The 144,179-nt window shown below is 35.4% G+C and overlaps 5 protein-coding genes, 3 long non-coding RNA genes and 1 pseudogene across 37 annotated transcripts; 3 read left to right on the top strand and 6 right to left on the bottom strand.

Moving 5' to 3' along the window:
* The first annotated feature begins 25,009 nt into the window (after positions 1–25,009).
* On the top strand, positions 25,010–25,627 carry LOC131593235 (uncharacterized). Its single transcript, XR_009280824.1, has 3 exons — positions 25,010–25,139; positions 25,246–25,291; positions 25,407–25,627. It is a non-coding gene; the product is annotated as an uncharacterized LOC131593235 (long non-coding RNA).
* A 4,979-nt stretch (positions 25,628–30,606) lies between these two features.
* Positions 30,607–31,822, bottom strand: LOC131659685 (uncharacterized). Its single transcript, XM_058928842.1, has 5 exons — positions 31,668–31,822; positions 31,458–31,578; positions 31,216–31,386; positions 31,074–31,130; positions 30,607–30,988 (listed from the first exon to the last, which is right to left on the bottom strand). Exons 1-5 carry the CDS (start codon positions 31,820–31,822, stop codon positions 30,815–30,817), a joined length of 678 nt encoding a protein of 225 aa, XP_058784825.1. The 3' UTR covers positions 30,607–30,814.
* On the bottom strand, positions 31,819–33,318 carry LOC131659684 (uncharacterized). The gene is made up of 7 exons (XM_058928841.1): positions 33,147–33,318; positions 32,894–33,037; positions 32,531–32,798; positions 32,357–32,447; positions 32,130–32,257; positions 31,972–32,044; positions 31,819–31,825 (listed from the first exon to the last, which is right to left on the bottom strand). The coding sequence occupies exons 2-7, from the start codon at positions 33,032–33,034 to the stop codon at positions 31,819–31,821; spliced, it is 708 nt and encodes a 235-aa protein (XP_058784824.1). The 5' UTR covers positions 33,035–33,037; positions 33,147–33,318.
* Positions 33,319–49,881: 16,563 nt separating this feature from the next.
* On the bottom strand, positions 49,882–65,005 carry LOC131593232 (putative disease resistance RPP13-like protein 1). 12 transcript variants are annotated; one of them, XM_058865539.1, is made up of 11 exons: positions 64,746–65,005; positions 63,882–64,059; positions 58,071–61,924; positions 57,781–57,968; positions 52,838–52,912; positions 52,609–52,735; positions 52,194–52,398; positions 51,555–51,615; positions 51,404–51,477; positions 51,093–51,179; positions 49,882–50,829 (listed from the first exon to the last, which is right to left on the bottom strand). In XM_058865539.1, exon 3 carries the CDS (start codon positions 61,825–61,827, stop codon positions 58,084–58,086), a length of 3,744 nt encoding a protein of 1,247 aa, XP_058721522.1. In that variant the 5' UTR covers positions 61,828–61,924; positions 63,882–64,059; positions 64,746–65,005; the 3' UTR covers positions 49,882–50,829; positions 51,093–51,179; positions 51,404–51,477; positions 51,555–51,615; positions 52,194–52,398; positions 52,609–52,735; positions 52,838–52,912; positions 57,781–57,968; positions 58,071–58,083. The 12 variants fall into 12 exon arrangements, with proteins under 12 accessions (XP_058721522.1, XP_058721521.1, XP_058721516.1 ...); XM_058865538.1 differs by having other exon boundaries at positions 49,882–50,815; XM_058865533.1 differs by having other exon boundaries at positions 49,882–50,774.
* A 1,370-nt stretch (positions 65,006–66,375) lies between these two features.
* LOC131593231 (putative disease resistance protein At3g14460) lies at positions 66,376–73,471 on the bottom strand. 6 transcript variants are annotated; one of them, XM_058865528.1, is made up of 6 exons: positions 69,485–73,471; positions 69,257–69,380; positions 68,715–68,774; positions 68,353–68,612; positions 68,096–68,206; positions 67,355–67,715 (listed from the first exon to the last, which is right to left on the bottom strand). In XM_058865528.1, the coding sequence occupies exon 1, from the start codon at positions 73,264–73,266 to the stop codon at positions 69,499–69,501; it is 3,768 nt and encodes a 1,255-aa protein (XP_058721511.1). In that variant the 5' UTR covers positions 73,267–73,471; the 3' UTR covers positions 67,355–67,715; positions 68,096–68,206; positions 68,353–68,612; positions 68,715–68,774; positions 69,257–69,380; positions 69,485–69,498. The 6 variants fall into 6 exon arrangements, with proteins under 6 accessions (XP_058721514.1, XP_058721511.1, XP_058721512.1 ...); XM_058865529.1 differs by having other exon boundaries at positions 68,368–68,612; XM_058865530.1 differs by having other exon boundaries at positions 68,381–68,612.
* Positions 73,472–74,465: 994 nt separating this feature from the next.
* On the bottom strand, positions 74,466–78,457 carry LOC131593234 (uncharacterized). Of its 14 annotated transcripts, none has more exons than XR_009280816.1 (9): positions 77,515–78,457; positions 77,339–77,415; positions 76,529–76,699; positions 76,350–76,445; positions 75,935–75,994; positions 75,739–75,817; positions 75,500–75,630; positions 75,170–75,252; positions 74,466–75,007 (listed from the first exon to the last, which is right to left on the bottom strand). It is a non-coding gene; the product is annotated as an uncharacterized LOC131593234 (long non-coding RNA). The 14 variants fall into 14 exon arrangements; XR_009280823.1 differs by having other exon boundaries at positions 76,529–76,603; XR_009280819.1 differs by having other exon boundaries at positions 76,529–77,415; positions 77,515–77,573; positions 77,663–78,457.
* Positions 78,458–79,906: 1,449 nt separating this feature from the next.
* Positions 79,907–89,023, top strand: LOC131593230 (uncharacterized). Its single transcript, XR_009280801.1, has 3 exons — positions 79,907–80,038; positions 80,145–84,063; positions 88,260–89,023. It is a non-coding gene; the product is annotated as an uncharacterized LOC131593230 (long non-coding RNA).
* A 9,337-nt stretch (positions 89,024–98,360) lies between these two features.
* LOC131659683 (uncharacterized) lies at positions 98,361–99,886 on the top strand. Its single transcript, XM_058928840.1, has 4 exons — positions 98,361–98,655; positions 98,767–99,287; positions 99,404–99,664; positions 99,830–99,886. Exons 1-4 carry the CDS (start codon positions 98,361–98,363, stop codon positions 99,884–99,886), a joined length of 1,134 nt encoding a protein of 377 aa, XP_058784823.1.
* Positions 99,887–141,206: 41,320 nt separating this feature from the next.
* Positions 141,207–144,179, bottom strand: part of LOC131593229 (putative disease resistance protein At3g14460) — a 20,999-nt pseudogene continuing 18,026 nt past the window's right edge.

The raw sequence follows: 144,179 nt of genomic DNA, 5'->3' as shown, positions 1-144,179 counted from the left end.
TTCCATGACTATGCAGTTGAAAAGGTAGAAAATTCTCAGTGTAAACCGGATGCTGGTGGTACTCTCTCTCTCTCTCTCTCTTTTGTTTCTCTCTCATCTCTCTTTATTTTCTATCTTATTATAATGATATGTTAATTGTAATTAAGAACAATTTATGAAAATGGATACAAGCAAGTATATATGATATTTGATTAGATATAGTATTGTTATGGGATTCTACAGTGATGAAGTCCTAGCAAAGAAATAAAAATGTCAATGTATCATATGTTAGAACAAGATTTGTTCTGATCAATATTCTTAGTTTTGATGATAACAATGATATGAATTTTGTATGAGATAATGTGGTACTCTAATACTATGCAATTTCCGTTTCAGGAATTATACAAAGAGTATGCACAAAATCAGCGCAAGAAGCACTGACTCAGAAGGTTCAGCATGCAACATCAGAATGTGGTCTGGCAAGACATCAGAAGATGGTCAAGCAGAATCAGAACATGGGTCTATGGAAGCATCAAAGAACTTGAGATCAGAAGCAGAAGCACTGAAGTTCTCATGGTATCACGCTCAGAAGCACTTCAAGGTCAGAAGACAAGAAAATGCTCTGCACCAAGCTGTTTAACTCTGATGATATTCAAACGTTGTTTACACAAACATCAGATTAGAAGCAAGTACTAGACTGGCAGGCTACGCTGGCTAACAAAAGGAACGTTAGAAGCTATTAAAGGCAACGTCAGTAGACACAGCGAAAACAAGGCTCGAGGTAGTTGACAAAAGAGTGAAACATTAAATGCAATGCTGTACGGATTACGCAAAGCATTAAATGCTCCCAACGGTCATCTTCTCAAGTGCCTATAAATATGAAGTTCTGATGAGAAGCAAGGTTACGAAGTTACGAACTCTAAACCAAACTTGCACAAACGTTGTTCAAATCAAAAGCTCTCAAACTTCATCATCAAGCTCACTACATTGTTGTTGTAATATCTTGGTGAGATTTAAGCTTAAACTTAAGAGAAAATCACAGTTGTGATAACAACTTTATAAGAAGCATTGTAACTCTTAAAAGAATTTGTTTACATTAAGTTGTAAGTTCTAGAGTGATCAGGTTGTTGATCAGTATACTTTAGCAAGTCTTAGAAGTTGTTTAAGCAGTTTGTTCCTAGAGTGATCAGGTTGTGATCAGGATACTCTAGAAGACTTAGAGTGTTTCTAAGTGGAAAACCATTGTAATCAAGTGTGATTAGTGGATTAAATCTTCAGGTGAGGTAAATCACTCCAAGGGGGTGGACTGGAGTAGTTTAGTTAACAACGAACCAGGATAAAAATCATTGTGCAAATAGTTTTTATCTTACAAGTTTTAAAGCTACACTTATTCAACCCCCCCCCCCCCTTTCTAAGTGTTTTTCTATCCTTCAATTGGCATCAGAGCGCCGGTTCTAAGGTGCAAACACTTAACCGTGTTTAGAAAAGATTCAGGAAGAGAAAAACGCTTCAGTAAAAGATGGCTGGTGAAATTCCAACAACTACATCTACATCTGGCTCTGCTGAGCAATACAATGGTAACAATGATTACACTAGACCACCAGTATTTAATGGTGAAAACTTTGAATACTGGAAAGATAAACTGGAAAGTTATTTCCTTGGTCTAGATGGTGAACTATGGGATCTTCTGATGGATGGTTACAAACATCCAGTAAAAGCTACAGGCGTAAGGCTTACCAGACAAGAAATGGATGATGATCAAAAGAAGCTTTTCAAGAATCATCATAAATGTAGGACTGTTTTGCTGAATGCTATCTCTCATGCTGAGTATGAGAAGATATCTAACAGGGAAACTGTCCATGATATATATGAGTCGTTGAAAATGACCCATGAGGGAAATGCTCAAGTCAAGGAGTATAAAGCTTTTGCTCTAATCCAGAAATATGAAGCCTTCAAGATGGAGGATGATGAAGATATTGAGAAAATGTTCTCAAGATTTCAAACGCTAACTGCTGGATTGAGAGTTCTGGATAAAGGCTACACCAAGGCTGATCATGTAAAGAAGATCATCAGAAGCTTGCCCAGAAGATGGGGTCCAATGGTGACTGCATTCAAGATTGCAAAGAATCTGAATGAGGTTTCTTTGGAAGAGCTAATCAGTGCCTTGAGAAGCCATGAGATAGAGCTAGATGCAAACGAGCCTCAAAAGAAAGGTAAGTCTATTGCATCAAAATCTAATTTTAAAAAATGCACTAACGCTTTTCAGGCAGAATAAGTAGATTCTGAGGAATCAGAATCAGAAGAAGAAGATGAACTGTCCATGATCTCCAGAAGGGTTAACCAACTCTGGAAGAGCAAGCAAAGGAAGTTCAAGAGATTCAGAAGTTCAAAGAAATTTGAACGAGGAGAATCTTCTGGTGGCAGAAGATCTGACAAGAAGAAAGTTGTCTGCTATGAGTGCAATGAGCCTGGACACTTCAAGAGTGAATGTCCAAAACTTCAGAAGGAGAATCTCAAGAAAAAGTTTCATAAGAAGAAAGGTCTTATGGCAACATGGGATGATTCTGAATTTGAATCAGAATCAGACTCTGAAGGAGAGCAAGCCAACTTTGCACTGATGGCCACAGTGGATGATGGATCAGAATCTACATCAGAATCAGATTCTGAGGAGGTATTTTATGAACTATCTAGAGATGAATTAGTTTCCAGCTTGACTGAACTTTTGGAACTCAAGGCTCACCTTAGTATCAAATATAAAAAGCTGAAAAAGCAATTTGAATTTGAAACTAAGAAGTTGGAATCGGAAAATTCTAAATTGAAGGAAAAAGTTTTAAAATTATCCAAAAATAGTGGATCTCCTTCTGAATCAGAAAAATCCATTCCTAGTCTAAATCATATTCTGAAAGAATATGACTCGAGTTTCAGAAAGTTCCTATCTAGAAGTATTGGCAGAAGTCCTCTTGCTTCTATGATATATGGTGTTTCTGGAAACAGAAGGTTTGGTTTTGGCTATGAGGGTGATACCTCACATAAATTTGAACCTGTTGATGATCTGAAAATCACATACAAGCCATTGTATGATCAGTTTAAATATGGCCATGCACATGATATTAGGCTCACTTCACATGCACGGAGTTTTAACACTGTACCCACCAAGAAGCATGTGACACAACCTAAGAAATATCATGCTGTCAAACCTAAAGAATATCATGTTGTTCCTCCTGTTAACTATTATGCTAAACCCAAGTTCAATCAGAACTTGAGGAAAACTAACAAGAAAGGACCCAAGAAATTGTGGGTACCTAAGGAGAAGATAATTTCTGCTGTAGATATCCTTAGCTGCAAAGAGGACAAAGCACAAAATGTCATGGTACCTAGACTCTGGGTGCTCGCGACACATGACGGGAAGAAGGTCTACGTTCCAAGACCTGGTGCTTAAACCAGGTGGAGAAGTCAAGTTTGGAGGAGATCAGAAGGGCAAGATTATTGGCTTTGGAACCATAAGTTTTGGTAACTCTCCTTCCATAACTAATGTACTTCTTGTAGAAGGATTAACGCATAACTTATTGTCCATAAGTCAATTAAGTGACAATGGTTATGATATAATCTTCAATCAAAAGTCTTGCAAGGCTGTAAGTCAGAAGGATGGCTCAATCCTATTTACAGGCAAGAGAAAGAACAACATCTATAAGATTGATCTTTCAGATCTTGAGAAGCAGAAGGTGACTTGTCTTATGTCTGTTTCTGAAGAGCAATGGGTCTGGCACAAAAGATTAGGACATGCTAGTTTGAGAAAGATTTCTCAGATTAACAAACTAAATCTGGTCAGAGGTCTCCTAAATCTGAAATATAAATCAGATGCTCTTTGTGAAGCATGTCAGAAGGGAAAGTTCTCCAAACCTGCATTCAAATCTAAGAATGTTGTCTCTTCCTCAAGGCCGTTAGAACTTCTGCATATTGATTTGTTTGGACCAGTCAAAACAGCATCTATCAGAGGGAAGAAATATGGATTAGTCATCGTAGATGATTATAGCCGCTGGACATGGGTAAAGTTCTTAAAACACAAGGATGAGTCTCATTCAGTGTTCTTTGAATTCTGCACTCAGATCCAATCTGAGAAGGAGTGCAAAATCATAAAGGTCAGAAGTGATCATGGTGGCGAATTTGAGAACAGATTCTTTGAGGAGTTCTTCAAAGAAAATGGTATTGCCCATGATTTCTCTTGCCCTAGAACTCCACAGCAAAATGGAGTTGTAGAGCGAAAGAATAGGACTCTGCAAGAAATGGCCAGAACCATGATCAATGAGACCAATATGGCTAAGCACTTCTGGGCAGAAGCAATAAACACTGCATGTTATATTCAAAATAGAATCTCTATAAGACCTATTCTAAGTAAGACTCCTTATGAATTGTGGAAGAAAAGAAAGCCCAACATTTCATATTAACATCCTTTTGGACGTGTGTGTTTTATTCTGAATACTAAAGATCATCTTGGTAAGTTTGATTCTAAGGCACAAAAATGTTTTCTTCTTGGATATTCTGAACGCTCAAAAGGCTACGGAGTATACAATACTGAAACATTGGTTATAGAAGAATCAATCAATATCAGGTTTGATGATAAGCTTGGTCTTGAAAAACCAAAGCAGTTTGAAAATTTTGCAGATATAGATATTGTCATATCAGAAGCTGCAGAACCAAGAAGCAAAGCTCCAGAAGCTGAAAGTCTCAGAAGTAATGGATCAGAAGATCAAGTTGCTGCATCTTTAGAGAATCTCGGAATTTCTGAAGAGCCAACAGTCAGAAGATCATCTAGACTTTCTTCAGCTCATTCAGAAGATGTAATCCTTGGAAAGAAAGACGATCCCATCAGAACAAGAGCACTCCTTAAGAACAATGCAGTCTGTCAATTAGGTCTTGTTTCTTTAATCGAGCCAACTTCTGTTGATCAAGCTCTAGAGGATCCAGACTGGATAATTGCCATGCAAGAAGAACTAAATCAGTTTACAAGGAATGATGTATGGGATTTGGTTCCTAGACCAAAAGGATTCAACATCATTGGTACTAAGTGGGTATTCAGAAACAAGCTTAGTGAGAAGGGAGAAGTGGTAAGAAACAAAGCCAAACTGGTGGCTCAGGGATATAGTCAGCATGAAGGGATTGACTATACAGAAACCTTTGCACCAGTGGCAAGGTTAGAATCTATTCGTTTACTAATTTCTTTTGCCACTCAGCACAACATAACTCTATATCAGATGGATGTTAAGAGTGCCATCTTAAATGGTTATATAGATGAGGAAGTCTATGTCCACCAACTTCCTAGTTTTGAAGACTCTAAGTCTCCAGAACATGTTTTCAAACTTAAGAAATCATTGTATGGATTGAAACAAGCTCCCAGAGCTTGGTATGAAAGATTAAGTTCTTTCCTTCTGGACAATGGTTTCACTAGAGGTCAAGTGGACACAACTCTCTTCTGTAAAACATCTAAGAAGGATATTTTAATTTGTCAAATTTATGTCGATGATATTATCTTTGGAACATCTAATGCTTCACTTGGAAAGGAGTTTGCTAAGTCTATGCAAGCTGAATTTGAAATGAGTATTGTTATACCCCAAAATTTGCCCGCATCTTTTTTCAAGAAAACTCCAATCTAAAAAATAAGAGTTTCATATAATCATGGATTTTTATTTCATAAATATCCTGACATATGATATACTTAGTTTTTAGAATTTTTCTTATACAGTATTTTGGCTTGCATTTGAATTTATTCTTACGCAAACGCCAAATACTGTTTATTACTTCACACACGCTATTTATTTGATATTTATTTACAGATAAATAGTACTGACACAATTGGTACAGAATTAAATCTTTTGCAGGCGCAGAATCAGGAAACTCAGACTGTATTGGTAACAAATAGATTATTATTATCTTTTGTTCCCACTAACTTTTGTACTATATTCCATTATTTTCAAAAATCTTTTCAAATCTCTTTTTCAAAAATCAAATCCTAACTTTATTCTATACATCTCTCTTTTTCCCAACACTATCATACACTTTCTTTCAAATCTTACTTCCACTCAAATTTTCCTTTTGTACGGAATCACTTCATTCCCCAACGTCTCTATCCTTCTTTTCATTCTATAAATACCTCTCATTTTTCCATAAAATCTCACATCAAATTCTAACTCATCTCTCAAATTTCTACTTCATATCCATTCTTTCTTCTTCCCCGACAAAATGGCGAAGCAGTGGGAAACGTGTTTTCTTATGGTCATCACCGTTGTGGTGGTAATCATGTCTTTCTTTTGTCTGCATAGCCCAGAACACTGTGGACCTGGGATGCTTGCACTCCCAATCATCTACATGTTATTGTTTGTAGCATGGGTTATTAATCGTCATTCTTAAAGTTTGTCGTATCTCTTATTTTCTTAAATGTACCGTTTACTCGTCGTACTGTTCATTATAGTATGTAATATTTGTATTGTCAGTATTAAATGTTGTACTACTTGTCATAATATTTCTTAATTATTCAGATAATATTTTGTGTGTTTTCTGCCAGTCAAATATTCATTTTTCTGTGCATTAAATGATTTTCAGGGTTATTATCAGTAATTTTGCTCACGTACAGTAAATATTAGTTATTTATTATGTCTGTGTTTTTTAACAAGTCATGTAAATAAACTTTCATTTTTCACATAAACACAAAAACAACAAAAAGAAAATTAACTTTGACTGTTGGTTTTTCTCTCTAACTGCTACATTAATACCTGAACAGTCAGTTGACAGTCAAACTACTGACAGTACAATTCTCAGTGATTTGTACCACCAATCAAATCAAACTTTTGCAATTTCAAAATTCCAAACTTTTGAAATTTCAAAATTCCAAGATTTTTGTCTAGAATTCTTCTGAATATCACATGATTAGCAGAGACTCAGTACTGCACAAAAATCAGGTACGCTTAACTGTCTCCTACACAAACAGTCCCTGACTAGGGTTTCTTGTTTTTACAGGAGAAACAAGTTTTTAAGACCTCAAATGGATTTCATGGACCTCCATATATCTCAAAGTACCATCACACAAATTTTCAGACTTCAATTCACTCAGACGCACCGTCAGCAGCTCAAACAGTCAACAGACGACCCGTTTGACCAAAAAAGTCAACAGACGGTCAAAAATGAATTTTTTTGTCAACATCCATATTTTGTCAAAGGATTCATCATTTGATAATTGGATGATCATAATTCATCAAGGAAAGATCAAAAATCAACAAAACCCTATGATTCAAAATTAGGGTTTTCTCCTAAAAAGTCAACTGAACTTTGACTGACCATAACTCTCTCATCCTTCATCCAAAAAATTCAAACCAAAGCTCATTTTGAAGGAAATTAAATTATCTTTCAAATTCAATTGATCCCACGGTCATTACATTCACCATTTGAAAAATATGAAAAAAGACATTACAGGTTATTTTCAAAGTCAACAAAAAGACACTTTTTTTAAAAGGACACACAAGGAGCATCAAAAATCATTTTGACATGAGACCAAAGACATTGGTTAGAGGACTCTTTTTGGTTTCCAAAAAGTGCAAGATCTCCTTCATATGACAAAAATTGAGGGATTTACACCTTGTTGAAGTTGGCTAAATTTTGGGAAAATGCATAAAACCAACATTGCTCAAAAATGTATTTTTTCCAATTGGGGCCAAGTTTTCATGGTTCAAACATGTTTGCCATGATATTATGGGCCTCCCAAGACCAAGACAAAGCCCACACCATTTTTATCCATTTTTGGCTTAATTTTATCTTATTTTAAGATTAAATGAAAAAAAAGAAAATGGAAGGATAATGGATAGCTTAGTTTCTAAGCATGAGTCATCAAAGAATCTTCAATTTTCTGCAGAAGATTGAGGTACAAGGCAAGAGAATTGAAGAGAAGCAAGACTTGGTCAACAATTCAAAGGTTTTAATATAAAAAAATCAAGAATTCAACAAACGCAACTAAAGGCTTCTTGGCTTCAATTCTAAGCACAACATAGCCTATATAAGAGCTATCACACTTCACAAATAAAAGAGCACGAAATCAGAGCCAAACTCTTGCTTGTAACACACTTGTAACATCTTGAAATATTCAAAGAAATTTGAAATTCGAATTTTAAGTTTAAACTAGTTTCAATACAAATTAAACACTCAAACACCTTCCTTAAGTATCACTGAAACTATTCCAATCATTTCCCAGCTTTGAAACCCACTGAACTAAGCACTACAGGTCACGATTTGTTCAAAATAAAACCAACTCGTATCTGATCATTCAGGCATGTTTAACAAGATGTAGACATATATTTGAACTTAGCTTAATGTCCTAATCATTTATGGACATTTAATTAAAGTTTGGGGGCCTGTACACGAAACTACCATTTTAGGGTTTCTTAGTTCAAATTTAGGGTTCTTCGTTAGAACCAAAAATAAGACAAATTAAGGGCATGGTTGAATTCAGTAGATTGAGACGAATCGAACGGGCATGTCGCGCCAAATTTATATTCATGTTTGACCCTATTCGCTATTTTGCAGGTTTATGAGGTATCTATTACAGCGCTTTTATTACAAAAACGTTATTAAAGGTGATGGCTGGAGGTTGAAGACGATGAGGTGTCTCCACCTCATTGGATAGAACGCGCACGCGTATTTTTTAAATAACCTCTGATTCTGTGCTTTGCAGTCTATGCTTTTGCCATACGCCTCACTTTAATCACCTTCTGATCCACTTGCCAGCTCATCCTACGTCCCTGACACGCCAGTCCATACCATGGACTCTCCAATCAACCACATCTGATTACTGCTTTATTTATTTTTCTATTTTCTTTTAATTTCTTTGCAAAATTAATTAAAAATAGTTTTAAAAATCCAAAAAATACACAAAAAATATTTTTAAGTTGCTAAAATAATATATTATTTTCTGATATAAAAATATTTTATTTTTCTTCATAATTTAAATATTTTGCATAATTAATTAGTATATATTTATATATTTGCTTTTTAATTACTTCAACCAATCAAAAAATCATAAAAAAATTGTTCTTTATATTAAATATTGTTTATATATTATAAGCTAATTTTGTACATATTTTGAATAATTTTCTCTTCAAGTTTAATTATTTGTTTAATTATTTATATAATTATGTATTAATTAACTTAATGAATTTCAAATCAATTTCAAAAATTCCAAAGAAATTAATTTTGTTTTAAAATTAATTAACAAGCATTTTGAACATATTTTAAACTTAATTTTTAGGTTTAAATTTTATTTCCATCTTTTTCTCATTTTAATTAAATTAATCATGCATTAATTATAATTAAAATCAATCATAAAAAATCCAAAAACATTTCTTTTTTTTCTTGCAATTTAAATTCCTAGATAAATGTATAGGTTGTCAAATTCATGTAAATAGGCGTAGTTTACATTTCCCGCACAATCGATGTAATAGCGTAGATTTACTTTCCGCATTTTACATTTCCGCATTTTAAATTCCAGCACATATAAACTGCGTGTATGTCAAAGATAAAATTGAACCGTTAGATCACTAACTTCAAAAGATAAAATATCTGAATTCAAACACAATCACACTTGCACCTCTTAAGGTAATCCCTTCTCATTCTTTTCAAAATCAAAGTCAAATTCTACTGTTTCGAGTACAAAATCGAACCTTTTGTTTATATCCGGTGAAAGGATAGATTTTTAAAGGAAATAGGATAAAGACCTTACAACTCAGGGTAGACCTCCTAATTTGCTTGCTCAAATAAAAAAAAACAAATCTCTCATATATCATTGTTTTTTTTAAAATCAAACTTACAAAAAGACAATACTTTGTATATATCCAAACAAGGATCATTACGAAGTTAACGCTCTTTTTTCCAAAGCATCTTTTGAAAGATAAAAACACTTTGTATACATCCGCACAAGGATCATTACAAATTCAATTTACAAAGGTATTTGAAACCACATACGAGCATTTCAGAGCAATTGAAAACAAGTGAGCTAAGCAAATTAAGAGCCCATGGATAACCATGGATACAAAGGGTGCTAACACCTTCCCTTTGTATAACCTACCCCCTTACCCAGAATTTCTTAAAGGTCTTTTTTCTGTGTCTTTTATAAACCTTTCCTTAATTGGATAAAATAAAAGGTCGGTGGCGACTCTCTAAATTTTCAAATGCGAAAGCAGCAACAATAAAAAGAGTCAGTTCACGTATCTCTCCGCGAGAGGTATGGCCGAAAACGGAGGTCCACAGAACAGGCGACTCTGCTGGGGAATTCAAATACTTTCAAAAAACAAAATGTTTTCAAAAGGGGTTACCTTAAGAGAATAGATCACTTCGATGTTCTCAATTGTTTGGCTTGATTGCTCTATTTTTTCAAAGGTTTGTTTGGGTATTTTGCTTGTGTGAAAGATTCTAACCCGAATCTCGAGATACCTTAAGTATATGACAATAGACGAAGGAAACTGTACGGCATGTACCGATACGGTTGATCTGGTAGTCATCGTTAGTGCGATACTTTGGTTTATACTAATGTCCCTTGAAAACGATCAAGGAGTATATTAGGCTTCCGAAATGTCATTAAACACTAATTTGTCTTAGAACCTTTTAGTTGAACTTGACTTGTGGCCTATTAAGTGGCTAGCTTTGAAATTGATCGAAGTTAGTTATCCTCGAGGAATATTTTGATCGGCCGTCCGAGCACCGTATTGAGATGTTACCTCTAAGGATCATAGAACCCGAATACTATTCTAGGACAGGTTTTAACCAACTCAACTTTAGTGGGGAGGGTATCACCTATCAGCTCCATGCAAGCCTTTAAGCCTAAGGCTATTGTTTGATTTGTTTTTGTTTGCCACATGTTTGACATCATAAGCATCATAAGCATATCATTTTCTCACTAAACACTTCAAGGATCAAAGAGTTTACCTTTGTTGATTTTACAGGTAATGGCTCCCGCCACCAGAGATTACATCCGAATCAACATCTCAACGGTACCATCTGAACTAAAAGACTTAGTATCAGAATTCCCCAGGAATGTTCAATTCACCGAAAGGCATGGTCACCTACTCCATTTGGTTACCTCAAAATTTGAAGAAGACATGATACGGGTCCTGTTCCAGTTCTTTGACCCTGAACATCATTGCTTTACCTTTCCAGATTACCAGTTAGTACCCACTTTGGAAGAGTTCTCTGAACTAATTGGATTACCTGTTCGAGATCAATTACCTTTCACTGGTTTAGAAAGGATTCCAAAACCTGAAGTCATTGCTGCTGCTTTACATTTGCGAAAATCAGAAATCGAGTCCAATTGGGAAACAAAGAGTGGAGTTAAGGGTTTGCTTGCTAAGTTCTTATTGGAAAAGGCTCGATTATTGCTAGAAAACAAAAGTTATCCAGCTTTTGAGGAGGTTATGGCCCTTTTGATCTATGGGTTGGTTTTATTCCCTAATCCCGACCAGTTCATAAGTGTACACATCATCAACCTTTTCCTAACCCGTAACCCGGTACCAACATTGCTGGGAGACATTCTACATTCTCTACACACTCGTACCATGAAGAAACGAGGAAATCTTATTTGCTGTATACCACTACTGGCTAGGTGGTTTACATTTCATCTTCCCCGATCAGTGTTGAGAAATGAACAAAGAATGCAATGGTCTCGCAGGATTATGTCTTTGTCTCATTCAGATATCCGGTGGAACAACTTCTTTCAAAGAGACATTACTATCATTGATCATTGTGGAGAATACCCTAATGTGCCACTACTTGGCATCAAAGGGGGCATCACTTACAATCCCTCTTTAGCTCTACGCCAATTCGGATATGCAAGGAGCAACGGTCCTCACGACATGATTATCCGTGGCTTTGTGTTTGATTACGAGAATGATTCCCATAGACACCGACGAAGGTTTATACATGCATGGGGCAGTGTCTATAGAATAGAAAGCAAAACTTTGGGGCAATGGAATTCTATTCCTATGGAACCTTACCTCAGATGGGTGCGGGCTCATGCTCAGAAACTCATCATGCCATATCCCGCTATTCTACCTGTGACTATTGAGCCAGAAGTCGAAGGAGACGAACCTCAAATTATTCTACACCCGGATATGCCAACTGACCTAGAAGAGTTGCAGAAATCCTGGGTTCAACTAAAAGAGGAAAGAGACACCTTCAAAGCATACTGTCAATACTATGAGAGAAGATTATTGGAGCTCACCGGACAACTTCAAGAAGAACAGCAGATCAACACATTCCTGGGGGCAAAGAGAAAGCGTCCATGGGAGACCTAAGGGATCATTTATTTCCTTTATTTCTGTTTTGTAAGCCCAAATGAGGCAAAGAAATAAGAGAGCAAAAAAAAAGAAATAAATTGTTTAACTAATGTTTGTTTCTTCTTTGTTTTAACAAATCTAAACTCTAAGATCCTTGAAAACATTGCACACACATTTCATTCATATACATTGCATATACATTTCATTCATATACCTTTGCTTATACATTTCACTCATATACATTGCATCCATTCATACACATTGCATAACAGGTTCACATGACGGATTTCTCATCTTCTCACTGTTTATTTCAGTCAGAAGAGATGGAATCTGAGACAAGCATCAAGAATCTTGAAGCACAGAATGCCCAAGTTCAAGTGGCAATTCTGGAACTGGCAAAGGGGCAACAAGAACTAAAAGCCCTGATGATCAAAAAGAAAAAGAAGCCCAAAGGATCTGTAGGCTTGAGTCACCTGAAAAGGAAGATCAAAATCCCAGTCAAAAAGTTCAAAAAGCCACCGATCCCTGAAACAGTCGGTGATGGTGAACAAGGAGACAATCACAGCAACCAGGGTTCTGTTAAACCCTCTCTCTCTTCCAATGAAGAAGATGATCATTCTGGAGACGAACTGGATGGCGACAAGTACCAGCAGCTGGAAGAACGCATGAAAGCTATGGAGATACAAAAAATACCTGGCTTAGATTTCAATGATCTGGGGCTCATCTCGGATGTTGTTATCCCTCCAAAATTCAAAGTTCCTGTCTTTGCAAAATACGATGGAGTTTCTTGCCCAAAACTACATCTGAGGTCCTATGTAAGGAAGATACAACCTCATACAACAGATAACAAATTGTGGATTCACTTCTTCCAAGAAAGTCTGTCGGGTACACAACTCGAGTGGTACTACCAGCTGGAAAGTACAAAGGTTCATACTTGGGAAGAATTAACTGCTGCTTTTTACAAATAGTACCAATACAATGCTGATCTTGCACCAACCCGTACTCAACTAAGGGGCATGTCTATGGCACCAAAAGAGAGTTTCAAAGGATATGCACAAAAATGGAGAGATATGGCTGGAAGGGTTCAACCACCCTTATCTGATCGCGAGCTGGTTGACATGTTCATGGGCACTTTAACTGGCCCTTTCTATAGTCATTTGTTGGGAAGCTCATCATCAGGTTTCACTGACCTGATATTAACTGGAGAACGTGTCGAAAGTGGCATTCAAAATGGAAAAATTCAAATAGGCTCCTCCTCTGGTACTACAAAAAGGCCCATCAGCGGGAGAAATGAGGTCAATACAATGCAAATTCAGAAAGGTCGCAAGAATGAGCATCACCAATCTGTAGGGGCAGTTCTGATCTCCGCCTCAAAAAGATCAACAGCCAAAATATATGCGTCGACCAGATGCGCCAAGAAGAAATTTCACCAGAATCAACATGCCAATCTCTCAGGCATTGCAGCATTTGTTAAAAGCAGATCTGATCACATTAAAAGATCCTCCAAAGAATGTCAACACTTCCTCTCCGAGTTATCGCCCTGGTGCAACATGTGCGTATCACTCCAACTGTCCAGGACATGACGCAGATCACTGTTGGGCCCTGAAAAATAAAATACAAGACATGATAGATGCTGGGGAAATTGAGTTCGATCCTCCAGAAACTCCAAATGTCATCACTGCACCTATGCCAAAGCATGACAACACTGTTAACGCTATCCTGGACACTGTTTACATCTATGATGTGAACGAATTATCAACTCCACTCTGCGAAGTCAAAGTAAAACTAACCCAAGCTGGTTACTTTCCAGGGTGTGACCCCGATTGCTTTTATTGCTCATACCTGCCCAATGGTTGTAAAAATCTGAGAATGGGAATTCAAAAGTGGATGGATCGCCGTATCATTATGTTTGAAAGGCTCCCTTCTATGGACGTGTTATGCGAAGTCTTTGCAAGCGGGATGAGAATAGAGGATGTCTCAGTGATCTCCAGCTTACCATTCAAAATCTCTGCCAAGGCTCCGTTCAAAATTTCTGCTACACTCAAAGTGGCATCAGTAGTCATTGCTAGTCCAACTCCATTTCCATACTCCTCAGACAAAGCTGTCCCATGGGGTTACGACACTAATGTTTATGTCCATGGAGTTAAGCAGGGTACCTCGACTGAAGAGACCGCAAAGTTAACTACACCAACTGTGGATAATATTGTGGGTACCAGCAAGATCACGAGAAGTGGAAGAATCTTTTCACCAGAAATTTCTCCAAATGTTGCTGCTGGTCCAGTCCGAGTCCCAGTTCCTAATCAAGATGACAGCGCTCGAGGTAAAGAGCCACAAGTTGAACAAGTTCAAACCCCGGTGGAGATCACTGCTAAGGATCCATCGAAGCAAGAAATGGAGGAAATATTGAAAACCATCTGCAAAAGTGATTACAATATTGTTGAGCAACTGGGGCACACCGCTTCAAAAATCTCAATGCTATCTCTGCTAAAATATTCAGAAGCTCATGCCAAAGCTCTGATGAAGTTCCTGAAAGCTGCGCATGTGCCTCAAGAGATTTTAGTCGACCAATTTGAGAATTGTGTTGCCAATTTAACCGTGAACAATGGCCTCGGTTTCTCTGATGTTGATCTAACCCCTGCTGGAAAAAATCACAACAAAGCCCTACATATCTCCATTGGATGCAATGGCACCACTCTATCTCATGTGCTGGTAGATAACAGTTCTTCTTTGAACGTGTTACCAAAAACAGTACTAGAAAAGCTTGACTTCGAAGGAATTGTGTTACAACCAAGCGATGTTGTGGTAAGAGCCTTTGACGGGTCAACAAGAACGGTATACGGAAAAGTGAATCTCCCATTCAGAGTGGGCTCTCAGATCTTTGATTCTATCTTTTACGTAATGGAAATTCACCCAGCATATTCCTGTTTACTTGGACGCCCTTGGATACATGGGGCAAACGCTGTAACTTCTACCCTGCATCAGAAGTTGAAGTATCCTGTAAAAGGAAAGATTGTCACAGTTTATGGCGAAGAGGAATATGTGGTTAGTCACCTAAGCAATTCCAAATATGTTGAGTTGGATGACGAATTTATCGAAACTCCCTGCCAATCTTTTGAGATGGTCTCTCCAGATGTCTCTACCACCAAGGATATTCCTGCTATTCCAACTATGAATATGGCTTCTCTCAAAGATGCCAAAGCTGTGATTGAAAAAGGTGATTGCACAGTATGGGGACAGCTTCCCGATATACCCTACAAGTCCGACAAACTAGGCCTGGGCTATGATAGTGGAAATCAAAAGAATGATCAAATTCCTCATTCTAAAGGATTAATGTCACACTTCGTCAGCCAAGAAGTAAACGCCATTGAAGATGAAGGAATGTTCTTGAACCATATCATTCAGCCATATCCAGATGAAATTCCACCCATTTCCATGGGAATGTGGGATGCTGTGGGAGAACCAAGTGGCGGGTATAATTATCAGTATACCGCACCTCAGAGTTCTTATATTGCTATGGAAGACATTACCCCAACTGGATGGGGTGATCAATCTGAAAATGACAAAAGTTTCACAAGTCCCATCGTTGAGCAATATCAAAATCCACCCAAAGAAATATGGGATACGCTAGGAGAACCCAGTGGCAAATATGACTATATGGTGAAATATTCCGCTCCTCCGAGCTCACAAATTGCTATGGAGGACATTGTCCCAACTGGATGGGATGAACATTACGATGACAATTTCACTCTTGAAGAAGCCATGGAAATACCAAATAACGAGGGTTGCTTTCTGTCATAATACACTCCTCACCAGGATACACAAGTCTCTATTCAAAACATCATCCCGACTGCATGGGACGGCCTTATCGAGCATCTTGCTCAGCCAACAGAGATACCTCAGCTCTCGTATCCAGCAGAGTATATCGCTTATCCCGAAAGATCACCGACTCATTTCCCCACTAATGAAATCAATGTTGTGGAAGATGAAGAAGACAACTGCAACTGGAACAGCTGGATACTCCCTGCTCACAACAATGGATTGAACAACTGGAAAGCTGAGGATGTGATCTCCTTTGACCAGGAGTAAATGCCATTTCCTATTTTCTTTGTGTATATTGTGCAAAGATAAAAATGGTTCCTGAACTATCGAACCATGAGCTTGAAAGCCGTGTGCCTTGCCCGAAGCGCACTGGTCCTTTTATAATGGCTTATCATATCATGATCATGTGCATTCAATAAAATCATGGGACGCTTGCATATTTAAATTTTGTGATCCTTTTTCTTTCTTTCTTTGCTTTCAAATAGCTATGTTTTTTCACACACACTCACATAAATAAAATGCAGATTCACATACACTTTGGATCCAGTCAATAACGATTCTGCTATTGCCCGTCATGACTTTGAAAATCCGATCTACCAAACTGAGGACGAAAGTGAGGAAGATTGTGAAGTACCAAGAGAACTTGCAAGGTTGCTAGAACAAGAAGACCAGGCCATACAGCCTCATGAGGAACCAATTGAGGTTATCAACTTGGGCAGCAACGAAGAAAAGAAAGAAGTCAAAATAGGGGCTGATTTAGAACACAGCGTCAAGCAAAGACTGATTCAAATGCTGCAAGACTACGTCGAGATATTCGCCTGGTCCTATGAAGATATGCCAGGCCTTGACACGGACATTGTGGTTCATCGCCTACCAATCAAAGAGGGTAGCACTCCCGTCAAGCAGAAACTGCGGAGGAGTAGGCCTGATATGTCAAAAAAGATCAAAGACGTGGTTGAAAAACAGTTCAATGCCTGATTCCTGAAAGTTGTAAGTTATCCTCCTTGGATAGCTAACATTGTGCCTGTGCCTAAAAAAGACGGGAAAGTCAGAATGTGCATAGACTACAGAGGTCTGAACCGGGCAAGCCCCAAAGATGACTTCCCTTTACCACACATCGATGTACTGGTTGATAATACCGCACAATGCAAGGTATTCTCCTTTATGGACGGATTCTCAGGGTACAATCAAATCAAGATGGCACCCGAAAACATGGAAAAAACAACCTTCACAACACCCTGGGGAACCTTTTGTTACAAAGTAATGCCCTTTGGTTTAAAGAACGCAGGAGCAACCTATCAACGTGCAATGGTAGCTCTGTTTCATGATATGATTCATCAGGAGATAGAGGTGTATGTCGATGACATGATTGCAAAATCCAACACCGAAGAAGAACATCTGGGTCATCTACACAAGCTGTTTGACAGACTCAAGAAATACAGGTTGCGACTGAATCCAAATAAGTGTACCTTTGGAGTAAGATCCGGAAAACTCTTAGGTTTCATCGTCAGCAGCAAAGGTATTGAGGTTGATCCCGCCAAGGTCAAAGCCATTCAAGAAATTCCTATACCTCGTACCGAGAAACAAGTCAGAGGATTCTTGGGACGTCTGAATTACATCGCCCGATTTATTGCCCACATGACTACTACTTGTGTGCCGATCTTCAAACTGTCGAAGAAAGATCAAATGGAAAGGTGGAATGACAAATGCTAGTTAGCCTTTGACAAAATCAAAGAGTATCTCCAAAAACCCCTAATCTTATTGCCACCTGTGGAAGGAAGACCTCCGATAATGTACCTAACTGTGTTAGAAGACTCAATGGGGTGTGTACTAGGGCAACATGACGAATCCGTTCGAAAGGAGCACGCAATCTACTATCTTAGCAAAAAGTTTACCGATTGTGAAACAAGATACTCACTACTCGAAAAAAACTTGTTGTGCCTTAGCTTGGGCGGCTCGCCGACTAAGACAGTACATGCTAAATCACACCACTTTCCTAATATCCAAAATGGATCCTATCAAATACGTGTTCGAAAAACCTGCTCTCTCTGGAAGAATTGCAAGATGGCAAATGATCTTAACAGAATATGACATTCAATACACTTCACAAAAAGCAATCAAAGGAAGTGTGGTAGCTGATCATCTGGCTCATCAAGCAGTGGATGATTATCAAGCATTGAACTTTGACTTCCCAGACGAAGACATTATGCTAGTCAATGACTGCAAACAACCAGGACCAGAAGAAGGACCCGAGCCAGGATCCCGGTGGACTATGGTTTTTGACGGAGCTTCTAATGCACTTGGCAATGGCATCGGAGCTGTGATCATTTCCCCTGCAGGAGGTTATACACCATTCACTGCCAGATTATGCTTCAACTGCACTAACAATAAAGCTGAATACGAAGCAAGTATTCTGGGTCTTAAAGCTGCAATCGATCTAAGAATCAAATTCCTGGAGGTCTACGGAGACTCTGCCTTGGTAATCTACCAAGTCAAAGAGGAATGGGACACGAAGCACCCGAATCTAATTCCTTACAAAGAATATGTGCTGAGTCTGATTCCTTATTTCGAAGAAATCACTTTTGAACACATCCCACACGAGGAAAATCAGCTAGCTGATGCCTTAGCTACCATGTCGTCCATGTTCAAAATCAGGTGGGACAACGAGGCGTCGATGATCACCAATTACAGACAAGATGAACCATCCTATTGCAATGAGATCGATGCCGAAGGAACAGAAGAAAAACCATGGTTCCATGAAGTAAAAAGATATCTCGAAGCTCAGGAGTACCCTGAAGGGGCATCCATTAACGACATAAAGTTTCTAAGGAGATTTGCTGCCAAATTCTTTCTAAGTAATGGAACCCTATACAAATGCAACCATGACTCGACTTTACTTCGTTGTGTAAACAAGAAGGAAGCAGAACAGATTATGGAAGACATACACAATGGTGCCTTTGGTACTCATTCAAGTGGACATACAATGGCTAAAAAGATCCTAAGAGCAGGCTATTACTGGTCTACCATGGAGACAGACTGCCATCATCATTCCAGAACCTGTCACAAATGCCAGATATATGCTGACAAGGTACATGTACCTCCGGTTCCATTAAACGTCCTGACGGCTCCTTGGCCCTTTGCAATGTGGGGTATTGATATGATTGGAGAAATCAAACATACTGCCTCCAACGGACATCGCTTTATCCTGGTCGCTATTGACTACTTCACAAAGTGGGTAGAAGCAGCTTCATTTGCTTCTGTCACCAAGAATGTTGTGGCCCGGTTCATCAAATACAATCTCATTTGTCGGTATGGCATCCCTGAACGGGTTATCACATACAATGGCACAAATTTAAACAACAGAATGATTACTGAACTTTGCACACAGTTCCAGATCAAACATCATAATTCTTCTCCATATCGACCAAAGATGAATGGCGCGGTGGAAGCTGCCAATAAGAACATCAAGAAAATCATACAAAAAATGACAGTAACCTACAAAGACTGGCATGAGATGTTACCTTTTGCTCTTCATGGTTATCGCACATCTGCGCGTACTTCAACAGGGGAAACTTCATTCTCCTTAGTCTATGGTATGGAGGCAGTTCTTCCAATTGAAATTCAGATTCCTTCCCTAAGGATTATGAAAGAAGCCGATCTAGACGAAGACGATTGGATTCAAACACGGTTGGACCAGATAAACTTGATTGATGAGAAGAGGCTCGCAGCTATTTGTCATGGTCAGCTATACCAAAAGCGTATGATCAAAGCCTTCAACAAAAAAGTCAAAAGTCAAGCATACCAAACTGGTGGCTTGGTTGTCAAATGCATCATCTTACCACAAGGTGATCCCAGAGGAAAATGGACTCCCACCTATGAGGGACCATTCGTAATCAAGAAAATATTCTCCGGCGGTGCCATGTTGCTTACCACCATGGATGGCGAGGATTTCCCACACCCTGTGAATGCGGATATAGTCAAAAAGTACTTCGCTTAAAGAAAAGCTCGCTAAGTTGAAAACCCGAAAGGGCAACTTAGGCAAAAAAAAAATGAGCGTCTCGGTGGATTGAAAACCTGAAAGGGCGATCCAGGAAAAAATTAGAGACTAAATAATATTATCCCGGTAGGCTGAAAACCTGAAAAGGCAGCCTAGGCAAAAGTTAGGGAATAAAGCGTACAACTATGTTCCGTTCAGCTGCCTACTCACTGTCAAGATTCAACACATTAAAGATACCGATCAGTCTAATTACTTTCTTCCAACAAGTGATGGATGAGATGCTCGAAGACAGATTGGCAATAGCAGAATTGAAACTTGACTAGATCGTTTTCACATAGCTATTTATCTTTATAAATATTTTCCAAAGCTTTATGACAATTTCCTACTTCTAGGATTGTTGTCTCCCCGTACTAACCAGCCTATCATGGCTCTTTTTCAAAAATCAACGCAGCTTAGGCTCAAAATCAACATTTTCACTTTTTCTGTTTTGACTACGTAAACGTCCCAATGATAATTTTGAATGAACATGTGCATTTGAATATGATTGATGTTTACCAGGAAAAACAGGAATAGCATTCAGGTAATGTCCCAATCATCTGGACATCATCCCATCAGAAGAAAAATCCCCAAGAGAAACACATTTTTCCTCAATAAGATTTTCTCTCCAAAAGAAGTGATATCCCCCAGCAGGGCTGTTCCAGATCACTATCTCCAGAAGGTGTGATCTCCACACCGAGACTTGGTCAAATAGTGCATCGGAGGATTATGCATCTTCCTCATTCCCACTTAAAAGGGCATCAAAATCAGAACTTCCAAACTTCCTTTCACTCCCAAGCAGTAGTCGAAGATCCTTCAACAGAGCACCATGGTTCTCAAAGAAGGTCCCCAGCCGAGGGTACTCAAACAAGACGAAAGATCATCAACAATCACAATACCTTCATGTCCAGATGATTAGCGGAAATTTATTTTCCCAACTAGAAGCTCGACACGCTCATCATATTCATACATCATACATCATATTCATACATCATACATCATATTCATACATCATACATCATATTCATACATCATACATCATGCATCATACGCATGTTCATACGCATATTCATACACAACATCACATGCATATTTCTCCTTTAGCTCGAGAATATCTTACATTACATGCATCATAAACATTGCATATCACTAACTTAATTTTTCAGGTAGACGGATATCTTCAACAAAGATGTTCTCAATCACATGCAGTGTTCACCGGAATTCCATGAACAGTTCTCTCAGATATAATCAAGCTGAAGATTCATCCTGAAGAGATTTCTCCTTTCAAATCACTTATCAATTCAAAAACAAGCAACAAAGATCTAAGTCGATACCTCAGACGGTTCCAGAACGATCTAGCATCAAAGATCTAAAGCTGATACCTCAGACGGTTCCAGAACGATCTAGCATCAAAGATCTAAAGCTGATACCTCAGACGGTTCCAGAACGATCTAGCATCAAAGATCTAAAGCTGATACCTCAGACGGTTCCAAAACGATCTACCATCGAAGATCTAAAGCTGATACCTCAGACGGTTCCACAACGATCAACTTCCAAAATCTAAATCGGAAAAACTTTGGACAAGTTCCGTAACAATCATCCTCCAAGACTTAAAGCGGTAACCTTGGACGGTTCCGAAACAGTCAACGCAAAGACTTTAAAATCCTTCATCAAGATATAATCAACGGATTCATTCTGGTGAACAAAACCATTAACACAATTGCCAGATGGCATCTGAAAGCCCATCTCAGGTAATGTTTCAATCTTCCAACAACATTTCTCAGACAACATTCAAATGCAACTTCCAACATCTCTTCCGATCAAGGTAAGTGCAAATTTTCAGGGCATCTAAAATATTCAATCATCTTCCACCTTCAGATTTCAGACAATCTCTTCAGGTTTAAGAAGATTGAATAGGGGCAACTGTTATACCCCAAAATTTGCCCGCATCTTTTTTCAAGAAAACTCCAATCTAAAAATTAAGAGTTTCATATAATCATGGATTTTTATTTCATAAATATCCTAACATATGAAATACTTAGTTTTTAGAATTTTTCTTATACAGTATTTTGGCTTGCATTTGAATTTATTCTTACGCAAACGCCAAATACTGTTTATTACTTCACACACGCTATTTATTTGATATTTATTTACAGATAAATAGTACTGACACAATTGGTACAGAATTAAATCTTTTGCAGGCGTAGAATCAGGAAACTCAGACTGTACTGGTAACAAATAGATTATTATTATCTTTTGTTCCCACTAACTTTTGTACTATATTCCATTATTTTCAAAAATCTTTTCAAATCTCTTTTTCAAAAATCAAATCCTAACTTTATTCTATACATCTCTCTTTTTCCCAACACTATCATACACTTTCTTTCAAATCTTACTTCCACTCAAATTTTCCTTTTGTACGGAATCACTTCATTCTCCAACGTCTCTATCCTTCTTTTCATTCTATAAATACCTCTCATTTTTCCATAAAATCTCACATCAAATTCTAACTCATCTCTCAAATTTCTACTTCATATCCATTCTTTCTTCTTCCCCGACAAAATGGCGAAGCAGTGGGAAACGTGTTTTCTTATGGTCATCACCGTTGTGGTGGTAATCATGTCTTTCTTTTGTCTGCATAGCCCAGAACACTGTGGACCTGGGATGCTTGCACTCCCAATCATCTGCATGTTATTGTTTGTAGCATGGGTTATTAATCGTCATTCTTAAAGTTTGTCGTATCTCTTATTTTCTTAAATGTATCGTTTACTCGTCGTACTGTTCATTATAGTATGTAATATTTGTACTGTCAGTATTAAATGTTGTACTACTTGTCATAATGTTGCTTAATTATTCAGATAATATTTTGTGTGTTTTCTGCCAGTCAAATATTCAATTTTGTGTGCATTAAATGATTTTCAGGGTTATTATCGGTAATTTTGCTCAAGTACAGTAAATATTAGTTATTTATTATTGTCATACCCCAAAATTTGTCCGATCAGATCTACGTCTCTTAACACATCAAGAGTCAAAATTAAGATCCATAGGGTTTGACATTTCTATTGTCAAACTCGCTCTCTTATAAATTAGGTTGAGTTAAAATGGGGTGCAATTAACAGGTGTTTTGGAATCCAAACCTTAGGCCCAATTATCACAAGGATCTTATCTTTTTCTGGGATTATGGTTCTTTTACTAACGTTTGTTTTATTAATTTTATTATTACTAATTATTAGTGTTAATATTACTAATGTTACTAATTAGTTATTGTTAATATTATTAGTAGAATTGTCATTAGGGATTATTAGTGTTAACTTAAATTAGGATTTTATAGGTTTTTTTTATAATTAAATTAATTGGGCAATAGACCCATTATGTGTAGAAAAACCTAATTTGACTAATATAAAAGTGATTTATTTTAACAACTAGTAAAGGACCCGTGCGCCCGCACGGGTCACGTAAAGTCGGTATAACAATCAAAAACATATAATATTGTTATGGTTAAATAATAAATTTAAAAAAAAAACGACGTATGTAATATTTTGAAAGAAAAAAATATTAAATAACTAAATAATTAGAATAAAACAATTAATAATAATAGTTACAATAGAGAGGAAAAGAAAATTTGAACATAGATGTAACATTTTTTATATTAAGTAATCTTATATGTTTGATAATGTATCCAAAAAAATTATTTAAATTTGTGGACTACATTATAAATATTAAATAAATATAATATTGTTATGGTTAAATAATTATATTAAACAAACTGAAAAATGTATATAAATGAAAATAATTAAATCGTAAATATTTCTAATTAAAGCTGAAATATGTATGAAAACCTAAATAAATAAATAATTAGAACACAATAACAATTATTAATAATTGTGAAAGAGAAAAAAAAACATTATAATTCTTTATTTTATAGTTTTTATGATAATATTAGTTTCTTTTTTATATTGTGATTTATTAAATTAATTTATATAAATTAATGATATAGTTATATGACTATTATGAATTTGTATTTGTAAGAATTAATACTTTATAAAATACCACAAATTTGTTTTTTTTTCTTAAGATTTAAAAAATAAACGAATAAATAAGTATGAACAATTATTATTAATTATGAAAGAGAAAAAAATAAATAAAACTCTTAAAAAGAGATACTATAAGTTTTGGATTACATTATAAAATAAACAGACATCAATGTGTTATTTTTTCCACACAATTAGAAAATTGACTGATGTATAAATAACGTGGAATTAATTATTACTCTTAAAAAGAGTTGATTGTATTTAGTTCTGCATGCACAGAAAAAGTGGATTTCTCCAGTTTCCAAAATCTCTTGCACGTTTACCTACTAAAGAGAAGTCTAATAGGTAGTAGGTTTTTGGGTATATATGGTGATAGAAGCTTGGAAACTCCCACACTTCAAGTAAGAAAGGGCGAACAGTAAATCGGAAAGTTGGAAGAAAAAATGGCTAGTTTCTCACAAGTCGCCAAAGCATGCAGGTGGTTGATCTTCTTCTATTAATCCAATCTATTTATTTCGTTTGTTTTTTGTGGATTATGAATCTGTTCGATGCTTGTTCCTTATTTAGGTCACTGAAATTTCTTGTCGTTGAGGACCCTGTCGAAAGATTCGCGATAAAGCGAAGGATGAAGCAGAGATCCAAGCAACTCCGAATGAGGTCGAGAACGAAGAAACAGCGGATTACCAGGTTATGCAGTGAGTGGGCTTTACATGCAATCAACAATGTTGCATGCGGTTGGGAAAGGGGGAGTAAGATTAAGAACATATCAATGGTGTGGCAGAATGAGATGATTGGAATAAAATGGTCGGGGAAGCATCAGGAAATTAGGGCTGGTTTGGGTTTTGCTTTGTTGGAAGACGTTCAATTTGTGGCTGATGTTATGGGAAGTGTGGGACTGCAGATAAATCCGAGAATGGTTGAGATATCCAATTCAGTGTATCTTGGTAGAATCGTCTTTGAAAGTGAAAGGTATGTCATTTTTATGCAACGACTGTATTGAAAGAAGATGATATTAGGGTAGATGAGTTTAATTCCATTCCACGCATTAACCCTGTGTTTGTCTTCTGCATGACAGTGACTGGATTATATGGGCAGATTTGGTGAAGAAGCTTAAAACAATGGTTAGGAACATCTCTGTAGCCACAAAATCTATTGTAATATCTATATTAAATGATTTGTTTGTTGATCCGTATGCTACTGGTAATTTTGTGAAATTGTGATTGTTGTGTAATGCAGGTTTAGGTGTTGATGGCTAGACTGGATGAAGTGGTTTTGCAGTTTGGAAGAGCAGCAGTTTGTTTTGAATGATGTTGTTGGGTTCTTTTGTTTTAAATCTATCAAGTTTAATGTAATGTTTGGAACCTTTTTTATGTTATATTGATATTCTGTATTTGAATTTTAACAGAACATGGTTTGATAACCTTTTATGTAATTCCAATATCATAGTTTTATGATTTGGACAGATGCTTGAACATTTAAATGATTATTGGCATGGTTTACTTTAGTTTAATTGGTGTTGTTATTGTAATGTGGCTGTGCTTTCAGATTTATTTAATTTGTGTAAGATGTGTGAGTTAATATGATCCAAGTGTTAATGATATATAGTATAAAAAGTAAAAATAAGGATACCATTACATGAAAGTAGATATTGTAGCAACATCTGAAGTTCAATATAATTGGTAATAAAAAAAATTGAAGAGAAAAGAGCATCTGAAAGCACAGATTATGTATGGTATTTTTTTAAAAACAGTGAATGTTTAAGATTATTTATACTTTTTTTAATAGAATATTAAGTGTTAAAAAATATGTATAGTATTTTTTAAAAAATTATTTATTGATTCCTAATTATTACTACGTATATATAATAATTTTAAAAATAACTTGAAAATTTTTGATCAACAATTTTTGCTCTAACATATATATAATAATTTTAAAAATTATATATTAAGTATTTATAAAATAATATGTGACTTAATTTCTGGTTGTGATACATTTTATTTTGCTATTAAATTTGATGAAATTAACTAATAGTTTATTTAAAAATAGTTGATAAAATGTAATAATTGCCCCTAAAAAATTGATTCCTAATTAACTAATAGTTTTTAAAAAATTATTTATTGATTCCTAATTATTACTACGTAAGTGGAAAAAAATAACTTGAAAATTTTTGATCAACAATTTTTGCTCTGACATATATATAATAATTTTAAAAATTATATATTCAAGTATTTATAAAATAAAATTTTTGGATAATTTCTGTTTGTGATACATTTTATTTTGCTATTAAATTTGATGAAATTAACTAATAGTTATTTAAAAATAGTTGATAAAATGTAATAATTGCCCCTAAAAAAAAGATTCTACTATATAGGTATAAAAAAAATACTTATTTACTTTTTTGCTGTTTAGAATTCCGGGAAATATGGTAAAGAGGAGGTAATAAAAAAAAAAAAAAAAGGAGATCAAAAATATTTAAACACTGCATGGTATTGGTGAAGCTAAAAAAGGTAGTGTATGCATGTATATTTGAGGTTAACGGATGCTGATGACATAAATGCATTTTTTTAGTTACAATACAAAGCGTTGTTCCAAATGTTTATTAATTGTTTCGGTTACACCGTGGATAATAGGGAAAAGTTATGATTGATTAAATAGGTGTCATTTATTGAAGAAGTCTGGGGAAACTGAAGCGTGCAAGGTATAGTCACGATATATTTTGAACTATTCACGTTACATCACTTTTACTGATTTCATTCCTCTTGTTTATCAAAAAAAACAGACATTTCTTCTCAAGCTACTAAGAAATGAAGACACTGAGGGGTGGACGAAAGCCAACGCATGGGTGGATATCAGACGACGATGAAGGTGTCATGAGGTCAGAAACATTATTTCCTCCTCTATTTCGGTTGTTTTTTATTTTTTCCAGCCCCGATCTATTTAGGTTTTAGGGTTTTTTGATTTAATCTGCATGATAAAATGGTTTTGTGTGAGTTTTATAAAATGATGTGAATGGAGTAGAGCCCTTACTGTTTCTGAAAGTCATGTTTCGGAATATTGTGAAAGTATGACTTATCTTTGTTTGGCTGTTAGTGTTACTCATTATTTTCTAATAGTCTTCATTATCGGTCCAGATTGTCATCTTATATCTATTTTCAAGTTGTTAATCTTGAAATTTTAAGGTTATTTAAATAAGACTTAGGATTATTATTGTTTATTTCTCCTTCAAAACGTCCTAACGGAGTTACAACTGTTCTTCCAGTGAGGAGACAGCATTGATTGAGATAGAGAAACTCGTGAATGAGGTTGCAGATGGTTCTGAAAAAAATCTTGTGGCAAGTCTGTTAGAAAAGATAAGACAAAATCAAAGAAATCTGTTACATTTGCTGAAACTTCAAAGAATGCACCTGTAGTTGTTTCCAATGTCGTCAACACAGCTGTTCCTATAAGGAATGTTAAGGTTGAACAACATGATGTCCCCCTTGTCTCTGGGAACGATAATCAACCAAATAGCAAAACCACTGAGAACTCCAACACTGTTGTTGAGAAAACAGTTGCAAACAAAGCAAGTTTCCTTTGTAAGAGAACAAATATGCAGGCTGAGTGCAGGACTGCCAACAAAAGAGCTGATACAGATGGGAAGCCGAAAAGTACTGTGAAACTTGCAAAGAAGGGCAAAAATGTTTCAAATGTTAGGATAAGGATGTGGGGGGGAAAGCCGACTTACTGCTGGGATATTGCTATTAAGAATTCAAAAGTAAAGAAGGATAATGTCCAGGTAAGCATGCTCGAAATTTACCTTGTATTTTAATACTGAACTATGTCAAGTGTTTGATCAATGGAATCTCTGTGTTATTGCAGCATTTCCCTAAGCAGATAGCTTTAGACTGCTTGGCAAGTAATCAGAAGGAGGTAACCATTAGAGATTGTGATCTGTATCAACAATTCAAGTGTACTGTGAAGACGGCATATCGTGGCGGGGTTCCAAGTCCATCCGAGAAATACATGACTAAAGGCTGGTACGCATATGTGAAGGCCAAAGGGTTCAAGAGAGGTGACAAACTTACCTGTCAATTGGCCCGACATGGTACTTTCATTTATGTTCAGATGAAGAAGAAATGATGGGACTTGGAAATTTTTGGAAGAACTTGCTAATCGTTATGTTTATTAAGTGTTTTCAGTATAAACTCTTCTTCCTTTATGTATGGGGGAATTTAAGTGTTTTTGTTGGATGGAATTTTGTGTTGAACTTTTACTGCTGTGCTCTTTAACTCTATCAAAACTCAACTATGTTTTTTGTTTAAATTCTAATGGTTGCATCTTTTTTATAATTCTGCTGTTATGGTATATATAAGTTTATTTGTATGTTATGGATGACTATTTTGGCACCTAACTTTATTGTGAATCCATATGTTTGGAGTATCATAACTATTATTTTGTTAGAATGCTGTCACATTGTGAACTTAGGACTTAATGTTTGCCGACACTTGGTCTTCCTTTCTAAATACCACATGTTTGCACCACATTTTGGACATTCAAACACTGGATCACCTATGTCGTAAAAATATCCTAAATGAATGCACAGCTAAGTTAACAGATGAGAGGATGTTTAACAATATAAATTTACTGACAATTATTACATTATTGTTACAAAACCTGATGGTAGTGCATTGACCATTACAGCTTGATTGTCCATATCTTCTTCATCTTCGTCCATAACCATGCTGTCATCTGAACTCCAACCTATGGAAATTGATACATGCAAATTAATTAGAAATTTGTTAAGTGTTTAAATTAATTGAGAATGTACATTACCATAAATAAACCATACTCTCTGACGAATCATCATGCATATTATCCTCTTCGTTGTCATCTTCAAAAAGTTCATTGATTTCAGTAGTATGTAATGGAGAGTTTTTTGAAGATGTAGAACCACATTCACCAACAACGTTATCAAATCTATTATTTAAATTCGTCCCTCTCATATTGATGTTTCTCATTGTAACAACTCTTGGACGTTTTTTATTCAACGAATTCGCAAGATTACTGATCACTGAGGAAGCATGAGTTTTCTGCAAATTTGTTATAACCGAATTGCTGGAACTTGGAATATTCTGAGAGATGGTAGAAAATGGAATTCTTGCATGAGCATTATCATGACTACTAATTGGGGTAGTCTTGCCTACATTCTCCTTCTGCAGTCCATTCAATTTCTTTGCTCTCTTGGATTGAAGTTGACGTTTACGATGAAGTCTTGCTTCTGCTGATCTTTTTTTGCTTAACACACTGCTAAACCATTTATCTTCAAGAGCCTTTTGATTCAGATCATCCATATTTCTGGTTTTTTGGTTTGATTATACAGATTTTCGGACAAATATATGGTGGGAACATAAGGCCATAATATATGTATGTTTAAGTTATGTGGATATGTAATAATTACAGTAGGAGTTGATATTAGCAATGATGACTTTGTTTGGTCATTTACTTTAGTCTGCACGCTTAGCATAGTCATAAATTAATCTCTCTCATACACAATTTAGTTTTGAAATTGTAATGATTATCATTCTTGGCATTACACGTTAAGTGTCATTAAACATCCAAGGCATGATAGAAAGCTATGATAATTGTTTATGTGTGAAACAAACTTAAATAGTGTAGTTTCCAAAGCATGTCATAACTGAAATGAGTGAGTAAGTGGCTTGAGTAAAAAAATGGATTTCTAGAAAATATTTCATGAATAAATAAAAACTATTATAAGTTCAGTTTCAAAAATAATGGAATAGCAAAAGTTATATTGGTTGATGTGCAGAGCTGTTTTTGAAAATATTAATAGGATCATAATTTAGTAATTCATACAATATTTAAAATTTTAATAAATATGCAAGATCAAAACATGGTTCAAATTAAACTTGTAAAATTTAGTTATTATGATTTGGACAATTGAAAATATATAGATTCTCACCTGCAGCATATATTAGAATCATATTATGTAAACTAATATGATTAAGTAAAAGTAGAATTGGATTGGGCATAAATGTAAAAATATCTAACATCTATCTTGTATAATAGTGATAAAGAAAATAAGATATAATTTTGAATCAATACAACCCACAATTATGTCATAACACTAAATTCAGAATATGCAAGATCAAAACATGGTTCAAATTAAACTTGTAAAATTTAGTTATTCTGATTTTGTAAATAAAATATATAGATTCTCACCTGCAGCATATATTAGAATAATATTATGTAAACTAATATGATTAAGTAAAAGTAGAATTGGATTGGGCATAAATGTAAAAATATCTAACATCTATCTTGTATAATAGTGATAAAGAAAATAAGATATAATTTTGAATCAATACAACCCACAATTATGTCATAACACTAAATTCAGAATAAGACATTGATTAAAATTGAACAAAATAATTCCATGGGAATCTCAAATTGAAATTAAATAAAATGCTTGAATACAAATACTACATGTTGTCCAAGAGTGAAAGCTTTGTTGGTAGAAAATGCAGTACCACAAAGTAAATAAAACAATACATCCCATAAATTTAACAACCAAAAAACATTAACCATAGGATTATATGTTCCAACAGATTTGTGGTAGCATCCATAAAATACAAAAGTTGATGAAGTCTTCAAGCATTTGGTTCAATCTTCACTTTTTTGGGTGGCTTGGTTCCTGAATATTGTGTAAGTCCTAAAAGCTGACAATCCGATTCTTCAGCATTAACACCATGAGAAACACTCTTTGATGGGGTATTGGCCAAACTCTTGTCAGGATCATTTTCTCCAAATGCAGATAAGGACTCCTTCGAATGTAGTAAACAGATTTATTAAAATATGTAAGAAAATACATGTTTTGCATGAAAGCATTGCAATTAACAAACAACATACCATGGAAGTATCAACATGATCAGCAACAACATTTTGAATGGGAGGAAGACTATGAGCCTGTATTAGACAATAGGATATTATTAATATAGTTGGATTTCAGTTAATTTAAGATATTCAAGCGGATTACTATAAACTGAAAAACCTCATCAGCAATATAATCCTTTTCAATTTGACTGACAAATTCTTCATCATAAGAAAACTTCCAAACAGATGCTTGCCCAAATGTTGGCTGTACTTTAGCTCTCAAAGCCATTTTCTTCTCCAACAACATGTCAAGCTCGTCAGGATAAACCATGGGATCATCTTCACCATTCTAAAGTTGAAAAAGAATGTTAGAAACCATATATTATACTATTTTACAAAGAAACTAAATTATTAACAAACCTCTAACATTGATTTATGCATGCTATCAGCAGATTGTCCTATAATCTGCTCACAGTCGGCATCCCAAAATACAAACCGGAACTTTGATTCACCGTCATAAACATATATATCAACTTTGTACCTATTACATAATTACAAACAGGTATAATTGAGTGATCTTAGACAAAAAGGATTAAAAGGTCATAAATAGAAATAATTACAACAAACAACCTTGGTATGGGTTTGTGAACATTTTCGCCACACACACACTGGTATGGATTGTTCAAATCAGTAGCCTTCACAGAGCACTTTGTGCATCCATAGTAAAACCAACCATGCTTGGATACATAAAATTTCGTGGTAGTTCCAACAGTAACACATATCATGTCCTGAAAATAAAAATAAAAGCATTACAAATACATATAGATACTTGTTAACAACTTGAAAAACCATTTACGAATTAATAAATCCATGATATAATTTGGAATCAAAATGAAAAAACTAATTGAAATAAAAGACTGCCTAATGTTAATACTTTGACAAAAACTCAGAAATCTCCTGGATGTCTTCGTTGATTAGCAGCTTTGAACCACTCCATGCATTGGATACTGATTGAAGAAAAAAAAAAGTTTACAACATTGTTGTAAAAATGTGATAAGGCAACAGCAGAAAAAAATTAAAATAAAAGCAAACCCTGAGAATCCTTGATCATTGCATGAGTTAGTATGATGACAATAGCACCCGTGTTAGTTGGGTCATTATAATATTCCAAAAACTTAATACCATAGCTCTCCCATAAGGTGCAGATAATGATGTCACCGCTGAGATGTTAAACCAAAAATTGCGTTAAGAAAAATCTACTTTGAATCATAATAATCGAAAAATAAATACTGCAAGAGGATTAAGGGTAACAAATGTACCTCAAATCTTTGAGACTGAGGGCCACAAATGTCTTCTTTCCTGGAGTGTTTGATTGCATATTGTTTATCTCATGTACAACGCCTATAATATCTGCAAAAGAGATCAAATATGGCAAATGTTATAAGTAAATGGATGAATATAAGAAGAAAAGGGTGCTTAATGTTTTTTTCTACCTTCAAGTCTGTTAAGATGACATTTGCCTGCATTGATTTCGCAAAACTCTTTGAAATAATACTTCAGAGGAGGAATATTTTGTACATCCATGTGTTTCATGGTCGTACCACCAAGGAACACGAATTTCTTTGAATGGTCACACAGCTTCCACTGAAAATCGTTATCAAATACAGTCCCGTTGTTGATTATGCAAGTCATATTCTCTTGAATTCTTGGTTTCCACTTATCTGTATGATCAGCCCGAATCAAAACTTGAATTCGATCACCCTAAAAACATATGTATTGTAAAATATGGTTAATCACAGACATTGCATTGCTAATAATGAAAAATGGAACATTAAACGAAAATGCAATACTTATACCGCAGCATCCATGATAACCATCTCCAGATGCTCAGCACCCTTACTGTTAACAACGCTCCATATATCAATAATTCGAACAGCCAATCTCCATGTTTCCTTCTTGTCGCTGATGTCTTTTATGCAGTCAAATTTACGACTCATCTTCTGCAGAAATGGAAAAATAGACAGATTAGAACAACAGTCGTTTAGAAAAACAACTAACACTGTGGCATGGAAGAAGCTGTATCGCAGAATATACGTGAAAAAGAAAAACCTAATATTGATGGGCGGAAACAGAAGAGGAAGATAAGCCAAATGTAGGGTTTGGGGCTTGAGATCAATAGCCATAATATATATAGAAGGATGATAGAAGAAGTGAAATTTTCTTGAGCAACCAAAGAGAAAAAGCGTGCAAATGGTTTTGCTCTATTCCATGCAGCGTTGCACAATTCTCTACGAAAGCATGACAGAAATATTAATTATGGAAGAGGATTTGGACAATTGAAAAGTAATGCAATGATTATGGGATACATATTTCTAATTAAATTAATTAAGGTTTATGCAATTACTGTTGTGTCCCCGATTATCACCCTCAAATTGAAAGATTAGAGGGATATTGAAAGAATTTCATATGTATTGTACTTTATTATATTAAAAGTAGATTAGGGGAGACCAATTTTCCAATCCCACGAATTCTTTTTTTCATGTTTTGTAACTAACAACTAACCTACTCTCAAAGTCACCTTTTTTACAAACCCTTATACCCTCTCATTCTCACGGCACATATTTTCCACAACTAACACCCTCATTCACGTTTTATTCTGTAAATTTTCTAACATATGCTGGTTTTTTCCTTACAAAATTTGAAGTAAACAACTTTTACAATTATTTTATTGTTTTCGTCATCCAAATCTTCCCTTTTTTCATAAAGTTCATCATATTACTTATCTCTTCCATACATCACAGCTTTTGCTGCAGTTTCTTTACCCCGTTACATAAACAAAACCCACTTTCTTTCACTTTTACAGAATTCACAAAAAGCAAAGCAACATCTCCAAATCTAAACATATCCCATCTCCTCTTCTATCACCTGTGAGATTTCAATAACATTAACACATCTCATATAAAACCAAACCCATAAGCATACATATATCTATCTTTCAGCCAACAATAACGGTAACGGCACAAGCTCCCTCCGCCAGAAGATCGACATCCTCCAGCCAGCACTGTCCGTTGCAAATGGCTAGGCTGTAGCGCATCCGTACCACCTGCGTGAGCCCAACCGTCAACCGCGATGTCACCAACGCACAACCATGCGCCACCGTGAAGACCTCTGAACCGCCGCGCACACCGTCATTCGTTCAGCACTGAATTAGAACAAAGAGCGAAGCGATTGATGACAAGGAAGAGGAAGATCCAGCATATGGGTTGTTCTTGATTGGAAGCTGTGACTGAAAGCGAGAGAAGAGAAATATGTGTGGTATGGTTTCTGTTCCTGAATATTGAACCTTTTCTTTCTTTATTTTTAAATGATGGTACCATTCTATTATTTTTTCTTTTTTATTGGAAATTTGTTAAACCGACAAGTAGTTTAGATTTGGCCCACACCATAGTAACGTTACACACATTCAAGAATTCTATCTAGTTTTTTTCTTTTTTTTCTCTGATATTATCATATATTACTCTATAAACAAATTTAGATGGAACTTGGATGAAAAGGTTGAATATAAGAAATATATATGGTTTGAAATAGGATAATATAAATCATCTTTTTAAATTAGATGTGGTGTACAGGTTTAATAATTTATTTTTAAGAATTTAATTGGTAATCGTTAGGGATTTAATAATAACAAAAAAAATAAAATAAACAAAAACAATAAAAAATTCAAATACAATAGGATTAATGATTTTTATTAAAACTTTTAAATTAAGATTTAAACTCGTTAGTCGTTTTAATCGAATCCATCGATTGCAATGATTAGCGATCAAATTAAATTTTGTTAAGCAAACTAAGGGTCAATTTATTAACCGTTTTGATTGAATTAATCGATTGCGATGGTTAATAATAAAATTATTTTACTTATACAAATTAAAAGGTATTTTGCTAAATGGTTTTAACCAAAGTTATTGGTTACGATGATTAGCATTTCCTCTTTATCAAATTCGTTATTATTTGTAATCAAAGCTATTGGTTGCGAGGGATAATGATGCAAATTAATTCATAAAAATTATTAAAAAAAAAATACCTTAATTCATTATTAGTGATAATCGAATCAATCGATTAAAATTGGTAGTGATGCAATTTCAATCTTTTAACTATGGCGATCGAATCTATTGATCGTTGCGGTTAATAGTGCTAAATCAAATCAGGGTTGTACGCCCATCTCAAAACACTTTTCAAACCTTTCAAAAACTTTAATTTCAAAATACGGATTTTCATCCTTATTCAAAACTGCGATAGGCCATTCAAAAAGCCTTCAAACCATATCAAATCAAATTCTAATCCTAAGAGCGTACAACCCTTCCCCGAACTACGTTGACTCTGATTCTCCCTAAGGAGATACGTAGACACTTGGCAACAAGGCGAGTCCCCTTCCCTAAAATCTCAATGTTCCCCTATTTCAATTCTTTAGCTACTAAACCTCAATATTTTAGCCATAAACCTTTACCTCAGATTCAAAGCCAATAGGAAAGGGTTGAGGGTGCCTAACACCTTCATTCGACCTGAATATAGTATCTTACCCTGATCTCTATACTGCGTAGGGTTTCCTATTCGCCCTTCAGAATAGGTGGCGACTCTCTAAGCTATAAATTTTAGGGCAGGTTGCTACAATTATGTCTGTGTTTTTTAACAAGTCATGTAAATAAACTTTCATTTTTCACATAAAAACAAAAACAACAAAAAGAAAATTAACTTTGACTGTTGGTTTTTCTCTCTAACTGCTACATTAATACCTGAACAGTCAGTTGACAGTCAAACTACTGACAGTACAATTCTCAGTGATTTGTACCACCAATCAAATCAAACTTTTGCAATTTCAAAATTCCAAGATTTTTCTCCTAGAAGTCTTCTGAATATCACATGATTAGCAGAGACTCAGTACTGCACAAAAATCAGGTACGCTTAACTGTCTCCTACACAAACAGTCCCTGACTAGGGTTTCTTGTTTTTACAGGAGAAACAAGTTTTTGAGACCTCAAATGGATTTCATGGACCTCCATATATCTCAAAGTACCATCACACAGATTTTCAGACTTCAATTCACTCAGACGCACCGTCAGCAGCTCAAACAGTCAACAGACGACCCGTTTGACCAAAAAAGTCAACAGACAGTCAAAAATGAAATTTTTTGTCAACATCCATATTTTGTCAAAGGATTCATCATTTGATCATTGGATGATCATAATTCATCAAGGAAAGATAAAAAAATCAACAAAACCCTAAGATTCAAAATTAGGGTTTTCTCCTAAAAAGTCAGCTGAACTTTGACTGGCCATAACTCTCTCATCCTTCATCCAAAAAATTCAAACCAAAGCTCATTTTGAAGGAAATTCAATTATATTTCGAATGCAATTGATCCCATGGTCATTACATTCACCACTTGAAAAATAAGAACAAAGACATTACAGGTCATTTTCAAAGTCAACAAAAAGACACTTTTTTCAAAAGGACACACAAGGAGCATCAAAAATCATTTTGACATGAGACCAAAGACATTGGTTAGAGGACTCTTTGAGGTTTCCAAAAAGTGAAAGATCTCCTTCATATGACAAAAATTGAGGGATTTACACCTTGTTGAAGTTGGCTAAATTTTGGGAAAATGCATAAACCCAACATTGCTCAAAAATGTATTTTTTCTAAATGGGGCCAAGTTTTCATTGTTCAAACATGTTTGCCATGATATTATGGGCCTCCCACGACCAAGACAAAGCCCAAACCATTTTTATCCATTTTTGGCTTAATTTTATCTTATTTTAAGATTAAATGAAAAAAAGAAAATGGAAGGATAATGGATAGCTTAGTTTCTAAGCATGAGTCATCCAAGAATCTTCAATTTTCTGCAGAAGATTGAGGTACAAGGCAAGAGCATTGAAGAGAAGCAAGACTTGGTCAACAATTCAAAGGTTTTAATATAAAAAAATCAAGAATTCAACAAAGGCAACTAAAGGCTTCTTGGCTTCAATTCTAAGCACAACATAGCCTATATAAGAGCTGTCACACTTCACAAATAAAAGAGCACGAAATCAGAGCCAAACTCTTGCTTGTAACACATTTGTAACATCTTGAAATATTCAAAGAAATTTGAAATTCGAATTTTAAGTTTTAACTAGTTTCAATACAAATTAAACACTCAAACACCTTCCTCAAGTATCACTGAAACTATTCCAATCATTTCCCAACTTTGAAACCCACTGAACTAAGCACTACAGGTCACGATTTGTTCAAAATAAAACCAACTCGTATTTGATCATTCAGGCATGTTTAACAAGATGTAGACATATATTTGAACTTAGCTTAATGTCCTGATCATTTCTGGACATTTAATTAAAGTTTGGGGGCCTGTACACGAAACTACCATTTTAGGGTTTCTTAGTTCAAATTTGGGGTTCTTCGTTAGAACCAAAAATAGGACAAATTAAGGGCATGGTTGAATTCAGTAGATTGAGACGAATCGAACGGGCATGTCGCGCCAAATTTATATTCATGTTTGACCCTATTCGCTATTTTGCAGGTTTAGGAGGTATCTATTACAGCGCTTTTATTACAAAAACGTTATTAAAGGTGATGGCTGGAGGTTGAAGACGATGAGGTGTCTCCACCTCATTGGATAGAACGCGCGCGCGTATTTTTTAAATAACCTCTGATTCTGTGCTTTGCAGTCTATGCTTTTGCCATACGCCTCACTTTAATCACCTTCTGATCCACTTGCCAGCTCATCCTACGTCCCTGACACGCCAGTCCATACCATGGACTCTCCAATCAACCACATCTGATTACTGCTTTATTTATTTTTCTATTTTCTTTTAATTTCTTTGCAAAATTAATTAAAAATAGTTTTAAAAATCCAAAAAATACGCAAAAAATATTTTTAAGTTGCTAAAATAATATATTATTTTCTGATATAAAAATATTTTATTTTTCTTCATAATTTAAATATTTTGCATAATTAATTAGTATATATTTATATATTTGCTTTTTAATTACTTCAACCAATCAAAAAATCATTAAAAAAATTGTTCTTTATATTAAATATTGTTTATATATTATAAGCTAATTTTGTACATATTTTGAATAATTTTCTCTTCAAGTTTAATTATTTGTGTAATTATTATATAATTATGTATTAATTAACTTAATGAATTTCAAATCAATTTCAAAAATTCCAAAAAAATTAGTTTTGTTTTAAAATTAATTAACAAGCATTTTGAACATATTTTGAACTTAATTTTTAGGTTTAAATTTTATTTCCATCTTTTTCTCATTTTAATTAAATTAATCATGCATTAATTATAATTAAAATCAATCATAAAAAATCCAAAAACATTTCTTTATTTTCTTGCAATTTAAATTCCTAGATAAATGTATAGGTTGTCAAATTCATGTAAATAGGCGTAGTTTACATTTCCCGCACAATCGATGTAATAGCGTAGATTTACTTTCCGCATTTTACATTTCCGCATTTTAAATTCCAGCACATATAAACTGCGTGTATGTCAAAGATAAAATTGAACCGTTAGATCACTAACTTCAAAAGATAAAATATCTGAATTCAAACACAATCACACTTGCACCTCTTAAGGTAATCCCTTCTCATTCTTTTCAAAATCAAAGTCAAATTCTACTGTTTCGAGTACAAAATCGAACCTTTTGTTTATATCCGGTGAAAGGATAGATTTTTAAAGGAAATAGGATAAAGACCTTACAACTCAGGGTAGACCTCCTAATTTGCTTGCTCAAATAAAAAAAAACAAATCTCTCATATATCATTGTTTTTTTTTAAAATCAAACTTACAAAAAGACAATACTTTGTATATATCCAAACAAGGATCATTACGAAGTTAACGCTTTTTTTTCCAAAGCATCTTTTGAAAGATAAAAACACTTTGTATACATCCGCACAAGGATCATTACAAATTCAATTTACAAAGGTATTTGAAACCACATACGAGCATTTCAGAGCAATTGAAAACAAGTGAGCTAAGCAAATTAAGAGCCCATGGATAACCATGGATACAAAGGGTGCTAACACCTTCCCTTTGTATAACCTACCTCCTTACCCAGAATTTCTTAAAGGTCTTTTTTCTATGTCTTTTATAAACTTTTCCTTAATTGGATAAAATAAAAGGTCGGTGGCGACTATCTAAATTTTCAAATGCGAAAGCAGAAACAATAAAAAGAGTCAGTTCACGTATCTCTCCGCGAGAGGTATGGCCGAAAACGGAGGTCCACAAGTATGATGGGAGAACTCAAGTATTTCCTTGGGATTCAAATCAATCAAACTTCTGATGGAACCTATGTTCATCAAACGAAGTATGTGAAAGAACTTCTGAAGAAGTTTAATCTTTCTGAAAGCAAAGAAGCCAAAACTCCTATGCATCCAACATGTGTCCTAGGTAAGGATGAGGTAAGTAAGAAGGTAAATCAGAAGTTGTACAGAGGTATGATTGGATCTCTTCTATACTTAACTGCTTCTAGACCTGACATTCTATTCAGTGTATGTTTGTGTGCTAGATTCCAATCAGATCCTAGAGAATCTCACTTAAATGCTGTTAAGAGAATTCTAAGATATCTGAAAGGTACTACTAACGTTGGCTTAGTCTACAGAAGATCTAAAGAATACAACTTAGTAAGATTCTGTGATGCTGACTATGCTGGAGGCAGAATTGAAAGGAAGAGTACTTCTGGAAGTTGTCAATTTCTTGGAAGTCATCTGATCTCCTGGTACAGCAAGAAGCAAGCTACTATAGCTCTCTCAACTACAGAAGCAGAATATGTAGCTGCTGCTGGATGTAGCAAACAAATGCCCTGGATGAAGAGTCAGCTAGAAGATTATCAGATTTATGAGAGTAACATTCCTATTTTCTGTGATAATACTTCTGCTATATGTTTATCTAAGAATCCTATCTTACATTCCAAAGCTAAACATATTGAGATTAAACATCATTTCATAAGGGACTATGTTCAGAAGGGTGTTCTATCTTTAAACTTTGTGGATACAGACCATCAATGGGCTGATATCTTTACAAAACCCCTAGCTGAAGATAGGTTTAAGTTTATTTTGAAGAATATCAGTATGGACTTATGCCCAGAATGAGAAGATGAGAAGATCTCTGTATGAATATCTTCTGAAATGTGTTAGGACTAAGCAGCTATAAGAAGTTCTGATACTAATCAATTAGAAATTCTGATTCTGTTATTACTAACGTTTCATTATCTAAGTTGACTCAGAAGCTCTTTTAAAGCAAAACAGCTGTAACCAGTCTTTCCAGAAAATGAACACGTGTTCACTATTTTTGGACAAGCATGCGTGCAGTTGAGGAGACACCGCCCTAGGTAACTGTGCAAATCATTTCACTTTGTCAAATTATCTCTCCTAACGTCATTTCTCATTAAATGCATATTGATGTCTTTTTTCTTGTAATCATTTCATTTAAAACAGTTTTTTTTATTTTCTTTTTTTTCAAACCGTTTAAATAACCCGCTTCATCTTCATTTCATCTTTTTCACTCTCTCCATTTGTGTATCTCTCTCTTTGCATTTGTTTCCTTCAAACCCTAGTTTCTGATCTGAACTCAAGCATAATCATCATGTATTCATCTTCAAGTTCATCAAGCCCAGTAGAAAGACTCACCTCTACTCAGATTCTTCTACGCAAGTATGGGTACACTCCTCTGAAAACATGCATGATTCCCACTGACGAACTGGAAGTTCTCTGTGAATCTGCTGTGGACTTCAACAACCTTAGAGCAAATGTTTTTCTGTGTGACGCCAGAATATTAGCGCAAGGATGGTCAAACTATCTCGATATTCCTGCTGCAGAATATGGAGATGCTTCTATGCAAGAAGCAGATGCTGAAGATCATGTTGCTGAAACAATTCCTGTTGAGGAAAATCCTGCAAATGATCTAACTATGGAAGCTGCGGATCACAATGTCATTCCTATGGATAGAAGTTGTGAAGCTTCTTCTGATGAACCTTCCCGTCTTGCAAGGACTCTGGAAGTTATTCAGAAGAACCAGGATGAGCACAAATCAATCAATGCTGAGTTTCGTGCTTTCATGGAAAGGCAGAATGAGAGCAACAGTGGGATTCATGATATGCTGGCCAAGATCATGTCAAAACTAGGGTCATCTTAGATTGAGTCTTAGACTATTTTCCTTTTGCTTTGCTGCATCTGTCTTTGCATCGTCTTTTGCCCTTCCTCTTGTACTTCTAAACTTCTGTTTCTATGAGCTTAATGACAATTATCCTTTTCTTCTATGTGTTTGTCTTGTTTTTTCATCTGAATCTTTTATGTTTTTGATGTTATGACAAAAAGGGGGAGAAAAATGTGATAAATGATCTGATTTACTTTATCAGTTGCTGGGAAAAAGGCCCCACATTTCTAACAGGACTTGCAAAGTTCTATGCTTTTTGCGTGTTTTCTTGCAGGAATTGAAGATCCTCTTTAAAGCTCAACATGAGAAGCAAAGAGATGAGGAAAAGCAATTCTATAAAGAATCAAGCTCTTGGAAATTGAAGCAAGCTGAGTGCTATAAAGCTTCAAGACCATAAGCAAGAAGGAAGAATGTTCCGATATTCTGATGATAGAATATACTTTCATTCTTTTTCTTTATATGTTCTGATGCATGTTTTTAGTTACAAAATATGCTCTGCAACATTATGTTTGTATGCTCTGATACATATTATATGATCTGATTCATTCATGCTGACTATTGTCGTTTAGTTTGTTCTGTAACATTTCAGGATGTAGAGATGCCCTGATGATGCTCTGGTACATTCAACAATGTTCTGATACAATCTAGCATGCAATGACTCAAGAAGAAATTCAAGCTCTGAAGCTGTCCACTGGAAGCAAGAATCAGAAGCTATGAATATTCTGAAGATCTAGGAGATTCAAGTTCTGAAGCTGTCCTATGGAAGCAAGAATCAGAAGCTATGAATGTTCTGAAGATCTAAGCATATGTGAACGTCTAAACTAAAATACTCAGGGAAGTCTTTTATTTATAAAATTCTTCTAGTATTTATTTCAGGGGGAGATTGTCAATCTCAGGGGGAGACATATTCACACATTGTCTATATGCTTATGCTATAGCTGTGTAATTGTCCTTAGCCGTCTGTCCTTTCTGATCGCAAATTCGTATCATTTATGTATGTTTTTGTCATCATCAAAAAGGGAGAGATTGTTAGAATAAGATTTGTTCTGATCAATATTCTTAGTTTTGATGATAACAAGGATATGAATTTTGTATGAGATAATGTGGTACTCTAATACTATGCAATTTCCGTTTCAGGAATTATACAAAGAGTATGCACAAAATCAGCGCAAGAAGCACTGACTCAGAAGGTTCAGCATGCAACATCAGAACGTGGTCTGGCAAGACATCAGAAGATGGTCAAGCAGAATCAGAACATGGGTCTATGGAAGTATCAGAAGAACTTGAGATCAGAAGCAGAAGCACTGAAGTTCTCATGGTATCACGCTCAGAAGCACTTCAAGGTCAGAAGACAAGAAGATGCTCTGCACCAAGCTGTTTGACTCTAATGATATTCAAACGTTGTTTACACAAACATCATATCAGAAGCAAGTACTAGACTGGCAGGCTACGCTGACTGACAAAAGGAACGTTAGAAGCTATTAAAGTTAACGTCAGTAGACACAGCAAAAACAAGGCTCGAGGTAGTTGACAAAAGAGTGAAACATTAAATGCAATGCTGTACGGATTACGCAAAGCATTAAATTCTCCCAACGGTCATCTTCTCAAGTGCCTATAAATATGAAGTTCAGATGAGAAGCAAGGTTACGAAGTTACGAACTCTGAACCAAACTTGCACAAACGCTGTTCAAATTAAAAGCTCTCAAACTTCATCATCAAGCTCATACATTGCTGTTGTAATATCTTAGTGAGATTTAAGCTTAAACTTAAGAGAAAATCACAGTTGTGATAACAGCTTTATAAGAAGCATTGTAACTCTTAAAAGAATTTGTTTACATTAAGTTGTAAGTTCTAAAGTGATCAGGTTGTTGATCAGTATACTCTAGCAAGTCTTAGAAGTTGTCTAAGCAGTTTGTTCCTAGAGTGATCAGGTTGTGATCATGATACTCTAGAAGACTTAGAGTGTTTCTAAGTGGAAAACCATTGTAATCAAGTGTGATTAGTGGATTAAATCCTCAGGTGAGGTAAATCACTCCAAGGGGGTGGACTGGAGTAGTTTAGTTAACAACGAACCAGGATAAAAATCATTGTGCAAATAGTTTTTATCTTACAAGTTTTAAAGCTACACTTATTCAAACCCCCCCCTTTCTAAGTGTTTTTCTATCCTTCATCATACTCATAACATCTGAACAAGTCAAGAAATAAGTTCAAAATTCAATGTGTTTGAAATTGTTAGCTACAATTAGTGGTGGAACATATAGCAAAAAAAGCAACAATTAGTGATGGAAGATATAGAAGAAAAAGGCAGAATTAGTGGAGGAATGATTGTGTCCACTACTTATTGATAGTCAGTCAATAATGATAATCACATTTGTTTATTGTGTCACAGAAAATATTAAAGTTAGCTGGTAATCATTTTGATTCCATTATAAACAGACTAGTGATAGGTTATTTTGAAATATTACAAACAATAAACATTTGAAATCGAGTTCACCATTCTATCAAAAATATCCTTCACTATTTCAAAATTTACAAAGCAAAAAGGGTATATGAGTATTTACATAAAGATCAATATTATCACACTGTCTATTCAATAAAGTGTTAACACTTGCACTACTAAAAACAAGACATTTTGTTACAGAATTTTACATCAGGTATCAAGATAACTGATGTGAAAAATATTTGTCAAAAGATTTTACATCAGAGATTTATTTCCACTGATGAGAAAAATAACACGGTGACAGTTTTGTAAATAAAATGAAATTTTGTTATAAGGAATTTTATCAGATTTAGATATTTCCCGATGTGAAAAATCCACTAATAAGAATGTGACGGTTTAAAGGATAGCCTTTACATCGGTCCATTAAGCAACCGATGGAAAATGTATGGCATCATTTTTTCCTAAAACCTTAGTCCTCCGAAACAAATCAAGAAACTCTACAGAAACAAACTTTTTCACCAACATATCCATGGAAGACGAAAGAAGTGCTCCTCCAAGAATAGCCGCCATACCTTAGTTCAACAAAGTAAGAATTGTTTGAGAAATTAGTGTAGAAAGGAAATGCAAGAATTATTAAGTTATTGCAACGTATAGAAGAAAATGCAACTTATTAAGTTGTTGCAACGTATAGAAGAAAAAGCTACAACGTAGAGTCAAGAATAATAATTACATGCAAACTTCCTCTTCTTTTCTTGCTTCTCAATAGTCAATAGTCAAAAAGAAAAAGATTGTGTTCACATTTTGGAGGGACACACATAATTGAAAATCTTATAGTTTTTTCGCAATCACATTTGTTTTAATTCTGTCAAAGAAAACATTAAAGTTAGCTTGTAATCATTTCGATTATAAAAAGAATAGTGATACTTCAGTATTCAAAATAAAAACACTGCAACAATTACTTTTAAATATTAGAGACAATAAACATTTGAAATAAAGTTCATATAACATAAAACAAATGAAAACATTAAAAAGATACATATATTTAAAGAGTGATTATAACACCAAATCAATTCTTAAGAACGAAGTCAAGGTTCGGATTGAAAACTATTATTTTTCGTAAAAGTCTTTTAATTTACGTGTAATATTTGAAAGACTGAATTATGTTTTGGTAAACAACAAATCCACATATACATGTAACAAAAATAAGGGTGATGGTGATGGCTATAATGATCATTAGTATCAATGACTAATTTGGTTTCTTGTGTACTAGGTAATCCAAGGAATGAAGGTGATTGTTATAATGATCAGTTGCTTGAGTTGAGGCTTCATTCACGATTACAAATATGGAAAAGATTATCGAAGGTATTTGTGTCAAGATTCATGTCACTTGTTAAGGCCAACCGAATCCAATATTTTGTGATGTAATTGCAACAAAGGAAAACACAATGAAGAGTCTTGAATGCTTGGTCCAAAAGGGTGTGGCTGGAGACAATGGTGATGCCTCATTTCCTAAGGATGTCGTTAAGTATCTAATGTAAGAATATGCAACCTGATAAGTCCATTTCTAGTGCGACAAGTTCCATTTTCCTTGGTCAAGTCTGTGGAGTGCGACCAGACCTAAGATTCCTGTGCTCCATGACTCAAAATGTACTCCCACATTCTTTGACAACAAAATATAGAAAAACATACCTTTAATAATTGTAATCATGATTCATGAGCAAACAAAAATCAAGCCATTACTAATATAATTACAATTTTTTAAGTTTAGTAATCAATTTTAGTCCCTTTTTTAATTATATTTTTACAAAAAATGAGTGTTTTAAAACTTTGCATTTAGTCCCGATAAAATCAAAATAATGATTACAATCTCCAAGGTCAATTGCAACACTGAGAATAGCTATTCTGTTTAACTTGCCGATATGCATGAATCTCTTATACTCCCTTGTTCCATAGGTAGAACACCTAGTTTTAATCATGCATATCTTTACTTTTAGTAATCAGCTATAAATTGGTTTAAACAGAATGCAAGTAAATTTACATACTGGAAAGTTAACCATTGATGAAAATATGAACAACATGACCTGTGGACTAAACAATGAGAGTCGGGAGCTCGCCTCCATGTAGAAAAGATTCAGATGAACCTGTATCAACACTCAAGAAACATAGACATGAAATGATTTTCAAAACCCTGTAATGAATTATAAGGTTAAAGAATTGTAATGAGTTGTATACCAAAGATAATCACTTGCATGTCGTGTTATATTTATTTGTTCATAGAGACCAGAAGCAGTGAGTGTGGAGCTATCGTCCAGAGAAGAAACATCTTCATCAAAACTCTCCCACGAGAACATCCGAGTATTTGTCGATAACATTTGCATTCGAAATGTTTGCACTCACATCTAAAATAAAGGGTTTAAATTATTAATGTACTTTTTCAGTATTAAAGACATCACTTCTACAATCTGGGAGGATGCTGACGGATCAAAGGGGAAAGTTAGAATGCATATTATTGAAAGCCTGGGCAAAAACTTTAACAGCGGATTAATTTTGAATCATAGTTTGAGAGAAAAGAACGATCTCCAAATTCCGTAGAGTATAGTTGAGCCTGGAAAAGTTACACATGATATAATAGGATGGTAAATAAGCTAAACACAAGCAGATAGAAAAATAACTTTGAATTGAGTTAAAACCTGTTTGGAGTTCCGTTTTATTAATCAAGTTTATGTTTTGCATGTTACAATTTACTACAGCGACTGAACTCAAGTAAACTATTCACTTATCAGAAAACAAAAATCAATAAAAAGGTGTTGCAATGTCTCCAACAAAACTAGGCAAAGTTGTTGCTATGATCAACTAAACTCTTGAGTCTTTCCAAGATGGCTCTCTTCTTTTCCTTGAAGGTGGCGGGGATACTCCATTTTTGAATGCCTCAAATACAGGATGAATGTGTCTTGACTGATGTGGAGGATCTCTGTGCAAACGTATGGAAATTTTCTGGATATCGATCATTCGGATTTGTAGGAAATCATTGAACGGTTCTACCTAACATTAAAACAAATGGAGATATTCTGTAAAGTTTGATGGTATTCATTAATAATAGAACAAAGTAGTAACCAGAAGCAAATAAAATTAAGAATGAATGTTTTCTAACTGAATAATGTCAAAACCAGACTTTCAATATCTGAACAGAGGTACAAACATAATTAATAACCAACAAGAAACAAAGATAAAAGAGAAGATCTAACCATACTTTCAAGGTGCCAAAATCTCATCAAAATAGTATCGGTGGCAGCATCTTTAACAAACTTCTTCCCAACACAAAACAATCCAAACTCCTTCATACTTTTAACAAAGGCCTTTTCAGAATCTGCAATAAACCAGATGATAGACTTGCGTAAGTAACGTTCAAATATAAACTTGAAGCAGAAACTATAAGTTAGTGTTAGAATATGGCTAATAGTATGTATTAATAAAGTAGGGAAATAAGTAGGTAAAGTAATTTGTTAATAACCGTACCTTTTTTTGTTAATACAATTGAAAAGTTGATTAATGACAAATATTATATTTGTGTTATTTAAAATAAAATTTAGAAAATAAATACTTTAAACAAAAAATATTTTATTTAAATAATATTATTTTATTAAAATAACACTGTCATAGTTTAAGCATGGATGTAAAAAATTGGTGTCACGCTAGCAAACCTTACATAAAAATAAATTAGCATGGTTAACACTCTTGACAAAGCTTGGCTCAAATACCAACCAAATGCAAACGTCAATTTGTTAGGAGAATGCGAGAATTTATAGTGAAATTGGGCAGATGTAAGGTAAGGTAATGTGTATGAATAGACAAAAAAATTGTTTTCTATATGTCCCCTCCAGCTAGAGGTTTCCATTTCATCTTATGGAGAAAGCTTTCCAATTTCTAAATCTTTTTAACTAATTCAGTACACATGTTTGCCATTAATAAAAACACATGTGTGCTATTTCTTCATCCAAGTTTTCAGCCACTTTGTAATCATTTTGCTGTGATATAATTTTGCTAAACTCATGACATCTTTACAGCCTGAAAGGGATTCAAAATTCAAAATTTAAATCATAATAGATATGGAAAAAATACATAAAAAGAACACACGATATTTGATAACGAAGTTCGGTCAATTGTGTTTACGTCTCCGACTGCAGAGTAGCTGAAGTTCTGTTGTATTAATAAATTTATGTTTTATAGGTTAGAATTTATCAGAGGGGCTGAATTTGAGCGATCTGCTCATTTATCAGAAACCAAAAATCAATAAAAAGATGGTGTTGTAGTGTCTTTGACAAAACTAGGTAAAAATTTCAAAGATAGTTCTCTTCTGTTCCTTGAATGATGTGGATAATCTCTCTATAGAGGTTTGAAAATTTTCTGGACATCGTTCAGATTTCTAGGATAAACCAATGGACGAATCTACCTCCAGTTGAGAAAACACAAACCTAACATAAAAAAGGGAAATATTGTGTCAAGCTTCATGGTGTTCATTTATAATAGAACAAAGTAGTAACCGGATTAAGAGTGCATGAGATCTTAGGAAATAATGATGGAGTAGACCAATATTTTGACTACCACTATGTGGTCGAATTTGGGAGTCAAAGATCTCAAGATCTTTGCAACAACTGATGTTGTTGTTAAAGCTTTTCCACATACCTTGATTTGATTCACCTGTTTCGTAATTCTAGTGAAGAAATCAGTTATGCTTTCACTTTTTCCATCAGAAGCAAATCATACCTTATTTTCCGAGTATGTAACCTCACCTATTTCACCTTTTCTACCCTTCCAAAGGACTTTTCAAGAATCTTCCAAGCTTCTTTTGCAGATTCTACATCACTAACCTTTTCAAAATTATCTGGACCCAAACATTGATGAATTATAAAGAGAGCTTTATAATTATTCTTCTTCTTCAATTCTTTGTGTGCAACCTCTTCTTCTTCTGTGGTGTTTCCTTTAAGCGGTTTCAACCATTCTTTCACAAGATCCCAAAGATCTTGACAACAGAACACAATTTTCATCTGCTTGCACCTATTCTCATAGTTATCAACTTTCATAATTGGAAGAGATTTTGGAAAATGCCCATTCAGATGATTCATTGTCATCGCTCTCTTGTCTTGAATCGTTTAACCGGAGCTCTAAATACCAGATGTTAGAATTAAACTCAAGCCTTAGAGTAATTCCTTATTACCACACAATAAAAATGAATGAAACCAAGAAAATTTTGGAAGCAGATTAAGGTTTACGAAAATATAAAAGAAAGAAAATTGTGATTTTCTGTAGAGTTTCTCTCTTCTGACAAATTGTGGAAAATCTCTTATTCACTTGCAATTGCAGATGCAAAAATTGTGAATACTCAACTTATTACAAAATAGGGGTTACTCCTTCTATTTATAATTTTAGGCTGCTTTCTCCCTAAGCCAACTTATTCTGACATGTTGTCGATCATCATGGCAATTGCTCCATGATCTTCTGCTATAATCTCTTCGACCAGATTTACCATCCATGTACCTTGACATGCACAAAGAGAAGCATGTTATGTACTCTGTTTCACACGATGATAGTGCCACCATTGGTTCTTTTCTCGAACTCCAAGCAACTGGTGCTCCACCTAGCATAAACACATAACCAGCTCTGGATATTCGATCCTCAGCATCACTACACCAACTTGAGTCTGTCTAAGCCACTAACTTGCTTTCTTTTCCCTTATCAGCTGTCGAAAACAAAATGCCATAGTCGAGAGTTCCTTTCAGATACCTTAGTATCCTCTTCGTCGCTGCTAGATGTGATACCTTTAGCTTCTGCATAAATCTACTCACCACACCCCTATTACATGCTAAGTCAGGCCTTGTGTGACAAAGGTATCTCAATGACCCAATAAATCTTCTGCACTGAGTTTGGTCGACATCATCTTCATCTTATTCTTTCGACAGTTACAATCTTGGTTCTGCATGTGTCAAAGTCTCATATTTAACCATTTATTCAATTAATAATAAAATAAAATAGAAATATAAAGTCTATTATTGTGGGAGACTATTACCTCATGGCTTTATTATTATGAAGAATGGATAATCATATGGATAAAATTGGGTAAAACCATAAAACATATAAAGAACGTTACAATGTAATTAACTTTTATAAATTAGTAGTAGATACAAACCGTGGAAAACCATAAAAGTACTCTTAAATTATGATGTGTTAATGATGGATAAATTTACAATACTACAACATTCACCTACAAATATTAAGCCTCTCCAAAAAGAATAGCATAGTCATCCAACTATACCCATCACGTGTTATACACAAAATAAGTCCTTGAGTCACTCCTCTTCATACCTAAAATTTGATCATTCTACTTTTCATAGTAATATGGACAAACTCCACACTCTAAGCAAAGCAAGTAAAACCTGATGAGTCACTCCTCTTCGAGGTTACATCTTTATCCTCATAAAAATCTAAGGAAGCTTAATTCGAAGCAACATGCATCCAAGAAAATGTCATGCCTGCATGTTTACCAGTCCTATGAAAAATATTCATTTTATGTGACATTTCCCTTGCTTCTCAAGATCAATGTTCACCAGAGAACTGCATTAGTAAACACACATGTTTGCCATTTCTTCATCCAAGTTGTGATATACTTTTGTTAAACTCATGACATCTTTACAGGTCAAGAAAGGAGTTCAAAACTAAACAAATACGAAAACAAAAATACATTAAGAGAATACACAATATTTGATAACGAAGTTCGGCCAATTGTCTGCCTACGTCTCCGACTACAGAGCAGCTGTAGTTCCGTTTTATTAATCATATTTATGTTTTACATGTTACAATCTATTACAGCAACTGAACTCACGTATTCACTTATCAGACAACAAAAATCAATAAAAAGGTGTTGCAATGTATCCAACAAAACTAGGCAAAGTTGTTGCTATGATCACAACTAAACTCTTGAGTCTTTCCAAGATGGCTCTCTTCTTTTCCTTGAAGGTGGCGGGATACTCCATTTTTGAATGCCTCAAATATAGGATGAATGTATCTTGACTGATGTGGAGGATCTTTCTGCAGACGTATGGAAATTTTGAATTAGAAATCTGACTTGTCTGCAGTTGGAATTCTGAATTTCAGCCCCCAATATGAGAATTAATAATATTTATTAATTATATATTTATAACAAGAAAAATGAAAGAAGAAGTATTTCAGCTACTAATGTGAATATGATGCAAGGAATGTGAATATGATCAATTTATAATCTACTTATAACTTACTTGGACAAATACACATCTTTTAATATTTCAAAAGTAATTAGAAAAAGTAAGAAAAGAGGTAATTCAAACAAAAATATTGCGTGTTTAATCTAACAAATTGAAAAACACATACACCTGCTTTGTCTCTAGCATTGCAAATTTCCCTCCAAGAATCTTCACCATTTTTGAAATCTATCTTCTGAACAGTCCCATAATGAATCTAAAGAGAAAAGAAAACATCAAAGAGAGTGATGGAGGAAGTCTTGAAACAGTAAAATATTGCAATCAAGATAACCAATTTATCAGATAGACAGACTATTTGCAATCGTTGGAGTCTTGTAATTCAACACATAAAAGTATAAATCCATTTCTTACTTTTCTTGATTTGATAAATTTACACGTGAGATATCAAAAACATTCTTTTAATAGTTTCAAGAAAATTACACTTGTGATCCTCCTGGTTTGTGAGGTCCAGCTGATCCTCCAGGTTTCTCCATGACAGTGCCCAACAATTGTATCTGTTAAGAAAAGAGGCAATTCAATTAACAAAATGTTGTGTTTATGTGTGTAATCTAACAGATTGAGAAACACATACACTTGTTTTATATCTAGCTTCCAATTTGCTCTCTTAGAATCTCACCATTTTAGAAATCTACCTTCAGAACAAAAATAAATTATTGAACATAGCAATCCCTTAAATAATCTAAGAGGAAAAGAAAACTACAAAGAACATCATGCAAGTCATCTTGAGACAAAAAAAATTGAAATAAGATAATCAAACAATCGGATAGTCTATCTACAACGGCAATTGAAATTCAAAATATAAAACCATTTCTTACTTTTCTTCATTTGGTAAAATTACACTTGAGGTTTCAAACATTCTTGTTTCAAAAAAATTAAGTGGATGAAACATGAATACACAAGAACAAAAAATTTAATGGAAAATCGGGCGTAGGATTGATTCCTTTTTGTGAATGAGTTCAGTATAATAGATTGCAACTCTAAATATTACTTTTCTTGATCCAACTTGCTTATCCACCTATCCAGGAACATAAGAATTTAGCTAACTAGTTTTGGTTCAGTTATTCACTTGTCTTTCTTTCATGAAAAAATCAGGAATTTCAATACCCTCGTGATTCTATTAGAAAAGAAAAATATCATTGTATATATTAACAGGAGAACAATAAAAAACATGCATGCAGGTAAAACAAAATCACAAAATTGAGACACATACTTGTCTGTGTTGGAATTCTGAATTTCAACCCCAAATGTGAGCAACTCACCGGGACACATAAACATGCTGGGAATATGAGCAATCTTACACCACTTTTTTCCTCGTTTCTTCCGTACAAATTGATTTTCAGATCTTGAAGAGATAGGGAAACTTCCCCTCTTCTGATAAACATGTTTAAGTCACTTTCCATCCAAGCATTCTATATCTATATGATTAGAGATGTGTAAAAATGAATACTGGTCAATAACTTTCAAAGCAAAAAATCAATGTACATGAATTTAAGAGAGGAGAGAAACTACATGTTATCTTTGCATATAGAAAACCAATATAAATACATTCACTAGATTTCCTGTCATGTAGAAGTGAACAGATATACATTAAATAGAAATTGATATCTTCTAAAAAAAATACTCACAATCATATTGTAGCCTTGGAGAGTCAAACATTTGGTTAAATGCCTCGGTAGAGATACAAACACTTTTCTTGCAATCCTGTTTGTTTGTGACATCCATATTATTCCAAGCTCATAAAACCTTTCTTTCCTGGACAAAGAATATCCCCTCACTAAGCAGGGAACTATTTGTAATGGGTAGACAACGGATATATAAATGAAGTAATGCATAACAGGTTGAGAAAACACATACAGTTGTTGTCTCTTGTTTTGATTAAATGTCTCTCTATGTTTCTTCTCTTAGAATCTCCTCCATCTCATAATCAACCTTGCGAACAAAAATATATTATTAAACATGTGAAAAATAGAAATCAGAGTGTTCTGAATGTGCTTGAGTGAGTAAAGCACTCAACATCCATAATATTTATACACTATATAATTAATTACATATTATGTTTACAAGGAGAAATAAATAATAGTCCAACTTCCTAAATGCATGAATCTAAATATACATGAACCTAAAACTTAAATGCTTTTTTTAATGGAAAACATACAATGTATTTTTTCTATTTCCAACACTCCCCCTCAAGCTGGTGAATAAGTATTCTCCATTCCCAGCTTGGATATAATTCGTTCAAAATTTGAGCAACTCAATCCTTTAGTGAGAATATCCGCAAGTTGCCCATGTGAGGACACATATGGGGTGCAAATCAGCCCACTGTCAAGCTTCTCCTTAATGAAGTGTCTATCAACCTCAATATGCTTAGTTCGATCATGTTGAACTGGATTATGTGCTATACTGATAGCTGACTTATTATCACAGTAGAGCTTCATGGGTCCTTCCCATTTGATTTTCAAATCTTCTAAAATAATTTTAAGCCAAAGTAATTCACAAATGCCTTGTGCCATGGCTCGAAATTCAGCTTCAGCACTAGAACGTGCTACTACATTTTGCTTCTTACTCCTCCAAGTCACAAGATTTCCTCCAAGAAAGGTGCAATACCCTGTAGTGGATCTTCTATCAACAATTGATCCTGCATAGTCTGCATCAGTGTAGGCCTCAAGTGTTGTATTTCCATTTCTTTTGAACAAAATTCCTCTTCCTGGAGTTCCCTTGAGATACTGCAGGATTCTATGAACTGCTTGTAAATGGATCTCTTTAGGACAATGCATGAACTGACTAACCATACTTACAGCATATGCAATATCAGGTCTAGTGTGAGACAAGTAAATTAATCTCCCAACTAGACGTTGATACATTTCTTTATCTACTGCAACATCTTCTGTATTACCCAATTTAAGATTTGGATCCATAGGAACGCTCGCTGGTTTACACGCTGTTTTTCCTGTCTCTTTGAGTAAATCTGTAATGTATTTTTGTTGTGATATAAAAATGCCTTTTCGGGAATGTGCCACCTCGATTCCCAAGAAGTACTTCAGCTTTCCAAGAGCTTTTATTTCAAACTCCTTAGCCAAACAATGACTCAAGATCTGTTGCTCCTTCCAATCACCTCCAGTCATTATAATGTCATCCACATATACTAACAAAACTGTTACTCCCCCTTGTGGCGAGTGTTTGATGAACAAGGTGTGATCCCCTTGACTTTGCTTGTACCCCAAGGATGTCATAACCTTAGTGAATCTTCCAAACCATGCTCGAGGTGATTGCTTTAGGCCATATAACGCTTTTTTCAACCTGCAAACTGTATTGTCAGACACATTTTTTTCATACCCCGGTGGTACCTGCATATAAATCTCCTCCTCAAGTTCCCCATGTAGGAAAGCATTCTTCACATCAAATTGTTGTAAATTCCAACCATAATTGGCAGCAAGTGACAAAATTACTCTCACTGTATTCATCTTCGCAACCGGTGCAAATGTTTCTGAGTAGTCAATTCCATAGGTTTGTGTAAACCCTTTGGCAACCAACCTGGCTTTATATCTTTCGATTGATCCATCAGCCTTATATTTTACCGTGTACACCCATTTGCATCCAACTGGCCTCTTTCCTTCTGGTAAAGTCACTATCTCCCACGTTCCATTCTTCTTCAGTGCGTCCATCTCAATATTCATGGCTTGCTTCCATTTTTCATCAGACAATGCCTCAGAAACATTAGTAGGTATGGAAGTAGCGTTAAGGTTTGTAAGGAAGGCTCTATGGGTAGGTGAGAATTTTTGAAAAGAAAGATAGTTTGAAAGGGGATATAAAGGCTGTTTGGTGCATTTTCTGGTACCTTTCCTAATAGCAATTGGAAGGTCTAGGTCATCATCTGTTGTTTGGGTCATAATTTTATCCTGCAATTCAGAAGAATTAATTACCTCATTTGAAGGAGTCGAGTCAGGCTCTTGAACTTGTGTCGATTCAGGAACGGCCTTTGACTTTCTCATGTAAACCAGATTCTTTCCATATCTCACATCCACTTCAGGTTCACGTTCAACTACTGGTATATTTGATTGATTTGACTCAACCCCCAATTCTTCAGGCTCAGATGGGTTTGGTACAAGTGTGTTTAACTCAAGACCAGAAAGATCGGGTCTATTTGACTCAAAACTGGAAGAATTAGGTGGATTTGACTCGAGACCAGAGAGATTGAGTGTATTTGAGTCATGACCAGATGTATTTGACTTAATACTAGACAAATTGAGTGTATTTGACTCGAGACCAGAAAGATCAAGACTTTCAAGCTTATCTTCCTTAAAACTCTCCCCCTGAAGATAAGGTTGAGTGAAGTACGGTTCCTCTTCATGGAAGGTTACATCCCGCGACACAAAGAATCTTTTAGATGGAGGATGAAAACACTTATATCCCTTTTGAGTAGAGGAATAACCGACAAAAACACATCTTAAGGCTCTAGGATCGAGTTTTTTCCTGTCTTGACTATGCACATGGACAAATGAGACACACCCAAAGATTCGAGGTTTGAGATTACTACTTGTTGACAAATTTGGATAGAAGGAAGAAAGAACATCCATAGGACTCTTGAACCCTAATACTCTAGAGGGTAATCGATTAATAAGATATGTGCTAGTGAGAACGGCCTCCCCCCATAAATATTTGGGAACATTTTTATGAAACAATAGTGCTCGGGTTTGGTCTAATAGATGCCCATTTTTTCTTTCTGCGATTCCATTTTGTTGTGGTGTTTTAACACAAGAAGACTCATGGACAACTCCCTCTTTTTGACAGAAAGAAATAAGAACATGATTGAAGTACTCTTTTCCATTATCAGACCTAAGTCTTTTAATGTTTACTCCAAATTGATTTTTAATCATGTAGAAAAACTTTGGAAAAACAGTACTGACGTCAGACTTGTTTTGGAGTAAAAATACCCAAGTAACCCGGGTACAATCATCTATAAAAGTCACAAACCACCTAGCACCTGTTACATTTGGATTAGTAGAGGGACCCCAAACATCTGAATGAATAAGATAGAAAGGGGAAAGACTTCTTTTGTTGTTTAATGGAAATGGTAGACGCTTATGTTTAGCAAACTCGCACACATCACAATGAAGACTTTCAATATCTACCTTATTGAATAAAGACGGAAACAAAACTTTAATGACTCCAAAAGAAGGATGACCTAATCGACAATGAAAAAGAAAGATTTTTTCCTTTTTGGAGAGTATTGACTCTGACATAAATGAGTGAGACAAGTGGACATTTGTACAGTGACCTGGTTCTTCAAGATAGTAAAGGCCATTCCTTTCTCTAGCACGTCCAATCGTCTTTCCCGAGTCCTTATCCTGAAATATACAACAATCATTAAAAAAAGTCACACTACAGGATAAATCATTTGTAAGTTTTTGTATGGAGACAAGGTTCATGGATAGCTTCGGAACATGGAGAACCCTTTTTAAGGTTATAGAATGATTTATTTGAATATCTCCAAAGCCAGCTACAGTTACAAGAGTACCATCAGCAGTAGAAATTTTTTTATTACTGGGACAAGGGGAATATGTGGAGAACTGTTTTGAAGAGGGTGTCATGTGGTCTGTGGCTCCTGAATCTAATATCCAAAATAAATGAGAAGGTGTTTCTGAGACATGAAATCCAAATGAGAGTGGAAGCTTACTAGAATACGCCACACTACAATTACTTGATGATTTTTCCATACCAGAAAATGCAGGGCCAGTGGCTGGAACAGTGCAGACAGCGGCTGAAACTTGCAAACAGTGGCTGGAACTTGCAAACAGTGGCTGGAACTTGCAGACAGTTGCTGGAACTGTGCAGACAACGGCTGAAACGGTGTAGACAGCGGCTGGAACGGTGTAAACAGCGGCTGAAAAATGTGCAGAGTTGTACCAACGGCTGCAGAAAACTGTATGAAACAGTACGGACGGCTGCCGGAAAAGTATAGATAGCGTTTAATTGAAAAAACTTGACAGCACTTGTTGCCCAGTCAAGATTTAAGGGTTCTGACAGCATAAAAATGCCCGGTCAGATTTCTAAATACTGATATTAGCGGAAGTAGAGTCCCCTAGATTAGGAGCTCTGATACCATGTGAAAAATAGAAATCAGAGTGTTCTGAATGTGCTTGAGTGAGTAAAGCACTCAGCATCCATAATATTTATACACTATATAATTAATTACATATTATGTTTACAAGGAGAAATAAATAATAGTCCAACTTCCTAAATGCATGAATCTAAATATACATGAACCTAAAACATAAATGCTTTTTTTAATGGAAAACATACAATGTATTTTTTCTATTTCCAACAAAACATAACAATCAATCCCATAATGAATCTAAGGAGAAAAGTAAACAACAAAGAACATGATGGACAAAATTTAAACACAACAGTTAAGCAGAAAAACAAAAATAAAATGTTGTAACCAAATATCCAAATTATATAATAGACTATCTATATTCAATACACAAAATCAGTTTTTTTCTTTTCATTTGATTAACTCACTCTACAGAAACACAGCTAACTGAATTTGATAAATGATGACTTTGAAACAATACATGTTATTAAACTGCAACTCAAATCTAGCTTTTTGTTTCTTATATAGCTAATACTTAATATCATGTCTATAACTTGGGGAATTAAGCAAGCAACAGTCACATAAAACATACTCAAAGTTGATTTGTTCACAAAAAAGTATAAACCACCATGACCTCATGAATTGATTCTATTAAAAAATAAAGTAAAAGTTAATAACCAGAGCGAAGAGTACGATTAGAACTCACAAATTTAGACTTGTTGAGCCACCCATTTATGATATCCTCTTTGAGAATGTGACTTGTCTGTTTTGGAACTCTCAATCCTTTTCAGCGAACCATGTCAGCAGCAACAATATAATGAAGAATCAAAGGGGTTTTGATGTGAGAACGAGGAAGCATTTCATTTCAATTTGAACCCCAAATGGAATGAAAACCTAGATTAGGAAGAAAATGTTATCCATAAACACGTGAAATTAAACATATTTATTGATGATTTTTATAACAGGAAACACTAAAGATGTATTTTCGTGACTCACCTTGATGAAATACTCATTCTATGATTTCCCAATTTATATATATTTCGGGAATGTGACAAATCTTACTCCACTCTTTCCCTTTCTTCTTCTGCAAATTTGCTTTCAACAACGGACAATGTCTGATATGCAGTTTTTCAAGAGAGGAAGGCAATTCCCCCTTTTCTGGCAATGACTTGAGCTTGGGTGAGAAAGTAATCTCAAGTTTATGGAGAGAGGTGAGATGTTGAAGCCACTTCCCATCCAAGCATTCTATATCTTCAAGCCCAGCGACCCGTAAAGAAACGAGATTAGTGGGTAGAAACGGAACTTGCGTTCTCATCACCCCCTTCACAATATCACCACCTTCAATAAGTAACTCTGAAAGAGAAGTGAGATGTTGCCAAGTTGTATTCCACAAAATCCCTCCAACATAGCCAACCCTCAGTTTCACTAAATTTTTAGGCAAATCACCTATGGAAAACGATTGGAGATTTGGAAGCTCACGAATTACCATTTCTTGAAGGCTAGTTAGAGTCTTTATTGATTCATGTAGAGAACTTAACTTCTGACAACTCAACAAAATTAAACAAGCGAGTTTAGGAATGGGTAATCGACTTAAGGAAACAGACTCCAGCTCATTGCAAAACGATATTATGATGATTCTAAGAAACACTAGATTTGGTTCCGATGCATCTTCTGCTATTGATATGGATTTTAAATGTTTACAACCGGAAATATCTAGACTTTTGAGGACAGGGAGAGAGCCCAAGATAAATGATGTCATGGAATTACAACTATTGTGTATTCGCAAATCCTCGAGTGATGAGTAACTATGAAAAGATTCATGAGAAAAGAACTCCAGGTTCTCACAGGAATTGATAGAGAGAGATTGTAAAGTTTTGGGAAGACCGTCTATCGGAAAGGACGTTAGAGATGGAATTCTGGATAAGGTTAACTTTTGAAGAGAATTGAGACAAATCACCAATTGGCTGAATACGTCAGATGGTGGGTTTGTAATAGAATGTCTTGACCCCATCAATAAGGGACAATCCCTTAAGCTAAGGACGGCAAGAGAAGGAAGATTGTTGGGTGTCATCCCTTCAAGTTTGGGACAATCTTCAACTGACAATCTTTCAAGCATAGGAAGGTTGCTAGGTATGTTTTCTTTCAGTTTTGGACAACGGTTTAGTGACAAACATATAAGACAAGGAAACTCTATTGATGTACCTCCAATCAACTTCCATTCCTCCCACTCTGGCATATCTACAAATCTTAGAGTCTCTAAAGAGGTAAATGGTTGAAATGAAGAATTACCACTTCCATAAAACATAGTACCAAGACTCTTTACAGATTCCATCTCACTAAAAAAGAGTTCTTTTAGGTTACCTAGATGCCCGAGGGATGGTAGCACTGAAATTTTTTTACACCCTGTGATCTTCAAACACACCATGTTTACAAATAAAGGATCTCCCACCCAATTTGATAATTTGTCTCCACCAAATCCACGGATAGTTAAACTCTTCAAATTTATCGATGGGCGCAGTCCCTCCAATACAACACTTTGTATTTGTGAGTTTGAAGGAGCACCGTAAGACCACCCTAGTTCCAACTCGTCAATTTCGTTTTTCATCTCCAAGTTTTCTTGAGATGCTTGGGATAAGTCAATTACATTTTCAATATGTGAGATGGAAAGGCTTCCTCGTAGATAGGGAAATTTTCCAAGATCTTTAATCTTCAACCCAACATCCTTAACGCTACTCACAATAAAGTTCGACAATGTTTGCAGATTTTCTAATTTGGAAATTTGTGCCGACATTTTCTTCAATTTAGTGCCTCTGATGTCAAGGTGGCGTAGTTTCACCAATTTCCCCATGTCTTCTGGCAATTCAATAAGTTCATAGCAATTTGACAACAACAATGTCTGCAAATTGTAAAGCTTGCATGTTTCTGAAGGCAACCTTTTAATCCCAGTACGAGAGAGATTCAAGTATCGCAGGTAAATCAAATTTCCAATAGAGTTGGGTAACTCTGTGATATTTCTATAGTTTGAAAGAGATAACACGTGTAATTTTGTCATTCTCGACAACAAATCAGAAAATAACTTCGACGATACGGAATTATCATAATCCCCGAAAGTTTGCAATGGCATGGGTAGAAAAGTTCGTAGTCCTTTTAATCCATGCAATTTTTCAAATTCATCGTCTGAGTTATATTCAAATCTGTCATATGCCAAGTATCGCACCCTTATATCTGGCTTATGTGTGTCCAACATAGTGCAATACGGAGATGAAACTGCCATAGCTAAATCATTGATGAGGTCGTGCATTTCAAAGCAAACTTTCCCATCACCAATGGACCGACGATGTATCAAAGATCTCCACACAAGATTATCAAAGCATTCTTCAGCCACTTTTTCCCATGTATTCTCAATTTTTGGCTGAGGTATTAAGCCTTCTGCAATCCACAACTGAACCATAGTCTTTTTCACTAAGACTGAGTTCTTTGGAAAAATTGCACAATAAGCAAAGCATCCTTTTAAAGAAGCTGGAAGGTAACGATAGCTCAGTAGCAGAGATGGTTTCACATCTTCACTTGTATGTTCCCAAATACTGTTGTTTAACACATCACTCCAACGATCCGGTGACATGAACCGGAGAATACCCCCAAGTGCTATTGCAGCTAATGGTAAACCGCCACATTTTTTGGCAATTTCTCTACCAGTTATTTCTAAACTGGGATGTTGTTGGTAGTTTGTTTCTACAAATGCATGTCTGGCTAGTAAAGACCATGAATCTTCAATTTCCAAAGATCTTAAATGGTGGACATGGAGAGATTTTTGCTTGGGTAGTGCGACTCTTACATCTCGAGTTGTGATGATGATCTTACTTCCTATTTGTCCAACATTAAAGATATCGCTTAGACTATTCCAACCAACATAGTTTCCATACCATATATCATCCAGTACTAACAAAAACTTTTTGTTACTTAAACTTTGCTGCAACTGATCTTCGAGTTTAACTAAGTCAGTTTCTGTAATAGTTCCTGAAGTGACAGATTTAAGAATGGTTTTAGTGATAGTGACAACATCAAAATCTTTTGGAACATGTGCCCACGCTCTGACATCAAACTTCTCCTTCACAAGACGGTCATGGTAAAGGAGTTTAGCTAGCGTTGTTTTTCCTAACCCTCCCATACCCACAATGGAAATCACTCCTATTTTATTTCCGCTATCACAACCATCCTGTGACAGCAAAAATTCTTTAAGTTTCTTTCTGTCATCATCTCTACCATAAATAGCAGTTTCATCTCCTAAAAAAGGACTTGTAGGAGTTACATTCCTAACATAGTTGGAATCACCTTCTTTCAATCCAAGATTTTGGCTTCTCAAATGTTCTAATCTTCCAAATAGTTTTTGCAATTTAGAATTGATCTTTTTATTAAACCTTTTAAAATAATCTAAAAACTTTTTAAGAACCTGATCAGCTTCAACTTGGCACCTTAAAGCTTCGGTGTTGAGTTCGTCGAACAGTTGGTCAGCTTGAAAGACAGCATCTTGCAACATCTCCAGCCACTTGTTGACAGCAGGATTATTGATTTGTTTGTCCTCAGCATCATAAAGTACAGATTGAAGACTCAGCAATGTTATCTCCAGCTTTTCCAACAGCTCAACGTCCAGCTTAGTCCTCCGAAACAAATCAACAAACTCACCAGAAACAACCTTTTTCACCAGCATCTCCATGGAAGCTGAAAGAAGTGCTCCTCCAACAATAGTCGCCATAACTTAGTTCACGATAGTAAGAATAGTTTGAAAAATTGAAGCGGAAACAAAATGCAATGCAATGCAAGTTGCAACGTATAGAAGTAAAAGCTACAGACTGTCAACCAAAATAAAATAATAATTACTTCAATAATGCACTGTCATGGAAATATAATAATAGACGGAGGGAGTAATAAACAAAAAAAAAAAAATTCTAGTGTGGAGTATTAAACAAATGAAACGAGACTCACATGGGCTGTTTAGTTTAGATAACTACGTATAATAATAAGTAAATTTGTTTTATATAAATCATATATGAATTTTAAATTTTATTATTTTAATGTAAAAAAAATTAATATTTGAAATAATATATTTTTGTATTTATTGGAATTTGAACTTGTGACCTCAAATAGAAACTCAATACAAGATCTTGTCTTTTGAGAAGTGGTGGTAAATTATAGGAAATATACTCAGCTAACTAAATATATTTATTTGGAGTGATTCTTGTGTTGTTAAAAATTTTAATTCAAAATAAATTTTAAATCCATGTCTTTCAAAATACTTCTTATAATAAAAATAAAATGTTGATTAGTGAGTTAAATTTTGAGTATGCTATTGATATATAAGAAAATGATATATGTATTATAATGCATTTTTTTCATCTAAAATTGTTTGAAAAACATAAATAAATTGAAATATGTTGAGAAACAGATTGTTATGATTCTCAACATAAAAAATAAAATATAAGTGTCCATTTTATCAACTTAATTTAGTAGGAAATACTTTAGGAAGAATGTAACAAACACAAAATAACACGGATACAAAGCATCACTGTTTAGTATCAAAACAAATAAGATCTCAGATATACAGTAAAATAAAGCAACCGATAAACTACTTTAGGACTTATGTACGCTCGGGATGCATATCTCGGATAATCTGCCAACCGATAAACTTAAGCATATCGCCGTTACTAGGCCTCACGCTTAGGGGGTTTATGTACTTCTCAAGTAAAAAGTCAGAATTTTTTTTTTTCAATACGCAATTTATAAGATATCGCACTAGGGGTGCAACCCTTACAAAGTCAGAATTTGACCACCAACAAAAGCACTTATTTTCAACAAAATCACTTCTCAAAAAAGAACTTTCAAAGGAATGGCTTAATTCACAAAAATTCAAAGTAAAAGTGGTGAATTCAAAGGTAAATTCAAAAGGAAATACAAAGCAAAATTCAAGTTTAGTTCAAGTGACCATTAGTCTTACATTGAGACTTGGTATTTATGCTAAACCTCATCATGTCTTCCCTCTAACTTCCTTCAACTACCTATTTATTCTCAAACTCATGCATTTACACATTTACCCTTAACTAACTTCAACTTCCTTAAAGTTTTCAAACTAACACAAAATCAAACCAATTTTCTACTATACCTCCACCATTGATAACTTTTCATCCAACGGCTACGGTTAATGATCCGCAACTAAGCCTCTAATTGCTTTTCGACCATTGATAAACTTCTAACTTGGATTACAATCTAAAGGTTCACAACCACCCACAAAAACTATAAAAATCCTCCATTTCCATAATTTTGGGGACCTAAGCATTTTAACCATTTTCACCATGTTCGTACTTTCATTTTTCTCCACTCTCTCAATTTTCCATTACTACATCCCTAACCATCACAAAAGTTCATCACCATCACCATCTAGAATTTCAAAAATGGAAATTCTAGATTGGGGAAACTAAACCTCCATCCAAAATTCAACAAAATACAACAATTCCACAAGTATTCATCATTCAAGAATAAACAAAATTCAAGTGTTATCATCTCAATGTTATTCATATTCAAGTGCAAATGTTATATTCTACATCTAACAATTATTCAATCATCATCATCATCCAAGATTTCATCAAGTTTCATGACTTAAAGGTTTACCACATTCATCAACATATTCATCATTTTACTTCAAGGTTCTAATCTACATTCATCATCAAAGTTTCAACAAGTAATATTCAAGATTATTCATCTATATTCAATTATTGTCATCATTGGAAATTAATTGGAGTGAAAAAATCTTACTTTGAAGTTTTCCGCGTTTCTCGTTGGTGAATTTATCGACAATTTTCAATACTAACCGGAGCAAATCCCCGCTCCGTCGGTAAGCCTTGAACTCTCTTCATCTCATGCCACTGGTCATGTTCTTGCTTGTATGAAATGTTCTTGTTGAATGTATATGGTGTTTACTTTGATTATGCCGCTGTTTTGGAATTGATTTGATCATAAAAGTAGCTTAATTATTCGTGAAAATTTACATTAAAGTAGCATGAAAATTAACATAGTGTAGGCTCCTCTCAATCTAACCACCAATTTGCATTTAGTGTCATAATAGATTGCATGTAGTATAGCAACAAGTTTGGTTTAGGCAATATGCAACAATTAGTCAAAATAATCACTTTTACACTAATAAGCACTTATATACATTCACCAAAAAACCATATTTCAAGAAACTTGATTGACATTAGCTTTTGTTAATATAGTTCTAATTGCATATTTAGAATGGCATTAGCAGTGGTTCTAATACATAACATGAAATAGATTTTTTTTCATAATCACTTTTTCTCATGAAACTCATTTTTTTGACATAAACATAGAATAAGCTTTTTATTCCAATTGCAATTTCACAAGATCAAATTCAATACATAAAAACCATATACAATTAGCATTAATTTTAGCATAAGCATTTGAATTAATCTTTCAAAAATCACTTCTTTTTCACTAAAAAACCTTTCATGAACATGAGCAAAATTTCACCAAATTCAAAAAACCAAGAAAATGACAAAATCAACAAAAACTAATCATATATTCTTGATCCCCATGAAATTATAAGTGAGATAGACTTTTATTTCACCAAATTTGATTGAGTTTTGATCAATTTCTCATTACCTTCAACAAGCTTTTTTCATGTCTTTAATGGAAGCTTGAGAGAGAGAGAGGTAGAAGATGAACAGATAACCAGTGGCCGGCCCGCATGGTGTTTTCAGGAGAAAATGATGGAGGAGGAAGAGATGGCCGAACCGGTATGGTCCGGTTCAAACCGGTCGGTCCGATTAATTTTGTTTAACTGTTTTTATGTTCTTTTATTCTATTTTCAGCCCATTAACATGACTGTCTCCCCCTCACTTTTTTACTATTTTCTGCAGCAATTAGTAACATAATTTAGGCCAAATTGCAATTGTTCCACCAGCCCCTTATCAACTAGATGTCAATAATATTTTTAGCTATCTTAGTTTTTAAAAATCAGATCCGACATCAAATTGGTAAGGAGGATATTTAGTTACTTTCTGGTTTATTGGTTGAACTACTGTTCACTGGTCGAACCGTATGATTAAATCAGAATAAATTGGATAACTCGGTTGAATAGAAATAAGGGTTAAAAATGAATTTTAATTAAAATAATAAGGGTTAAAAATGAATTTTAATTAAAATAATAAGGATAAAAAAGGAAGAAAAAATAATAAGCTATAAGACATAAGCTAAAACGCTATTTGAAATAACGTCTGGAAAATAAGCTATAAGCTAGTAAAATAAGCTATAAGCTCGTGATGAAAAGACCGTTACCAAACGGGTCTAAATTATCATATGAGCTTATAAGACATAAGACATAAGCTATAAGCTCGAAAACATGTCTTACCAAACAGAGCCTTAAACCATCGGTTCAGGAAAACCGCCGATATTTCCAATTTTAGCAGTTTATACCAGTTTTGACGGATTCACCGGTTCAATGACTTGTCCAATCCAGCAACTGAACCAGACCGATTACCTGGCCGATTCCCAATTCGACCGGTTCACACTATTATCATAAAATTTATGTCATTACGGTATTTCCAAACTTTATAAAGAGTTTCAGCAGCAACCAATTTCAGAATATATACTCTCCATCCCTTCCCTTTGGTGGAGATAATCAACGAATCTAGGTCTTCCTTTCATTTCTGTGGAACTCTGTAAATTTGAATCCACCAAAGGACCTTAGGCCAAATAATCCTTAATACAACACAACCAAAATACAGGTGGTTTGTTTTTCTCATTAGAACAAAAACAACAGCATTTATCAATAACCATACCAAATTTTTTCAGACGGTGCTTAGTAGCCAATCTCTCATGGCACGCAAGTCATTGAGTAATCTATTTCTTGATGAATTTGTGAAAGTGTCAATTGGTCATTTCTACGAGATACTTCATCTAGTCTTTGTTGTAAATTAGAATCCACAAATGTCCAAACATTGTGAGCTATTAGATGTATTGTCATCAAAAGTTTCCATCAGCTAAAATCGAATTCTGCATTTATTTTTGCACAGGACCAGACAAAAATGTAATTACTTGTCGAATATTTCTCAGAAAAATAGTCACAATATTTTTTTACACAACAAAAAACTCTTTTGTTTCTCACACACTCAAAGTATTTTTTACACTCACATTAGAAAAACCTAACATTGCTCTAACAATAATTTGACATCAAGGGACATATATTAAACTGAAACAAGAAATACACAAGCAGAGAGAAAGCAAGAGCAAATGAAATTTCTCACTAGTATTTGATTTTACAAACCTAATAATATACAAAGCATAGCTTGGATGCCTTTATATAGGCTTTGATTTACAAACTTAATGAAGCTGCATGCAACCAAACTGTTGAACCATGCAAATATTTTCTTCCCTAACATATAGCCTAACAACTTCTATAGTAACGCCATGGTCATTAGTCTCTGCAACTCTCATTCCACAATGGTCGTCCATTTCATAAAGCATGAATGAACTATCAAAACTGAAGTTACAGGGAACACCTACCAATGTATAATTCCTACATGAAAGCCATTGTTCCTTTTTGAGATCATCATTACGGCCGACATAGGTGTGACTACATGATAATACAACAAATTCCCAAGCAGCAAGCAAATATTGTCTGAGAGCATCTCCCAAAGTCCACAATCGCAAATAGGGGATCATGATCTAAAGAAAGTACAAAATTCACAAAGAAAGTACACATATCACTTCATATATAAGGCCTAAATGCTGGCATGTTCTCAAAATATCAAACATCATGACAATGCAAACACAATCCTAATGCAATCTCTGTATGCAAATATGATTCCGGAACAAATAATACCCTCCTCGAGGTTTGTGGATCACCATTACAATTAATCTTCAAAGTGAAGACTAAGTGGACATTCACAACTCCATTTCTCATTAGGGATTGTGGCATTAACAATTTATGGACATTAACACTTCACATGAGTTAAATAAATATTGCATTTCAACCGTAGTTGTACGTAACGTGAACTTCCATCCACATCTACTATTTCTAACTATCCTTGATTGTCACATATGATTAATTTCAAGAACCCTATCAATGGAATAGCTCCTGCTACATGAATCTAACTGTAGCATGTTTACCAGTCCATACTATGAAAACATTCCTTTCATTATCATGCTGGTACTTGTCCCTTAGAACAACAATTCCAATTCAAAAGAAAATAAATACAGAAAAAAATACATAAAGAGAACACACGATATTTGATAACGAAGTTCGGCCAATTGTGCCTACGTCTCCGACTACAGAGTAGCTGTAGTTCCGTTGTATTAATCAATTTTATATGTTTTACATGTTACAATTTAACAAACAAGCTGAACTTGAGAAACCTATTCCCTTGTCAGTAAAGAAAAATCAATAAAAAGATGGTGTTGTAGTGTCTCCAACAAAACTAGTTAAAGTTGTTGTTGTGCTCAACTAAACTCTCGAGTCTTTCCAAGATACTAGCTCTCTTCTATTCCTTGACTGATGTGGATGATCTCTCTACAAAGGCATGGAAATTTTCTGACATCATTCATATTTGTAGGGTAAACCATTGGAAGAATCTACATTCAGTTGAGCAAACACAAAGCTAATTAACATTAAAAAATGGAAATATTGTGTCAAGCTTTATGGTGTTCATTTATAATTGAACAAAGTGGTAACCAGAAGCAAATAATATTAAGAATGGATGAGTTATTAGGCACTAATGATGAAGTTGGCCAAAGTTTTCTAAGTGACTAAAATAGTTTCCTAAGTGACATTAAGTTGGTATTTGTAAAGTTGGAGATATAATTGAAATTAACTGAATAATGTAAAAAACACATTTGAAATATCCAAACAGAGGTACAAGCATAATTGATACTCGTTCAGTTTTGATCTACTTACACGCAGTGCATGATGTAAGTTAACCAATTCGAAACAAAAATAAAAGAGAAGAGCTAACCATTCTCAAGATTTATGTGCCAAAATCATCATCTCTTTAGCAAACTCCTTCCTACTACAAGAGATGCCAAAATCCAACATATTTTTATCAAACGCCTTTCATTTCCAAAATCTGAAAAAAAAAACAGAAGATAAATTTGCAATAAGTAATAGTAACATATAATATATAAACTTAAAGTAGAGACAACTCATGAAAAAATGAGGAAGGGATAAAAAGTCATAATTATTGTTGTATTGGAAAAAATTCATAAAAATTACTAGGCACTTCCCAACCCTCATGTATTACTTGCACTAGTGGCAATAGTCTTCATTTTGGCTTTAACAACACATGGAACTTGTGTAAACAAATATACATCAAATGGAAATTGATATCTTCTTAAAAAAATAGTCACAGCCATGTTGTAGCCTTGGAGAGTGAAACATTTGGTTAAATGCCTCAGAGGAGATACAAACACTTTCTTGCAATATTGTTTGTTTGTGACATCCATACTATTCCAAGCTCATAAAACCTTTCTTTCCTGGACAAAGAATATCCCCTCATTAAGCAAGAAACTACTTGTAATGGGTAGACAACATAAATATAAATGAAGTAATGCATAACAGATTGAGAAAACACATACAATTGTTGTCTCTTGTTTTGTTGTTTCTTCTCTTTGAATCTCCTTCATCTTTGAATCAACCTTGTGAACAAAAATATATTATTAAACATAACAATCAATCCCATAACGAATCTAAGGGGAAAAGTATACATCGAAAAACACGACGGACGAAATTTTAACATAATAGTTATGGAGGCAAACAAAAATAAAATGTCAGAGTAACCAGATAACCAAATTATATTATAGACTCTCTATATTCAATACACAAAATCAGTCTACAGAAACACATCTAACTGAATGTTGCTTAATGGATTTAAATTCAATGCAGCATAAATGATGGCGTCGAGACAATACATGTTATTAGACTGCAACTCTAATCTAGTTTTTTTTTCCCTGATATACTAGTTATTACTACTTAATATCATGTGTATAACTTGGGGAATTAAGCAAGCAATAGTCACATAAAACATACTCAATGTTCATTTGTTCACGTAAAAGTATAAACACTTGACCTCAGGAATTGATTCTATTAAAAAATAAAGTAAAAGTTAATTAGAACTCACAATTTTAGACTTGTTGAGCAACCCATTTATGATATCCTCTTTCAGAATGTGACTTGTATCTTGTTGGAATTGTCAATCCTTTTCAGCATTTAATTTCAATTTGAACCCCAAATGAAACCAAAACCTAGATTAGGAAGAAAATGTTATATCCATAAACACCTGAAATTAAACATATTTATTGATGATATTTATAACAGGAAACACGAAAGATGTATTTTGGTTACTCACCTTGATGTAACAACTCATTCGATGATTTTCCAGTTTATAAATATTTTGGGAATGTGACAAATCTTAAGCCACTCTTTCCCTTTCTTCCTCCGCAAATTTTCTTTCAACAACGGACAAAAATTGATATATAGTTCTTTAAGAGAGGAAGGCAATTCCCCCTTTTCTGGCAATGACTTGAGCTTGGGTGAGTTACAAATCTCAAGTTTATGGAGAGTGGAGAGATGTTGAAGCCACTTCCCATCCAAGCATTCTATATCTTCAAAATCAGAGATCACTAAGGAAACGAGATTAGTGGGTAGAAATGGAACTTGCATTCTCATCACCCCCTTCACAATATCATCAAAATAAAGAGACAACTTTGAAAGACAAGTGAGATGTTGCCAAGTTGTATTCCACAAAATCCCTCCAACATTGCCGACCGACAGTTCCCACAAATTGATAGGCATATCATCTATGGGAAACGATTGGAGATTTGGAAGCTCAAGAATTTCCATATGTTGAAGGCTAGTTAGATTCTTTATTGATTCAGATAGAGAACTTAACTTCTTACAACGCCACAAACTTAAACGAGTGAGTTTAGGAATGGGTAATCCAGTTAAGGAAACCGACTCTAGTTCATTACAACTCTCTATTATGATGGTTCTAAGAAACACTAGATTTTGTTCCGATGCATCTTCTGCTATGGATATGGATTTTAAATGTTCACATCCGTAAATATATAGACTTTTGAGGACAGGGAGAGAGCCCAAGATAAATGATGTCATTGAATTACAACTACTGGATATATTCAAATCCTCGAGTGATGAGTAATTATGAAAAGATTCATAAGAAAGGAACTCTAGATTCTCACAATAATCAATATAGAGAGATCGTAAGGTTTTGGGAAGACCGTCTATCGGAAAGGATGTTAGAGATGGAATTCTGTATAAGGTCAACTTTTGAAGAGAATTGAGACAAATCACCAATTGGCTGAATACGTTAGATGGTGGGTTTGTGATAGAATGTCTTGACCCCATCAACAAGGGACAATCCTTTAAGTTAAGGTTGGCAAGAGAAGGAAGATTGATGGGTGTCATCCCTTCAAGTTTGGGACATTTTTCAAGTGACAATCTTTCAAGCTTAGGAAGGTTGCCAGGTATGGTTTCTTTGAGTTTTGGACAGTGGTGTACAGACAAATGTATAAGACTAGGAAACTCAATAGATGTACCTCCAATCAACTTCCATTCCTCCCACTGTGGCATATCTTCAAATCTCAGAGTCTCTAAAGAGGTGAACGGTTGAAATGAAGCAGAATCACTTCCATAGATCACAGTATCAACACTCTTTATTGATTGCATCCCGCTAATAAAGAGTTTTTTAAGATTACTTAGTTTCCCTAAGGATGGCATCCTTGAACAGTTTTTACATCCAGAGATCATCAAACGCACCAAGTTTACAAATAAAGGATCTCCCACCCAATTTGATAATTTGTCTCCACCAAATCCAGAGATGGTCAAACTCTTCAAATTTGTCGATGGACGCAGTCGTTCAAGTACTTCTATTTGTGAGTTTGAAAGAGCATTGTAAGACCATCCTAGTTCCAACTCTTCAATTTCTTTTTTCATCTCCATGTTTACTTGAGAAGCATGGGATGGGTCAGTTACATTTTCAAGTTGTGAGATGGAAAGACTTCCCTGTAGATGGGGATATTTTCCAAGATCTTCAATTTTCAATGCACCGTCCTTAGTGTTGCTTACAACAAAGTCGGACAATGTTTGTAGATTTTCTAGTCTAGATAGTTGTGCAGGCATTTTCTTCAATGGAGTGCGTCTGATGTCAAGGTGGCGTAGTTTCACCAATTTCCCCATGTCCTTTGGCAATTCAATGAGTTTATAGCAATATGACAACAACAAAGTCTGCAAATTGTAAAGCTTGCATGTTTCTGAAGGCAACCTTTTAATTCGAGTGTAAGAGAGATTCAAGTATCGCAGGTATATCAAGTTTCCAATAGAGGTGGGTAATTCAGTGATATTTTCATAGTGTGAAAGTGACAACACGTGTAATTGCGTCATTGTCGACAACAAGTCAGAAAATAACTTCGACGAGACGGAATTGTCGACCCATGTATCATTCAAAGACATGGGTAGAAAGGTTCGTAGACCTTTTAATCCATGCAATTTATCAAACTTATCATATGAGTTATATTCTAATCTGTCATATGACAAGTGTCGCACCTTTTTATCAACCATTTCAGTTGGCGTATGTTTGTCCAACCTAGAACAAAATGGAGATGAAACTGTCATAGCCAAATCATTGATGAGGTCGTGCATTTCAAAGCATGCTTTTTCATCACCAATGAAACTTTTTGACTTATCATCAATGGACCGTTGAAATATAAGAGACCTCGAAACTAGTTCATCAAAGTATTCCTCAGCTACTTTTTCCCAACTTTTTTCACTATTCTGCTGAGGTATTAAGTCTTCGGCAATCCACAACTGAACCACCATCTTTTTCACTAAGATTGAGTTCTTTGGAAAAATTGAACAATAAGCAAAGCATCCTTTTAAAGAAGTTGGAAGATAACGATAGCTCAATAGCAGAGCTGGCTGCACGGCATCATTTGTCTGTTCCCAGATACTACTGTTTAACACATAACTCCAACGATCCGGTGACATGAACCGGAGAATACCCCCAAGTGCTATTGCAGCTAATGGTAAACCGCCACATTTTTTGGCAATTTCTCTACCAATTTCTTCTAGATCGGGGTGTTGTTGGTAGTTTCTTTCTACAAATGCATGCCTGGCTAGTAAAGACCAGGAATCTTCAGTTTCCAAAGAGCTTAAACGGTGGACATAGAGAGATTTAAATGTGGGTAGTGCAACTCTTTCATCTCGACCTGTGATGATGACCTTACTTCCTATTTGCCCAGCATTAAAGATATCACTTAGACTATTCCAATCAAGATAGTTTTCATGTGCCATATCATCCAATACTAACAAGAACATTTTGCCACTTAAAGTTTTATGCAATTTTTCTTGGAGTTTAACAAAGTTAGTCTCATCAACTGTTTCTGCAGTGACAGATTCAAGAATGATTTTAGTGACAGTGACAACATCCATAACTTTTGGAATATGTGACCATCCTCTCACCTTAAATGTATCCTTCACTTCTGTGTCATTGTAAAGGAGTTTAGCTAATGTTGATTTTCCTAACCCTCCCATACCCACAATGGAAATCACTCCTATTTTATTTCCACTATCACAACCATCCTCTGACAGCAAAAACTCTTTCAATTTATTTTTGTCATCATCTCTGCCATAAATAGCAGATTCATCTCCCAAAACCGAACTTGTAGGAGTTACATTCCAAACACAGTTGGAATCACCTCTCAGTCCAAGATTCTGGTCTCTCAAATGTTCTAGTGTTTTAAATAACTTTGTCAGTTTATAATTGATCTTTTTATTAAACCTTTTAAAACGAGAAGAAAGTTTTTTAAGAACCTGGCCAGCTTCCACTTGACGCCTTAAAGCCTCAGTGTTGATTTCGTCAAACAAATCGTCAACTTGAAAGACAGCATCTTGCAGCCTGTTCAGCCACTCCTTGACCGCAGGATTAGTGATCTGCTTGTCCTCAGCATCATGAAGTACAGATTGAAGACTCAGCAGTGTTATCTTCAGCTTTTCCAACAACTCATCGTCACGCTCAGTCCTCCGTAATAAAGCAACATATTCACGAGAAACAATCTTTTTCACCAACATCTCCATAGCAGCTGAAAGAAGTGCTCCTCCAACAATAGCCGCCATGACTTAGTTCAACAAAGTAAGATTGGATTCAGAAAATGCAATGTAGAAGAAGGAAATGCAGGTTCACAAGAGTTATTATAGAAAGATATTTCAACTACTTTTTGGATGGTGAATTGATTGTGTCAACTACTTTTTTATTACTGCCTAATGATTGATACTCAATAATAGTAACAGTGTAGTTTGTCATACAACATCTAAATGTAAATAGAAATAATAAATGTACAACATCTAACCATATATAATAATACAGAAGTTGACTGACTCGCTTATTATTTGAGTCGAATGCTTTTATTTTGTGTAGTCAGTCATCCTTCAATAAATGTGCAAACAAAATATCTATCCTATTTTCATTGTTAGGTCTCAAGTCTCTATCTTTCTTGTCCCTATGCCAGTAAGAAATAAAATCTTGTTCACATTATGAAATGATGTAATTACAAAATGAAAGGTTTTAAGGAATGTAAAATTTTGTAGTATACATATATTCACAAGATAAACTTAATCTAATATTAAAATTTAATTTAAAATAGTTAACAATAAAAAAGTAAAATTTTTAAAATGAATCCAGTTGAATCAATTTTAGTTCAACTCAACTCAATTGAATTAAAACTAATTTAATTCAAAACCCTACTCAAGGTTATCACAATTTTTTTAATATTTCATTCGTTCAAAACTACTAATTTAATTTTTTTAATGAAAATGTTGGGAGATGTATATATTCTGAGATAAAAGTTCGTTGGAATTGCTTAACTTTAAATAGAGTTCATATAATGCATTTACTTCATTCAGAGTAACAAACAAACAAAAACAAAATTACTTTAAATAGAGTTCATATAATGCATTTACTTCATTCAGAGTAACTAACAAACAAAAACAAAACTAATGTTAATCAGCTTTGAAGCATATTATAGTGATTAATTGAGTTAGTTACACTACTAAAAATACTCGAATTTCCTGCGGATTTTAGCTTAATTTCCGCAGGAAACACGTTACCAGCGGATTTTCCTGCGACTTTTCGTCCCCAGCTCGTGGGTTATAATTTCCGCAGGAAATTTGAAACATCCGCAGCTAAATCCGCAGGAAATCAGCATGAAAATTTAAACCTAAAAATGTTATTTTTCATTGAAAATTGAAAATGTTATTAATTGTATACTAAAATAACCATAATATAAAAATTAAAATTTAATTTAAAATACTTTGAATTTAAATAAGACAAATTCATATACAACTTATTACTATAAAAATTGCTACAAAGTTGGTAACAAGAATTTAGATAGTCGCATTACTAAAAATGACTCAAAGAACCAAGCTACTAATGATCATTTGTCCACCTAAGTTAAAAAGATACACCAAGTCAACAAGAAAAACAGTACAAATCAGAATTTATTACTAAGGTCTTCTTCATCTAATTCATCGACGCCAACTTCATTTGTTTGATCACTTTCATTACTGGACTACTAGCTTCGTCCTCTCCCGGAACAGTTGGATTATGAGAAATCCCCAACAGACAGAATTTTTCACCTCAGATCTAGCTTGATTCACATTCAGATTAAAACAGTAAGATACGGTACCACCGGGTATCTGGCCTCCAAACCACCACAACAATAATCATAATTCTGAGTGAGATTGATGGCCAGCCATTCTGTAGGAAACTTATATGATGAAAAATCTGGATTCTCTTGAGCATTATTGCTCATTATTCCCATAAAAGGAATCGCCTTCTCCATGAAATTTGATGATCCACCTGCCACCGAATTTCACATAAATATCATCAAACATGTGTTCCCAAAAACACTTTTAAACTTTTCTATATGAGATCTTATCTGGGTATACAATACAAACATATAGAGGAAACCTATAAGAAACACCATACTATTATATAATAATATGAAAGATCATGAGATACCTCTAAATTAACAAGCCAGCTGTTTGCTCCCGATCCGAATCCACGGTTGAAATGATAAGCAGGCAATGGTCCATCCAAACATACTGCCAAAAACAAATACTCATATTCAGCCAAATCAAAAGCTATACAAAATTTCAAGTTAATCAACTAAACAAGGTTGGTATACACACTTTAAGGCCAGTTTGTCAGATGCACTGTTTTATTCACTCATATAACTTAGCAACTTGAAATAATACAAAATTTGGGTAAATTATTTGAAAGAATTATAATTTTCAGAAAAAAATTCAAAGAAAAAAATAATTTTAAAACAGGGTTAGAAGTGGATTATACCAGCTGCTTTAGCAACAACAGATTTGTAAATAACAATATTAAAGAAAATGTAATGTGGAGATGGCTTGCAACAAGTTCCCTATTGATTCCTTCTACATTCATCAAAGCTACTATTTATCTCCGAAGAGCCTCTGCAACAACAAAGCCGAAGAAAGAATCTTGTGTTAGAAATTGAACAATTGATGGAGTGAAACAACAAGTATATCTATCACGTTTGTATTTGTAATAAAACACAGTACCGTGTAAGCCAAGTACATTCTCAACATTGAGAAACTTTGCATGAAGGTCTATCTCTCATTTCATTGACCTAGAAAACAACTGCATAAAACATAGTATGCATAAAACATATTACCGTGTAAGCCATGAAATGCTACTATGTTGAAGTGACAAAAGTAACACATGTCATGATTGAATCAACAGGATCCATGTTGATACCTGGAAGACAACTCCAAATGATCCATGTCCTACAACACGCTCTGCCATATAGCTTATAGTCTGAAACATTAAGAAATATACAAAACTATTCAATGTAAAAATTCAACAAAATTGAGAAAGAATATCGACAATTAAGGATAAAAGGATAAAACCACACCATATGAAATTGTCACCCTTTTCAATAGGTATCTCATCATCACTTATTAACAATTAGTAAGATACTTGCCAATCACTAGACATATGAAATCGGTCATATGCTAGTCAATGTAAATAGATTCTAGTCAGCAGGAAGTTGAACAGGCATAATACCAAAATGTTTAAGATTTGTTTCATTTTTTCAATACTTAACTTCAAGGAGAAATGCAGCTATTCCTAATTCAAAACCATTGATAGCTTCCAAATTAAGGGGGTATACCTGCTTTGGCCGACCATTTCTACCACCAATAGTAGTCACAATGATATGTCCAGTCTCGGTTCCATTGCCGCTGTCAACAACGGTAGCTTTCATTTCCTACAACAGAATAAAGCTGTAAGCAACACTGCCCGAAATTTAACATCAAACCAACACACACAAAACAATTCACAAATTAGAACCTTCATCATCACAAATTCACAACAACTCAGATCAGCATCATAACAACTTTCAACCACATCCATTCAAGCTTCAGACTTGCAAAACGAGATTCGAACAACATCAGATTCAGCAACAAGCCATGGTTCAATATCAACGCATTAAGTTTTCGTTCGCAGCTTCACATCGACGCACTGAGTAAATCAAACGTAATGCAATAACTCAAACCGAGCAGCATCACGCAAGCATCACAGGCATAATTGTAGAATATTTATTTTAAGTCTAAGGTCATATGCTAGTTAATCATACCCTCAATCATTATATTTATTTTAAACTCATGCACTCAAGATCCGCATGTTTTTATTAGATACAAGGCACCCCACAAGTTTTGTCTATGCATTTTTTTATTGGATCTCGACAGTTATTCATGTGAAATGTTTGAATAGAACCATTTAATCTTAGAGAGGCAATAATAATTAAGATTCATATACACAAGGGTGAGGACAACACTGTCTTGGTGTGAATGAGATATTCATAACAGACATAGGATAAGAATAGGTATGACAATATCTATTAACAACCTAACCATTATAGAAAGTTATTCTATAAACAATTATGAAAATTTCTTCATACTATAAAAGAAGAAAGGTTCATTTCAACATTCTAGTTTTTTTCAGCAGCTTTCCAATGTGAAGGTAATATCATTAAAGTGATTTGAAATTGAAACTTTGTATATGCTAAAAAGATGTTAGAAAATATTTAAGGAAATTGTATTTGATATATGCAGATGGCTCCAGTTAATGATGTAATGCACACACCTGAAGATGACTTACCTGGGAACATGAGTGGTTTAGAGGATGAAGAGGTTAGTGTTGAAGACAATTGAAAGTGAGTCTGCCCTGCACTGCACCTAAGGCAAGGACATTGCAGAATTTTAGAAGAGTCCTCTCTTGGAATATTACCAAAAACACAAAACTCCAAAGCTGGCTTTTTCAATTCAACACTTAACGAATATCACCAATCTTAAACCCGGTCATCCAAAAAAACAACGAGAGCTTCACCTTTTCTCTGTTACACGCACACACACACACGCACGTGATTAGAGTTATTATAACTGACAGTGTTAGAGGCAGTTGTGTAGAGATGAATTGACTTACCTATTTCGGCCGACAACGAGGACCCGAAGATTGTGTAGTTGGATTTTGTTAACAAATACAACTAGGACTATCAAAATATACAAAATGCTGGAAAAATTAGCATTGAAGTACAATTTAGAAATTAACCTCCTTGCAGTAGTTATACTGCAGCATCTGCTAAATATATCAGAACTTAAATCAAAAAGTATAATAACTTAGCTAGAGAAAAATATCCATTGATGTAAACCTATCTAGCACCGACGCCTCTGAAAAAATGTGTCAGTGTCGCGGACCGAAACCGCACAACACACTTGTGATTATGTTTAATTTGTGTCTATGTGTCTGTGCTTCATAGTTCACAATCAATCATATATCTAACCTTAGAAGTAATTCTTAAACACATTTAACAATATGAAAAGACTAGAATGAAAATAACAACCGCTTTATCACTGGTTTTTCAAATGAAGGAGCAATTGAAATACCTGCAAGTTCACTACTTTCCTCAGTTTTTGTAACTACCGACGTTGGTTCTTCTCTGAATCGCTGGTTTCTTTGATTGGACTAGTTCTTCTTCATCTTCTTCACGATTGTACTTCCCTGACACTTCCTTGTTCTTTCGCTTCTTCCCCTTCATAGTATAAGCCCGTGTCATTTTCGAATCTGCAAATCAACACATGGATCCAAAACGGTGCTGTTTTCGCGATATTGTATGCGAAATTCGAATCGAATTGCTAGAATTTGGAGAAGTTTTTCTGAGGTAACGATGAAGATGAAAACCCTAAACTAATTGGGGTTTATCGGGTGAAGAAGAACAAAAAGAGGATAACTAGGTTTAATCGGTAATTAAATAATTTATATCATTTATTTTAATTCAAAATAAACAATTAAATATATAATTATTTTTAATAAATCAATAAAATTAAAAACAATAAGAAATACACCACCTTAACTTTTAATATATATTTACAATTTACAATTACAACTAACAAGAGATTTAAAAGTATACTTAGTTGTGAAGAAGACTGGTCGTGGTGGAATGAGTAATGACTTTGTCAACTCCAAACGTGAACGATGCTTGAGCGATTTCGAGATTTCTCTTTTACGAAGGTTTTGTTTTCAGCGAACTCCATACGTTTGTAAGAGTAAGGCTGAGTTGAAGTATGTAGGCGTTTTTGCTCTATCGTTTCAACTTGAAGCATTTGAGAAATTATTTTTAGTATTGTTTAACTGGAATCGCAATTAGCTTTTAATTTTTGACACATAATCACCATTAGCTTAATGGTTAATAGTATTATTACATAACTAATATTTATTTTTCAAATAGAATTTACTCGAGTATTATTCAACCATATTTAATATACTTATTTTAATTTTTAAAATTAATTTATTATTTAAACTGAAATATATTATTAAAATATATAAATAATATAATATTCTAATATACTATTAATTCACGTTAATATATATAGTTGGCAGGATACATAGTTGTCATTGGTTGACAGTGTAAAAATAATTGACAGTGTCGGTGCACCATTTATTTTCTCATAGCGACGGTCCGGGCTGACGCTACGTCGTGCGAAATAATTTCAGTTCCCCCCACCAGTTTCGTTTGCCTCCCTTTTATTTATTATTTTAAAAATAATTATTTAATTTCTAGTTAGCGGCGGTCCAGGCCGACGCTAATATTGGTGCGAAATAATTTCAGTTCCCCCCACCAGTTTCGTTTGCCTCCCTTTTATTTATTATTTTAAATAATTATTTAATTTTCTAGTTAGCGGCGGTCCAGGCCGACGCTAATATTGGTGCGAAATAACTTCAGTTCCCCCCACCAGTTTCGTTTTGTTAAATAATTTTCTATTTAATTATTTTTAACTATAAATTAAAAAACCACTAAAAATTATATATATTAAAATTAAAGTATAATTTATAAAATAAAATTTAAGAATTAACAAACTAAAACTACTAAAGTTAATAAATTATAAATTACTAAAATTAATTATAAATAAAACTAAAACTACTAAAAATTTTAATTATAAATTAAAAATTATAACTAAAAATTAATTTATAAATTATAATTAAAAGTTAATAAAATAAAATTAATTTATAAAAACATTTATAAAGTATAACTATAGATTATAACTAAAAGTAAATTTATAATTTTGAATTAAAAGTTAATTTATAACTAAAAACCAAATTAATTACATTAATTTAAAGTTGAATTAAAATATAATTTATATAATATTTTTTTAATTAAAACTAAATCATGTAAAACCCAGTTCATCGCTTCAGTTTCTTCGTTTAGGTTTCAGTTCACCTTAAGAAAAACAAAAACCCTAAACGCAGAGTTCATCCTCAAAATCGCTTCAGATTCAACGCAGAGTTCATCCTCAAACGCAGGTTTCAGTTCATCGCTTCATATTCATCGCTTTCTCATCGTTTCAGTTCATCGCTACTCAAAATCGATTTCTCATCGCTTTCTCAAAATGATTTAATGGTATTGCAGTTGAATGTGACCGGAGCCGTAACGACGTGACCGGGGTTCAGTTTCTTCCAATCAGCTCACCAGACCCTTCGTTACGGCATTGGCTAATATGCATAAGGATTTTCCTTATGCACCATGCATAAGTCAATCTAAGCCATTGGATCATGTTTTTAATCCAATATTAAGTATTGAGTATTAAGTATTGAGTGGTGAGTATTGAGTTTTGAGTAGTGAGTGTTAAGTATTGAGTAATAACAATTGATCTTTAGAATTTGATCTAATGATCCAAGGGTCCATAATAATCTATGCACGGTGCATAGATTTTTATCTATGCACGGTAACTGCACCCCTTCGTTACCTTTCTCTTTTCTCAGGTAATTACATTTCTTCTCTCCCTTAATTCTTTGTTTCAATTAGTTCGGTTTTGATCTGTTGTTTCAATAAGTTGTCTCAATTTGATTCTTCTCAAGGTTTCAATTTATTGTTTTGTTTAGTTTCAAAGTAAAATCTTGTTCACTTCTATTGCTGCAACTCAACACTAGTATACAAAATGTTAACAACTTTTGCGAACTGATATGACAGACACCAGAAAACAATGCTATTAGTATATGATTTGTGTATGTTTTTTTAGTATTTATCATGTGTACTTGCTTCACTGACTTAAACTGAGAGGAAACAAAGATATTTATATGAAAAAAAACCTGAGAGACAAGTTTGAATCACACTCATGATAGATATATTTGGATTGAATCACACTCATATTCATATACTATGAGTATTTATAAGGAAACATAGAAACTGAAGAAAACTGAAAGAGAGTAGAATCAATTTCTGTTTTGGAATAGTTTCAAGTGATAAAGTCTGTTACCATACTCAACCGAATGAGTATTTATAACTCTATTACATAATCAGACATCCGTTTAATTAGCAATTGATCTATTACAGAGTACAGACATCAGGTTATTTGTTAATTAGGTGAGTTTGTTATGGTCGTACCAAAAGATGATACCAATGAATTCTCGTCTTGATCTATTTATTTAGTTGTAGGTTTAATTTATTTTGCATTACAACAATACTTTTGTTTTTTTAGGAAGCATTACAGCAATATTTTTATGACATAAGCAAGTTGGTTTTCAAACTTTATTTACTGACATCCTCTAAAACACATTATGCATGTTTGTAAAACTGATGTTGATTGTGTGTGCCTGATATCGATTTGATTACTTACTATCATTAGCAATGATTCTATTGATGTGTGTTTTGAAATATAAGTGGAAAAGACCATCAATTAAGGATCAGCGCATCACAATAATTGTTATTATGGGACTAAAGGATCTGTCTGGGTAGTTGTAATTCATTTTATTTCTAACTGGATAGTTGTACGTCCAAAAGAATTCATTAGTATTTTAATGTACTTGTGATTCAAAGTCTTTGGTTATAGGCAGTTGCATTATGGAGACCTTTCAGTTAACCAGTATTTCAATGTTATGGGAAGGGGTATTTGATTTTGAGGGAAAATAAGGTGGTTATAAGTGTTATTGTTTTAATTCCTTTATTAAATAAAATCATACTTTCTTTTTCATTTACTATTCTAAACATTTGTGGTTGCAAGCACAAACCATCGATCTCATCATGTTCTGTTCCACTTAAACCAGAGCACTCTCTAGTTTACACAAGTTTAATAAAATGAACTCCTAACATCTCTTAGATGAGGTCATCCCTATCCTAACAAACAGAAGTATATTCTGTACCAGTTTCGTGATTTTTCTGTCTTATCTTTCCTATACAATTCTTGGTTGTTATCTAATAAGTTGGAATTGAATTGTGCATGAAAAAATGACTTGAATGGTATGCGTATGACTTGTTCGAGGTATCAATTTTATCTGGACATGGCTTGATAATTTATGTTTGTTTGGGGCTGTTTTGGAAGCTCCATGCTTTGTATTTGTTAATGCTGAACTGATGCTGGCTCATGGGGCTGTTTTGATTTGATTACTATTTTTTACTTATTACAATTCTTGTTTTAGTATTTGGAACTCTTGTTTATGAACTTAGATTATGGGGCTGTTTTGAGTTGATTACTATTTTGAACTTATTACAATCCAGGATGAGAGGACAATAGTTCCCTCAAGATAGGTTTGAAATCATCCTACATCAAAAATAGAAAACAAACACATTTCAGATTTTAATTCTATTATATATAGCACTTTAGTAAGCCCTTAGTAATTAAGACCGAGACTTGAGAGTGAAACAGCAAAGTACTTTAGGAGTAAGCGCAAGACAACTTATAAAACAAAGCAAACCTGTACAAGGTATGTTTGATGTGGCTGCTTCAGTAAAGTGTATATTTGTGTCGGTAAATCTTTAGCTAACATGTTGCCTCGAAACCAATAGTCAATAAATTGATCCCTAAAATATGTGATATGGAAAGGGCATCAGTACAACAGGACCAAATGTTGTACACAAATAACTTTATAGTAAATTATAATATCTTATCTGTTAACCTTCTAGTTCTCTACAAAAGCCACACAAAGACGTTTTGCACATACAATAAAATTATGATTAAAAAACGAAGTGGAAAACATAGGGTGGTATTATCTTCAACTAATTTTGAAAATGACTGAACAATTCATCTAAAACGAACAACAGTTGGTGATACTTTCCTGCTTGTTCTGTCAGTGGAAACACACAAGTAAAGCAACATCTATAAGTTGTTTCTTATCTATCCATATATTACAGTACTGGATTAATCGCTACCTCTGCCCTGTTATACAAAACCCTTTCTAGAAGCTCGTTTGTCTCCATTTATAAGCCCCCCTTCAATTTCTCTCTTGCATTAATTTTTTTGTATTGTAATACCCTTGATTACTTTAAAACCTCTATCTTGTAAGGACTGAGGGAAATGCAGTGCGATGAGTCCCATTATGTATTATGTAGGTGAACAGTTAGATGTAAAGAATGAGATGATACAAGTCCCAATAAACTTAAGGGAAATTATGAAAAAGTTTTATAAATTGTTAACATTTAATATCGATAGCTAATTTAACCAACGTTCTTAGTCATTGTGAATAAGTTAAAGGGGTCTTATATATAGTGACGAAGGTAGTAAATAATAACCAATAACACATCTGGTTAAATAAATAATGATTTTGTTATACGCTTATGCTAAAATTGATTTTGTTTATACACCACACTTACACACATTTTTTGTCATTAATGTATTACAAGTGACATCTAAAAACTTGATGCATGGTATATTATGTGTGCATCATATATCACTTGTCAAAAATTAATATTGACTGTAAAGATAATGCTAATAAAAACTAAATCAGATAACCTATTCATTAGGGTGATTTTGAATAATAAATTATATGAACTTATTATGATATTAATAATATATTTTTATGTTAACACACATATGTGTGAGTAAGTATAATTTTGCATTTTAAGTAGGACCTTTCAATCCATGCTAAGATCATCGAATATTGAGTTTCACAACAATGCCTCCACCTCTCTTAGTTATAGTCCTACAGGGGGTTTCCCAGTTGTGCACTAAGAACTTCTACTAACTTTAGTTGTGGAAATTTAAAATTCATCTCAATATTGAATTCAAACAAGTGAAAGCAATTAAGAGAGTCCTCCAAAAGAATTAGCTATGACTGGTGGTGAAAATTCATCTCAATATGGTGTGATCATGTTGTTAGAATGACAACATAATCTCCAAGACTCTGGGTTGAAAATATTTGTATTAGTGATTTGGAAATCACTATGACTGGTGGTTGAATCTTTTTTAATTCTGTTTTACGGCTTTTTTTTATAACGAGTCACATGACTTTTTTAATTTTGTTGTATTATACAAATTGCATTTTTTGAAAAGAATCCCTAAATTGGAGTTTCGATTTCTTCCGTCTGAATCGACAAGGACTTCATCATCGTCACGGTTAGATTTCTTATGTTTTAGTTTCGATTCTCTTTACTGCGGTTGATAGTCATCGTTTCTTTGCTATTGTACCATACAAACTTGTATAAGATATTTGACTATGTTTTAGTATGTAGTTTTTTAAATTGCTTTCATGTACAAATTGTGTTGGTTGCGTGTTGTATTCATTTCTGACGCAAAGAGGGTTCCCTGGATTTAATCTTTAGTACTTTGAGAAATAGATAAATCTCTTTGGAAAAGATAAACTTATGTTTGTTTTTAATGTAGACAATGGATCGAAGTTGGATGTATGATAGAGTAAACTCCGATAGGTATGGTTTGAAAGATGAATTTGTTAGTGGAGTTGAAGATTTTGTCAATAAAGCCATGAATCGACCACAATTTTTAGACGAGGGGGATAAGGTGTCCTTGTGTAAAATGCGTCTCCATTCTCTTGAAGACGCCTAATGTGGTCAAACATCACTTGTACAAATATGGTTTTTTGCCCAACTATTATACATGGATTGATCATGGAGAAGCGGATCAAAGTGTGGACATTGATGGTCATTCTAGTAGCGGCGGGAATGCTGGTCGAGATAATACAGGTGATGAAGAACAATTTGATGCAATGAATGAAATGATCTCTGATGTTTTTAGGCCATCTGTTAATGCCCCAAATGTGAATGCTGATATGGAAAACGAAATAGTTAGTGAGGGTGAGGTACCAAATGAAAAAGCTCAACAATTTTATCATGAATTGATCTCTGCAAACCAACCGATTTATGAGGGAGCTTCTGAATCCAGACTATCTATTTCAGTTAAGCTGTTGGCTGCCATGTCTAATTGGAATGTTCCTCAAAAGGCCATGGATTTTTTCTCCCAAATGCTAATCGACGTTTGTCCAACTAAAGGATGCTTACCTGAAAAATATTACCAAGTGAAGAAGTTGGTGTCTAAGTTAGGATTAGAGGTTGAGAAAATTGATTGTTGTGTGAATGGATGCTTATTATATTTTAAAGAAGATAGAACTTTAACTCAATGTAGAGTTTGTGGAGCTGCTAGGTATGTTCCACGAAAGTGTGGAATGGGACAATACAAAGATGTGGCAGTGAAGAGAATGTTCTATTTTCCGATCATTCCTAGGTTACAACGACTCTTTGCTTCAAAGGAATATGCAGCTCAAATGAGATGGCATCGTGAGAACCCCAGCGATCCAAATATTTTACGTCACCCATCTGATGGAAAAGCATGGAAACACTTCGATGAAGTTTATCCCGATTATGCTAGTGACCCAAGAAATGTAAGATTGGGTTTATGTACGGATGGGTTTACCCCTTACATTCAAGCCTCTAGTACTCCATATTCATGCTGGCCGATAATAGTCACACCCTACAATCTCCCTCCCGAAATGTGCATGACCAAACCATACTTGTTCTTGACTTGTCTTGTACCTGGACCGTACAATCCGAAAGCTAAAATAGATGTCTACTTGCAACCTTTGATAGATGATTTGCAACGCTTGTGGAGAGATGGCATTGTGACTTATGATATCTCTATGCAACAACATTTTGTAATGAGAGCGCATTTAATGTGGACGATCAATGATTTTCCAGCATATGGTATGTTGTCTGGATGGGGGACACAAGGTAGATTAGCATGCCCTTATTGCATGGACAGTACAGATGCTTTCACCTTAAGATATGGTGGAAAAAGTTGTTGGTTTGATTGTCATCGTAGGTTTTTACCAATGGATCATCCGTTTAGCAAAAGTAAAAAAATATTTGCAAAAGACACGATTAAGAAAAAAAAACCACCATATATGTTTACCGGCCATGATGTCTGGGAAGCAGTTCGTGATTTTCCAAAAGTTACAGACAGTGATTGGGCCTCCAAATTTCCAGGGTATGGCAAAAAACATAATTGGATCAAAAGAAGTATATTTTGGGATCTTCCATATTGGAAGGACAACTTGTTAAGGCACAACCTTGATGTGATGCACATAGAGAAACATGTATTTGATAATGTGTTTTACACTGTCATGAATGATCCTACAAAACAAAGGACAATGAGAAAGCAAGATTGGATTTACCTCTTAACTGTTTACGCGGGGATTTAGATATGGTTACTCTACCTAATGGAAAGATGGCTAAGCCAAAGGCAAAATTTTCTTTGACATCTGAAGAGGCAAAGTTAGTATGTAGATGGATTAAGGAACTAAAAATGCCCGATGGTTATGCCTCGAATCTTTCTAGGTGTGCTGATGTCACCAAGGGTAGGATGAAGGGGATGAAAAGCCATGACTGTCATGTTTTCATGGAGTGTTTGCTTCCAATTGCTTTTCGTTCCTTGCCTCCCGAGATATGGAAGCCGCTAACTGAGTTAAGTCATTTTTTCAAAGATTTGTGTTGTAATACGTTGAAGTTGGAAGACCTTGTTAGGTTGGAACAGAACATTACCATCATCATATGCAAGCTTGAAAGAATTTTTCCTCCAGGTTTCTTTGACTCAATGGAACATCTCCCGATTCACCTACCTAATGAAGCAATCCTTGGTGGTCCTGTGCAATATCGTTGGATGTATCCATTTGAAAGGTAAATGATGTTTAACTTTTGTAGATTATTTTAATTAAAAAACATCTTTTAATCTTTTAATGTGTAGATTTATGGGAGACTTCAAGCGTTCGGTGAAAAATAAATCTAGGGTTGAAGGTTCAATATGCACTGCCTACTTGCACCGTGAAACTACTCATTTTTTCTCTCACTATTTCAAGACCTTTAGTTTGTTTCCAAGTACAAGTTTAAGGAATGATCCTCGACCAGATCATGAGAATTCCCAACCAACACTTTCAATTTTTAGCAAATGTGGCCATCCTAGTGGAAAATCTCGTGACTATTGGGTGATTGATAAGGAATGGAAGTCTACTCACGTGCACGTCCTAATCAATTGTGACGAGGTTAAACCGTATCTCGAGTAAGTACATTTTTGTAATACAACTGTGTTGTTGTCAACCCTTTTGGAAATATATACTCATAAATTTAATGGCCGGTGTCAGAATGTTCATGCAATATCATTCTATCAATGAGGATGATGCTTCTGGTCTTATACACGAGCAATTTCCTTCATGGCTAAAGGACTATGTTAGTATATTTCTCACCATTTATATTATGTGGTTGACAATAAACTATCTCTAAGGTTAGATGTATTTTTTAGGTGAACGATGAGAGGAATGGAACAACTAGTCCACACCTGAAGGCATTAGCTCTTGGTCCTAATCCGAAGGCAACATCATGGAACATATACTTTGTTAATGGGTACAAGTTTCACACTCAAGAATGGAGTCATGGTAAAAAGACTACTAATTGTGGGGTATATGTTAAAGGTCTTACAAATGGAGGAGAAAACGATTTTTATGGCATCATCCAACGTATCCTTCAATTGGAATACATTGGCTTTAGCAACAAGATTGCTCTATTTTATTGTGATTGGTTTGATCCAACAAATAATAGTGGCACAAAAGTTATTACTGAGTACAATATTGTTGACATTAAGATGAATAAGCGATATCGTCAGTATGACCCGTTCATTCTTGCACAAGAAGCAAAACAGGTGTATTATGTCCCTTATCCAGAAACGTGTAGAAATATGTGTGGATGGTGTTCAGGAATCACCACAAAACCAAGGGGTTATGTCGAGATAGACAACACCGTGGATGAAATACCTTATCAATCCGAAGATATGTTACCAGTTGTGCCTATTACAGAAGTTGAACAAATACGTGGTTTAGCCGATGGGGGGTTAATTGACGACGAGGTCGAGATAACAATGACAACTGACCAATGACTCAAGATTAAGAGAACCTTTTATCTTGTGTTTCTATATTTTTATTTTGTTGGTTAGTAGAGATTTGAAAGGACATTTTAAGAGAGATAAGTAGTTCATAATCTTTTCATGTATTGGTTTCTTTGTATTAAATTTTGTTTAATTGTAGGACTTGATGCCGCAATTCCATTTACTAAATTTTGTTTAATTGTAGGACTTGTTTAATTGTGGATCATGCTGTCGCAATTCTATTTACTACATTTAATTTAATTATAGGACTTGTTTAATTGTGGTTCCTATTGCGAAAATGTTATGATATACTAATGATCTGATATACTAAGTGTATACTTATGATGTGATATGTGAAAATGTTATATATAAAATTTTATTGTTGGCAGCTTTATAGTTAGCTTCTATTCAAATGACTGGACAAAACGGAAAGAGAAAAGCACCATCGAGCACGACTAAGTAAGATGGCTTTATCTTTTCACTAGTTGGTTTCTTTGCTATTTAATATTTTTTGGTGCATTTTTGCTAATGTTATTCATAATGTTACTTGTGTACAAAAGTTTTGTTGACAGGTTATGCCGTCAACAACAAATTCCACCTGGAAGTATTGCTATAAAGAATTCTTGCATGGTCCATATGAAACCTGGTTCAAAGAACCCACCACCACCACCACCACCACCTACTCAGAGAAAACATCCACCACCGATTCAGACAACTAAAACACCACCACCGATTCAGACAAATCCAACACCACCACCTTGGCAGCCTCCATCAAAGACCTTGAAAACCCCAACACCGTCTCCTTCCCACCCTACTTCAAAGACTCAGAAAAACCCACCACCACCACCAATTCAGACAACCCCAACACCCTCTCCTTCCCATCCTACTTCAACGAATCAGACAAACCCAACACCACCACCAATTCAGACAAACCCAACACCGCCACCTACTGATCAGCCTCAACCATCAATCCCGACTTCTGAGGAATTCAGATTCATTCCTACCCCGGGATATACTCATCGTGTTTTACAAAGTCCTCCCCGTCACTCCAGAGAAGAGGGCATTCAAGAAGAGGGGGACCAAGCAATTTCTAATGAGGAACAAGAAGAACAAGTTGATGGGCAAAGACCGAAGATCTATATTGTGGAAGATACTGCGTAAGCACACTTTAAATAAATTACCTTTGTTGACCATTACATAAGTGTGTAGTTTGTGTTTATATTAATTGTTTCTAATATTTAGAAATTGTTAAGTTTCAGTCTAATCACCACATAAAAAATAATCAAACATCCTATGGTAGGAGTGATTAATTTGGGGCAACTTAACACCGATACTGTTCATATATCATGACAATGTACAAAGTTTCTATAACTTTGCAGCATGACATATTCTGAGTTACTGACTATTCTACATATGTTTGTATTTCACTTTTCACATGATAGAAGGGATTTTATAAATGCTTTTGATGGTTGAGTATGTGAATGAGTTTTGATAGTTATGAAGGAGGGTAGTGTATTTATAGTCTCAAGAGTTTCTTGGAATCTATTTTGTTGAGAAGTGGTTGTTAAATGATGGGGTCCATGAGATGAGAGATCACATGAAATCTCCTTTTGATATCTCTATCAAGGACAATAAGCTCAATAAGAGTGCATATGTACACCACACATTTTGTAGATCACTCACTTGGATGCCAAATGAGATAGGAAGGTTCAAATTAGTGCTTAACTTATGGCCACTCAAGTATTTGTAGACATGTGCCATGTTCTCTTCATATTGCTAACACGGCTCAATGTCGACACATAGTAGCAAAAATCATCTTAAGGATGACTTTTAAGCCAATTAGTGGCTACAAACAAATCATGTATGTTAGGAGGCAACAATGGAACCTGTATCAAAGGATTGGTTGGTCAGAAGTCATCCTAACTAGAAGATAGTAGTAGTACTTGTGGATCCAAAACAACCTCGTGTTCTTAAAGTGATCTCTCATAAAATAAATTAAAAACTTAAATTTCTAAAAATTCAAATTCCTTTTATTTCATCAAGAAATCGCACACACCAATTACACTACAAAGAGAAAAGAAATAGGATCATTGATAGCTTCTGAAAACAATTTATAACTCACTAGAAAGTTGTTTTATTTTATTTTATAGCCTATACATCAATACATATATGATTAACACTTAAAACTATAAGAGTTTAATTACATTGTTTATCTAAACAGGCCCTACCATTAAAGCATAGAAATAAAAAACTTCCCTTTTTTAGCATCAACAAAAGCATCAAGTTTCTTTGATTACTTGCACCTAATAATACAGGTTAAAACTTAAACAGAACCATTAATGACCACAAGATAACCAAACCCATTAAGACATGTTCATAAATTCTTTTCAGCTTAATTTTATAAGCTTCTCAGAATAGTTTAAAGAAACTTTGAAAATAAGGTCATCCATAAACACTCATACAATAAGCACTTAGGATTTTCTTAGATTGGTATATTTGAGGTTATCTACTGAACCAAGCTCTTGTAAGCTCTTGTGCAGATAAGAACTATGGTGTGTTACGACATGAAGCATGATGCAGTACCTTAAACATGTTTTATGGAGAATCCATCTGTTGAATCAGTCAGAAACAAACTATAAAAGCTAGTTCAAGGAATTTAGTTAAAGACAACATGAATTATGTGACAACGGGTCATTTGCAATTCTGATTGCAACTTTATTTTCATAATCACTATATTGTTTGATATTTTTCTGCTTGCACATGTTTCACTGACCTTGAGGACTAATGTACTATCAAAGCTAGTTCAAATTGCCTGACAAGCTGTTGATTGATTGGTTATTTTAAATCTGCTATAGGATCATACAAGTGAATATTGATCATGAGTTTTAATCATGTTTTGTTCTTGATATGTTTGATTGGTTAATTTAATTTGTAGGTTAAGTCTAGGAGATCTTGTTGCCGAAATGTGTAGAAAAGTTATAGAAAAGCTTTACCGGGGTACTTTTTTTAATTATAGTGAGCTTAAACGCGAGAAAAGAGACAAAGAGAGAAAGGAATGGTTCAACATGTTTAAAGTAAGAAATGTAAATTCTTCCTTACTAGTTTGATTATAATGTATATTTGAGTTTAATTTATTATTTGTATATTTTGTCAGTCGCTTGTAAGCTGGGACCGTTGCGATGATGCTAAAATGGAATACTTGTTTCATCAAAGATGTGCTGCACGACTACGCGATATATTGCAAAAGGCTAAAGAGAAAGCATGCAAGCCGCCTTGGATGGGTGTAGATACATGGAAGTTTCTTCTTGAGAAGTGGCAGACAAAAGATTTCAAAGATGTCTCCAAACAAAATAAGACTAATCGATCATCAAGTAGAGGTGGGGCAGTCCATACGTCTGGCCGTAAAGCTCACCATGATGTTGCACTTGAATTGGTATGTATTATATTTGTAATTAAAATGCGTTAGTATAATTATATCCAATATACATGACTATATATATTGTCTTTAATTATAGGCTAAAAAACTCAAGCGACCCGCACATCCGGATGAGCTCTTCATTGCCACCCATAAAAAGAAGAATGGGGAGTGGGTTGACGAGCGTGCAACGACAACACATGTAAGTTCATTAAGGCTTCAAAATTGTTCCTTGCTAGAGTGTTCAAACCAAGTAGTATATCTTTTAATAGGAAACATAATTGTTTCCCTTTGTTTAGTTTCGTTCAACGGGCCGGCGTTCGTGTTTCCGGTGCTGAGAATTTACCTTCCTTATGACTCCGAATTAGGAAACAAAATTTTCTTAGTATAGTTGTTATTTGTTGAGAAATTGATATATTGAAATGTGGATAGCAGCAGCACATTGAAATGTTATTTGTTGAGAATTTGCTATATTGAAATTGATATATTGAAATTGTTATTTGTTGAGAATTTGCTTAGTATATTGAAATGTTGAGAAACAGAATTTACCTTCCTTATTAAGTCTTCAGTGCTGTAGATAGCAGCAGCACTAAAATGTGGAAAGGAAAATTTATCAGTTTATCAGTTTATTCAGTTGATAATTTATGTGCCATAAAATGGAAAGGAAAATTTGAGCATGTCTTGGAACCTTATGAAATGTATTAGGAAAATTTGAATGTGTACATTTCTGTTTTTTGCATTTCTGATTATGATGTATTCATTCTTTGACACATTAATCTTATGTTGTATAGGAAACATATGTGAGTAGTCTTACACAAGCCACACAAACTGGTATTGATGTGGATGGATCAACAAGAATACAAATGTGGACAGACGTTGCCGGAGGTAAAACACGGGGTCGGTGTTATGGAGTTGCACAACGTAAGAGATGGAGTGAGCTTTTTGACACAAGTGTCTGTTACAAACCCCAATAGAGAAGCAGATAGCAAAGCCATTGAGGCTGCCAGAGCTGAAGCTGCCGCTGCACGTGAAGAGGCTGCCAGAGCTGAAGCGGAAGCTGCACGAGCTAATGCGCGGACAGATGAATTGGCAAAGCAATTTGAAGATCTTAGGAAAATGTTTGAAATGTTTCAGTCTTGTCAGCCGGGTTCTTCTAGTGCTCCTTCGAGTGAACATGCTCATTATAACTACTCGGTACTTTTACTACTTCTTTGACTTCTTTTTAATAAGCTTGATCTGAATAAATTATGCACTAGTCATGTTTGCTGCATACATAGCTATATTGCTGCATTTACTTCTGTCATATCACATCTTATGCTTTCGTTGGGTTTCTTATACAAATTATATGTGAGCCTTTGAGTCTGCACGATAAATTATTCTGTATTCAACACACTTGCAGATGATAGTAAGCACTGAACATAGTGACTGAAAAAGAAAAAGTATATATATACTACCTTTTGTAGTTGTTGGTTATTTTAATTACGCATAGTGAATGAAATTAACTAAAGTATATCCACCTTTCACGTTCTGAACCACATTCAAAGCAATTAATGTAACATTTTCAATTTATTGAGTTTTTTTGAGTTGTCAATAGCAGACATAAATGGTCCTAATTTTTACTAATTAAATGTTGCAGGAGGATGAGGAGGATGGGGAAGATGATGTTGCTGATGATCATGATCAAAACAAGTAGGATGAGGAAGATGTTGCGGGAGGATGTGTTATGATTAACCTTATGTCTAGTTTGACTTATAAGTATACTTATTTTGATACACATTGACTTGTGTTAGGACTGTATTATTTTGGTAACCTTATGTATTAGGATTATGTTATTTTGTGGCAACTGATAGGATTGTGTTATTTTGGTAACCTTATGTGTTAGATTATAGGCTAAATTACAATTTTGGTCCTCTTATTTTGGCCAACTCATGAAATCAGTCCCCCTATTTATTTTTTAAACAGTTTTGGTCCCCATGTCCATTTTTTATTCAAAAAACACTGTTGTGTATTATTTTTTAGATATGTAACATACTTTTATTGACTTGGAATAAGAAATATTAATTATTGACGATGTTTTCCTCCTTTAATCGTCTTCTCTGATCGTCATCTTTTTCTCTCAGCTTGCTCGTTCATCTCTTTCATTCTCCAAAAAACGCTCTCTACGTTCTCTCTCGTTCGAAAAGTATCACATGAATACAAAAAACTGAAAAAATCAACATTTTTTGGACGAAAAATGGACATGAGGGACCAAAACTGTTTAAAAAATAAATAGGGGGACTGATTTCGTGAATTGGCCAAAATAGAGGGACCAAAACTGTAATTTAGCCTAGATTATAAGTAATGTATCACTATGAAGATTTATTAGCATTGTATCGTATATTGCAATTTATTGTTTTTATTTCAAAACGATTAAATTATATTTATTAATAGTATTGTATCATATTTAATAATTTATAGGTGTAATCAAAAATTATAAAATATAGGTGTCACCAAAAATTGGTCAGACCCAAAAGAGAAAAAAATAGCGTAATAAAAAAAAGAATAGCTGGGAACCAAAAAAAAATAGCGTCGGCCTAAACCGACGCTAATAATAAAACAATTTTTTTCCATCTAGGAGACAGCCAATAGCAAATGGACATGTTGCTTAATGTAGCGACGCCCATAACCGACGATAACGATGAAATACAATATCAAAAAGGGGAGCTAATCATGAACGACCACGTGGCACACCGTAGCGTTGCATAAAACCGACGCTAATGGTGTAACCGTAGACCTCTGGAGCATGTTTAGTGTCCCACTTAGCGTGGCTTAATGCCGACACTAGTGGTAGCGTCGGCCCATCACTACCTTTGCTTCGGGGTTTAGAATGACAGCCCCGACTCCGACGCTAGGCCGACGCTAAGCGTTTGTAGCTTCGGTTTTTGGTCAATTAGCGACGGCTTTTGGCCGACGCTAAATTGCTGTTTTCTTGTAGTGAATGAAATTTTACGTGGTGTCTAAAAAATCTATGGGATGCATTGAGAAATCGTCCACCATGTTTGGAGGTATTTTTTACGTAGTCGCCATTCTATATGGCGCCACCTACTTTTTAAAAAAATCAGTTAATATTTTAATATCTGATCTGCAGGTAAATTCAAGTAAATTTGTAAGTAACAGTAAATCCACGGGTTATTGAATTTAAAAAAAAAAAGAGGCGCAATATAGAATGGTCAAACATGGTTATTGAGGTAATATTTTTGAAATATGAGTTACTTATAAATTTTTTAAAAAAATTGATTATTATAAAAAAATCTTCGATACCCATTCTCAAAATTTTTAATACCTTTTATTAATTTTATTTTTCAAATTTTTTATAACTTTAATTTCATTAAAAAATTAAGGTGAAAATTTAAAAATAACACAATTCACAATAAAATATTAATTAATAAATTAAATAATTAACGATTAAATATAATGATTAATTTTAAAAAAAAATTGACAAAAATTGCTATTACTTTTAGAAAATAGTTAAATTTGCAGCAAAATCCGCAGGAAACTTTCCTGCGGATTTTGTATAACAGTTTGGTTTTAATAAAATTGATATCTGCAGCAAAATTCGCAGGATACTTTCCTGCAGATTTACCTGCGAATTTTGCATTATATTTTCATGTTTGAAATATATAAATCGTAGCAAAATCCGCAGGTATTCCTGCGGAATTTTCTGCCAATTCTTGAACCGTAGGAAAAAAAATTTGTTTAAGAAAGTCCCAGGAAATTCCGCAGGTAAACCTGCGAAATATTTTTCGCAGGTAATACGTGTATTTCTAGTAGTGTTAGTCTACCGATATATCATGTTGAACAAAAATTACTAGTTAATGATGATTTATACTCACAAGGTGTCTCAGAATGAAGAACAGATGGACCTTCATAACTCGGCATTTTAACTTTCTTTGATCAATTGCTTATTGAAAACAAAAAAAAACTTTCTTTGAATTTGAACAACAACAACCCATTCAATTGAATCACCACAAAATTCTTACTCAAATTTCTCTACAATTACAAATAAACAATATGTTCATTCTAGAGAACTTGTATTTCTAGACCACAAAATATACATATTGAAGTGTAAGATATAACGTGGAGGATGACAAGTTAAATTCTCTTTAAGAAAAACTTATTTCAAAATAAGATAGCTTAGTAATAAGTAGGGAAAGTATAATATTTTAGTGAATAATTTTAAAAAATTGGTAATTTAGTGGAAGAATTCTTATCCGGTCATTTGAATTTGAGTGTCTTGGGCGAATTAAAAGAGTGGTGCCCTTATAATTTTTTTTACCAATAAATACATAAAGATAAAAGAAATAATTGGATAAAAAATACATTTTCATTTTATATTGTGCAAAAAGAATACATATATAGATCTTTGAATCAATGTTATAATACACCAAAACATAAACCAGTTTAAAGAGACTTATTCTTCTTCTTTTTCTTCCTTTTCTTCTTGATCCAATCTTTTTTCTATAAATAAATTGACCAAACTTTAAAGTTATTTAAATATCATCCTCTTAGAATTTTTGTTGCAAAATCATTAATAATTCGTTCATAACCAAGGTTCTTCAAAAAATTATTTTCAATTGAAATCAACGCAAGACTATTTAATCTATCTCTTGATATAGTAGATCTCAAATAAGATTTTAATAATTTTAATTTAGAAAAACTTCTTTCAACAGATGAAACACTTATAGGAATAGTCAATATTATTCTATGAAACAAATAGCATCTTATGAAAATTGATAGAGTACATTGTCTTTCACTTTCTCTATCAATTTTTTATTCTTTTTAGATCCTTCTTTTCTACACAAACGTATATTGCAAGGAATTTTATCCCATTTGAATAGTTACGTTCTTAACAAAAATCTTCCTAAAACAAATGAAGTCAAAATGATCGTAAGAAACATACTCGAATTATTCTGTCTTGAATTGGTTTTGCAGTGGTGTCCTCTAACTCCAATTTTCTTGTTGAATTGACGGTGGACACTTATGCTTTTCCAGAAAGATGAAAGGTTATAATTATATTGAGATTTGAAAAATTAGAAAGAACACAAATTCATAAACTAGGGTAACCTTACGTGACTTGTGACTTTTGAGTCTTAAAGAGTTAGAAATATGTCTTTTCAATGATTCAAATTTCCTATATCATTACTTTAAGTTTATTTCTCCAATTAGACTTTTTAGTTGATAAAATTATAGATATATTAATATTAATTGATTTTATTTTAGGGGAATTAATTGATCTTATTCTACTCTATATTTTACTTAAGGAAAATTACATTAATTTTTACTTCATAGTGCCCCTGTAATTTTGTTAGCCAATATTTTTTTAAAAAAATTCTCTTTTTAAGTAGAAAAAAATTGTTAGCCAAGAGTAAGTGTTGAATACTTACTCCAAATTTTAACCATTGATTATCATTAATCTAACGGCTGTAATTAATTTTTTTATGTAGAAAAAAATTTCTACAAATAATTATATTAAAATTATGGTGCTCTGGGCTGCCGCCCCGCGACCCCGTGCTCTGGGCCAGCACTGATGATACTGGTTTCTCTGTCCATTAATAACAATAATAATGTGCAAATACAATTTCTTCTCTATTTCCATTGCTAGCGTCAAGTCTCAATCTTTGTTATCTCTATCACTCTATTTCCATTGGTAAGGAAAAATTTAAAATGACATAATTCAAAAACGACGGCTCACATTTTATTCGGGTTGGACTTAATCTAACAAGAAAGAAAGAAAAGAGGTAATTCAAACAGCAAAATTTTGTATTTAATCTAACAAATTGAGAAAATATATACACTTGCTTTGTCTATAGCATTGCAAATTGCCCTCCAAGAAACTTTATCATCTTAGAAATCTACCTTCTGAACAATCCCATAATGAATCTAAAGAGAAAAGAAAACATGAAAGAGCCTGATGGTGGAAGTCTTGAAACAATAAAATATTGCAATCAAGATGACAAAACTATCACACAGAGTATTTACAATTGTTTGGAGTCTTGAAATTCAACACATAAATAAAAGTATAAAACAGTTTCTTTTCTTCATTTCATAAAATTACACTTGAGATATCAAAAACATTCTTTTAGTAGTTTCAAGAAAATTATATCTATGAAACATGGACACATAAAAACAAAAAGTTCATATAACATAAAACAAATGAAAACATTAAAAAGATACATTTTTTTTTTTTAATAAAATACACATCATAATAAAATTTAAAGAGTGATTATAACACCAAATCAAGTGATGATGAACAAAGTCAAAGTTCGGATTGAAAACTATTATTTTAGTAAGTTAAATTACTTCTAGGGTCCTTTAATTTATTTAAATGTAACAACTTGATCCTTTATGTTATTTTTGCTTCATAATGGTCCTTTAAGTTACCTAACGTCCTCAATGTTGGACTTGGTCAAATGTCATGTTAAAAAAAGATGATGTGTCCATTAAGTTGCTGATGTGTCCAGTCCTATGTGTCCACTCCTATATGCTGACTATTCTTTTATGTTTAAAAGTCATTCTTTTACATTCCACTTCTAAAATAGAAGGTCAGAAGGTGAAGAAATTAGAACGTCACGCAGAAGGTAAAGAAAGTAGAAGGTCAAGCAGAAGGCGAAGGTGCTCGCAGACGACGACGGAGCTGAAGGTGACGCAAGAGCATTGCTGAGGTATGTATCCCATATTCTAAACTGATTGTTGTTGAATGTGTGTCTGTCGTTGATAATAGCAATGTTAGGGTTTGATACTCATTAGGTTGTTGGGTGTGTGTGTTGTTGACGTTAGCAATGTTAGGGTTTGATACTCATTAGGTTGTTGGGTGTGTGTGTTGTTGATGTTCTTAGGTCAATCTGGACATGGATGAGTTTTATGTTGATTTCCATCATGGGGGATTTTTCGTTGGTGATAAGTATGAACAAGGGGAAGTGTCGAACTAGAAATGTGATGGTGATAAATGGAGTTACTTTGAGATTTTGGGGGTTGTTAATGAGATGGGATATCCAGGGGTGCTTATCAAACTGAAGAGCTAATAAGTGAGGATGACATGAGTAGTGATTATTCAGATGAGAGTGGGAAGGTAAAGTATCCATCATTTGTTCCTCCTAAGAAGTTCAATGACTATAAGTGGGTGTTAGGAAGCTTGTTTTCAACAAGGGAAGAGTTCAAGGAAGCTGTGTCAAGTTATGCTGTTCACAATGGTAGGGATTTAAGATACCTGAAGAATGATAAGACTAGGGTCAGAGTGGGTTGCAAGGAAGGTTGTGGATGGGTGGCTTTGTGTTCTAAATTGCCACATAAGGATACTTGGCAATTAAGAACATTAAATGATAATCACACTTGTAGTAGAGAGTAAAATGTTAGGATGTTTAATACAAACTTGCTAGGGAAGAAGTTGTATTCAATAGTTAGAATTAACCCCAATGTAAAACTGACTGCTATTTGTGATAAAGTACATGAAAAATGGAATGCTGGAGTGAATAGGATGAAAGATTACAGGGCAAGAAAGGCAACATTAGATATGGTTGAAGGGTCTTTCAAGGAACAATATAGAAGACTTTATGACTATACACATGAGCTACTGAGATCTAACCCAAACAACACCATCAAGATCAATGTCCAAGCAACTGATGTGGATCCTACTGAGATTGAACAACAACCAGAAGATCATGTTATCAGGCCATTACTACCAAGTTTCCATAGACTTTATATGTGCCTTGAAGCTTGCAAGAAAAGTTACCAAGTTTGTAGACCAATAATAGGAACAAATGGATGTTTTCTCAAGGGCAATTATGGTGGACAGATTCCTGTAGCAGTTGGGAGAGATCCTAATGATCAAATGTTGTCCATTGCAATGGCTATAGTTGAAGCTGAGACAAAGGATTCTTGGGCATGGTTTTTTGACCTGCTAGTTAGAGACTTGGGAAGACCAGAAATATGTAAGAAATTTACTTTCATTTCAGATCAGCAGAAGGTAACATTATTGTCTTAACTTTTTTTGCTTTGTAACAATTCAATCCTTTGTGTTTTAAAAATGTAACATATTAAATCCTTTCAAAGTGTAACACTGTTTGTTCATTACATGATTAGGGACATTTACCTGCAATAGAGGAGTTATTGCCTGGAGTTGACCAGAGATTCTGTGTTAGACATCTATATAGCAACTTTAGAAAAAGGTTTCCAGGCAAGCAATTGAAGGAATTAATGTGGAGGGCATCAAAGGAAACCTATCCCCAAGCATGGGAAAGGGAAATGAGGGAGATGAGAAAGGTTAATGAGGAAGCATACAAGCATTTGTTGAAGACTCCTCCTAGAAAGAAGGCAAGAATTCTCAAGGTTTTTTATAGCAAGGTAATTCAAATGACACTTCATAAATGACATTAATTCTGAAACACTATACTCATATAATCCTCATTTTTTCAGGTTATCAGGCAACATGATTTATGAAGTGAGGCATACTAGTGTGACTGGGGAAAAATTCACAGTTGACCTCAATAAGTTTGAGTGCTCTTGTAGGAGTTGGATGCTGACTGGGATTCCATGCCACCATGCATTGTCTTGCATCCTCAGTAGATCTGAAGATCCTACTGAGTACATTCCTTCCTGGTTTAGGAAGGAGACATACCAAGCTTGCTATGCACCTTTGATATATCCAACAAATGGGGAGAACTTGTGGGAATTGACACCATAGCCTGACATTCTTCCTCCCCCATCCAGAAGGGCACCTGGGAGGCCAAAAAAGAGAAGAAATAGAGATGCTGATGAAAAGAGGAAGGATACTACAACTGTTTCTAGAAAGGGATTGCCAAATAAATGCTCAACATGTGGTCTATCTGGACATAACAAATCATCATGTCCATCTGCACCAAGACAGTCCAACAATGCAACCACTGCACAATCTCAAAGTACCACCACTATCCCCACCCAAACTCCTGTTAGAACAAGATTTGTTCTGATCAATATTCTTAGTTTTGATGATAAAAATGTATATGAATTTTGTATGAGATAATGTGGTACTCTAATACTATGCAATTTCCATTTCAAGAATTATATAAAGAGTATGCACAAAATCAGCGCAAGAAACACTGACTCAGAAGGTTCAGCATGCAACATCAGAACATGGTCTGGCAAGACATCAGAAGATGGTCAAGCAGAATCAGAACATGGTATATGGAAGCATCAGAAGAACTTGAGATCAGAAGCAGAAGCACTGAAGTTCTCATGGTATCATGCTAAGAAGCACTTCAAGGTCAGAAGACAAGAAGATGCTTTGCACCAAGTTGTTTGACTTTGATAATATTCAAACGTTGTTTACACAAACATCAGATCAGAAGCAAGTACAAGATGGCAGGCTACGCTGACTGACAAAAGGAACGTTAGAAGCTATTAAAGGCAACGTCAGTAGACACAGCGAAATCAAGGCTCGAGGTAGTTGACAAAAGAGTGAAACATTAAATGCAATGGTGTACGGATTACGCAAAGCATTAAATGCTCCCAACGGCCATCTTCTCAAACGCCTATATATTGAAGTTCTGATGAGAAGCTGAATATATCACTTGCGCAAATATACAGAAACGCTGTCAAATTCAAAAAGCTCTCAAACTTCATCTTCAACCTCACTATATTGCTGTTGTAATACTTTAGTGAGATTAAGCTTAAACTTAAGAGAAAATCACAGTTGTGATAATAGCTTTATAAGAAGCATTGCAACTCTTAAAAGAATTTGTTTACATTTATTTGTAAGAACTAGAGTGATCAGGTTGTTGATCAGAATACTCTAGAAAGTCTTAGAGGGTATCTAAGCAGTTTGTTCCTAGAGTGATCAGGTTGTGATCAGTATACTCTAGAAGACTTAGAATTTGTCTAAGTGGAAAACCATTGTAATCTTGTGTGATTAGTGGATTAAATCCTCAGGTGAGGTAAATCACTCCAAGGGGGTGGACTGGAGTAGTTTAGTTAACAACTGTCATACCCCAAATTTGTCCTACTCCTATACTTTTATCTGGCTTATACTTTCCATTTCATCTGCATATTTCCACTAGGGCATCAACATAACTCATGCATCATTAATCAATAAATCTGACATGGGATCGAGGATCTGGGTAACTAGGGTTTATTTCCTTAATTCTGGAAATGATAAAAGGTGTGAGTTAGCTTCACTGGGATTTCACTGAGAACATATTTCATCAGTTGTCATCATTTATCAAGAAAGCCTTGTTAGTTCCTTTGGTCTCAAGTCATTGATTATGGTTCTTGCACAAGCAAAGGGTGTGGATTCACCTGAGTTCGTTCCATAAATTAAGGCTTTGTTCATTATTGATTCTAAGTAACTGGGTTGCTTAAGGAGCAAGACGCTATCTCTTCGGTTCTCATACAAGGTTGGTGTTGTTACAAAAGTCAAAGAAACATGAAAAGTAACATTCAAAGAAAGAATGGGAAAGTTGAGAAAAAGGTTTTGAATACGTGGAATTTTGATATTGAATTTGAAAGGATTACAAAAGGTTTGTTGCACTGTCATCACAAATTCACAATTATCACATCATACTAAGCCAAAAGACATTACAAAAGAAAAAATATGTGACAAGCCTATTATTCTAATCCCGAACCCCATCCCCATTGTCCTTGTTTCAAATGCTCTCCGTATGCCTTTAGCCTTCATCAAAGCTCCCTTCTGCATGAACCTTAATACAGAACCACTTCAAACCCTGTGTAACTTCTTGATATTCACCCATGCTATACCCATGCAATATGCCAACCATGATTCAATTTGAAGTCTTGATCCACTGTTGCCTGCAAGCACACTAAAGCACATCGAAACACATGAAACCAACAGGACCAAACTGATTTCACGGTTCAAATGGAAAATTAAAAATATGTGTTATCTCCTAACCAAAGTTCATACAAAAAACAAAATCAAAGTTCAGAGACTTGCAGCATCCAAACACTTGAAATCCTATGTTAATACCACTTCAGTTCCTGCAAGATACATTCAGCACACTTCATACATCCAGTTTCGAGTTTGCGTCAATACCATAATAAAACTACTTGCAGCAGCACATTACCGAAATTGATCCCTGCATCGTACAAAAATAACCACCTGCATACATTGCATATATACCAAGTCAGACCCAAGCAAATATGCAGCTAACAGAATTCAGCATACACTCAAAAACAGCAGCCAATCAAACAATCTCCTAACTAACACTAACAGTCAAGAACCAAACAAAAATTCAACACAAATTCAAAACCACATTCAACAATTAACACCCGTACACAGTCAGCTTGAATTTATATTCAAAATCCCATACATACTAATTCTCAACTTTCCTAACTGTCACAAACAGAATCCCAACCCACATAACTAACTCCCTTCACCTCAACTAATTCCCTAATCCCTAACAACACTCTCCAGCTCAGCAATTTCCCTAACAGAATTACTAACTAACCATAACTAACATAAAAGCTGCAAACAAAATCAGTTATAACAGAATAACTGAATCAAAACCAACTGAAACCAGTTCAATCTCAGCCCTTAATCCCATAACCGATCCTGAAAATTCAAGGGCTCTCAGCTCTCAATCTCCAACTGAATCCAAACCTCTTCAACTAACCGAACCTCACTCCAAACCTAACTCACCCGAGCCTACATTCTATATAATCACCCATTCCCTCCATAATTCGAACTCCACGCTCATTCTTCACAGTTCAACCACTTCATCACCATTCTCCATCTTCACTCGCCACCACCATAACCACCATCTTCAACCTTACACACTTCATTTCTCTCTGCAACATTCATCACCACTCATCTCTGCCACCACTTCATCATCCCACGCCATTTCACTGATTCATTCTCATTCCTCTCAACGCTCAATCTCTCTGCAACTCAATCTTACTCGCAAGCTCTCAACTCGCATCTCTCAACGCAGCAATACACAACAACACAGAAGAAGAGCAAATCGAAAAAGAAGAAGAAGAAGAGCAAATCGAAGAAGAAGAAGAAGAAGAAGAAGAAGAAGAAGAGCACAAGGACGAAAAGGAAGAAGAAGAACTAGTAAAAGATTATCACCTGGAAGGCCGGGAGCTTGTCGTTCTCTGGTATCTTTTCTTCAAATCGATGCGCGAATTTCAATCCAGGTACGCCGCTTTGAATTCCTTCCTTCGTTCTGAGTGTGATTATCGAATTAGGTTTTATCCGGTTCAGCAAAATAGAGGATTAGGCGTAGGAGAGTTGAAATCGGAGTCAGACTTGTGTTCACGACGGTGTCGGTTCACGGTGATGAGGGTGTTGTTTCGCCGGAGACGGAGAGAATCGCAACGCCGTCGTTTGAGAGAAGGAGAGAACAAGAGAACTGAGTCTCGCGAGGAGTCTGAGCGTCACAGTGAAAACCCTAAATATCTTTTTACTTATTTTCAATTGCCATTAGTACTAACCATAGTTAATTAGGAATAATGGAGTTTAGAAGACGTATTAGGCTAATTATGATAATTAGTTTTAATTGGAATCTGATTGAAGCAACTTGGGCCACCGATTTACTATCTACACCACTACCATGGCCCGTTACACGTTTTTTCATCATAGAAATTTGAACAATAAGGATTCGGTGGGCCAATCCCCTGGGCCTGCGTCTCTTGTTAATTTAAACTCACATAATCCAGTTTACACCCCCTCTGGGCCCATATTTTCTTTACTAGAATTTAGATTTAATTAGATTTCTTCTATTTTCTCTTAGGCAATAAAAATGCTATTTTTCTCCTACTTGTTTTAGACTTTAATCCAATTTTTGACATAGAAAAATGTTCATAAAAAATATTAGTTTTAGGTTAACTCTTTTAGTTCCTTTTGATTAATTAGAGTTCAACTTTTCTTCATATAAAAATAAATATAAAAATAGTGGATTTTTAGGTAATGTTGACATTTAAATTCTTTCATAAAAAACCATAAAAATAATAGTACTTTTAATTCACTTTTGTGCTATATTTTGACTTGTTCTTTTTTACGCTATCTTCGTATATTCCACTTTTTGCTTTAATTTCCATGTTTCTTTTATTTCTAACCATAGGTAGAAACCATGATAACATTAGGTAGAAATTCTCTTCATACTTAGGCTAATTTCTTTTCCTTTTCAACACTAAAACATCTAAAAATATTCAAAATAAAATCCCCTTAAAAAATACAAAGAAAACACTTAAAAAACATTAATAAAAAAGTGAAAATCATTAAAAAGGGAATGGAAGCTTGGATCTCCCTTGCTTTAGGGAATCATTCGAGTGCTTGGATCTCCCTTGCTTTAGGGTTCCATTCGGGCGTAAGTTCCCAAATTCTAAAAGACACAAACCAAAGAGTAACTCGAGTTTCCCTTGCTTAAGGGATTTCCTCGAAACACTCAAAGTCTCTCTCATCTCTCCTTTCTTAAGGGCATTGTTATCTCCGCTCCATTGCATCCTAGGCGATCCCTTATGCAAGAGCGCGAGCGTTAACGCCGCCCAACTAAAAAACACAAAAACAAACAAAACTATGGAGCCGAACTACGGCGCTCTGATTCCTGAAAAGGATACGTAGGCATCAAGTCGCGGGGCTTGAACGAGCACACTTGTAAATATTTCCTTCTTTTCCCCGTATTTCTTTTGCATGCATTCGCATTTAGACATAGACATAGTACACACCCTTTAGATAGAAACAAACATAGGTGGATACCATCGAGTACGATGGGCACGAGGGGTGCTAATACCTTCCCCTTGCGTAACCGACTCCCGTACCTTGATTCTCTGGTCGCAAGACCTTGTTCCTTCCTTTGCTAGGTTTTCTGATATTCCTTTCCCTTATGGGATAAATATATTGGTGGCGACTCTGTTCATTTTTCGCGAGCGTGCGACAACAACGAACCAGGATAAAAATCTTTGTGCAAATTGTTTTTATCTTACAAGTTTTAAAGCTACACTTATTCAAACCCCCCTTTCTAAGTGTTTTTCTATCCTTCAATTGGCATCAGAGCGCCGGTTCTAAGGTGCAAGCACTTAACCATGTTTAGAAAAGATTCAGGAAGAGAAAAACGCTTCAGTACAAGATTGCTGGTGAAGATCCAACAAATACATCTACATCTGGCTCAGCTGAGCAACACAATGGAAATGGTAACAATGGTTATACTAGACCACCAGTATTTGATGGTGAAAACTTTGAATACTGAAAAGATAAACTTGAAAGTTACTTCCTTGGTCTAGATGGTGACTTATGGGATCTTCTGATGGATGGTTACAAACATCTAGTGAAAGCTACTGGTGTAAGGCTTACAAGACAAGAAATGAATGATGATCAAAAGAAGCTATTCAAAAATCACCATAAATGTAGGACTGTTTTGCTGAATGCTATCTCTCATGCTGAGTATGAGAAGATATCTAACAGGGAAACTGCCTATGATATATATGAGTCATTGAAAATGACCCATGAAGGAAATGCTCAAGTCAAGGAGACCAAAGCTCTTGCCCTAATCCAGAAATATGAAGCCTTCAAGATGGAGGACGATGAAAATATTGAGAAGATGTTCTCAAGATTTAAAACGCTAACTGCTGGATTAAGAGTTCTGGACAAAGGCTACACCAAGGCTGATCATGTAAAGAAGATCATCAGAAGCTTGCTGTTGAACCCCAAAATTTGCCCACACTTTTCAAAAATTCAAAACTATTTTAAAAATCTTGGATTCATTTACATTGACATCCTGAGTTTTATAAATATTCAATTTAAAGTCTATTTTAAAATATAATAGTTTACTATTAAATTGTTATATTTTAATAAATAGAAAAATGTTGACCAAAGCTTCATATACTTTCAATTGAGTTTTTATTTCAAATAAATAACATAGCTCAGTTAGTTAAGAAGTAAGGTTTGCAAATAAAAGGTCATGGGTACGAATCCCGTCGGATGCACTTTGTTAGTTTTTTTTTTTAACTATTTTTAATCTTTTTTTTGCACCTGGACGTACCTGGACACAAGCACGTCCATGTTCTCAATCTTGTGGATCAAGAAGGTCCATGGGCCTTTGGGTTGGATCATTTCCTTTTTAGGATCGGTCTTGACCTAATTCCACTCTATAAATAGAGCACTCCACCTTCACATTTTTCATCAACAATTATTTACAAACTTCTCACAATTTCCACTCACACTGCTGTCAACAATTTTTCAACTTTTTAGTTTTTCAACTTTTTTTATAAAACTCGTTTTCAAAACTTTTCGTTTTGGCCAGTGATGACATCCAATCTGAGGCCTCCCTTTTTTCAAAATGATTTTTATAATGTTCTTGGCCGATGATTTTAATATGAGGCCACTCAATTTTAATTTGTTTCGGTTTTCAACCAGATGATGAAAATTAACTGATGGTTCCTTTTTTAAAATTTATATTTTCATTCTCTCATTTGTTCGTACATACTTTTCCTTAATCCAGAATTTTTTTTTTTACGGCAAACTTCCACGCACAAAGCATCTTCTAAGCTTTTGTGGTAGTTTGCTTTTGTTTTAAGCCATATGATAACTTTTATTGATAATATCCTTTGAAAATCTTCTGTAGAAGTCTATACACGACATTCACTAATATTCACATACACATACATAACTATAACCTTGTATATTCTTTTGTGAACTTTTTTAATCATCAAATAAACACACATGTAAAAAAGAAACTCACCATGTCATAATATAATTTATTTATTTTTCATTACTGTTGTCACTTAGAACTCATCTTAAATCCAACCAGTCAAAGATAAAGTTCCAAACCTTTAATAACAAATAAACACCATTACAATATCAATCTTCAATCAAAATTGAAAGCATGTATTTTCTCTGTTACTGTTATTATTTCTTTTCATTCTTTTTACAGATTTTCAAAGAAAGGCATATACAAAGAGGAAATTCAGAAAAATGCCAACACATGGTTTTGATGGTCGGCTGAACTGTGCTCATCACCAGCCACTACGCGAAGCCCATTGCGAAGCCCCTCCGTCACGCGCACATCTCCGTCAACGACCCACGGCCTGCATGCTCAGCCCCCACCGCGAATCACCGACGAGACGAAACCAACAAGTTCAACTCAGCCCAACCGCGTCAAACGCTTCCGCCGGAAACATCCAATAGGTCGCAAGTCACTGCTTCAGCGTGCAGCAGATCGTGCACGTCACCATCCGATTTCAAATCGGCATCAACAAAGCGAAATCGGTAATCTATCATCTTTCCGATCTTGCTGTTGAATTACTATTGCTATTTGTTTAAATAAGATTGCTGTTATTTGCTGTGTTCATAGAGAGGGTAATCGATTGAGAGTTGGAGTTGAGTATTTGTTATACTGCAAGCTTTGAATGGAGAGTTTGATTAATTTGTGCCGAGATTGGAGTGAGAGATGAACAGAGTTTTGAGTTTTGTTGCTACAGTGTTCAAAGAAGGTACATGGTTGAATAGAGAGAGCTGAGAAAGCGTGAAAAAGAATTGAAGAAGGTGGAGGGCGTTTTGTTTGATTTAGCCTCTAGGGTTTTTTTCTTGTAAATTATGCTTGGGCCTCTTATTCATGAGCCCATTCTGTTTTACCTCCTATTATCACTTTTCTCGATTTAAACTCCCCTGGGCTTTTGGCTTGTTCAGTCTGGGCCAAACATAGGGCCCAGCGATTCTGTTTTAATTGTGCCCTCTCTTTGAACTGTATTTTTAGTTTGTTTGTTAGTCTTGATTTTATTTTAATGATTCAAAATAAAAAATTTAGACTATTTAGTTTCATATAACAAAAAAAAACACCAAAAAGACACGTTAGTTATTTGTTAATATTCTCTTGTGAATTTCATATTTTTTAGATAAGATTTTTATTAAAATTGTTATTATTTTTTATTCACACATCATATCCGTTGCTAACGTTTTTTTGTTTTTTGTGAGGAACTACCATCTTGGGCATTGTGCTGTTTCACGGACATTTACAAGTTGTCTCTTTGATTTCTGTATATATGTCCGTTTTAATTTTCATTTGGTTTGTAATAATTTTATCCCCGTTGGTTTTTATTGTAAATCCCCTTCCCCGAAGCCCTGTAATAGTTAGGTTTTATTTCCGCTTTTATTTTCTGTAAATATATTAATTGCTAGTAATTAGGATTGTATGGCAAGATAAAAACAAACCGCTAGTTAACCTAATATAAGATAACATACTTAAATCTAACACACTCGCACACACTATGTTTTTTTTCAAACAAAACAAGAGCTAAGCAAACTAAGAGCCCGTAGATAACTACGGATGAAAAGGGTGCTAACACCTTCCTTTTTCATAACTTACCCCCCGAACTCAAGTCTTTTCTTAAAAAGGTTTTTTCCTGTACTTTTATGCCTTTCCATAATTGGACGAAATAAAAAGTCGGTGGCGACTCTTGCTCACCGCAACATTTGTTTGCGACATTTTTTTTAAAAGTCAGTTCTCCCACCGAGTTACAGAACTGGCGACTCTGCTGGGGATTATTTTTAAGAGGGGTTTACCTTAGGGCTTAGTTCATTATAAATATTTTTAATTGTTTGTTTGTGTGCTTTTAAAGGGAAATGTTTGGGTTTGTTATTGTGTGAAAGATCCTACACCCGGATCTGATTATCTTAGGTAAATGGCATGAGACCAAGGAGACTGCACAGCGTATACTGATGTGGTTGATATGGTGACCATCGTTAGTGTGACACATTGGTGTGTCCTGGTGTTCCTTGGGATCCGACTCGAGGAAACACTTGGCTGCTGCGTGGTGTCATTAAGCACTAATTCGCCCCTAGAACCTTAGTTGAACTAAACTTTGGCCTTTTAGAAAGTAGCGAGATGGCTGGCTTTGGTTCCGACTGAAGTTGGTTGATACTCGAAGCTACACTCATATGGACTGGACTTTCAGGACCTTTTCGGTTGGTGATTCGATTGCCAAACTGAGATAAGCGCCTTCGAGAAAGGTCAATGATATGAGCTCCCTAGAACCCGATCTTTATCTAGGACAGGTTGAGCCAACTAAACTTCAGTGGGGAGGGTACTTACCTATGGACTCCATGCAAGCCTTTAAACTTAAGGACACTTGTGTGACTTGATTGTTATCTAACCGTTTGGTTTCCTTGCAGGATTTGTTTATACCCTAACCGTTTGGTTTCCTTGCAGGATTTGTTTATACACTAACCCTTTGCTTTACCTTGCAAGATTTATTTATACCCTAACCGTTTGGTTTTCTTGCAGGATTTGTGTGTACGCTAACAACTTGAATTCCTTACAGGATTTGTGTGTACGCTAACAACTTGAACTCTTTGTAGGATTTACTCATCCTCATCACCTAACTAACCTTTTTCAAGGATCTCAAGTATTTATGGCACGCAACTCCAGGTGCTATCATCAAGAGCCAGATTCCTAACAAGGGGCAAGAGGATTTATTTTCCTTTAGCCATATGCCTTTAAACTCAAAAGTATCGCACCCCGAATCAGAGGCTATGACCCACTGGATATGGTGAGTTTGATTCTTATAGAAGGATGTTCAAAGACGAAAGTCAAAATTCTTCAGACAAAGCTGCAACCAAGTTCAATCTCTAATGTTGCAAACTGGATTCCATAAAGATCCTTGGAAACTTTGCATATGCATTTGCATACATATCATTGCATAACAGAATCTTCTCCCTAGAAGTAATCTGCAGTTTCAGATACGAACGCTTGGTTTGTTTTCCACTCTGGGGCACTTGGTCAGTCGATCGATGATTGTCAGCCATTTCAAAATAAGGTTCAAAACCTGATTGATGCAAAGGTCATCATCCTTCATACCTGAAGGCCATCTTTGCAGTTCTCCTTTGACTCAATGGACCTTCTGAAGCAATAAGTCCATACAGAGAATATCTCCTCAATGTTGGCAATTCGTAATTTCTCATGCATTTTCATGCGTAGTCTTTCTTGTTTTTGTTCAATACTGTTTATATGCAATACTTGTTTGTTTTTGAACTATAATAATGATGCATTGGATATGTTTGTCTTGAAAAAAATTCATTCACTCTCGCTCTAATATGTTTTTCTTTGCTTGTGATACCAAACTCTCAGTGATAAAGCATGATGACTCTGAAGGGAGAATGACGAACATATGATACCCATAATCTCAAATGGTGTGCTTTCGAGTAAAACCCTGTTGATGATGTACAGGCATTGTTTCAAATCCTCAAACACTGGAGATATAAGGAAGTTAATCCCGTGTCAACCCCTTTGAGCCTTGGAGTAGGAGTTCCTTTTCTATACGGAAAACCCTCACATTTAACCCAGGGGCAGGGTAGTGTTCAGTTAACCTGATTGAGTGTTCAAAATTCAGCAGGAGCTCGCATCTAAGGATACAACAATGGTTATCCTTCAAAAGGTTGAGGAAAGTCAAAACCACAATGGTTATCCCTCACATTAGGAGGTCAAAATATGACGATACCACAATGGTTATCACTCATCAACCAAGAAATGAGACAGTCACCGTCTCTCCAACAAATCGAAGATATCTCAGGATCATACGACTCGTTCAAAAAAAAATGAATCGAAAAAAAAAAAGGAAAAAAAAGCCCGCTAAGTCAATAACTTGAAAACAAATGACTTAGGCAAAAGTTAGGGCATCCCGCTGGACTCTAAACTCGGAATTCAAAAAAAATCCAGGCAAGAGTTAGGGAAACAAAAAAGGATCCTCAACAAAAGGGGCAAATATGTGTGTCTATACATTCAAGATCGTGTGATCAGACACCAAGAATAAAAGGTAAGTGACAGCCACGTCCAAACACCTCATCGATTCCTCAATCGTCCCAAACTCCTCTTGAAGGATGGATACTCGCATTGAGTTAACTGAACTTAGGCTGGAGAACATCACGAAGGGGGTGGGCACCAATAAAATTTTGAGCCTAAAAATCCTTTTTTCTAAAACCGTGAACCTAGCCACATTACAACCCTCAAAAGTCCTAATTGAAGCAGGGTTAATTCGAAAGCATACTGTAACGAGAATACGGTAAACCGACTCATAGGAGTTTTTGCTAAAAAGCTTAAGTTGGTATCACACCACCTTTCAAAAAAATCGATGTTTTGACATCTTTTCAAAAAGTTTCTTTTAAACTTCAAGACAAACATGAACTTTGCATTAGAATTATATTTCTCATATTAAACATTATTGGCATATGAACAAGTACTTGACACCAGGAAAGCATCCATCATAAGCTGCAGATGAAAAGTTTAATCCTCTCAAAGGACAAGTTGTCTTCAGAGATCTGTTGAGTTCGAGCGAGAATACCTCAAGTTCTGATCACCCTCAGAGGCGCAAAAGCAGCCGAAATACTCCGTTGAGTAAGCACTCAGATATCTGGGGCAATCATGTCAAGATTCAAAGGATCTCTCAAAACTGTTGAACAACCAGGAGCATTCACCTAAGCATAGTTGAAACTACCTCTGACCCGGATCAATCAGGGGAATTGTTCCTAAATTCATGATACTGGGGCATTTTGCTTATAAGAACACAAATCTGAGGAAGTCCTCTCGACAGGCATGCTTCAAAAGTGCTTCAAAAAGCAAAAATATCCCCTACGCCTGACTCAGTCAGTCAAAAGCTTGTATATACAAGGGCATGACATGTTATTATCTCATTCATCTGGGGCAATCAAGTCAAGATTCAGAGAATCTCTCAAAGGCACTAAACAGTCAAAGAGGCAAGCCTATCACTTGGGGCATGTTGCATTAGTCACAAATATCAGCAAAAGCTATTTAGCTACGAGCAGCAGGATCAGTATCTCCTTCGAAGTTCTAATTCCAGTAATCTCAAGAATTAAGTATACCATGTTACTGACTCTAGGGGAAGATAGACTTCCCCGTGCAAAGGGCCACATATGGTTAAGAAAATGTTTTCCAACAGCAAGTGACACGGGGGCAATGAAAATTGAAATCTCAAGGGATCTTACCCACAAAGTTGTCTTCACAACAATATCCCCACAGAGTAATCCTCGAGGAGTTATCTTCAAGTAATCTATTCCCAACAGAGACTTGGCTCCCCAACACTACAGGCTCTCTGATACAATTTTCTTCTCCAACAGGGTTTATTCAAACTCACTGTTCCCAGTAAATTTGGCACTCACAATGGAAACTTGGTTAGTTATCCATCTCTCTTATCCCCAGTCAGGGCACATCAAGATCAAATCACTCAAGCTACTTTCGCCCCGAGCAGTAATAAAAATCCCCAGCTAGATATCCTTGAACGGAAGACAGGAATTCTCAACACAATCACCTTGTCATTATATCCAACAACACCCAGAGATTTATTTTCTCACCCAGCAATTGATATACAAAGCTACCAATATGCTTCGACTATATAGTCTATCCTTGCATCATTCACAATACATACATAACATACAACATTCTCGTTTATTTCGAGAACCTCATTACACAATACATGCATCATGGCAGTGCATAAAACTAAATTTTGCCTTTTCAGGTCATTTCCTAATCAAAAGAACATCGTCATCCGGATACAGTGCAAAGACGATTGTATCAACAATTCAATCTTAACGCTCATTCAAGACATAAATACGATTCTGATGCTTCATTCCAGGTCCTTCTCCAAAGATAATTCAAAGAATTTCTCATCCTTTATAGGAACCTTTTTAGGTAGTCTTTTCTAAGACATTTATCAACCTTTCTAGGTAGTCTTTTCTAAGACGTTTATCAACCTTTCTAGGTAGTCTTTTCTAAGACGTTTATCAACCTTTCTAGGTCAGTCTTTTCTAAGATGTTTATCAACCTTTCTAGGTAGTCTTTTCTAAGACGTTTATCAACCTTTCTAGGTAGTCTTTTCTAAGACGTTTATCACCCTTTCTAGGTCAGTCTTTTCTAAGACGTTTATCAACCTTTCTAGGTAGTCTTTTCTAAGACGTTTATCAACCTTTCTAGGTCAGTCTTTTCTAAGACGTTTATCAACCTTTCTAGGTAGTCTTTTCTAAGACGTTTATCAACCTTTCTAGGTAGTCTTTTCTAAGACGTTTATCACCCTTTCTAGGTCAGTCTTTTCTAAGACGTTTATCAACCTTTTTAGGTAGTCTTTTCTAAGACGTTTATCAACCTTTCTAGGTAGTCTTTTCTAAGACGTTTATCAACCTTTCTAGGTAGTCTTTTCTAAGACGTTTATCAACCTTTCTAGGTAGTCTTTTCTAAGACGTTTATCAACCTTTCTAGGTAGTCTTTTCTAAGACGTTTATCAACCTTTCTAGGTAGTCTTTTCTAAGACGTTTATCAACCTTTCTAGGTAGTATTTTCTAAGACGTTTATCAACCTTTCTAGGTCAGTCTTTTCTAAGACGTTTATCAACCTTTCTAGGTAGTCTTTTCTAAGACGTTTATCAACCATGTTAGGTCAGTCTTGTTTAAGACATATCATATCCTTTCCAGGAGCCTTTCTAGGTCAGCCTTGTTTAAGACATTATACCTTTCTAGGTTAGTCTTGTTTAAGACGTATCAAAGTCTTTCTAGGTAGTCTTCTCTAAGATATATCTTCACCTGTTTAGGTAATCTTCTTTAACATATTTGTCCAGTTTTTTCCAAGACATCTCTTGCCCTTTCAAGGAGCTTTTAGTCAGTCTTCTCTAAGACAATTCTTCCCGAGCTTTTAAGCCTAATCCTCTTTACATCAGTCAGTGACTTACCCTATTCAGGAACCTCTCCATATAGTCCTCTATAAGGCATTACTTCGTTTTGATGAACCTCTCTTTCAGATACAGTCTAGTGTACGACTCATTCTGAATACTCAAAAAGGTATTATCCATCAGATACGATCAAGATATCTGATTCATCCTGAAAAGCATCTGCTTCACACAGTCATTCTGAAAAAGTATCTACTTTGGATGGCATCTTTAAACCCATCTCAGAAAACATTCTGTCAATATTTGGATGGCATCTTTAAGCCCATCTCCAGCATCATTACTTCCCGCACCGGCGAGTGCAAATTTTTGGGCACTTAAGTGTTCAATCCTCTTCCACCTTCAGATCACGAATGGCGAACATGCCAATCTACCTCTTCAGGTTTAAGAAGATTGAACAGGGGCAGCTGTTGTACCCCAAAATTTGCCCACACTTTTCAAAAATTCAAAACTATTTTAAAAATCTTGGATTCATTTACATTGACATCCTGAGTTTTATAAATATTCAATTTAAAGTCTATTTTAAAATATAATAGTTTACTATTAAATTGTTATATTTTAATAAATAGAAAAATGTTGACCAAAGCTTCATATACTTTCAATTGAGTTTTTATTTCAAATAAATAACATAGCTCAGTTAGTTAAGAAGTAAGGTTTGCAAATAAAAGGTCATGGGTACGAATCCCGTCGGATGCACTTTGTTAGTTTTTTTTTTTAACTATTTTTAATCTTTTTTTTGCACCTGGACGTACCTGGACACAAGCACGTCCATGTTCTCAATCTTGTGGATCAAGAAGGTCCATGGGCCTTTGGGTTGGATCATTTCCTTTTTAGGATCGGTCTTGACCTAATTCCACTCTATAAATAGAGCACTCCACCTTCACATTTTTCATCAACAATTATTTACAAACTTCTCACAATTTCCACTCACACTGCTGTCAACAATTTTTCAACTTTTTAGTTTTTCAACTTTTTTTATAAAACTCGTTTTCAAAACTTTTCGTTTTGGCCAGTGATGACATCCAATCTGAGGCCTCCCTTTTTTCAAAATGATTTTTATAATGTTCTTGGCCGATGATTTTAATATGAGGCCACTCAATTTTAATTTGTTTCGGTTTTCAACCAGATGATGAAAATTAACTGATGGTTCCTTTTTTAAAATTTATATTTTCATTCTCTCATTTGTTCGTACATACTTTTCCTTAATCCAGAATTTTTTTTTTTACGGCAAACTTCCACGCACAAAGCATCTTCTAAGCTTTTGTGGTAGTTTGCTTTTGTTTTAAGCCATATGATAACTTTTATTGATAATATCCTTTGAAAATCTTCTGTAGAAGTCTATACACGACATTCACTAATATTCACATACACATACATAACTATAACCTTGTATATTCTTTTGTGAACTTTTTTAATCATCAAATAAACACACATGTAAAAAAGAAACTCACCATGTCATAATATAATTTATTTATTTTTCATTACTGTTGTCACTTAGAACTCATCTTAAATCCAACCAGTCAAAGATAAAGTTCCAAACCTTTAATAACAAATAAACACCATTACAATATCAATCTTCAATCAAAATTGAAAGCATGTATTTTCTCTGTTACTGTTATTATTTCTTTTCATTCTTTTTACAGATTTTCAAAGAAAGGCATATACAAAGAGGAAATTCAGAAAAATGCCAACACATGGTTTTGATGGTCGGCTGAACTGTGCTCATCACCAGCCACTACGCGAAGCCCATTGCGAAGCCCCTCCGTCACGCGCACATCTCCGTCAACGACCCACGGCCTGCATGCTCAGCCCCCACCGCGAATCACCGACGAGACGAAACCAACAAGTTCAACTCAGCCCAACCGCGTCAAACGCTTCCGCCGGAAACATCCAATAGGTCGCAAGTCACTGCTTCAGCGTGCAGCAGATCGTGCACGTCACCATCCGATTTCAAATCGGCATCAACAAAGCGAAATCGGTAATCTATCATCTTTCCGATCTTGCTGTTGAATTACTATTGCTATTTGTTTAAATAAGATTGCTGTTATTTGCTGTGTTCATAGAGAGGGTAATCGATTGAGAGTTGGAGTTGAGTATTTGTTATACTGCAAGCTTTGAATGGAGAGTTTGATTAATTTGTGCCGAGATTGGAGTGAGAGATGAACAGAGTTTTGAGTTTTGTTGCTACAGTGTTCAAAGAAGGTACATGGTTGAATAGAGAGAGCTGAGAAAGCGTGAAAAAGAATTGAAGAAGGTGGAGGGCGTTTTGTTTGATTTAGCCTCTAGGGTTTTTTTCTTGTAAATTATGCTTGGGCCTCTTATTCATGAGCCCATTCTGTTTTACCTCCTATTATCACTTTTCTCGATTTAAACTCCCCTGGGCTTTTGGCTTGTTCAGTCTGGGCCAAACATAGGGCCCAGCGATTCTGTTTTAATTGTGCCCTCTCTTTGAACTGTATTTTTAGTTTGTTTGTTAGTCTTGATTTTATTTTAATGATTCAAAATAAAAAATTTAGACTATTTAGTTTCATATAACAAAAAAAAACACCAAAAAGACACGTTAGTTATTTGTTAATATTCTCTTGTGAATTTCATATTTTTTAGATAAGATTTTTATTAAAATTGTTATTATTTTTTATTCACACATCATATCCGTTGCTAACGTTTTTTTGTTTTTTGTGAGGAACTACCATCTTGGGCATTGTGCTGTTTCACGGACATTTACAAGTTGTCTCTTTGATTTCTGTATATATGTCCGTTTTAATTTTCATTTGGTTTGTAATAATTTTATCCCCGTTGGTTTTTATTGTAAATCCCCTTCCCCGAAGCCCTGTAATAGTTAGGTTTTATTTCCGCTTTTATTTTCTGTAAATATATTAATTGCTAGTAATTAGGATTGTATGGCAAGATAAAAACAAACCGCTAGTTAACCTAATATAAGATAACATACTTAAATCTAACACACTCGCACACACTATGTTTTTTTTCAAACAAAACAAGAGCTAAGCAAACTAAGAGCCCGTAGATAACTACGGATGAAAAGGGTGCTAACACCTTCCTTTTTCATAACTTACCCCCCGAACTCAAGTCTTTTCTTAAAAAGGTTTTTTCCTGTACTTTTATGCCTTTCCATAATTGGACGAAATAAAAAGTCGGTGGCGACTCTTGCTCACCGCAACATTTGTTTGCGACATTTTTTTTAAAAGTCAGTTCTCCCACCGAGTTACACTTGCCCAGAAGATGGGGTCCAATGGTGACTGCATTCAAGATAGCAAAGAATCTGAATGAAGTCTCTTTAGAAGAGCTAATCAGTGCCTTGAGAAGCCATGAGATAGAGCTGGATGCAAATGAGCCTCAGAAGAAAGGTAAGTCTATTGCATTAAAATCTAATTATAAAAAATGCACTAACGCTTTTCAGGCTGAAGAAGAAGATGAATTGTCCATGATCTCCAGAAGAGTTAACCAACTCTAGAAGAGCAAGCAAAGGAAGTTCAAGAACTTCAGAAGTTCAAAGAAGCCTGAAAGAGGAGAATCTTCTGGTGGCAGAAGATCTGACAAGAAGAAGGTCATCTGCTATGAGTGCAATGAGCCTGGACACTTCAAGAATGAATGTCCAAAACTTCAGAAGGAGAATCCCAAGAAGAAGTTTCATAAGAAGAAAGGTCTTATGGAAACATGGGATGATTCAGAATCAGAATCAGAATTAGACTCTAAAGGCGAGCAGGCAAACCTTGCACTAATGGCCACAGTGGATGATGGATCAGAATCTACATCAGAATCAGATTCTGAAGAGGTATTTTCTGAACTATCTAGAGAAGAGTTAGTTTCCAGTTTAACTGAACTTTTGAAACTCAAGGCTCATCTTAGTATCAAATACAAAAAGCTGAAAAAGCTATTTGAATTTGAAACTAAGAAGCTGGAAGTGGAAAATTCTGAACTGAAGGAAAAAGTTTTAAAATTATCCAAAGATATTGGATCTCCTTCTGAATCAGAAAAATCCATTCCTAGCCTCAATCATATTCTGAAAGAATATGACTCGAGCTTCAGAAAGTTTCTATCTAGAATTATTGGCAGAAGTCACCTTGCTTCTATGATATATGGAGTTTCTGGAAACAAAAGGATTGGCGTTGGCTATGAGGGTGATACCCCACACAAATTTGAACCTGTTGATGATTTGAAAATCACATACAAGCCATTGTATGATCAGTTCAAATATGGTCACTCACATGATATTAGGCTCACTTCACATGCCAAAAGCTTTAACACTTCACACACCAAGAAGCATGTGATATATTTTTTGTTCCCTGGGGTCTTTTCTTTTCTGTTTTGCAGGTGGGGGGTTTGTATGAGGTAAAAGGCCCACTACCCAGGCCAGTGACACATAGGATTAGCGTGGATGCTCAGGTTGACTCCCGTGGCCCTTGCTACGATCGAGTTCAACATGGGGTACCACAACTGGGCGAGGTTCTTTCATGGAACACTGTGTCTGGCACACTTGTTGCCTCAAACACTTTGTACCCCATGGGAACTGTAGACCCTAGTGACCATTAGGGACCACTTGTCCGTGTCTAGACTTCATACCCGTGAGATTGGGGTGGGACAGGAAACCTTGACTCCTACATACCATTGGTTCTTCATATTTGAGGTCGGACCTTTATTTGGTCCGTTCTCATGGTGCTTGATATTCTGGTATTCAAAAAGGTGTCGAACCTTTGATCCTGTGACACTTGGCCTGTACAGAAGCTTCACATCAGTTATTCAGAGGATTGTGTGGTGGTTACTCAGATCATATGGACCTCGATCCCATGCTTGCATTGCATAACATCATTGTTTTATCCACTTCATTTGCGAGGAATTCTAAAGTCTATTTCCAAAAAAAAGAAATGAAAAGAAAAAGGAAATAGAAAAGAAGGAAAAAAGAAAAGAAAAGATATTCTATAAAAAAAAAAAAAACTTTGGTTTCAAAAAAGGATAAAAGAAAGAATGTGTGAAAAGACTTTAGGATTCCTCGGAAATGAAACATTGCATTCATATCATCATACATTTCATGGTTCCGCATCAGAAGCTAATTGGGGTCCCTTTCAATCCAGATTTCTGCTTCATCAACGCCTTTGACTTCCCTACATCCGTAGCATACAAGGATTAATCAGAAGAGAATCATGGACCGTCTTGAACAAAATCAGGCTGAACTTCGTAAAGACTTGGATACTATGGGGGAGAGGATGACCCAACTCTTGGAGACTCTCCATGCTGTTATTCATGGGCAAGAAGAGCTAAGACAAAGTGTTGCTAAGTTGACTAATGATACTCCGACTACTGTTGCTAATGGGGGATCAAAACCTGTGCTCGTGGAAGTTCCTAACAAGGAGGATTCACATCATGAGAATGATTCTGAACTTGAAGCTTTCAAGTTCCCGATCGAGGAAAATGAGAGAAAATTCCATCTCCTGGAAGAAAGATTGAAGGCTTTAGAAGGTCGAGGCTCCTCTGGTTTGAATGCTATTGATTTGTGCCTAGTGCCTGATATCAAGATTCCTGCTAAGTTCAAAGTCCCCAGTTTTGAGAAATACAAGGGTACCACTTGTCCGATGAGTCACATCAAGGAATTTTGCAACAACATGGCTCCGTATGCAGAAAATGACAAGCTCCTAATGCACTTCTTTCAGGATAGCCTAAGTGGGGCATCTCTTGAGTGGTATACGCGTCTTGAACGAACCCATGTCCGCACATGGGATGAATTAGCAGAGGCTTTTCTCAAGCATTACAAGTACAACAGTGACATGGCTCCTACTAGACTACAACTCCAAAGTTTAACTCAGAAGGTTGATGAGTCTTTTAAAGAATATGCACAAAGATGGAGAGAATTAGCTTCCAGAGTCCAACCTCCTCTTTTAGAACGAGAGCTTGTAGACATGTTCATGAATACTTTGAAAGATCCCTATCTGAACATGATGGTTGGATGTGCTTCCTCCGAATTCTCAAATTTGGTTGTCGTAGGAGAACGAATTGAAAGCGCCTTAAGGGTTGGTAAGATTCAGGATATTGCTTATGTTTCCGAACTCACAGAAGAAGAGAAAAGTGAAATAAATGCAGTTTCTGAGATCGCAGAAGAGGAAATCCCTGCTTATCCTCAGGTGCAGGTTCCTAACTATCAGATGGTACTAGTTTCTCCTGGCCAATATATTCCACAAGCCTTTGCCACCGCTATCAATAAACAACCCCAGATGGTCCAACAACAACCGGTTCAGTATCTGCCACAAAAGCAATGTGCTCCACATCAACAAGGTCATCCGAATCAACGCCAACCTAGAAGTAATTTGGAACGAAGAAATGCTCCTTTGGACCAGATTCCTATGACATACACTAAACTTCTTCCATATCTAGTTCAAAGCTCATTGGTGGTTCCCAAATCTCTAAAGCCTCCACCACAACCGTTTCCACCTGGGTATGACCCTAATGTGCAATGTGGATATCACGCTGGATCAATGGGGCACTCAACTGAGGACTGCAATGCTTTCAAAGCCAAAGTGCAACAGTTGATTGATGGGGGGCATATAACCCTTCAAGAAGGAAACATATGGGTGAATGGAATTCCTTTGCTCGAATGAATGCCTAGATTTCAGAAAGTCTCCAGAATCAACAAATTCTTTCCTCACAACATATAGCTTTTCTAAGTTTGACGACCAAGCAAGGTTCCTCCATGTTTGATGGTGATTACCACTCTATCAACTATGCTTGGGGCTCCCGCACGAGGGATAAGCAAGACGTACTCTTATCTTGAGCATTGCATCACTCGCATTGCTCGAATCCCTAAAGTAACACAAAAATTTACAACTCTTGGGTGACTTTGTTGGAGTTTTCTTTTGAAGTAATCTGAAGTGTTTGAAAGGAACTGCAAAAAGTATTCAAGATCAACAAGTCCAGACGGAGTCAAGCCTCCTCAACTATGGCAACCATCAATTCATTTATGCATTTTCATTTTTAATTTTCCTTGTTTTGTTAAATGTTTCTTCCATGTAAAACTTGTTTGTTTTGAATAAAAATAAAAATACATTGCATATGCTAGTTTCGAATCAATCCATTCGTGTTCACTCACATATTTCTGTCTATCGATATCAAACTCTGGTTTAAGCAAAAAATATCAAAAGGAGAATGATGAAAAAATAATAATTGCAAAAATCTTTAATCATGTGCTTTTGAATAAAACCCCGCTGAGGATGTACAGGCATTGTTTCAAATCCCCAAACACTGGAGATATAAGGGAGATAGACCATCGTTAACCCCTTTGAGCCTTGAAGTAGGAGTTTCTTTTCTATACAAAAAAAAACCCTCACATTTAACCCAGGGGAGGGGTAGCATTCAATTAACCTGATCGAGCAATCAAAATTCATCAGGAGTATACATCCAAGGATACAACAATGGTTATCTTTCAAAAGGTTGAGGAAAGTCAACACTACAATGGTAATCCCTCATGAGGCAGTCACAATCACCTCCCACAAATCGAAGATTCAGGATCACACGACTTGTCAAAAAAAAAGAAGAGATTGAATAAAAAAAGAGGGCCCGCTAAGTCAATAACTTGAAAGCAAGTGACTTAGGCAAAAATTAGGGCATCCCGCTGGACTCCAAAATAAAATTCAAAAGAATTTGTCCAGGCAAAAGTTAGGGAAACAAAAAGAAAACAAAGCAGAAGCGAAAAACGAGGATTACAAAATAAAGGTCCTCATCAAAGGAACAAAGTCGTGTGATCAGACACCAAAAACGAAAGGTAAAGTGACTGCCATATCCAAGAACTTCATTGATTCCTCAACCATCTCAAAATCCTCTTGAAGGATGAACGCTCGTATCAGGTTAAGCTGAACTTAGGACTGGAGAACATCACGAAGAATGGGTGGGTTAGGTTAGACTTTGAGCCTTAAATCCTTTCTTTCTAAAACCGTGAACCAGGCCACGTTTCAACCCTTAAAAGACCTAATTAAAGCAGGGTTTATTTCAAAAGCAAGATTGTGTAAAACTGACTCCTAGATGTTTGCTTACCATTTATGTTGATATCGATATGACAAATAATTCAAACACTGAATGTCACAACTTTGTTTTAATAACTTTGATCTCGAAGCTAGCATAAGCATTGCATTAAGATTATCATCTTCAAAACAAATATCTCTTACTTGTGAATAAACATTTGACATCAAGGGAGATCAAACAATGAACAATTGCAGAAAAAGTTGATTGATTTCATGAGCTATTCACTTCAAAGGCTGATTACTCCAAGGGGCAAGTCGTATGGAGACTCTGTCAACTGAAGCATCCATTCACTGTTGGTCAATCTGGGGCAATTGAATCGAGGTTCGACCTCTCAAATTCAGCATATCTGGGGCAATCAAGTCGAGGAATCTCTCTTGGGTTCAACCAATCTGGGGCAGTTACGTCGAGATTCGACAAATCTCTCCAAGGATCCTTTGGGGCAAATTCCTTCATAGTTCACGAATCTTGGGGCACAATCTTCTGAGCTGTACTGTCTCTCCCCAATCATAGGAGTTTAATTCTCCTGGAACTTTGGTCTCTCCCCAAGCACATGAGTTTATTTCTCATGGGAGTTTGTTCCACTTCCCCGACCTGGTCTCCTTATCTGAATCTCTCATCCTCGACATGGTGAATCGAAGGAATCTCCTCAAATTCACCATCCCCAAGCAATTCAAGATGTAGGGAAAGTCAAATGAAGTCACTTCCTCCCCAACAAAGCTACATTCCAACCCTCAAGGTAGTTGCCAATAATCTTTGGTACTACAAGGTCTCCAACACCGATTCATATTGGTATCTCAAGACAACAAGCAACGGACCCCAATGATCTTGCTCCCCCATCTCACCAAGGCCTTTATTTGGCACCTTGCATATAGTTTTCATTGCATATGATGTTGCATCCTCAAAAGCGTAGCATATCCATCAAAGTGGATCATTACGCCATACAAAATTCAAACATACATCAATGCATAAGCCAGTTTGTACGTGCCCAAAAGGTACGAAGTGATGTATATCCCTAGAAGAAGTGTCATCTTCTCTCTCAAGTGTGGATCGGACACAATGTCTTTCTTCGTCAGAACCGTTGTCTCCGAGGTTATTTCCCGTGTGCTGCGTGCAAATTAGAGTGCGAATGAGGGTGGGCACTCAACCCATCTCATTTTTCAATCATTTGAATAACCATACTTGGTGTGTGGCAATTCGAACGATTGCCACTCTTGAAGAGTTACACCCCGCCTTTGGCCTGAGGGATTAATGTAATTCTTATGCTTCGCAAGCATCAACATCTTCGTGATTATGTCTTTTGATCGAGTCTAGTCGTCACTAGCCTCCGTGATCCCTCCCCTCGTACGGGAAAACTTTTCAGATCCAACCCCCGTGTTGTAAATCCTTTACCCTCCAACCTTCGAACAATTTCAAAGCCCAGTTCTCGCCCTGGCAAATCAAGTCAAAGGCCTGGTTCCTGTCCTGGCAAACCTTTCAAAATCCAGTTCCCGTCCTGGTAATCATTCTTCAAAATCCAGTTCCCGTCCTGGCAAACCTTCCAAAATCCAGTTCCCGTCCTGGTAATCATTCTCCAAATCCAGTTCCCGTCCTGGTAATCATTCTTCAAAGTCCAATTCTCTCCTTGGCAAACTCTTTTCAAAGCCCAATTCTCGCCTTGGCAAATTTTTTTCAAAGCCCAATTCCCGCCTTGGCAAACTTTTTCAAAGTCCAGTTCTCGCCCTGGCAAACTTTTTCAAAGTCCAGTTCTCGCCCTGGCAAACTTTTTCAAAGCCCAATTCTCGCTTTGGCAAGCTTTCTTCAAAGTCCAATTCTCGCCTTGGCAAACTTTTTTTCAAAGCCCAATTCTCGACTTGGCAAACCTTTTTCAAAGTCCAGTCCTCGCCCTGGCAAATCATTTCCATCATTTTCAGTCCTCGTCTGATATCTTATGGTGAAGTCAGTTCTCGCCTGACAATCACCATTCATCCATAATTTCTTACTGTAAAACCAATTCCCATCCCCAGCAAGTCATTATTCTCTTTCCCCATTCAACAATTACTCACTGTAAATCATTCCATCAAAAAACAAAAATTCTCTTTCCCCAGCAGATATCAAAACAAAAAAAAAATAAGGATAACATTTACACCACCTTCTCTTTAGGAGAAATTTCTGGTACTTTGATATTTAATCTTCTTCTACCTCGAATGTTCGAAAGGCTAGCGTCAATCTCACCTTCAGGTTTAAGACGATTAAATAGGGGCAGCTGTCATACCCCAAATTTGTCCTACTCCTATACTTTTATCTGGCTTATACTATCCATTTCATCTGCATATTTCCACTAGGGCATCAACACAACTCATGCATCATTAATCAATAAATCTGACATGGGATCGAGGATCTGGGTAACTAGAGTTTATTTCCCTAATTCTGGAAATGATAAAAGGTGTGAGTTAGCTTCACTGGGATTTCACTGAGAACATATTTCATCAGTTGTCATCATTTATCAAGAAAGCCTTGTTAGTTCCTTTGGTCTCAAGTCATTGATTATGGTTCTTGCACAAGCAAAGGGTGTGGATTCACCTGAGTTCGTTCCATAAATTAAGGCTTTGTTCATTATTGATTCTAAGTAACTGGGTTGCTTAAAGAGCAAGACGCTATCTCTTCGGTTCTCATACAAGGTTGGTGTTGTTACAAAAGTCAAAGAAACATGAAAAGTAACATTCAAAGAAAGAATGGGAAAGTTGAGAAAAAGGTTTTGAATACGTGGAATTTTGATATTGAATTTGAAAGGATTACAAAAGGTTTGTTGCACTGTCATCACAAATTCACAATTATCACATCATACTAAGCCAAAAGACATTACAAAAGAAAAAATATGTGACAAGCCTATTATTCTAATCCCGAACCCCATCCCCATTGTCCTTGTTTCAAATGCTCTCCGTATGCCTTTAGCCTTCATCAAAGCTCCCTTCTGCATGAACCTTAATACAGAACCACTTCAAACCCTGTGTAACTTCTTGATATTCACCCATGCTACACCCATGCAATATGCCAACCATGATTCAATTTGAAGTCTTGATCCACTGTTGCCTGCAAGCACACTAAAGCACATCGAAACACATGAAACCAACAGGACCAAACTGATTTCACGGTTCAAATGGAAAAATAAAAATATGTGTTATCTCCTAACCAAAGTTCATACAAAAAACAAAATCAAAGTTCAGAGACTTGCAGCATCCAAACACTTGAAATCCTATGTTAATACCACTTCAGTTCCTGCAAGATACATTCAGCACACTTCATACATCCAGTTTCGAGTTTACGTCAATACCATAATAAAACTACTTGCAGCAGCACATTACCGAAATTGATCCCTGCATCGTACAAAAATAACCACCTGCATACATTGCATATATACCAAGTCAGACCCAAGCAAATATGCAGCTAACAGAATTCAGCATACACTCAAAAACAGCAGCCAATCAAACAATCTCCTAACTAACACTAACAGTCAAGAACCAAACAAAAATTCAACACAAATTCAAAACCACATTCAACAATTAACACCCGTACACAGTCAGCTTGAATTTATATTCAAAATCCCATACATACTAATTCTCAACTTTCCTAACTGTCACAAACAGAATCCCAACCCACATAACTAACTCCCTTCACCTCAACTAATTCCCTAATCCCTAACAACACTCTCCAGCTCAGCAATTTCCCTAACAGAATTACTAACTAACCATAACTAACATAAAAGCTGCAAACAAAATCAGTTATAACAGAATAACTGAATCAAAACCAACTGAAACCAGTTCAATCTCAGCCCTTAATCCCATAACCGATCCTGAAAATTCAAGGGCTCTCAGCTCTCAAACTCCAACTGAATCCAAACCTCTTCAACTAACCGAACCTCACTCCAAACCTAACTCACCCGAGCCTACACTCTATATAATCACCCATTCCCTCCATAATTCGAACTCCACGCTCATTCTTCACAGTTCAACCACTTCATCACCATTCTCCATCTTCACTCGCCACCACCATAACCACCATCTTCAACCTTACACACTTCATTTCTCTCTGCAACATTCATCACCACTCATCTCTGCCACCACTTCATCATCCCACGCCATTTCACTGATTCATTCTCATTCCTCTCAACGCTCAATCTCTCTGCAACTCAATCTTACTCGCAAGCTCTCAACTCGCATCTCTCAACGCAGCAATACACAACAACACAGAAGAAGAGCAAATCGAAAAAGAAGAAGAAGAAGAGCAAATCGAAGAAAAAGAAGAAGAAGAAGAGCACAAGGACGAAAAGGAAGAAGAAGAACTAGTAAAAGATTATCACCTGGAAGGCCGGGAGCTTGTCGTTCTCTGGTATCTTTTCTTCAAATCGATGCGCGAATTTCAATCCAGGTACGCCGCTTTGAATTCCTTCCTTCGTTCTGAGTGTGATTATCGAATTAGGTTTTATCCGGTTCAGCAAAATAGAGGATTAGGCGTAGGAGAGTTGAAATCGGAGTCAGACTTGTGTTCACGACGGTGTCGGTTCACGGTGATGAGGGTGTTGTTTTGCCGGAGACGGAGAGAATCACAACGCCGTCGTTTGAGAGAAGGAGAGAACAAGAGAACTGAGTCTCGCGAGGAGTCTGAGCGTCACAGTGAAAACCCTAAATATCTTTTTACTTATTTTCAATTGCCATTAGTACTAACCATAATTAATTAGGAATAATGGAGTTTAGAAGACGTATTAGGCTAATCATGATAATTAGTTTTAATTGGAATCTGATTGAAGCAACTTGGGCCACCGATTTACTATCTACACCACTACCATGGCCCGTTACACGTTTTTTCATCATAGAAATTTGAACAATAAGGATTCGGTGGGCCAATCCCCTGGGCCTGCGTCTCTTGTTAATTTAAACTCACATAATCCAGTTTACACCCCCTCTGGGCCCATATTTTCTTTACTAGAATTTAGATTTAATTAGATTTCTTCTATTTTCTCTTAGGCAATAAAAATGCTATTTTTCTCCTACTTGTTTTAGACTTTAATCCAATTTTTGACATAGAAAAATGTTCATAAAAAATATTAGTTTTAGGTTAACTCTTTTAGTTCCTTTTGGTTAATTAGAGTTCAACTTTTCTTCATATAAAAATCAATATAAAAATAGTGGATTTTTAGGTAATGTTGACATTTAAATTCTTTCATAAAAAACCATAAAAATAATAGTACTTTTAATTCACTTTTGTGCTATATTTTGACTTGTTCTTTTTTACGCTATCTTCGTATATTCCACTTTTTGCTTTAATTTCCATGTTTCTTTTATTCCTAACCATAGGTAGAAACCATGATAACATTAGGTAGAAATTCTCTTCATACTTAGGCTAGTTTCTTTTCCTTTTCAACACTAAAACATCTAAAAATATTCAAAATAAAATCCCCTTAAAAAATACAAAGAAAACACTTAAAAAACATTAATAAAAAAGTGAAAATCATTAAAAAGGGAATGGAAGCTTGGATCTCCCTTGCTTTAGGGAATCATTCGAGTGCTTGGATCTCCCTTGCTTTAGGGTTCCATTCGGGCGTAAGTTCCCAAATTCTAAAAGACACAAACCAAAGAGTAACTCGAGTTTCCCTTGCTTAAGGGATTTCCTCGAAACACTCAAAGTCTCTCTCATCTCTCCTTTCTTAAGGGCATTGTTATCTCCGCTCCATTGCATCCTAGGCGATCCCTTATGCAAGAGCGCGAGCGTTAACGCCGCCCAACTAAAAAACACAAAAACAAACAAAACTATGGAGCCGAACTACGGCGCTCTGATTCCTGAAAAGGATACGTAGGCATCAAGTCGCGGGGCTTGAACGAGCACACTTGTAAATATTTCCTTCTTTTCCCCGTATTTCTTTTGCATGCATTCGCATTTAGACATAGACATAGTACACACCCTTTAGATAGAAACAAACATAGGTGGATACCATCGAGTACGATGGGCACGAGGGGTGCTAATACCTTCCCCTTGCGTAACCGACTCCCGTACCTTGATTCTCTGGTCGCAAGACCTTGTTCCTTCCTTTGCTAGGTTTTCTGATATTCCTTTCCCTTATGGGATAAATATATTGGTGGCGACTCTGTTCATTTTTCGCGAGCGTGCGACAACAACGAACCAGGATAAAAATCTTTGTGCAAATTGTTTTTATCTTACAAGTTTTAAAGCTACACTTATTCAAACCCCCCTTTCTAAGTGTTTTTCTATCCTTCAATTGGCATCAGAGCGCCGGTTCTAAGGTGCAAGCACTTAACCATGTTTAGAAAAGATTCAGGAAGAGAAAAACGCTTCAGTACAAGATGGCTGGTGAAGATCCAACAAATACATCTACATCTGGCTCAGCTGAGCAACACAATGGAAATGGTAACAATGGTTATACTAGACCACCAGTATTTGATGGTGAAAACTTTGAATACTGAAAAGATAAACTTGAAAGTTACTTCCTTGGTCTAGATGGTGACTTATGGGATCTTCTGATGGATGGTTACAAACATCCAGTGAAAGCTACTGGCGTAAGGCTTACAAGACAAGAAATGAATGATGATCAAAAGAAGCTATTCAAAAATCACCATAAATGTAGGACTGTTTTGCTGAATGCTATCTCTCATGCTGAGTATGAGAAGATATCTAACAGGGAAACTGCCTATGATATATATGAGTCATTGAAAATGACCCATGAAGGAAATGCTCAAGTCAAGGAGACCAAAGCTCTTGCCCTAATCCAGAAATATGAAGCCTTCAAGATGGAGGACGATGAAAATATTGAGAAGATGTTCTCAAGATTTAAAACGCTAACTGCTGGATTAAGAGTTCTGGACAAAGGCTACACCAAGGCTGATCATGTAAAGAAGATCATCAGAAGCTTGCCCAGAAGATGGGGTCCAATGGTGACTGCATTCAAGATAGCAAAGAATCTGAATGAAGTCTCTTTAGAAGAGCTAATCAGTGCCTTGAGAAGCCATGAGATAGAGCTGGATGCAAATGAGCCTCAGAAGAAAGGTAAGTCTATTGCATTAAAATCTAATTATAAAAAATGCACTAACGCTTTTCAGGCTGAAGAAGAAGATGAACTGTCCATGATCTCCAGAAGGGTTAACCAACTCTAGAAGAGCAAGCAAAGGAAGTTCAAGAACTTCAGAAGTTCAAAGAAGCCTGAAAGAGGAGAATCTTCTGGTGGCAGAAGATCTGACAAGAAGAAGGTCATCTGCTATGAGTGCAATGAGCCTGGACACTTCAAGAATGAATGTCCAAAACTTCAGAAGGAGAATCCCAAGAAGAAGTTTCATAAGAAGAAAGGTCTTATGGAAACATGGGATGATTCAGAATCAGAATCAGAATTAGACTCTAAAGGCGAGCAGGCAAACCTTGCACTAATGGCCACAGTGGATGATGGATCAGAATCTACATCAGAATCAGATTCTGAAGAGGTATTTTCTGAACTATCTAGAGAAGAGTTAGTTTCCAGTTTAACTGAACTTTTGAAACTCAAGGCTCATCTTAGTATCAAATACAAAAAGCTGAAAAAGCTATTTGAATTTGAAACTAAGAAGCTGGAAGTGGAAAATTCTGAACTGAAGGAAAAAGTTTTAAAATTATCCAAAGATATTGGATCTCCTTCTGAATCAGAAAAATCCATTCCTAGCCTCAATCATATTCTGAAAGAATATGACTCGAGCTTCAGAAAGTTTCTATCTAGAAGTATTGGCAGAAGTCACCTTGCTTCTATGATATATGGAGTTTCTGGAAACAAAAGGATTGGCGTTGGCTATGAGGGTGATACCCCACACAAATTTGAACCTGTTGATGATTTGAAAATCACATACAAGCCATTGTATGATCAGTTCAAATATGGTCACTCACATGATATTAGGCTCACTTCACATGCCAAAAGCTTTAACACTTCACACACCAAGAAGCATGTGACACAACCTAAAAAATATCATGCTGCCAAACCTAAAGAATATCATGTCGTTCCTCCTGTTACTTATTATGCTAAACCCAAGTTCAATCAGAACTTGAGGAAAACTAACAAGAAAGGACCCAAGAAACTGTGGGTACCTCAGGAGAAGATAATTTCTGTTGCAGATATCCTTAGCAGCAAAGAAGACAAAGCACAAAATGTCATGGTACCTGGACTCTGGGTGCTCGCGACACATGACGGGAAGAAGGTCTATGTTCCAAGACCTGGTGCTTAAATCTGGTGGAGAAGTCAAGTTTGGAGGAGATCAGAAGGGAAAGATTATTGGCTCTGGAACCATAAGTATTGGTAACTCTCCTTCCATAACTAATGTACTTCTTGTAGAAGGATTAGCGCATAACTTATTGTCCATAAGTCAATTAAGTGACACTGGTTATGACATAATCTTCAATCAAAAGTCTTGCAAGGCTGTAAGTCAGAAGGATGGCTCAATCCTATTTACAGGCAAGAGAAAGAACAACATTTATAAGATTGATATTTCTGATCTTGAGAAGCAGAAGGTGACTTGTCTTATGTCTATTTCTGAAGAGCAATGGGTCTGGCACAGAAGATTAGGTCATGCTAGTTTGACAAAGATTTCTCAGATTAACAAACTAAATCTGGTCAGAGGACTCCCAAATCTGAAATACAAATCAGATGCTCTTTGTGAAGCATGTCAGAAGGGCAAGTTCTCCAAACCTGCATTCAAATCTAAGAATGTTGTCTCTTCCTCAAGGCCGTTAGAACTTCTGCACATTGATCTGTTTGGACCAGTCAAAACAGCATCTCTCAGAGGGAAGAAATATGGATTAGTTATCGTAGATGATTATAGCCGCTTGACATGGGTAAAGTTCTTAAAACACAAGGATGAGTCTCATTCAGTGTTCTTTGAATTCTGCACTCAGATTCAATCTGAGAAGGAGTGCAAAATCATAAAGTTCAGAAGTGATCATGGTGGTGAATTTGAGAACAGATTCTTTGAGGAGTTCTTCACAGAAAATGGTATTGCCCATGATTTCTCTTGCCCTAGAACTCCACAGCAAAATGGAGTTGTAGAGCGAAAGAATAGGACTTTACAAGAAATGTCCAGAACCATGATCAATGAAACCAATATGGCTAAGCACTTCTGGGAAGAAGCAATAAACATTGCATGTTATATTCAGAATAGAATCTCTATAAGACCTATTCTAAATAAGACTCCTTATGAATTGTGGAAGAACAAAAAACCCAACATTTCATATTTTCATCCTTTTGGATGTGTCTGTTTCATTCTGAATACTAAAGATCATCTTGGTAAGTTTGATTCTAAAGCACAAAAATGTTTCCTTCTTGGATATTCTGAACGTTCTAAAGGCTACAGAGTATACAATACTAAAACATTGGTTGTAGAAGAATCAATCAATATCAGATTTGATGATAAGCTTGGTCTTGAAAAGCCAAAGCAGTTTGAGAATTTTGCAGATATAGATATTGATATATCAGAAGCTGAAGAACCAAGAAGCAAAGTTTTAGAAGCTGAAAGTCTCAGAAGCAAAGGATCAGAAGATCAAGTTGCTGCATCTTTAGAGAATCTCAGAATTTCTGAAGAGCCAACAGTCAGAAGATCTTCTAGACTCACATCAGCTCATTCAGAAGATGTGATTCTTGGAAAGAAAGATGATCCTATCAGAACTAGATCATTCCTTAAGAATGGTAGTCAGAATAAGTGATCAGAATCAGAAGATGAAAAGTTATATTCGTCATTAGAAGCAAATACAATGCAACATAGCTGTCATCAAGTGTTTTCTGATGATGAACACGTGTTTGCACGGATGGTAAAAGCGTGAGTGAATCTGATGGGACGCCGCCCTAGGGTAACTGTGTTAAATCATTTCAATTACCATGTTCTCTCACCTAACGTCACTCATCATTTAATGCATTTGATTTCATTAGATTCTGTAACTGTTCTTTCTCATAAATTAATTGCATTCTTTTTCAAATCCGCCTCTATAAATACATTTCAAATCATAACGTTTATCTTTTTCGTTCCCATTCTCTCTTTCTTCTTGCATGCATTTTTGCAATCTCTTTGGTCTTTTTGCAAACCCTAAACGCAAACCCAGAAATATCTCTTACAATCTTAGTGCTGTTTCAATGGCTGCTTCGTCGTCTCTCAACGCTGGCTCATCTGTTCCTCTCCATTTTCAAGAAGAAGATCAGCAAATTGTTCCGGTTATCTCCTGCTCTATTCCCAAAAAGGAGTTGGAAGTTATCTGTGAACTTATGGTAAACTTTGATAGTCTTGAAGAACATGAGTTTCATCTTAAAGAAGATATCATATTTCAAGGATAGACTTCATTATTTGCTGAGTTCTGTGGACCGGTTTACCCAGATCTTGTAAAAGAATTTTGGGTGCACGCTGTTGTAGCTCCTAAATCTATTTTGTCTTTTGTTCATGGGAAGTTCGTGGTTGTTACTGAAAACATCCTGAGAATGATGTTTGATCTAAGAAACCCTGAGGGTGCTCATGAAATTGATCAAAGGGCTGATTGGGATGAGGTGTTGGCTACTCTCTATACAGATGTGAAGAAAACCAGTCGTGTCAAGGGCATGAAGGATCTCTACAAAATCTGGACCAAGGTTCTTCTGGGGTGTTTCTATCACAGGAAAGCAACCCATTCTGCAGATTTTGTCAACAATGAGCAGAAATACATTCTGTATTGCATTGCCACTCAGAAGAAGGTTGATGTTATCTACATAATCTTCAATCACATGTAGAATGCTGTAAGAGATTCCAGAAATGCCTTCAGAACAAAGAAGTGTACTATTATTCCTTTTAGAAGAATTATTACAAACCTTCTGGTTCATTCCATGATTGTTGAGGACTTGGAAGCTCAAGGGATCATCAAAGATCTTGTTGTTGATACTGGAAGCTGCTTGAATGCTCTCACCTTAAGAAAGATGAGTGTTATTGAGGCTATCAGACAAACCCCTCAACCTCTTCCTGGAGCAAGAAGCAGAAGAGATCCTGTTCTTGCTGACTTTGAGTCCTTCTTCAGAAGTGAGCTTCCAGGAGTCATAACTAAATATCTGAAGTCACTCAAGGAAGAAAAAGACAAAGTTTCTCCTGCTAAAGGCGGTCGCAAGAAAGTTTCCACTTCCAGGCCTGCTGCTTCAGAAGATGTTTCAGAAGCTGCACCTGATGCTCTTGTCAAGAAGGAAAGAAGGACAAAGCGAAAATTTGATCATCCTTCTGTTAACCAGGAGAAGGTAGTCCAAAGTGTAGCTGCTGCTACTGTTGTTGTTGAGAAAGTTGCTCAAGAAGAAGTTGTTGTTGAAGAAGTTCAGGAAGTTGTAGTTGAAAATAAAGATAGTGAAAAAGAGTCTGCTGAGAAGAAGAAGAAGAAGAAGAAGAAGAAGAAGAGAAAGATGAAAAATAAGAATGTGGAAGATGGGAAGGCTGTTGAAAAGAAGAAGACAAGAAAAAGAAAATTGATCATTGAAGATTCGGATGAAGAAGAAGCTCAAGAAGCTGTGAATCAGCCAGAAGAAATTGTTCAAGGACCAACAACTCAAGTAGTTGAAGGTCAGAAGGCTGCTGATAATGAGAAGGAGAGACTGGAATCTGCCAGAAGAAGAGAAATTTCTCTTGGAAAGGCAAAGATTGTGGAAGAGCAGAAGAATAAGAAGCAGAGGAAACTGGAGGTTGTGTTTGAGGCTATTCAGAAGGTGTCCAAAGGTATACATCTCTCTGAACCTGATTTTGTTCCTGCTTTATGTTCAGAAGTTGCATCAATAAATGTTGCTCAAACCCCTGGACCAGTAAATCAACCAGAAAAAGCCCCATCAGAATCACCCATAAATATCCATATTCTCACACCTCCTTCTTCTCCTGTAACCAATACTCTTACCCCTTCTCATTCACCCATCACAAATATTCCCATTCCTCCCTCTCCATCCACAACCAACATTGTTTCTGACCAGGCCCTTGAAAACCCTGTTCTTGATATTCAACCCCTTCAAACTCTCTTTCCACCTCACACAAATATATCCACTTCTCAACCCCCACCTCATGCAAACTATGAACCCATTCCTTCCACCTCTCAAAATAATCCCTCTGTATCTGATCTTCCAGATTCTGCATCACATGAGCAATTGCTCCGTGACTGTAACTACACACCCAAGCCTCGTCCTGAAGCCGAGCTGGTAGTGTTAGATTCTGAGAATGAAGCAGAATCATCCTTCCGTTTGGATAGAGAGCCTCAACCCTATTCTGTCCCAAACCCAGATTCTCCCATAACCAGAATAAAGTCCCGCCGAGCATACCCTATTTGTGTAATCTATGAAATGGTAAAGAGGAATATCAGAAGAGTCTTTGATACTCTCAGAATAGTTGAACATGCTGGATTAAATGATGTTGATATGCGAAAATTCTAGAGAATCTTCCGAAGAAAAGCAGATGCTTGTTTTCAAGAACTTCAGGAAATTTGTGTAGAACTTGCTCCACGACCTTGTGGAATTCTGAGGCCCTATGAAGACTTTTGGTTCAGTCGTCTTGGAGGGAGATATATTTTTGAAGAGAAGGAATTCATTGATGAACTTGCAGAAGCACAAGTTTCTGATGAGCTGAACAATAATCCTTGCAGGGAGATTGTGGTTTGGAGACCTAAGTATCCAATTCTGACTGGAGACTTCAAGTCACTATTTGACTTTCTGAGGGAAAATCCTTCTGAGGAAGACCCCAATATGGTCATTCCAGAAGTTGTTGACCCGCCAGAAGTTGAAGGTCCTTCTGCTCCAAGGAATCTTGCTGCCATTCTTCAAGCTCTTGAGAATGGAGATTCTGATCTTCCTGCTCCAGAATATGAAGAAGATGCTTCTATGGGAGAAGCTGATGTTGAAGATCATCCTGCTGAAACTATTCCTGTTGAGGAAAATCATGATGATGATCTGACAATGGAAGCTGCAGTTGAGAATGTTGTCCCTCTGGACAGAAGTTGTGAAGCTTCTTCTGGTGAACCCTCTCTTCTGGAGAAGACTCTAGAGGTTATTCAGAAGAATCAGACTGAGCTAGCTTCTCGTATGGACAAGCAAGATGTTACCAATGGTGAGTTCTGCTCTTTCATGGAAAGGCAGACTGAGAGCAATGCTGGGATTCATGACATGCTGGCCAAGATTATGTCTAAGTTAGGGTCGTCTTAGTCCTTTGTGTCTTAGTTGTTTTTCTTTGTTTCTTGCATCTGTCTTCTATGCATCTTCCTTGTACCTTCTGATAATTCTCTTTTGCTATCAATGAAAATTATCTTCTTTTCTCTCATATTATTTTTGTTTTTCATCTGAATCTTTTGTGTTTTTGATGTTATGACAAAAAGGGGGAGAAAACTGTGATAAATGATCTGATTTATTTTATCAGTTGCTGGGAGAAATTCTCCACATTTCTAACAGAACGTGCAAGTTCTATGTCTTTGAGTGTTTTTTGCAGGAAGTGAAGATACTCTTAAAAGCTCAACATGAGAAGCAAAGACATGAGGAAAAGCAATTTTGTATGGAATCAAGCTCATGGAAATTTGAAGCAAGCTGAGTGCTGTAAAGCTTCAAGAACAGAAGCAAGAAGGAAGAATGTTATGATATTCTGATGATAGAATATGCTCTAACACATTCTTATTCCTTATATGTTCTAATGCATGTTTTAGTTCTAAATATGCTCTGAAACATTATTGTTTTTTGCTCTGATACGTATTATATGTTCTGATACATATATTATGTTCTAACTCATTCATGCTCTGACTTTTGTCGTTTAGTTTGTTCTGTAACATTTCAGGATGTAGAGATGCTCTGATGATGCTCTGGTACATTCAACAATGTTCTGATACAATCTAGCATGCAATGATTCAAGAAGAAATTCAAGCTCTGAAGCTGTCCTATGGAAGCAAAAATCAGAAGCTATGAATGTTCTGAAAGATCTAAGCATATGCGATCGTCTCAACTAAAATGGAAAATATTCAGGGAAGTCCTTTATTTATAAATTTCTTCTAGTATTTATTTCAGGGGGAGATTGTTAATCTCAGAGGGAGACATATTAACACACTATGTCTATATACTTATGCTATAGCTGTGTAATTGTCTTTAGCCGTCTGATATTCTGATTGCGAATTCATATCATTTATATATGTTTTTGTCATCATCAAAAAGGGGAAGATTGTTAGAACAAGATTTGTTCTGATCAATATTCTTAGTTTTGATGATAACAATGTATATGAATTTTGAATGAGATAATGTGGTACTCTAATACTATGCAATTTCCATTTCAGGAATTATATAAAGAGTATGCATAAAATCAGCGCAAGAAGCACTGACTCAAAAGGTTCAACATGCAACATCAGAACATGGTCTGGCAAGACATTAGAAGATGGTCAAGGAAAATCAGAACATGGTCTATGGAAGCATCAGAAGAACTTGAGATTAGAAGCAGAAGCACTGAAGTTCTCATGGTATCACGCTAAGAAGCACTTCAAGGTCAAAAGACAAGAAGATGCTCTGCACCAAGCTGTTTGACTCTGATAATATTCAAACGTTGTTTACACAAACATCATATCAGAAGCAAGTACAAGATGGCAGGCTACGCTGACTAACAAAAGGAACGTTAGAAGCTATTAAAGGCAACGTCAGTAGACACAGCGAAAGCAAGGCTCGAGGTAGTTAACAAAAGAGTGAAACATTAAATGCAATGCTGTACGGATTACGCAAAGCATTAAATGCTCTCAACGGTCATCTTTTCAAACGCCTATATATTGAAGTTCTGATGAGAAGCTGAATATAACACTTGCGCAAATATACAGAAATGTTGTCAAATTCAAAAAGCTCTCAAACTTCATCTTCAACCTCATTATATTGCTGTTGTAATACTTTAGTGAGATTAAGCTTAAACTTAAGAGAAAATCACAGTTATGATAATAGCTTTATAAGAAGCATTGTAACTCTTAAAAGAATTTGTTTACATTTATTTGTAAGAACTAGAGTGATCAGGTTGTTGATCAGAATACTCTAGAAAGTCTTAGAGGGTATCTAAGCAGTTTGTTCCTAGAGTGATCAGGTTGTGATCAGTATACTCTAGAAGACTTAGAAGTTGTCTAAGTGGAAAACCATTGTAATCTTGTGTGATTAATGGATTAAATCCTCAGGTGAGGTAAATCACTCCAAGGGGGTGGACTGGAGTAGTTTAGTTAACAACAAACCAGGATAAAAATCTTTGTGCAAATTGTTTTTATCTTACAAGTTTTAAAGCTACACTTATTCAACCCCCCCCCCCCCCTTTCTAAGTGTTTTTCTATCCTTCAACTCCCACAACTGTCCAATCTCAAACACCCACAACTGCCCAATCTCAAAGTACCACCACTGTTCCCACCCAAATTCACACAACTGCCCAGTCTCAACCTACAAATAGAGTTCAAACAAGGCAGTCTCAAAATGTCACCATCCAAAGCCAACCAACAAGTAGAGTTCAAACAAGGCAATCAATAGTGACCCAAAAACAAGGAGTTCAAACACGCCATTCAATCACAGTTGCTCAACTACTTGTCACGAGGAGGGCTAGACAAGGACAAGGACCAACAGCAGCATTTCAGCCACCAACAAGTCAGAGACCCAAGATGCCTTATAAAAGAAAATCCAAATAGGATGTAACCTTGTTTAGTGTTTTTTGGGATCTAATGTTTTGATTATTTTGGGATCTAATGTTTTGATTGGTTTTGATTATCTAATTTTGATTATTTAATTACTCAGCTATCTACTATGTAATTCTGTTATGAAGTGTTTAATACCAACTGACAATGTTTTGATTAATTGAATATGCAATGTTTTGGTTATTTATTGATTTACTATCTAATTCTGGTTTATGTATAATATTGTTATAAACTGGTTTGTGTATAACAATGTATATCAGTCACGTTTTAAATTGTAACAAACTGATCCTTTAAGATTTTAAATTGTAATAAACTGATCCTTTAAGATTTTAAATTGTAACAACTATGTCTTACTTATTCTTATATTGTAACAACCAGGCCCTTCATTTGTACATTGCACTAAGTAGTAAATTGCAGTATCAAAACTAGAATATGCAACACAGATCAAGAAGATGTCATTAAACTCCAATTGTCATCAAATATTACATCAAGGGGCCAAAAACTATTTGTTACAACCATAACATTAACATTAACTATGATCACCACTCCTTAAACAACATACAAATCAACACTACAACAATCACAACTAAACAGATTATGACATAAAATAGCATCTTCATCATCTTCAAAATGTTCTTCATGATATCCTTGTTGTAGTTGTCACCCCTCCTAAGCATCTTGAGTTGTAAATCCTTTTCGTCACATTTAGAACACCTTGATAATGTAGTGTGTTGTATCTCTTGTTTGCCTTCATCACTATGTTGATTTTCATACCACAGAAAAAAATTGCAACCAGGATTATCATCTTCACTCTGTTAACAAAATAGAGTAAACCCAGCTCAGACACATAAGAATCAAATATCATATCCAACCTAATCACAACATACATACCTTAAAGTATCTGCATCCCCAAAATAGCTTCCCCAAGTTTCTTCCTTTCTTCTTAACTGATCTTATCTCTGCTTTGGATCCACACAAACATAACGGTTCAATTCCAGATTGAGACGCACTCGATATTAACGAAATTGAGTTCTCAGCTCTACGATTTGTTGAGCTGCTACCGTATTGGGCCATTGACGGAGAGGAGAAAAATTTGGGTTCACGATTTTGGGAATGAGATTGAAATGTAAACCCAGTAAGGTTAGGATTCACGATTTGTAGGAATTTTTTTTCATAAATTAAAGAAACAATAAGATATATTCATAGTCAGCATACGTTAACAGACAGCTCAGCACCGTTAGTGACAAATCAATGAAATCATCATTTTTGGGACGGAACCTTTGACCAAGGGCAACGTTGACAGTGTTAGGTAACTTAAAGGACCATTATGAAGCAAAAATAACACAAAGGACCAAGTTGTTACATTTAAATAAGTTAAAGTACCCTAGAGGTAATTTAGCCATTTTAGTAAAATTCTTTTAATTTTATTTAAATCTTAATTATGCAAAATATAATATTTAAAAGGCTGAATTATGTTTACAAGAAATCCACATATACATGTAACCAAAAAAACCTAATTGGCATAGTCAGCCCAATCAATATGAAGATTCTGTTCTAATTTAAAAAATAAGTTTAATTAAAAAATAAATAAAAAAAACAAAGGTAATGGTGATGGTTGTAATGATCATTAGTATCAATGACTACTTTGGTTTCTTGTGTACTAGGTAATCAAAGGAATGAAGGTGATTGTTACAATGATCAGTTGCTTGAGTTGAGGCTTCATACACGATTACAAATATGAAAAGACTATAGAAGGTATTTGTGTCAAGATTCATGTCAATCGTTAAGGCCAACCGAATCCAATATTTTATGATATAATTTCAATGAAGGAAAACACGATGAAGAGTCTTGAATGCTTGGTTGAAAATGGTGTTTACTTGTCATCAGATGTGATGATGTTTCAACATAGCTTGAGATATCCAGCTTCGTTGAGATTCTTTATCCTTCTTAGACCATGTCCACAAACTGCAATATGGGGACACACTTAATGCCAAGATAAAGTAACGAGTTTTTTAGTGTTTTATGCAACATGTCCAAACAAAATTTCTTCTTCGAGAAGCTTCGTGCCATGTTGCCTGGCCAATAACCAAGCTGGCACTTTTGAGGTGTAAACTGCCCGGCATAGTTACAACCTCCATATCCAATGCCAGTGGCTCATCTCCTTCATGTACATCAAAATTAGTCTTCACAATATACAGATAAATTTTACCTAGTTTTTAAGCTAATATTTTGTTTCCAGACAAACTTGAGCGCATTTTCATTCTTTCATTTTTTTACCTTGTGCCATGTCAATTGTTGATTTCTTTGTACAACTATTGCTGATTGCATCCACTCAACAAATAAGATACTATATTAGGAGATGCGAGATTCTTATGGCCTCTCCTTTCGGTCCAACTTGTTTATAACCATTTAGCAGTTATGATTTTCTTCTTTGAAGTATCTAATGTAAGAATATGTAACCTAATAAGTCCATTTCTGATGACAAGTCCCATTTTCCTTGGTCAAGTCTGTGGAGTGCGACGCGACCTTGGATTCCTGTGCTCCATAACTCAAAATGTATTTCCACAAACAACATAGGATATATAAAAAAACATTCCGCCAATAATTGTAATCAAGATTCATGAGCAAACAAAGATCAAGCAATTACTAATATAATTACAACTTTTAAGTTTAGTCCCTGTGTAAACTTTAATCAATTTTAGTCCCTTTTTTAATTATATTTTCTTTAAAATGAATGAAATGAAGCACAAAACCACTAATTACAAAATATTACATTTTATGAGAGAATGATTTGGAAAGTAAAAGAGGGAATCAAAACTTACAGGAAGTCCGATTGTAACACTGAGAAGAGCTATTCTGTTTGTTCCAGCATGAAGGTTTAACTTGCCGATATGCATGAATCTCCTATACTCCCTTGTTCCATAGCTAGAACCTTGTTTTAATCATGTATATCTTTACTATTCAATTAATCATCAATAATACCGTTTGAGATGCTATTTCGATAATCGCATCCAACAAACGATAGCAATTATGCGATAATTGTTTGCTTTTATTGCAGTGAGGAGAAATGAGTTTTGAAGTTTGTTATTTGCCAAAATTCATGAATGATTTTGGTTTGAAACTATGTGAATATAATACTTAAATTAACATAGAAATTGAGTGTGATGTGGTGATAATGAAATAGTTTGTAATATGCAGGATATTCATTTCATTATTTTCAATCTTCAGTGTCATGTGATATATAATCTTTGTAATTTTTCTTTTAACCATGCTTATAATCATCATGTTATCCCCTTCCAACATATGCAACTGAAGTGGATGAAGATGTAATCAACGGACGTGTTTGTGTTGAGACTTCAGAAGAACCAACCATGAGAACATTGGTTTTTTTTGCCTTGCAGGAAATAGAGTCATTTTCAAAGGAATTGCAAGGGGAGTTATCATAAGTTAACAGCAGTAATTTAGAAGCAAAACCTTTTAGCAATATGTTATAAATTAATGTATAATATACTGAAGCATAGAGTTCCTGAGATTGTGCTTCTACTGAGAGGAAAGCTCCTCTACGAAAACATTCATTTTATGTGACATTTCCCTTGCTTCTCAAGATCAATGTTCACCAGAGAACTGCATTAATAAACACACATGTTTGCCATTTCTTCATCCAAGTTTTCAGCCACATACTAATCATTTTGTTGTGATATACTTTTGGTAAACTCATGACATCTTTACAGGTCAAGAAAAGAGTTCAAAATTCAATGTATTTCAAATTGTTAAAACAACAATTCCAATTCAAAACTAAACAAATACGACAAAAATACATAAAGAGAACACACGATATTTGATAACGAAGTTCGGCCAATTGTGCCTACGTCCCCGACTACAGAGCAGCTGTAGTTCCGTTTTATTAATCATATTTATGTTTTACATGTTACAATTTATTACAGCAACTGAACTCGAGTAACCTATTCACTTATCAGAAAACAAAAATCAATAAAAAGGTGTTGCAATGTCTCCAACAAAACTAGGCAAAGTTGTTGCTATGATCAACCAAACTCTTGAGTCTTTCCAAGACGGCTCTCTTCTTTTCCTTGAAGGTGGCAGGGATACTCCATTTTTGAATGCCTCAAATATAGGATGAATGTGTCTTGACTGATGTGGAGGATCTCCCAACAGATGTATGGAAATTTTCCGGATATCGATCATTCGGATTTGAAGGGAAAATCATCGGACAGATCTACCTAACAGAAAAACAAACGGAGATATTGTGTAAAGTTTAATAGAACAAATGTTTTCTAAGTGAATAATGTCAAAAATAATTTGAAATATCTGAACAGAGGTAACCAACAAGAAACAAAACTAAAAGAGAAGCCTAACCAGACTCTCATTAACATAGTATCAATGGCAGCATCTTTAACAAACTCTTTCCCAACGCAAGACATGCCCAAATCAAACATGCTTTTAACAAAGGCCTTTTGAGAATCTGTAATAAACCAGAAGATAGATGCAGTAAATAACAGTAACATATAAACTTGAAGCAGAGACAGGTCATGAACATATCTTTTATACTAAGAAGAAACTACACATTATCTTTGCATTTAGAAAAGTAACTAAAAAAAAATATTCTGCATTTAGAAAGACTAAGATTAATATGTTCACCATAAATGGAAGTTCATATTATTATTAACAAATACTCACAACCATGAAGTCTTGCAGAGCGCATCATTTCTTTAAATGCTTCTTCGGTGATCCTCTTGGTTAGTGAGATCCAGTTGATCCATGAGTAATTTTGCAATTTCTCCAGATTTCTCCATGACTGTGCCCAACAGTTGTCTATAATAAATAAAAAGGAAAGTATCAACTAACAAATTTTGTGTTAGTGTGTAATCTCACAGACTGAGAAAACACATACACTTGTTTTCTAGCTAGCTTGCAATTTTCTCTCTTAGAATCTTCACCATCTTAGAAATCTGACTTGTCTGCAGTTGGAATTCTGAATTTCAGCCCCCAATTTGAGAATTAATAATATTTATTAATTATATATTTATAACAAGAAAAATGAAAGGAGAAGTATTTCAGCTACTAATGTGAATATGATCAATTCATAATTTATAAGCAAGCTAGGAATGTGAGCAATCTTACAGTACTCTTTTCCTCGTTTCTTCCGCAAACTTGCTTTCCCTCTTCTTACTACGTGTTGAAGTTACTTTCCATCCAAGCATTATATCTCTTATAGAAACTGCAGTTGGGCCAAGATTTTTAACCTCTTCCGAAAAAATACTAGCAATCTGTAGCCATGCACAACAATGTTGAGGAAGCCTGTTATAGAAACATAATTTGGCTTTAAAATGAATAGTACTAAATTAGTCATCGTTCTAATGAAAATGGAATAGGGATACTCACAGCTATGGGTGCTAGTCATAAAAGTATTGTTTCTTAAAGACTTCCATGCTTTGAAAGTTGGGATTCAAATTCATCGACACATAACATGTATGCATCAAAAGCATTATAACTTAGTTGGACAAAAAGACATCTTTTAAAAATTCCAAACTAATTAGTTTATTTCAAAATTATATTAAATTAACATGCTTTTCAATTTTCTTTCATAAATTTCAAAGCAATAAATCAATGTACACTCACTAGAGTTCCTTTCCTCTCATGTAAGAGTAAACATATCTACATTAAATAGAAATTGATATCTTCTCAAAAATACTCACAGCCATGTTGTAGCTTTGGCGAGTCAAACATTTGGTTAAATGCATCAGAGGAGATGCAAACACTTTCTTGCAATCCTGTTTGTTTGTGACATCCATATTATTCCAAGCTCATAAAACCTTTCTTTCCTGGACAAAGAATATCCCCTCACTAAGCAGGGAACTATTTGTAATGGGTAGACAACAGATATATAAATGAAGTAATGCATAACAGATTGAGAAAACACATACAGTTGTTGTCTCTTGTTTTGCTGTTTCTTCTCTTAGAATCTCCTCCATGTCAGCAGCAACAATATAATGAAGAATCAAAGGGGTTTTGATGTGAGAACGAGGAAGCATTTCATTCAATTTGAACCCCAACTGGAATGAAAACCTAGATTAGGAAGAAAATGTTACCCATAAACACGTGAAATTAAACATATTTATTGATAATATTTATAACAGGAAACACTAAAGATGTATTTTCGTGACTCACCTTTATGTAATACTCATTCAATGATTTCGTCGTTTACATATATTATGGGAATGTGAGAAATCTTACGCCACTCTTTCCCTTTCTTCCTCTGCAAATTTGCTTCCAACAACGGACAATAACTGATATGCAGTTTTTTAAGAGAGCAAGGCAATTCCCCCTTTTCTGGCAACGACTTGAGCTTGGGTGCACCAAAAATCTCAAGTGTATGGAGAGAGGTGAGATGTTGAAGCCACTTCCCATCCAAGCATTCTATATCTTCAAAACCATAGATACGTAAGGAAACGAGATTAGTGGGTAGAAACGGAACTTGGCTTTCCATCAGCGCCTTCACAATATCATC

The sequence above is a fragment of the Vicia villosa genome, linkage group LG3 (assembly GCF_029867415.1).
Source record: "Vicia villosa cultivar HV-30 ecotype Madison, WI linkage group LG3, Vvil1.0, whole genome shotgun sequence".
Taxonomy (NCBI): domain Eukaryota; kingdom Viridiplantae; phylum Streptophyta; class Magnoliopsida; order Fabales; family Fabaceae; genus Vicia; species Vicia villosa.
This window is presented reverse-complemented; position numbering and strand designations above follow the sequence as displayed.

Excerpts from the sequence above, each read along its gene's own strand:
- LOC131659684 (XM_058928841.1), bottom strand. The coding sequence starts at position 33,034 with ATGAGTCGTAAATTTGACTGCATAAAAGACATCAGCGACAAGAAGGAA. Across the intron at positions 32,799-32,893 it reads TGGTTATCATGGATGCTGCG|GGTGATCGAATTCAAGTTTT; the intron begins GTATAAGTATTG and ends ATATGTTTTTAG. Across the intron at positions 32,045-32,129 it reads AATGATCAAGGATTCTCAGG|TATCCAATGCATGGAGTGGT; the intron begins GTTTGCTTTTAT and ends TTCTTCAATCAG.
- LOC131593231 (XM_058865531.1), bottom strand. The coding sequence starts at position 73,266 with ATGGCGGCTATTGTTGGAGGAGCACTTCTTTCAGCTGCTATGGAGATG.
- LOC131659683 (XM_058928840.1), top strand. The coding sequence starts at position 98,361 with ATGAGTAGTGATTATTCAGATGAGAGTGGGAAGGTAAAGTATCCATCA. Across the intron at positions 98,656-98,766 it reads ATTAAATGATAATCACACTT|TACATGAAAAATGGAATGCT; the intron begins GTAGTAGAGAGT and ends TTTGTGATAAAG. Across the intron at positions 99,288-99,403 it reads TCATTTCAGATCAGCAGAAG|GGACATTTACCTGCAATAGA; the intron begins GTAACATTATTG and ends TTACATGATTAG.
- LOC131659685 (XM_058928842.1), bottom strand. The coding sequence starts at position 31,822 with ATGATATGTGTTACTGTTGGAACTACCACGAAATTTTATGTATCCAAG. Across the intron at positions 31,387-31,457 it reads TGCATAAATCAATGTTAGAG|AATGGTGAAGATGATCCCAT; the intron begins GTTTGTTAATAA and ends TTTCAACTTTAG. Across the intron at positions 30,989-31,073 it reads ATCATGTTGATACTTCCATG|GAGTCCTTATCTGCATTTGG; the intron begins GTATGTTGTTTG and ends CTACATTCGAAG.
- LOC131593232 (XM_058865539.1), bottom strand. The coding sequence starts at position 61,827 with ATGGCGACTATTGTTGGAGGAGCACTTCTTTCAGCTTCCATGGAGATG.